The 144,179-nt window shown below is 36.2% G+C and overlaps 4 protein-coding genes and 1 long non-coding RNA gene across 5 annotated transcripts; 4 read left to right on the top strand and 1 right to left on the bottom strand.

Moving 5' to 3' along the window:
- Positions 1 to 33,933: 33,933 nt before the first annotated feature.
- On the top strand, positions 33,934 to 64,484 carry LOC134842067 (gem-associated protein 5-like). Its single transcript, XM_063858227.1, has 9 exons — positions 33,934 to 34,341; positions 34,410 to 34,647; positions 34,844 to 35,528; positions 48,558 to 48,791; positions 52,914 to 53,481; positions 53,674 to 54,390; positions 57,594 to 57,774; positions 57,965 to 58,088; positions 63,613 to 64,484. Exons 1-9 carry the CDS (start codon positions 33,939 to 33,941, stop codon positions 64,342 to 64,344), a joined length of 3,882 nt encoding a protein of 1,293 aa, XP_063714297.1. The 5' UTR covers positions 33,934 to 33,938; the 3' UTR covers positions 64,345 to 64,484.
- A 3,405-nt stretch (positions 64,485 to 67,889) lies between these two features.
- LOC134856090 (NADH dehydrogenase [ubiquinone] 1 alpha subcomplex subunit 6-like) lies at positions 67,890 to 70,520 on the top strand. The gene is made up of 2 exons (XM_063872458.1): positions 67,890 to 68,074; positions 70,239 to 70,520. The coding sequence occupies exons 1-2, from the start codon at positions 67,895 to 67,897 to the stop codon at positions 70,455 to 70,457; spliced, it is 399 nt and encodes a 132-aa protein (XP_063728528.1). The 5' UTR covers positions 67,890 to 67,894; the 3' UTR covers positions 70,458 to 70,520.
- Positions 70,521 to 79,202: 8,682 nt separating this feature from the next.
- LOC134856082 (uncharacterized) lies at positions 79,203 to 82,093 on the top strand. The gene is made up of 3 exons (XR_010164712.1): positions 79,203 to 79,501; positions 81,267 to 81,403; positions 81,762 to 82,093. It is a non-coding gene; the product is annotated as an uncharacterized LOC134856082 (long non-coding RNA).
- Positions 82,094 to 82,536: 443 nt separating this feature from the next.
- On the top strand, positions 82,537 to 83,376 carry LOC134854957 (uncharacterized). Its single transcript, XM_063871365.1, has one exon. It carries the CDS (start codon positions 82,537 to 82,539, stop codon positions 83,374 to 83,376), a length of 840 nt encoding a protein of 279 aa, XP_063727435.1.
- Positions 83,377 to 87,168: 3,792 nt separating this feature from the next.
- Positions 87,169 to 103,892, bottom strand: LOC134842056 (uncharacterized protein C20orf96-like). Its single transcript, XM_063858214.1, has 6 exons — positions 103,332 to 103,892; positions 102,716 to 102,932; positions 101,925 to 102,113; positions 91,283 to 91,402; positions 88,120 to 88,307; positions 87,169 to 87,455 (listed from the first exon to the last, which is right to left on the bottom strand). The coding sequence occupies exons 1-6, from the start codon at positions 103,661 to 103,663 to the stop codon at positions 87,245 to 87,247; spliced, it is 1,257 nt and encodes a 418-aa protein (XP_063714284.1). The 5' UTR covers positions 103,664 to 103,892; the 3' UTR covers positions 87,169 to 87,244.
- Between the last annotated feature and the right edge of the window lie 40,287 nt (positions 103,893 to 144,179).

Below are 144,179 nucleotides of genomic sequence, written 5' to 3'. Positions count from 1 at the left end.
AATTGCGCTAAAAAAGGAACCGGAAATAAATCACTCAACAGAAAACCGTGAAAATTATCTCAACGAGCATAAAAAACAAAGCGTGACTACAAGGTGAACGCAAATTCCTATCACGCATCTTATGGAAAATCGAACGAACCAGATGAACTACCAAGCTTACAGATGACCTTATACAATATGACATTCTTCTTCTAATAGAAACAATGAGCTCCAAAGAAATAGAGAATTCATAGCTTAAATGCACAAATTTATCGGCAAAGAATTGGAATAAAGGACGCCCCAGCGGGAAAATCACTATTGCGTTGAACAAAACATGCGCTACTGGAGCTTATGAAACAAAATGATCTTTTTTACATGAACAACTCACATGATTTTGCATACAGCTGCAAGCGATGAAACAGTCCAATTCGTCTGTGATCCAAAAAAAACCATAGAACTGCATATCATAAAAAAGCTGTAATACAAAACACAAGCTATTTCAAATTAACCATACGCGCAAACCCACCGAGAAAAAACGTCTCATAAAAGAGATGGAAATCATAATTACAACGAGGAGTGACCGCAGTAAATTCTGGAGAAAACTTAAAATAAAAAAAAACGGAAAGTAAAAGTTCTTCATATCAGTTTTTTTTGAGCTGCAAAAACCTTTTGAAAACATTTATGTGCAAAATAATCACACTGGACCTCAAATGACCTACTATACACCAATAAGGGCTGTATTACTACCAAATTTGCTGACTACAATATTCGACAACAAAATATGGGAAGTCGGAGCATTCAGGGTTTTGCCCTGACACGAGAACTCTTGCTTTTTCTATATTAGAAAAATATTTGAAACAAGTCTTTGTCATGCTTGTGCTGGATACTACCAACTTGTTTTGGCTTTTGAAAAAAAGCTCAAAACTTGGGTAATTGCCACAACTTTTAAATAATTTCAGCAGTTTTTCAATGTAAGCTAATTTTTTCATTTATATTCAAAAATGAAACGCGGAATTTAGAAACAATTTTGAAATTTAGCAGAAAAAAGAAATAGTATCAAAAGGAAAAGCGCAGAGTCTAGTAAGAACATGATGTTGGATCCTAAAACGTTTGACAAGCGTCTAAATAGAGCTGTAGGTTCCTTTAACAGTCTCTACCATTGCCAATTCAATGTGGTTTTTGTAACACCGGGTCGTCAAAGTCATTACTATTACTGTTCAAAAGCTATCAACCGAACCGCGAGTGAGCTCATGGCTGGGTCTCAGTATCTGCAAGCCACGAGGTCATCCTAAAAACAGGACTAGTACGCTACTACTATATGGTTACTATTTAACCATTGTTTTTGTACAATAGAAAAAGTCATCCCATCCTTTGGAGATGGATCGAGACTTTCCCTCAACTCCTAGCTTCTGAAAATCCGAAAAAAAATTAGATGTCAAAAATTTCAATTCAAGTCATTCCAAGAAGCTAAAAAAAGTTGTTTAAATCACAAGTTCTCCAGCTCAACGAGACACCTTTCTGATTCCGAGCACTTTGCCGAAGAAGCTGCTTTTTCGCTACCAAGTGTTGCAGTTCTCCATTCAGCTTTCCTGATCCGCGGGATACATTCTGTAGCGATTATAACTGTACAATCAGTACAGTTCAGAAAAAATTTTTCTTGTAAAGTCAATTGTTTGTTCTTCACGTTCGTATCGTCGTTTTCTATAGATGTCGTCGTGTTTTATTACAGCAAAAAGTGTCTCTCTGGTTTTTGAGTTGTCACGTGCCTTTATTCAAATTGAAACTTAAACGAAGTTACTTCGATCCAAAGTGACCCTTACCAATTCGGTTTTTACTCCTAATAACGCCGCTAATCATCATAATTGACGTATCGTTCGATCAGTTTTACTACATCAAATTTGTTTCTTCAGATCGAAAATCGACGGTTTTTTGTTCCGATGGCACATGAGAATGAACGTTCAATACCCTCACTTTACCCTAAGCGCTGTATAGAGTGTTTAAATTTGAACCTATCAGCAATGAAATTGTAACTAGACATTGGCAATTCTTCGGACAGGTTAAACGCCTACTGACATTCGCGCATAGAGAGCCATGTATCTTTATTTTTCTCCTAAGGTAGGTCCAAGCTTGGTAGACCCCAGAAGAGGATGAACGACGATATCAAGAGAGCTTCCGACAAAGACAGAAATCTCAAGCACAACCGTTTCGAGACGGTCCACGACCTTTCATGCATGGATAACATCACATGACAGAAAACGATTGAAAAAATTGCAAAACTCAATCATTGCTGCTGTCAAGATTGGAGAATGATTTTTTATTTGTGAGTATTAATAAGAAAATCCTTAGTTTGATTAAGAAAAATACCCCAGATTTGTAAACCAAGGGAAAAAACATACCATTCGCTTTCAAAATACGCAAGCTTAGAAAACACCGCCTCCTTCCATTGGATGAAATCGACTTTCAAACGAATGGGTGAAAAGAAAGAACGTAAATACGAAAAAAACAGAGGAAATGGAAATAATAATTACAACAGAGACTTACCGGAGTAAATTGTGGAAAACACTTTGAGCAAAAAAAAAACGAAACAAAAAAATGTATTTGTCAGGTAAATACCTTGGAACAGCAAAAAAATTTTGAAAAAGTCCTATCTCCAGAACTATAACACTGGACCCTAAATGAACTATTATACACCGATCACATTGAATTACAACGAAAAATAAGAGACTACTCCGTATACCTAGACGCCGACATAACTGACCATGAATTAGATCTTTAAACTCCTAAAAGAGATGGATTTAAAAAGTACAGCAGAGAATGACTGGAATCAATTCTGGAAAAAAATACTTTAACCAATAGTAAAACTGGAAAATAGAGTTTTGTCAGGTCAATCCGTTTGAGCTACAAAAACATTTTGAAAATCTTTGTGTGCAAAATAATCACACTGGACCTCAAATGACCTATTATACACCGATAAGGGTTGTACTACAACCAATTTTGCAGACTACTCCATCTACCTACACGCCAACATAACTGACTATGAAAAGCAGAAGCTTTCAAGAAAACAAAAAGAAAAAACCTTTGGGTTAGATACTCTCTCGGGAGAACGCCTCAAATGTAAATTTTACATAACATTTCAGATTATGCAGTCACTTTTCAAAGCCTCCAATTGAAGAAAATACTCCAAAAACACTGGAAAACGTCATATACAACGCTATTGTACAAACAAAAAAGCACCAATTTCGATTCAAAAAACTACATAGGAACAGCCATCCTCCCAACACTTTTTTGAGCTGTCTACTTAGGAATTCATTTTTTTCTGTAAAAACGTTTTGAAAATCTCTCATTCCAAGAACAAGTACTCTGGACCCTAACTGACCTATTAAACATCGACCACGATTAAATTGCAACCAAAAACCAAATTCCAAGCTCGCAGAACAGGTCACCAAAGTGAAAGACAGCTCAGCCAATGAGAAAATAAAGCAGAAAAAACAGCATAGAAAAACTTTGTATGAGATTACATCAGCCTATCAAAGAAATGAAATTAAAAAGCATCATAAGCGTATCCCTTGATCCGAAAAAACTTACAATAATGTCAGGTTATTTCCCACAAAAGTGAAACAGAAGATATAAAACGCAAAACCTCATTATCCGTCAAGCATTCAAATGTAGTCAAGTGAATAGCTTTTACTGGAGACCTAAACTGTCGCCTGGATATTTAATCCACCAAAAAACATGCGCAACTGGAGCTTATGAAACAAAATGATCTTTATTACATGAACAACTCACAATATTTTGCATACAGCTGCAAGCGAGGAAACAGTCCAATTCGTCTGTGCTCCCAAAAAAACCCATAGAACTGCATATCATAAAAAAGCTGTAATACAAAACACAAGCTATTTCAAATTAACCATACGCGCAAACCCACCGAGAAAAACGTCTCATAAAAGAGATGGAAATCATAATTACAACAAGGAGTGACCGCAGTAAATTCTGGAGAAAACTTAAAATAAAAAAAAACGGAAAGTAAAAGTTCGTCATATTAGTTTTTTTTGAGCTGCAAAAACCTTTTGAAAACTTTATGTGCAAAATAATCACACTGGACCTCAAATGACCTACTATACACCAATAAGGGTTGTATTACTACCAAATTCGCTGACTACTCCATCTACCTAGACGCCAACATAACTAACTAAGAGAAAGCAGAAGCCTTCAAGAAAACAAAAGGAAAAAAGCCTTTGGATTAGATATTCTCTCGGGAGAACGCCTCAAATGTAAGCTTAACATAACTTTTCCGATTATGCAGTCACTTTTCAAAGCCATCCAATTGAAGAAAAATTAGCAAAAATACAGGAGAACGCCATATATAACGCAATTGTGCAAACAAAAATGCACTAATTTCGATTCAAAAAACTACATAGGAAGAGCCATCCTCCCCAACAATTTTTGAGCAGTCTACTTAGATATTCAATTTTTTTGTTTTGGTTTCAAAAGGTATTTTCTACTACTACGGGGGCTGAAACTAAAAAAAATCTGACAAAGTGTTCGTTTTCGGCCTAACTATCAAAAATCATTTAAAAAAAGTGACATGTTTTTGTTGCATTTAAAAATCAAATCAAAAATTCAAATTGACAAAAAACCATAATACGAAACAACAAAAGAGATGCGATTAATAACTATAACAGAAAAACACCGGAGTCAATTCTGGAGAAAACTTAAAACAAAAAAAAACGGAAAAAAAATTGTCAGGTAAATTTTTTTGAGCAGTAAAATCGTTTCGAAAATCTCTAATTCCAAGAACAAGTACTATGGACACTTATTGACCTATTAAACACCGACCACGATTAAATTGCAACCAAAAATCAAATTCCAAGCTCGCAGAACAGGTTACCAAACTGAGAGACAGCTCTGCCAATGAGAAAAAAAAGCAAAAAAAAACAGCAACGAAAAACTCTATATGAAATTACATCAGCCTATCAAAGAAATAAAAACTCCTGATGAACCAAATAAACTGGTTCATTCAAATGTTTTAAAATTCATCAAGCTCGAAGAAAAAAATTGCAAAAAGAACTTGAAAATAAAATTGTAATCTCAAATTAGAACCCGGCTAAACCCTATGTCGTCGAGATGTGTAAGACTTCAACTACAAACTTCAAAGATGAGCACATAAAATCAATGGAACCATTGAGCTGAGAATTGCGCTAAAAGAAAAAGGAACCGTAAATTAATCACTCGAGGGAAAAACATGAAAGTTATCTAAACGAACATAAAAAACCAAATGTGACTACAAGGTGAACGCAAATTCCTATCACTCCTCTTATGGAACATCGAACGAACCAGATCAATTACCAAGCTTACAGATGACCTTATACAAATGATATTCTCCTGCTAACAGAAACAAGAGCTCCAAAGAAATTGAGAGCCCAAAATTTATATGCGCAAATTCATCTGCAAAAAATGAATTAAAGGATGCCCCAGCAGGAAAATCACTTTTGCGTTGAACAAAAGCCTAGCAGACTGGGCCTTAAAAAACAAAAAACGTGAAAGCATCATAGGCATATCCCTTCAACCAACAAAACTAACATAAAAGTCAGGATATTTCCCACCAAAAGCGAAACCTCAACATCCCTCAAGCATTCAAACGTAGTCAAGGGAAGCGCTTTTACTGGAGACCTAAACTGTCGCCTGGATATTGAGTCCACCAGAAAACATGCGCTACTGAAGCTTTTGAAACAAAATGATCGTTATTGCATGAACAACTCACATGATTTTGCATACAGCTGCAAGCGATGAAACAGTCCAATTTGTCTGTGCTCCAAAAAAATCAAAGAGCTGCATATCATAAAAAAAACTGTATTACGAAACACAAGCAATTTCAAATTAACCATACGCGCAAACCCACCGAGAACTATAACATTGGACCCTAAATGAACTATTATACACCGATCACATTGAATTACAACGAAAAATAAGAGACTACTCCGTATACCTAGACGCCGACATAACTGACCATGAATTAGATCTTTAAACTCCTAAACGAGATGGATTTAATAAGTACAGCAGAGAATGACTGGAATCAATTCTGGAAAAAAATAGTTTAACCAATAGTAAAACTGGAAAATAGAGTTTTGTCAGGTCAATCCGTTTGAGCTACAAAAACATTTTGAAAATCTTTGTGTGCAAAATAATCACACTGGACCTCAAATGACCTATTATACACTGATAAGGGTTGTACTACAACCAAGTTTGCAGACTACTCCATCTACCTACACGCCAACATAACTGACTATGAAAAGCAGAAGCTTTCAAGAAAACAAAAAGAAAAAACCTTTGGGTTAGATACTCTCTCGGGAGAACGCCTCAAATGTAAATTTTACATAACATTTCAGATTATGCAGTCACTTCTCAAAGCCTCCAATTGAAGAAAATACTCCAAAAACACTGGAAAACGTCATATACAACGCTATTGTACAAACAAAAAAGCACCAATTTCGATTCAAAAAACTACATAGGAACAGCCATCCTCCCAACACTTTTTTGAGCTGTCTACTTAGGAATTCATTTTTTTCTGTAAAAACGTTTTGAAAATCTCTCATTCCAAGAACAAGTACTCTGGACCCTAACTGACCTATTAAACATCGACCACGATTAAATTGCAACCAAAAACCAAATTCCAAGCTCGCAGAACAGGTCACCAAAGTGAAAGACAGCTCAGCCAATGAGAAAATAAAGCAGAAAAAACAGCATAGAAAAACTTTGTATGAGATTACATCAGCCTATCAAAGAAATGAAATTAAAAAGCATCATAAGCGTATCCCTTGATCCGAAAAAACTTACAATAATGTCAGGTTATTTCCCACAAAAGTGAAACAGAAGATATAAAACGCAAAACCTCATTATCCGTCAAGCATTCAAATGTAGTCAAGTGAACAGCTTTTACTGGAGACCTAAACTGTCGCCTGGATATTTAATCCACCAAAAAACATGCGCAACTGGAGCTTATGAAACAAAATGATCTTTATTACATGAACAACTCACAATATTTTGCATACAGCTGCAAGCGAGGAAACAGTCCAATTCGTCTGTGCTCCCAAAAAAACCCATAGAACTGCATATCATAAAAAAGCTGTAATACAAAACACAAGCTATTTCAAATTAACCATACGCGCAAACCCACCGAGAAAAACGTCTCATAAAAGAGATGGAAATCATAATTACAACAAGGAGTGACCGCAGTAAATTCTGGAGAAAACTTAAAATAAAAAAAAAACGGAAAGTAAAAGTTCGTCATATTAGTTTTTTTTGAGCTGCAAAAACCTTTTGAAAACTTTATGTGCAAAATAATCACACTGGACCTCAAATGACCTACTATACACCAATAAGGGTTGTATTACTACCAAATTCGCTGACTACTCCATCTACCTAGACGCCAACATAACTAACTAAGAGAAAGCAGAAGCCTTCAAGAAAACAAAAGGAAAAAAGCCTTTGGATTAGATATTCTCTCGGGAGAACGCCTCAAATGTAAGCTTAACATAACTTTTCCGATTATGCAGTCACTTTTCAAAGCCATCCAATTGAAGAAAAATTAGCAAAAATACAGGAGAACGCCATATATAACGCAATTGTACAAACAAAAATGCACTAATTTCGATTCAAAAAACTACATAGGAAGAGCCATCCTCCCCAACAATTTTTGAGCAGTCTACTTAGATATTCAATTTTTTTGTTTTGGTTTCAAAAGGTATTTTCTACTACTACGGGGGCTGAAACTAAAAAAAATCTGACAAAGTGTTCGTTTTTGGCCTAACTATCAAAAATCATTTAAAAAAAGTGACATGTTTTTGTTGCATTTAAAAATCAAATCAAAAATTCAAATTGACAAAAAACCATAATACGAAACAACAAAAGAGATGGGATTAATAACTATAACAGAAAAACACCGGAGTCAATTCTGGAGAAAACTTAAAACAAAAAAAACGGAAAAAAAATTGTCAGGTAAATTTTTTTGAGCAGTAAAAACGTTTCGAAAATCTCTAATTCCAAGAACAAGTACTATGGACACTTATTGACCTATTAAACACCGACCACGATTAAATTGCAACCAAAAATCAAATTCCAAGCTCGCAGAACAGGTTACCAAACTGAGAGACAGCTCTGCCAATGAGAAAAAAAAGCAAAAAAAAACAGCAACGAAAAACTCTATATGAAATTACATCAGCCTATCAAAGAAATAAAAACTCCTGATGAACCAAATAAACTGTTTCATTCAAATGTTTTAAAATTCATCAAGCTCGAAGAAAAAAATTGCAAAAAGAACTTGAAAATAAAATTGTAATCTCAAATTAGAACCCGGCTAAACCCTATGTCGTCGAGATGTGTAAGACTTCAACTACTAACTTCAAAGATGAGCACATAAAATCAATGGAACCATTGAGCTGAGAATTGCGCTAAAAGAAAAAGGAACCGTAAATTAATCACTCGAGGGAAAAACATGAAAGTTATCTAAACGAACATAAAAAACCAAATGTGACTACAAGGTGAACGCAAATTCCTATCACTCCTCTTATGGAACATCGAACGAACCAGATCAATTACCAAGCTTACAGATGACCTTATACAAATGATATTCTCCTGCTAACAGAAACAAGAGCTCCAAAGAAATTGAGAGCCCAAAATTTATATGCGCAAACTCATCTGCAAAAAATGAATTAAAGGATGCCCCAGCGGGAAAATCACTTTTGCGTTGAACAAAAGCCTAGCAGACTGGGCCTTAAAAAACAAAAAACGTGAAAGCATCATAGGCATATCCCTTCAACCAACAAAACTAACATAAAAGTCAGGATATTTCCCACCAAAAGCGAAACCTCAACATCCCTCAAGCATTCAAACGTAGTCAAGGGAAGCGCTTTTACTGGAGACCTAAACTGTCGCCTGGATATTGAGTCCACCAGAAAACATGCGCTACTGAAGCTTTTGAAACAAAATGATCGTTATTGCATGAACAACTCACATGATTTTGCATACAGCTGCAAGCGATGAAACAGTCCAATTTGTCTGTGCTCCAAAAAAATCAAAGAGCTGCATATCATAAAAAAAACTGTATTACGAAACACAAGCAATTTCAAATTAACCATACGCGCAAACCCACCGAGAAAAAAATTCTCATAAAAAAGATGGAAATAAAAATTTTAACGGGACTGACCGGAGTGAATTCTGGAGAAAACTTAAAGCAAAAAAAAAGGAAAATAAAAGTTCGTCGGGTTAATTTTTTTTGAGCTTGAAAAATATTTTGAAAACCTCTATGTGCAAATAAGTCACACTGGGCCTCAAATGACCTATTAGACACCGATATGGGTTGTATTAGAACCAAAATTGCAGACTACTCCATCTACCTAGACGCCAACATAACTGACTATGAAAAAGCAGAAGCCTTCAAGAAAACAAAATGAAAAAAGCCTTCAGGTTAGATACTCTCTCGGGAGAACGCGTCAAATGAAAATTTTACTTATTGTTTCCGATTATGCAGTCACTTTTCAAAGCCATCCAATTGAAAAAAATACATCAAAAACACTGGAAAGCGCCATATATAACGCCGTTGTACAAACAAAAATGCACTAAATTAGATTCAAAAAAAACTACACAGGAATAGTCATCCTCCCAACAATTTTTTGAGCTGTCTACTTAAGAATTCAATTAGTTTTTTCTACTATACTGCAGTTTAACATAAAAAAATAGTACCAACAAACTGAAATTAAAAACATAGTTCTGACAAAAGGTTCCTTTCTGGCTTAACTATCAAAAACTATTTAAAAAACTGACTTGTTCTTGTTGCTAAAAATCAAATCAAAAAATAAAATTAACAAAACAAGATGAAAAACGACAAAAGGAGACAAGAAAAGAGATGGAATTAATAATTACTACAAAGAACGACTAAGAACGAACTACAAAGAACGAAACGGAAAATAATGGTTGGTCAGGTAAATTTTTTTGAGCTGCAAAAACGTTTTGAAAATCTCTAATGTCCAGTACGAGTACACTGGACTCTAACTGACCTATTAGAAACCGACCACGATTAAGCTGCAACCAACCAGAAACGGAGACTACTCCCTCTACCTAGACGCCGACTTAACTGACCGTGACTTAGACTTGTAAACTCTGCTCCAAAAAAAGTCAATCTTTTTTTTTAAAAATAACGATGCTATACATTGTTCCATTTCAATACGATGAAAATTTTTTCAAACTGTCTACTTAAGACGTTAATTCAATCTTTTCAGTTTCATGTTTTTTTCAATAGGTATTTAATACTTCTACTAGAGCTGACATTAATCTTATAGTTGTTACATAGTTTTTTTTCGACATGTTTTTGTTGCCTTAAAAACTCATATCAAAAAATTGAAACCAATGAGCATTTGTTAACAAAACAAGATGAAAAACGTCAATACAAAACAACAAATGAAGGGAACTAAAAATTACTGCAAATACTGACCGGAGTAAAGTTTGGAAAACACTTATAATAAAAAGGGAACATGAATTCTTGTCAGGTAATACCTTAGAGCTGCAAAAACATTTTGAAAAAATCTAATGTCCAGAACAAATATTCTGGACCCTAAATGATCTAAAAAACACCAATCACGATTATAATACAACCAAAACGGAGAATAAGCCGTCTACTTGACGCCGAAATAACTGGCCATGAATCTGTAATCTGCACTCCAATTTTTTTCAAATTTTTCTCACAATTTCGATGATATAGCTTGTTGAATATTAATACGGTGAAATTTATTTTCAGCTGTCTACTTTAGACGTTAAATCAATCTGTTTAGTTTCCTTTCATTGGGCATTCACTACTACTACTACTACTACTATTACAAGATCTGACACTAAATTGACAGTTCTGACAAAAAAAATTGGCTAAATTATCAAAAATTATTTAAAAAACTGACTTGTTTTCATTACAAAAAAAATTCAAATCAAAACTTTGAAAATAACAAAAAAAACATCAAAACAAAACAACAAAAGGATGGAATTTATGATATCAGCAGAGACTGACCGGAGTCAATTCTGGAAAATACTTAAAACAAAACAAAAACGGAAAAAAAACATTTGTCAGGTAAAATCCTTTGAGCTGCAAAAACATTATAGGAAACTTTTTATGTGCAGATTAATCAAACTGGACCCCAAATGATCTATTATACACCAATAAAGAATGAATTACGAACAAAATTTGAGACCACTCCATCTACCTAGACACGGACATAACTGACTATGGATTAGCAGACACCTTTAAGAAATTAAAATGAAAAAGCCGATAGATTAGATAATCTCTCGGGAGAACGCCTCAAGTGTACACTTAACATAACATTTCCGATTATGCAGTTACTATTCAAAGCCATCCAAATGAAGAAAAGTTATCGAAAAGACTGGAAAACAGCATTTATAACTCGCTTCAAATAACTACAGAAGAATAGCCATCCTCCCAACAAAATCAAAAAATTTCTTCCATTTCATTTAATACACCATTTCGTTACTGAATGTCAAAATCCCAACATGAATTTAGAAAAAATAAATCCACTATCGCTGCAGAAAGCACTATTATGTCAAAAGCGGGCTTGGCATAAATCTGCGGCGCATAATCTGGCTTATTTACCGAATAATACCCCTCAACCTTAACATCGGAGACTCCAGCACAAATTCTGCATAATTGAAGGTTTTTTTAAGCCAACTAAAGGGCATTTGTGAGAGAATTTTCCAATAAATTCCATTAAAAAATCGAGATTCTCTCTGCCAAGTATAGAATTTTTTAAATAAAATTTTCGTTGAGCAATCTGATTTAAAATGAAAAATTCGACGTTTGGAAAGCTCAACTACCCAAAAAAAAAATTTTTGACATAAAATGAAGAAAATTTCGCGTTCAGTTGTGTTGACAAGTTCAGCAACTAATTTTGGCAAAAATAAGATCATTTTTGGCAAGTTTCCGCATTTTTGTCGCAGATTTTTGATTTTTTGAAAAGAAAGCCCGGATAATTAGTCTAAAACTGTCCGCAGTCCGCATTGCATAATTACACTACTGATGCCCGCAGATTTTTGCCGAACCTAATCAAGAGCTAGGACGGCTTTAAAAGAAAACGCTTTTTACTACGTATGTTTCATCTATTACCAAAACGCATTTGCTCTATAGACCGAAAACTACTTTTCCAGTAAAAAGCTATCCAAGGCATTTTCACTAAAGTTTTTGAAATCTTATACCAAATGATGACGGCGAACACGATCAAACTAAACAGAGAGGTTGTCCTGCAAGAAAAAATAACACAAATCATCAGACTCGCGCAAGTGGATGAATTTTCACCGCTGCTATTCTCTTTTTGTTGCTGATCTGGGCTGCATGTTCAGAAACACGAAACCCTTTTTACCTCGATGAATTTGCCATATGCAGTAGAGACATTAACATCAAAAACAAAACCCTACAAAAACGAAAACACTACTGCATAGCTAACTCTCGTTCTGTGCACCCAAGTAAAACCAAGCTAATGAACTTCCGTTGAGGCGGCCGCATCAAAAAGTCTGAATATTGTGAGTACAAAAGCAACATAATTGAGTTTGTGAACGAATTCAATTATCTTGGAGCAATAAGACAGTCCAATGTCAAACTCTGAGCCAATTGAGCACAAAAGATACCACGACGGCTACCAACAACATCCCTCATTTTACATATAATCGACGATGACAGTTTACAAAATGCAGGGGAAAAAATTATAAGAAGTTCCCAAATCGCATACTACTATAGCAACGGGTTCATAAAAAAATTGATATGGTAAAAATTAATGCTCAAAAAAATCTAGATCTCAATTGTATAAGTACTTTTTATCAACAGATTATAAACAAAACTAACCATATAGAACACTGTTAAAAAATACCGGCGGAAAATTGGAACAAGAAGTTAAGGGTTGTTTCTACGAACTCGACCACCCAAAATAGATCAGAGAAAAAGACAAGAAATTACTTCCGAGCAGAATTTAAGATGCCACGAGGCAGAATCAGACCCATGAACTCCACTATTCCAAGTTTTTCTTTGCTAAATCTTGATGAATAATAAAACTATGAAAATTTTTTAAGCTGTCTACTTAAGACATTATTTCAATCTTCATTTTTTTTTCAATTTGCATTTACTACTGCTACTACTACTGCGGCCAAGTCAGAAATGGGCTAGGGCTTCCAAATTTTTTTTAAAAGCTCTGTATTTTGTACAACTAAAGTTTGCAGCCAAATAAAGCATCTCAAAGCATATTTTCACCGATTGCGCTGGTAATGGTACACTTTAGCATGAAAAAAAATAGTGGTTTTTTTTAACATTGAATTTTTTCAAACTTTTTTAAAAAAGTTTCTAAAAGTTTTATTTTCACTTTTAAACCTTATGTATAGTTTAATCGGTTTGCAAATTATATTAGCTTTCTTGAAATACTGAAATTGTTGGGTTGGGATTAACTTTTAAGGATTTTTTAAATTTAAGGACTGGAGGTACTTTTTTGGCCAACTATGTAGTAATTTTTAACATCCTGAAAAACAACTTTACCGTGGGTTTTTTTTACCCATTTTTGAACCAGTAAGTTTTTATATGCCTCTTCTTTGTAAAAATAATGCTTCTTGAGTTCTAACTTTTATCGGACTCGGGCCTGAAATTTTTGCTCAGAAGTCAATTTTTGAAAGTGAGAAAAAGGCTAGGGACTTTCTGGCCAGCTCAAAAAAAAGGTGTTCTCCTCTGAAAACTACGACATTCTGAAATTTTGCATGTATATAGATCTTTCCAAGCTGTTTCCAATGATATATATATATATTTTGGGTGTGTGTCTATAGAAAAAGAGAAAATTTGCTCGAAAAACTGATCAAGTCAGAAATGGGCTCCAAGCCCTTTTGCCCATATAAAAAAAAATTGATAGATTTTCGTGTAACCCCCATTTTGCTCTTTTTTGTTGTTTAGACTACGCCATATTCCACACTTCCATACTTTACCAGAAAAAAAAATTTGATAGGACAAAAACTGCTCAATACATCGAAAATGAACCTTTTCAGTGAAATTTCTTTAACAAATAAATCATGGCCGACATATGCCAAGTCATTATTCGACGACAATTTTTGGATCAATCGGTCACATAAACGTTCAGCTACCATTAGCAAATCTTTTTGGACAAGCTGATAACGGTTTCCAGTCAAATTTTTGTTTTGAAAAAAAATCCCAATGGTCGTTTTTTGATCACAAATTCGTCTGGCAGAAACAAAACGTTGGACTCTCAAATCAAACTGAAGGTGCTCTTGTGCAAAAAACAGTCTTCTTGTCTACTCTTGCTGACTGTTTTGAAATTGAAAAATACTCAAATTTCAAATTTTTTTGCATAAAATGTTTGATCTGGTCATTCGGCCAAAAGTTAAATTAATTCAGTCAGAAAAGGGCTCAGGGCTATGGTTTTTTGCATTTTTTTTGAAAAACTATCATTTAAAATAGATAAAAATGTTTCTCCGTAAAACGAGTTTTCAAAAAACTCTCAAAAAAAGTATAAGAGTTTTTTTCGATTTTTTAATTTAGAAAAAAGTTTCCTTTTTCGATAAGACGCAAAGCAGACAATTTTCCACTATTATTCAAATTTTGACAAATTTTGTCCAGAACTTCTTTTTACAGTTTTTTAAGCAATTTTCGAGACAAAAAACAGTGCAGCAATAGGCATGGAAACATATGAAAACAAACAATTCAATATATTAGTGTTCTTTAACCAAAAAATCTGTAAACTTGTTTTTGTATCAAAAGATTTTCTTAAAACTTACAAGTGTTCATAGGCCACCTCTTAGCTCTGAAATTCTCTTGATAGACGCAAAATGTCGCACACAATTATTACTTACTGAAAAAGTCAAAAAAAATAAACGGGCCAGAAGACTGGCCCTATGGCCCAGCCCTCTGGCTTGTACCCATATGCCAGAAAAAACTGACACATGGATACGAAAAAAAAACACAAAAACTTTTTTTAAAAAAAATAGATTCAGAGGGAAAAAACTTTGATCAGATTAAAAAACCGTGCAGGAATAGGCACGGAAACCTATGTTAATACAAAAACTAATATGTTAGTGTTCTTTAAGCAAAACATCTGTAAAAATTTTAAAAAAAAGATCCAGAGGGAAAAAACTTTGATCAAACAAGAAAACAGTGCAGCAATAGGCAAAGAAACCTATGAAAACATAAAAATCAAAATATTAGTGTTCTTTAAGCAAAAAAATTTGTAAATTTCTTTTTGTATCAAAAATTTTTCTTAAAAATTACAAGTATTCATAGGCCAGCTCTTCGCTCTGAAATTCTGTAGATAGGCGCAAACTTTTGCACACAATTTTCACTTAATGAAAAAGTCAAAAAGTCAATAACCCAGAAGACTGGCCCTATGTCCTAACCCTCTGACTTGTACCCATATGCTAGAAAAAACTGACCAGATCAAACATTTCGAAAAAAAAATCTTTAAAAAATTAGATCCAGAGGAAAAAAATTTTGATCAGAAAAGAAAACAGTGCAACACTAGGCAACGAAACCTACTAAAGTACAAAAATTAACACATTATTGTTCTTTAAGCAAAAAAATCTGTAAACTTGTTTTTGTATCAAAAATTTTTCTTAAAAATTACAAGTGTTCATTGGCCAGCGCATAGCTCTGAAATTCTGTAGATAGGCGCAAAATTTTGCACACAGTTATAACTTAATGAAAAATTCAAAAAAAATGGCCCAGAAGACTGGCCATATGTTCTAGCCCTCTGAATTGTACCCATATGCCAGAAAAAACTGACACAAGGTTTCGAAAAAAAAAATCTTTGAAAAATTAGATCCAGAGGGAAAAAACTTTGATCAGACAAGAAAACAGTGCAACAATAGGCATGGAAACCTACTAAACTACAAAAATTAATATGTTAGTGTTCTTAAGCAAAAAATCTGTAAACTTGTTTTCTTATCAAAAATTTTTCTTAAAAATTACAAGTGTTCATTGGCCAGCTCTTAGCTCTGAAATTCTGTAGATAGGCGCAAAATTTTGCACACAATTATCACTTAATGAAAATGAAAATGTCAAAAAAAGAAATGATCCAGAAAACTGGCCCTATGTCCTAGCCCTCTGACCTGTACCCGTATGCCAAAAAAAACTGACACATGGATTCGAAAAAAAAATCTTTAAAAAATTAGATCCAGAGGAAAAAACTTTGATCAGACAAGAAAACAGTGCAGCAATAGGCAAAGAAACCTATGAAAACATAAAAATCAATATATTAGTATTCTTTAAGCAAAAAATTTGTAAACTTGTTTTTGTATCAAAAATTTTTCTTAAAAATTACAAGTGTTCATTGGCCAGCTCATAGCTCTGAAATTCTGTAGATAGGCGCAAAATTTTGCACACAATTATCACTTAATGAAAAATTTTTTAAAAAAATGGCCCAGAATACTGGCCCTATGTCCTAGCCCTCTGACTTGTACCCATATACCAGAAAAAACTGACACATGGATTCGAAACAAAAATCTTTAAAAAATTAGATCCAGAGGGAAAATTTTTTGATCAGACAAGAAAACAGTGCAACACTAGGCAACGAAACCTACTAAACTACAAAAATTAATACATTAGTGTTCTTTAAGCAAAAAATCTGTAAACTTGTTTTTGTATCAAAAATTTTTCTTAAAAATTACAAGTGTTCATTGGCCAGCTCATAGCTCTGAAATTCTGTAGATAGGCGCAAAATTTTTCACACAGTTATCACTTAATGAAAAATTTTTAAAAAAAATGGCCCAGAAGACTGGCCATATGTTCTAGCCCTCTGACTTGTACCCATATGCCAGAAAAAACTGACACATGGTTTCGAAAAAAAAAATCTTTGAAAAATTAGATCCAGAGGGAAAAAACTTTGATCAGACAAGAAAACAGTGCAACAATAGGCATGGAAACTTACTAAACTACAAAAATTAATATATTAGTGTTCTTTAAGCAAAAAATCTGTAAACTTGTTTTTGTATCAAAAATTTTCTTAAAAATTACAAGTGTTCATTGATAGCTCTGAAATTCTGTAGATAGGCGCAAAATTTTGCACACAATTATCACTTAATGAAAATGTCAAAAAAAATGACCCAAAAGACTGGCCCTATGTCCTAGCCCTCTAAGCTGTACCCATATGCCAGAAAAAACTGACACATGGATTCGAAAAAAAAATCTTTAAAAAATTAGATCCAGAGGAAAAAACTTTGATCAGACAAGAAAACAGTGCAGCAATAGACATGGAAACCTACCAAACTACAAAAATTAATAGGTTAGTGTTTTTTAAGCAAAAAATCTGTAAACTTGTTTTTGTATCAAAAACTTTTCTTAAAAATTACAAGTGTTCATTGGCCAGCTCTTAGCTCTGAAATTCTGTAGATAGGCGCAAAATTTTGCACACAATTATCACTTAATGAAAAATTTTTAAAAAAATGACCCCGAATACTGGCCCTATGTCCTAGCCCTCTGACTTGTACCCATATGCCAGAAAAAACTGACACATGGATTCGAAACAAAAATCTTTAAAAAATTAGATCCAGAGGGAAAATTTTTTGATCAGACAAGAAAACAGTGCAACAATAGGCATGGTAACCTATGGAAACACAAAAATTAAAAAATTAGTGTTCTCTAAGGAAAACATCTTTTAACTTGTTTTTGGATCAAAAATGTTTCTTAAAAATTACAAGTGTTCATAGGCCAGCTCTTAGCTCTGGAATTTTCTTGATAGGCGCAAAATGTCGCTCACAAATATAATTTAACGAAAAAGTCAAAAAAAATAAACGGGCGAGAAGAATGGCACTATGGCCCAGCCCTCTGACTTGTACCCATATGCCCGAAAAAACTGACACATGAATACGAAAAGAAAACCTTAAAAAATTTTTAAAAAAATTAGATCCAGAGGGAAAAAACTTTGATCAGCCAAGAAAACAGTGCAACAATAGGCATGGAAACCTACTAAACTACAAAAATTAATATGTTAGTGCTCTTTAAGCAAAAAATCTGTAAACTTGTTTTCGTATCATAAATTTTTCTTAAAAATTACAAGTGTTCATTGGCCAGCTCTTAGCTCTGAAATTCTGTAGATAGGCACAAAATTTTGCACACAATTATCACTTAATGAAAAAGTTTAAAAAAATGGCCCAGAATACTGGCCCTATGTCCCAGCCCTCTGACTTGTACCCATATGCCAGAAAAAACTGACACATGGATTCGAAAAAAAAATCTTCAAAAAGATAGATCCACATGGGAAAAAACTTTGATCAGAGAAGAAAACAGTGCAGCAATAGGCAAAGAGACCTATGAAAACATAAAAATCAATATATTAGTGTTCTTTAAGCAAAAATTTTGTAAACTTGTTTTTGTATCAAAAATTTTTCTTAAAAAATACAAGTGTTCATTGGCCAGCTCATAGCTCTGAAATTCTGTAGATAGGCGCAAAATTTTGCACACAATTATCACTTAATGAAAAAGTTTTAAAAAATGGCCCAGAATATTGGACCTATGTCCTAGCCCTCTGACTTGTACCCATATGCCAGAAAAAACTGACACATGGATTCGAAACAAAAATCTTTAAAAAATTAGATCCAGAGGGAACAAAAACTTCGATCAGACAAGTAAACAGTGCAGCAGAAGGCATGGAACCCTATGGAAACACAAAAATTAAAAAAATAGTGTTCTCTAGGCAAAACATCTTTTAACTTGTTTTTGTATCAAAATTTTTTCATAAAAATTACAAGAGTTCATAGGCCAGCTCTTAGCTCTGGAATTTTCTTGATAGGCGCAAAATGTCGCACACAATTATAACTTAATAAAAAAGTCAAATAAAAGAAACGGGCCAGAAGACTGGCCCTATGGCCCAGCCCTCTGACTTGTACCCATATGCCAGAAAAAACTGACACATGGAAACGAAAAGAAAACTTTAAAAATTTTAAAAAAAATAGGTCCAGAGGGAAAAAAACTTGATCAGACAAAAAAACAGTGCAAGAATAGGAAACTGGTGCATGGAAAAACAGTGCATGGAAACTTACTAAACTACAAAAATTAATATATTAGTGTTCTTTAAGCAAAAAATCTGTGACCTTGTTTTTGAATCAAAAACTTTTCTGAAAAATTACAAGTGTTCATTGGCCAGCTCTTAGCTCTGAAATTCTGTAGATAGGCGCAAAATTTTGCACACAATTATCACTTAATGAAAAAGTCAGAAAAAAATTAAATGGCCCAGAAGACTGGCACTATGTCTTAGCCGTCTGACTTGTACCCATATGCCAGAAAAAACTGACACTTGGATTCGAAAAAAAAATCTTTAAAAAATTAGATCCCGAGGGAAAAAAAACTTCGATCAGACAAGAAAACAGTGCAGCAATAGGCATGGAAACCTACCAAACTACAAAAATTAATATGTTAGTGTTTTTTAAGCAAAAAATCTGTAAACTTGTTTTTGTATCAAAAACTTTTCTTAAAAATTACAAGTGTTCATTGGCCAGCTCTTAGCTCTGAAATTCTGTAGATAGGCGCAAAATTTTGCACACAATTATCACTTAATGAAAATGTCAAAAAAAATGGCCCAGAAGACTGGCCCTATGTCCTAGCCCTCTAAGCTGTACCCATATGCCAGAAAAAACTGACACATGGATTCGAAAAAAAAGTCTTTAAAAAATTAGATCCAGAGGGGAAAAAAACTTCGATCAGATAAGAAAACAGTGCAGCAAAAAGCATGGAAACCTATGGAAACACAAAAATTGATAAAATTAGTGTTCTCTAAGCAAAACATCTTTTAACTTGTTTTTGTATCAAAAATGTTTCTTAAAAATTACAAGTGTTCATAGGCCAGCTCTCAGCTCTGGAATTCCCTTGATAGGCGCAAACTGTTGCACACAATTATAATTTTAAAAAAAGTCAAAAAAAATTGAACGGGCCAGAAGACTGGCCCTATGGCCCAGCCCTTTGACTTTTACCCATATTCCAGAAAAAACTGACACATGGATAAGAAAAAAAATCTTTAAAAAAACTTAAAAAAATAGATCCAGAGTGAAAAAAAACTTTGATCAGACAAGAAAAGAGTGCAGCAATAGGCAAAGAAACCTATGAAAACATAAAAATCAATATATTAGTGTTCTTTAAGCAAAAAAATTGTAAACTGTTTTTGTATCAAAAATTTTTCTTAAAAATTACAAATGTTCATAGGCCAGCTCTTAGCTCTGAAATTCTGTAGATAGGCGCAAAATGTTGCACACAATTATCACTTAATGAAAATGTCAAAAAAAAGACCCAGAAGACTGGCCCTATGTCCTAGCCCTCTAAGCTGTACCCATATGCCAGAAAAAACTGACACATGGATTCGAAAAAAAAGTCTTTGAAAAATTAGATCCAGAGGGGAAAAAAACTTCGATCAGATAAGAAAACAGTGCAGCAAAAAGCATGGAAACCTATGGAAACACAAAAATTAAAAAATTAGTGTTCTCTAAGCAAAACATCTTTTACTTTGTTTTTGTATCAAAAATGTTTCTTAAAAATTACAAGTGTTCATAGGCCAGCTCTCAGCTCTGGAATTCCCTTGATAGGCGCAAACTGTCGCACACAATTATAATTTTTAAAAAAGTCAAAAAAAATTGAACGGGCCAGAAGACTGGCCCTATGGCCCAGCCCTTTGACTTGTACCCATATTCCCGAAAAAACTGACACATGGATAAGAAAAAAAATCTTTAAAAAAACTTAAGAAAATAGATCCAGAGTGAAAAAAACTTTGATCAGACAAGGAAAGAGTGCAGCAATAGGCAAAGAAACCTATGAAAACATAAAAATCAATATATTAGTGTTCTTTAAGCAAAAAAATTGTAAACTGTTTTTGTATCAAAAATTTTTCTTAAAAATTACAAATGTTCATAGGCCAGCTCTTAGCTCTGAAATTCTGTAGATAGGCGCAAAATTTTGCACACAATTATCACTTAATGAAAATGTCAAAAACAATGACCCAAAAGACTGGCCCTATGTCCTAGCCCTCTAACCTGTACCCATATGCCAGAAAAAACTGACACATGGATTCGAAAAAAAAGTCTTTAAAAAATCAGATCCAGAGGGGAAAAAAACTTCGATCAGACAAGAAAACAGTGCAGCAATAGGCATGGAAACCTATGGAAACACAAAAATTAAAAAATTAGTGTTCTCTAAGCAAAACATCTGTTAACTTATTTGTGTATCAAAACTTTTTCTTAAAAATTACAAGTGTTCATAGGCGAGCTCTTAGCTCTGGAAATTTCTTGATAGGCGCAAATTTTGCACACAATTATCACTTAAAGAAAAAGTCAAAAAAAATTAAATGGCCCAGAAGACTGGCCCTATGTTTTAGCCCTCTGACTTGTACTAATATGCCAGAAAAAACTGACACATGGACACGAAAAAAAAACTTTAAAAATTTTTTAAAAAATAGATATAGAGTGAAAAAAAAACGTTGATCAGACAAGAAAATAGTGCAGAAATAGGCACGGAAACCTATGGAAGCGAAGCACAAAAATCAATATATTAGTGTTCTTTAAGCAAAACATGTGTAAACTTGTTTTTGTATCAAAACTTTTTCCTAAAAATTACAACTGTTTATAGGCCAGCTCTTAGCTCTGGAATTTTCTTGATACGCAAAAAATGTCGCACACAATTATAACTTAATGAAAAATTGAAAAAAAAACGGTCCAGAAGACTGGCCCTATGGCCCAGCTCTCTGATTTGTACCCATATGCCAGAAAAAACCGACACATGTAAACGAAAAAAAACCTTTGAAAAATTTTAAAGAAAATTCTTCGTGAGGGAAAAAAAAGGTTGGGCAGACAAGAAATCAGTGCTGCAATTGGCACGGAAAACTATAAAAATATAAAAATTAATGTATTAGTGTTTTTTAAGCAAAAAATCTGTATAATTGTTTTTGTATCAAAAATTTTTCTTAAAAATTGCAAGTGTTCATAGGCCAGCTCTCCGCTCTGGAATTCTCTTGATAGGCGCAAACTGTCGCACACAATTATAACTTAATGATAAAGTCAAAAAAAATAAACGGGCCAGAAGACTGGCCTTATGGCCCAGCCCTCTGACTTGTACCCATATGCCAGAAGAAAACTGACACATGGACACGAAAAAAAAACTTTAAAAATTTTTACAAAAATAGATATAGAGTGAAAAAAAAACGTTGATCAGACAAGAAAATAGTGCAGAAATAGGCACGGAAACCTATGGAAGCGAAGCACAAAAATCAATATATTAGTGTTCTTTAAGCAAAACATGTGTAAACTTGTTTTTGTATCAAAACTTTTTCCTAAAAATTACAACTGTTTATAGGCCAGCTCTTAGCTCTGGAATTTTCTTGATACGCAAAAAATGTCGCACACAATTATAGCTTAATGAAAAATTGAAAAAAAAACGGTCCAGAAGACTGGCCCTATGGCCCAGCCCTCTGATTTGTACCCATATGCCAGAAAAAACCGACACATGTAAACGAAAAAAAAACCTTTGAAAAATTTTAAAGAAAATTCTTCCTGAGGGAAAAAAAAGGTTGGGCAGACAAGAAATCAGTGCTGCAATTGGCACGGAATACTATAAAAAAATAAAAATTAATGTATTAGTGTTCTTTAAGCAAAAAATCTGTATAATTGTTTTTGTATCAAAAATTTTTCTTAAAAATTGCAAGTGTTCATAGGCCAGCTCTCCGCTCTGGAATTCTCTTGATAGGCGCAAACTGTCGCACACAATTATAACTTAATGAAAAAGTCAAAAAAAATAAACGGGCCAGAAGACTGGCCTTATGGCCCAGCCCTCTGACTTGTACCCATATGCCAGAAGAAAACTGACACATGGACACGAAAAAAAAACTTTAAAAATTTTTAAAAAAATAGATATAGAGTGAAAAAAACGTTGATCAGACAAGAAAATAGTGCAGAAATAGGCACGGAAACCTATGGAAACACAAAAATCAAAAAATTAGTGTTCTCTAAGCAAAACATCTGTAAACTTGTTTTTGTATCAAAACTTTTTCCTAAAAATTAAAATTGTTTATAGGCAAGCTCTTAGCTCTTGAATTTTCTAGTTGGCGTAAAATGTCGCACATAAATATCACTTAATGAAAAAGTCAAAAAAAACAAACGGTCCAGAAGACTGGCCCTATGGCTCAGCTCTCTGACTTGTTACCATATGCCAGAAAAAACTGACACATGTATACGAAAAAAAAACTTTTTAAAATTTTTTGAAAAAAAAGATCCCTACGGAAAAAAACTTTGATCAGACAAGAAAGCAGTGCAGCAACAGGCACGGAAACCTATAAAAACATAAAATTAAATATATTAGAGTTCTTTCAGCAAAAAATCTGTAAACTGTTTTTGTATCAAAAATTTTTCTTAAAAATTACAAATGTTCATAGGCCAGCTCTCAGCTCTGGAATTCCCTTGATAGGCGCAAACTGTCGCACACAATTATAATTTTAAAAAAAGTCAAAAAAAATTGAACGGGCCAGAAGACTGGCCCTATGGCTCAGCCCTTTGATTTGTACCCATATTCCAGAAAAAACTGACACAAGGATAAGAAAAAAAATCTTTAAAAAAACTTAAGAAAATAGATCCAGAGTGAAAAAAAACTTTGATCAGACAAGGAAAGAGTGCAGCAATAGGCAAAGAAACCTATGAAAACGAAAAAATCAATATATTAGTGTTCTTTAAGCAAAAAATCTGTAAACTGTTTTTGTATCAAAATTTTTTTTTAAAATTACAAATGTTCATAGGCCAGCTCTTAGCTCTGAAATTCTGTAGATAGGCGCAAAATTTTGCACACAATTATCACTTAATGAAAATGTCAAAAACTATGACCCAAAAGACTGGCCCTATGTCCTAGCCCTCTCACCTGTACCCATATGCCAGAAAAAACTGACACATGGATTCGAAAAAAAAGTCTTTAAAAAATCAGATCCAGAGGGGAAAAAAACTTCGATCAGACAAGAAAACAGTGCAGCATTAGGCATGAAAACCTATGGAAACACAAAAATTAAAAAATTAGTGTTCTCTAAGCAAAACATCTTTTAACTTGTTTTTGTATCAAAAATGTTTCTTAAAAATTACAAGTGTTCATAGGCCAGCTCTTAGCTCTGGATTTTTCTTGATAGGCGCAAAATGTCGCACACAATTATAATTTAATGAAAAAGTTTAAAAAAAATAAAACGGGCCAGACGAATGGCCCTATGGCCCAGCCCTCTGACTTGTGCCCATATGCCAGAAAAAACTGACCTATGGATACGAAAAGAAAACTTAAAAAAATTTTTAAAAAAAGATCCAGAGGGAAAAAACTTTGATCAGACAAGAAAACAGACCAGCAAAAGGCATGGAAACCTATGGAAACACAAAAATCAAAAAATTAGTGTTCTCTAAGCAAAACATCTGTTAACTTATTTGTGTATCAAAACTTTTTCTTAAAAATTACAAGTGTTCATAGGCGAGCTCTTAGCTCTGGAAATTTCTTGTTAGGCGCAAATTTTGCACACAATTATTACTTAATGAAAACGTCAATAAAAATTAAATGGCCCATAAGACTGGCCCTATGTTTTAGCCCTCTGGCTTGTACCCATATGCCAGAAAAAACTGACACATGGATACGAAAAAAAAACCTTTAAAAAACTTTTAAACAAATAGATATAGAGTGAAAAAAAACATTGATCAGACAAGAAAACAGCGCAGAAACAGGCACGGAAACCTATGGAAGCGAAGCACAAAAATCAATATATTAGTGTTCTTTAAGCAAAACATGTGTAAACTTGTTTTTGTAGCAAAACTTTTTCCTAAAAACTACAACTGTTTATAGGCCAGCTCTTAGCTCTGGAATTTTCTTGATACGCAAAAAATGTCGCACACAATTATAATGTAATGAAAAATTCAAAAAAAAAACGGTCCAGAAGACTGGCCCTTTGGCCCAGCTCTCTGATTTGTACCCATATGCAAGAAAAAACCGACACATGTAAACGAAAAAAAAACCTTTGAAAATTTTTAAAGAAAATTTTTCCTGAGGGAAAAAAAAGGTTGGGCAGACAAGAAATCAGTGCAAAAATTGTCACGGAAAACTATAAGAATATAAAAATTAATGTATTAGTGTTCTTTAAGCAAAAAATCTGTATACTTGTTTTTGTATCAAAAATTTTTCTTAAAAATTGCAAGTGTTCATAGGCCAGCTCTCAGCTCTGGAATTCTCGTGATAGGCGCAAACTGTCGCACACAATTAAAACTTAACGAAAAAGTCAAAAAAAATAAACGGGCCAGAAGACTGGCCTTATGGCCCAGCCCTCTGACTTGTACCCATATGCCAGAAGAAAACTGACACATGGACACGAAAAAAAACTTTAAAAAATTTTTAAAAAATAGATAAAGAGTGAAAAAAAAACGTTGATCAGACAAGAAAATAGTGCAGAAATAGGCACGGAAACCTATGGAAACACAAAAATCAAAAAATTAGTGTTCTCTAAGCAAAACATCTGTAAACTTGTTTTTGTATCAAAACTTTTTCCTAAAAATTAAAATTGTTTATAGGCAAGCTCTTAGCTCTTGAATTTTCTAGTTGGCGTAAAATGTCGCACATAAATATCACTTAATGAAAAAGTCAAAAAAAAACAAACGGTCCAGAAGACTGGCCCTATGGCTCAGCTCTCTGACTTGTACCCATATGCCAGAAAAAACTGACACATGTATACGAAAAAAAAAAACTTTTTAAAATTTTTTGAAAAAATTGATCCAGAGGGAAAAAAACGTTGATCAGACAAGAAAATAGTGCAGAAATAGGCACGGAAACCTATGGAAACACAAAAATCAAAAAATTAGTGTTCTCTAAGCAAAACATCTGTAAACTTATTTGTGTATCAAAACTTTTTCTTAAAAATTACAAGTGTTCATAGGCGAGCTCTTAGCTCTGGAAATTTCTTGTTAGGCGCAAATTTTGCACACAATTATTACTTAATGAAAACGTCAATAAAAATTAAATGGCCCATAAGACTGGCCCTATGTTTTAGCCCTCTGGCTTGTACCCATGTGCCAGAAAAAACTGACACATGGATACGAAAAAAAAACCTTTAAAAAACTTTTAAAAAAATAGATATAGAGTGAAAAAAAACATTGATCAGACAAGAAAACAGCGCAGAAACAGGCACGGAAACCTATGGAAGCGAAGCACAAAAATCAATATATTAGTGTTCTTTAAGCAAAACATGTGTAAACTTGTTTTTGTAGCAAAACTTTTTCCTAAAAACTACAACTGTTTATAGGCCAGCTCTTAGCTCTGGAATTTTCTTGATACGCAAAAAATGTCGCACACAATTATAATTTAATGAAAAATTCAAAAAAACAAACGGTCCAGAAGACTGGCCCTTTGGCCCAGCTCTCTGATTTGTACCCATATGCAAGAAAAAACCGACACATGTAAACGAAAAAAAACCTTTGAAAATTTTTAAAGAAAATTCTTCCTGAGGGAAAAAAAAGGTTGGGCAGACAAGAAATCAGTGCAAAAATTGGCACGGAAAACTATAAGAATATAAAAATTAATGTATTAGTGTTCTTTAAGCAAAAAATCTGTATACTTGTTTTTGTATCAAAAATTTTTCTTATAAATTGCAAGTGTTCATAGGCTAGCTCTCAGCTCTGGAATTCTCGTGATAGGCGCAAACTGTCGCACACAATTAAAACTTAACGAAAAAGTCAAAAAAAAATAAACGGGCCAGAAGACTGGCCTTATGGCCCAGCCCTCTGACTTGTACCCATATGCCAGAAGAAAACTGACACATGGACACGAAAAAAAACTTTAAAAATTTTTTAAAAAATAGATAAAGAGTGAAAAAAAAAACGTTGATCAGACAAGAAAATAGTGCAGAAATAGGCACGGAAACCTATGGAAACACAAATTTCAAAAAATTAGTGTTCTCTAAGCAAAACATCTGTAAACTTGTTTTTGTATCAAAACTTTTTCCTAAAAATTAAAATTGTTTATAGGCAAGCTCTTAGCTCTTGATTTTTCTAGTTGGCGTAAAATGTCGCACATAAATATCACTTAATGAAAAAGTCAAAAAAAATAAACGGTCCAGAAGACTGGCCCTATGGCTCAGCTCTCTGACTTGTACCCATATGCCAGAAAAAACTGACACATGTATACGAAAAAAAAAAAACTTTTTAAAATTTTTTGAAAAAATTGATCAAAGAGGGAAAAAAACTTTGATCAGACAAGAAAGCAGTGCAGCAATAGGCACGAAAACCTATAAAAACATAAAAATAAATATATTAGTGTTCTTTAAGCAAAAAATTTGTAAACTGTTTTTGTATCAAAAATTTTTCTTTAAAATTACAAATGTTCATAGGCCAGCTCTTAGCTCTGAAATTCTGTAGATAGGCGCAATATTTTGCTCACAATTATAACTTAATCAAAATGTCAAAAAAAAATGACCCAGAAGAATGGCCCTATGTCCTAGCCCTCTGACTTGTACCCATATGCCAGAAAAAACTGACACATGGATTCGAAAAAAAATCTTTGAAAAATTAGATCCAGAGGGAAAAAAAACTTCGATCATACAAGAAAACAGACCAGCAATAGGCATGGAAACCTATGGAAACACAAAAATCACAAAATTAGTGTTTTTCAAGCAAAACATCTGTGAACTTGTTTTGTATCAAAACTTTTTCCTAAAAATTACAATTGTTTATAAGCCAGCTCTTAGCTCTGGAATTCTCTAGATAGGCACAAAAAAAATATAAAAAAAGAAAAACGGGCCAGAAGACTGGCCCTATGGCCCAGCCCTCTGACTTGTACCCATATGCCAGAAAAAACTGACACATGGATACGAAAAAAAAACGTTTAAAAAATTCAATGTGTTATTTGGCTACTTCGCATAGATTTATGTTTTTGGTACGGCATCCCTAATAGGTATTCTTGGAAACTAAAACTACAATAGGTTCTTCGTAATCACTCAATTACTTTTTTTCAAAAACACAGATAGGGCTTCTAAGTACCTTGCGTTCCTCAGTAAAAAGTAAAACTTCAAAAACACGAGGAAAAACTCAGAATTAGGATAAAAGTCAATTTTCGCAAAAGTTTCGATAAGTCGAAAACACTATAATTTTTTGAACTAATTCACTGGGATTGCTTCAAAAAGCTCTAGTTATAGTATTTCAAAAAAAACTACAATCAAATCAAGGTAAAATCGACTCATAAAGTTATGAGTCCTAGAAAAAAACATTGATAACAGAATGACTGGCAGCAGGAAAAAAGATCATTTCTCAACGAAAATTTGTCGGATTCCAAAAAACTGGTAGGGTCGAGCTTCACTTGAGCTACGAATGTTTTTTAGTACTGTTTTCAGAGCTCATATTTGCATTGTTTTTTAACGTCCTAAAAAGAAAACGTTTTGACAAGGAAAAAAATTTGGCTATTTGTTAGCCTTTCGTTCATCCCTGTATAAAAAAAGAAGGAATTTTAGTTAAAAAGTAAATTTGAAACGTTTTCGCATTTATGTGCAGCGTCAGGATTTTTACAATAAACTAATCTAAATGACGATAAAACATCAATTTACAAATTTTGTTTACAAAAATCCACATACAATTTGGTTCTAAACCATCATGATAAAAAATTAGCCAATCACAGTTGACCTCTAAATTACTATTAAGATGAAAATCCTTTTAACTTCTAAAATTAATTAAACATTTTTAAAATTAATTAGTCTGGAAGTTTCTGAGTCATAATTTGGATTTAGGCATGTACGTCTTAAATAAAAAACCAAAAATATTTTTGGACTAAATTTTCAGTGTTAACTCACTGCTCCTAAACTCATCGCGCGTGTTCAAGACCGGTTTCTCTTTCCTGATATGTATTGCCTCTAGTGTTAGAAATTTTGTTTGGTTGTTTGACCTATCTATAATTTCTCAACTAAGATCTGCGCTATTTCCCTCAAGTTGGCATTGCTGAAGGTGGAGGCCTACCGGTGAGTCTGCTTTCTTGTGTTCCTCAATTCTAGTGGTCAAATGTCGAACAGTTTGTCGGACATAGGTGGAAGTGCATCCACTACAGTACACTTTATAAACCACTCTTGACTTGAGGTCGTTAGAAAACTCTGACTTCAGTGATGGTAAAAATGATTCTAGTTTTCTTGTTGTGAAAACCACTTGAACGTTAGTTAATTTTTTTAACCTGTTACCAATCATTGGCTCTGTTTACTTCTATATTGCACCATCAGCATTGGGGGCTTCCCATCCTTTGGTGATTGAACTGACAAACACCTCTCACTATCCAGGGGCTTGCACTTACCGTCGATGATCTTGCACAAGGCATCTGAAGCCACCTTTGCGGACCAATTTTCAGGGTACTGATTTGTCAGCCATTGCGCCCTATTAATTTCCATAGCCTTATCAAATTGCTCCCAGCTAGATGTACTCCTAAAAACCCTGTGTACAGTGCCTTGGATAACACTACGCTTATACTGAGTTGGGGCGCAGCTTCTATAGTTCAGTATAGTCCCTGTATATGTTGGTTTTTGATACCAACTGCAAGTTACAAGCCAGCCTGCGATACATATATGTTCAAATCCAGGAACGGCAAATTACCTTCCGAATTAGTTTTTTCTAGAGTGAACTGCAAATTTTGATGAAGAGAATTGGCGGCATCGAAAAGACAACTCGGCTCCCCTCTGACTGTTCTAACAATGTCATCCACATACCTGAGGAACAGTTTCACCTGGGGAGTATCCTTCTCCTTGTTCTCGGCTGGGCAGCAGCTATCACAGTACCAGACTATCTCGGTTATTGATGCGTAAACGTCATCGGACATTTTTCCGTATTTTAGATTATACCAGTTTCGGCAACTCTCGCATTCAACCCCCTTTGAAATAATTGTTACTTTTCTGCTGCATTATGGGCACAAGCCGTTTTTGTCATCAATTTGCTGTACCTCCGTTCCCACCGGTATTTCTTGTCTTAGAGCAAACTCGTACTTTTTCAGCCATATGTTTGCCAGAATTACAGCTAGGGACGCACCCATTGCCAAACCATCAACTTGTACATACTATGAATCATTACACTTGAAACATACTTTGCTGACCGCCATATTCAAAAGCCTTTCCATGGTTGCTCTTTGAATTTCAGGAGGAGACTCCTGGCTGTACAGCTTCTGTAAAGCAATTTCAATTGCTTCCTTCACGGGAACGTTGGTGTACAAACTTTTCACATCAAGAGATATTATGTTTTCATCCGGATCTAGAGTAGTAAAAAATTAGCTTTTTTGATTTTTCTTTGGCCTTGTTGTTGTTGTTGTTGTTGTGGCTTTCCAGTACAATACTGGTGTGAATTTCTTCCACAGAGTTTATAATATTGTCCAGTTATTTTTGCACGTTGTGCAGTCGCAGCATATCTGCCAAGTGCAGAGGTTGAGGGTACTGTATTTTTCACTGTAGAATTTCCACATAAGAGTTGTGATGCGCTGTTTGAGTCCCTGTTCTATCCTGAAATTGACTAAATGATCAATTCTTTTTGCAACTCTGGTTGTACGAAAAACGAATTCTCCCCTGCGTTTTTCTGTTCGAGTTTTGGGTAATTTGAAGGGCTCTAATCGTCGGTCTAGGGTATTGTTGGCTGTGGGAAGTGGGATGCTCCGTTGTTCTTAGTCAATGCAGAGTTTTGAAAGCAAAAATAAGTCATTGGTCTGTAGGAACGTTGCAGAGGTAAAATGTTGAGCATTCTAAGTTGATCAGTGTATTTTTGGCAGTGTTTTCCACATATCCACTTTACAACTTTCTTTTGAAAAAATTCAAGTTTTTGTAGGTCTTTGCTCAGAAAGTTTGCACAGTGACAGCCGTAGATTAGGATTGCCAGTAATGTTGATTTGTACGGACCTAGTTTTACAAAGGTGTTGACGTTATATGCTACATTTCGTCTTAGAACGTATAGTAATTTGTTCGCTTTTTTTAATCGTTCGGTTAGATGAGTGCTCCAACTAAGATCTCCTAACATGTGAATACCTAGATTTTTCTAGATTTTGGCTGAGGTACACGATTTCCGTTCAAAAATAGATTTATATCAACACCTCTGAAGTTTATTTGAGCGCATTTTTCGAATGCCAGTTCCATGTTGTTTTGTCTAACCCAATCTTCGATTTTGTTTAAGTCAAGTTGTATTTCATCTAAATTGCGTCCAACAGATAGAATTTGTAGATCGTCAGCAAATATTGAGGGGTCACTGAAGCGTAGGACTTCAGAGAGATCATTTATAAAAACACAACAGGAGTGGGCCCAGGAGTGAACCTTGGGGCACCCCGCTGGTCATTTCAAGGACGGTGGATGTGTAGAAATCAACCCGAACAAATTGGCTTTGGTTTCTGAGATAGTCGTAGATGATTTCGAGTAGGCATCCACCTACACAAATATCACTCAATTTTCGAAGTAATAATTTGTGGGGGACTTTATCGAAGGCCTTGGAGAAATCAGCATAAAAAGCAATGATCTCATCATGGGGGTTTTCATCCAGGGCTTTGAATATTCGATTTAGGAATTGGAGCATGTTGCTCATAACGGAGCGTTTCTTCATAAAACCGTGTTGGTTTATGGAAAGATGGTCTTCAAAGTGCTCGTAGAGTGGAGAGTACATGCATTTTTCAAAGATTTTGCTGTCAATGTTTAGAAGGGAGATTGGGCGCTAGTTTTCAACATCTTTTGGGTCGTTCTTTTTGTGAATGGGTATTACAGCCACTGTTTTCCAACTGGTTGGCATTTTGCGTATGCGTTTAATATTCTTGAAAAGCTTATTGAGTATATTACTCATTTGTTTGCCGCATCGTTGGTAAAACCCGGGAGGTAGACCATTTGGTCCACGAATTTTTGTAGTGTCTATATTTGCCAGAATTTTACTTATTGTTTTGTTTGAAACGCTGAAGTTTGTTAGCTGATTCGCACTTTATGTCAAGGAAGTTGTAGTTCTCTTTGGCTGAAAACACTGAGTGAAAAAATGTGTTAAACATTTCTACCTTTTCTTCTGGAATTGATGTCTTTTTGTCTTTGAACATGATCAGTTTCGGGATGTTCGAAGCTCTATTGATATGCTTAAGGTGCTTGTAAATTTGACCACAATTTCTTGAACCAACATTTTTTTCTTGGTATGAGGTTCGATCATGTTCACATAATTCAGTGATTTGGCTTTCTAGTTTGAGGACCTTATTTTTTCGGTAGCTAGTTGGTCGTTTTTCGAGTAACCTCTTTTGCGTGTTGAGCATTTTCATCTGATGTGATGTACTCGGTGTAATCCAAGGTGGTAGCGATTGACGATATTCGGTTCTTTTTGGAATGTGAGTGTCTATCAAATCGGTTAAGTAGTCTTGAAGTTCGTTTTACATATTGTCAACATTGGTGTAGCATTGGGGGTTGAAGGGCCGATCTTTCATGGCACCAACAATCCGGTCATAATATCCTGACCCAAAACTGTAGAAGTTTGTCATTGCTGGGGGAGGATCGAAGTTTTCAAGTTCTATTGCTGTTCTGATTGCAATATGATCAGAGCAGTTATAAATCTTATCAATTTTTCGTCGTGTTCAGAGTATACTTGACAGTTTTGATACAGAAAAACGTCCAACGTGTTTGTGCCGCAGATCGGAAACTTAATGCTCTGTCGAAGAAGCCTAACTTCTAACATTTCTAGGATTTCTTGTTCATCGTTTTCTTGACTGCTGAAGATGTCCCAGTTTGTAGATGGAAAGTTAATGTCTCCGCATATGACTGCTTTACTCTTTTTAGGGATGGCTTCGAGAATTTTGTTGAAACATTGGTAGTCATATCTGTATTGACTGGCTCTAGGGGGGTTGTAAAAGGAGGAGATATAGATGGTTTCGTTGGCTAGGGTTATGTTACATAGGACAACAATCGACGTCGAGTTTTATTTTTTGGGAATTTAGTGAGTTCTTAATGGCAATCAGGGCACCTCCGTGAGTGTTAGACGGCTGATGTGCTCTATCATGATGTGCTCTATCTTGAAGTGAAATCCCATAATAGTGAAAAAATGAGAATGTTTATAAACATTGAACAAATAATGAGAATTCCGGGATTATCTCTTTTCAAAGTGAGAAAAAACATTTTATTCTAAAACTTTTGAAACCGATATCGCTTTTTTGGACAAAATGGCCGTTTTCACATTGCTCCGAAATATCCTGGCCCAAATCGAATTTTTGAAAATTTTAATTCTAGAATATTCTGAGCCTCCTTTTCATTACGAATTCACTGATAACGCCTTAGTCGTCCATTTTCGTGTGCATCGGTGGGTTCGACTGTGCCAATAAGTTTTTTGCTGATTTTTAAACCCAACACGAAGATGCTGTAAAATTGTACGAAAACGTTCGTTTAATTTATAATTTTCACGTATTTGATAAAGTTTCACTTGAAATGTTTTTCTCACCATATAATCTTGATGATACACATAAAAATCATTCCCAATCAGTATCATCCCATCAGTATCCTACTGAAAATTCACAACAACAACAATCACTTGATCTCCCAAATTGACTACAGTATCAGAAATTTTAATAACTGAAATTTAAGTATGTGGAAACAAAACTTCATTCAAACACAAAATGTAATATGTCGTAAAACCGCATTTACGGATGGAAACTCAGTCGGTTACATTTCGATAAAAGGGAAAGAGGGGTTCCTGAGAGTGTGCAATGTTCAGATAAACGAAGTCAAGCTGACGTAGCAGCCTTATAAACCGTAAGATTCCCTTAAAATGTGCGAAAACTTCAGTTCATTTTACAATATCAACGTATCCGATAAAATCTTCTCTTTTCCCGTCAAAAGCAATCGTAGCAAAATGTTTTTCTTCATAACTGTAGTTGTAATTTCCTGATTCCTGATTAGCTACCTTTAATATATTTTTTTCGTTTCTGCTTCAAGGTTGTAGCTATGAATGAATTTGTTTTTCCCCCTTCGACTAACTGGAATCATCCTCAGATCTCAGATTGTTCTGAAAATATCTACACTTATGCTGCACGAAATAGAGTTGTAGTTTTTGAAATTCTCAAAGAATTTCCAAAACAACTAAAGTTCTTGCTACAGTTCGATGCGCACAAAGATAAGGTTCTTGCTATCAGATGTGCGAAAACCGCAGTTACGGAGGGAAACTCAGTCGGTTACATTTCGACAATAGGGGAAGAGGGGTTCCTGAGAGTGTGGAATATTCAGATTAACGAAGTCAAGTTGATGTATCAGCATAGCTGTCACAAGCATAAGTTATCGGCCTTAGCGTGGAAATTATTGGACAAACAAGAAGTTGAGCGTTCGTTTACCGCATCTGGAGATTTCAAGGGTTAATTTTTCTTAATTAACAGCTAGTAAGTGAGTTTATCACTTTAGATAAAATATTTGTTGTTATAGGAGCAGTTATTTTGTTCTCATTAGAAAATCGGAATTTTCAATACAGAAGTTGCGATAACAGAGCAGTAACATGCCTGCAGTTTGCACCTGGATGTCAAAATCCTCATCTATTGGCTGCTGGCTACCAAGGGGGAATGTTAGTGCTATTTGACACAAGCCATGCAAATCTCGACGTAGTCTGCAAGCTGAGATCTGCTGACGAAAAAATTGAAAGTCTAAGCTGGTGCCCTGATCTGAGGTCTGTTCTTTCATTAGAAGTCAATTAGGCCAGGGATACTACCACGATAAAAGAGAACGTGAAAAATAGCGAGTTTCCGTATGAAAATCTCATGTTCAAAATTCCTTAAAGTTGCAGGATATTTTTAAAATACATCATCCAATCAAATTGCAAACAAGTTCATATTTTCAGCTAAGAAAAGTAAAATTGCTTTTAGAAAAGAGGAGTTGCAAATGACATGGATTCCAAACCTAGTCAGTTCCTCGGCTGACAGACTACTTCGGTTTTACCACGTGAAAACATCGGGAGACCTGACATCTAACGAAACTAGGTCCCTGTTTTATAAACGACTTCCAGGAAAACCGGGGTCTAAAAAGCCGAGAAATGACTCAGAACATGGCAGTAGCAAATTGTTCTTTATTGCGAACTGGGTGCAAAGAGCCAATGTTCTCACGAGCTCCTTAACTGGGGAGCTCATAGCTTGGAACATTAAATTTAATTTAGAAAAAGGACTGGTGAATTCAGAAGGCTCTGTAAATAATGACAGAAGAGTTTTTGTTGATTTCAAAGTTGCAGACGAGTCATCTGAAGGTGGCCATAACAGAGCGATTCAGTCCATAACTGCAAATAAAGATCTGGTTTTCACCCATGGCATGGACCGATATCTATGCATGTGGGATATCTCTAGCATGAAGAACATTTCGATCATCACTACCATCGGAGGATCCGTGTTTGACATGGATGTTTCGCCTGTTTCCAAAACTTGGCTGGCAATTGCATCTGGAGGTGGCTATTTGTTAGTCTGGAATTCGAGGCTGGCCTCTCAAGAGGTGGATTCAAGTGGAAACAGTTTAGATAGCAGGTTGAAGATGTTACATGTATGGCAAGGATACAAAACCAAGGTATCTGACATTAGTACAGAGTTTTTTTAGTACAAGTTCAAAAGAACGAAGCGATTTTCTCTTATAGTCTTGATGATTTTGTTTTCGAAGATTAAACTACTACTAAAGCGTTTATTTGTCCGTTTTCCCCTTATGGCGGGGCTGGACATCTGGAAACCGCGTAAGCAATGGTTCAGATGAGGTCATTCTCAATAGCATTCAAGGTAGCAAATGTAGGCTGAAACGTTTTCCCATGCCATTCGATCATGACAGTTTGGATTTGAGACCGAAGGTCTCGTTCAACACAGTCGATCCAGCGTTTTTTATGCCTTCCTGCTTATCTTTTCCCTGGGAATGAAACATGGTCTGTTGATTTTAGCGCATGGTCATTTTCTCATCGGTGAACATGGCCGTACAATCGTATCCGAGACCGCACTTGTAGCTTTTCCAGACCTGTCATTTTAATTATTGCATCGTTGGTAACTCTGTCGTTATAAGTGACTCTGGTAATCCTACGCAGAGCTATCACATTAGCACTCTTAAGAGAGCTAGACATTGGTTTGGCCTGCGGCCAGGTATCAGAGCAGTACATCGGAACTGGCCGGAGACAAGCTCAATAGATGGATGTGGCACCTTGTAATGAAGTCAATATTTAATTCAGCAGTAGAGACGCAATTTGCCGCCATTTCGTCCAAAAAGCTGCTGTTCTGACCGAGGATGCACGTATTGCGTCACTTTCAAAGTCAATCATATCACCCAGATAGCAGAATTCTTTGACAGTACTTAGGGTTTCAAATTGATTAATTCGTAGAGTAGCATTCTGATTTGTGATAATTGGGAGGATTATTGCGTCTTGGACAAACATAATTAGTATTTAGGTATTTTCCAGGTCAAACAACGAATGCATCGATTGTTTCCGGTTTTTCGAGTAACAGACTTTTGGCCGGAAATAAAATGCTTTGTCTTGTCCACGATGATTTTCAAACCGCGTTTTTGCAAAGCTTTGTTCCAAGTATGAAACTTCTCAATAGACTGGAATTCCGTTTGAGCTGATATTACAAGGTCATTTGCATACAGCATATCCAATGGTACCATGGAACGAGTTTCTTGTAACCTCTTCTTACAGTACTCTATTATTAAAAAGGATGGGTTAAGTGGCGTGGCAAATTTTATCCGAAATTAGTCCTGGGCTTTTACTATTTTTCATCTCTCTTAGTGCAAGTGTCACTTACTGCATAACAAACTCCTCCAATGGACCAGCCACTGGGAGGAAATCTTCCGTTTCAAATGGATTTTTTTATTAAAAAGATTTTGGAAGTAGCATCGCCACTGCGAGAGAACATCTTGATCACAAGTCAGAGTTTTTCATCACATTTATTGAGCTTCGCTCCAACTGCATCCTTTTGATCATTTTCTTTTGCTTGGCAAGGCGGAATAATTTATGTCGATTCTGGTTTTTGAGAGATCACGACACCATTTCTGGCTGGATTCTTTTTCAGCTTCAGCAACTAGCTGTTTCACGACTGTGTTCTGCCTCCGATATATATCACCCGGTCTTCCTATTTTCCTGACCTCTTCCACTTTTTAACAAAATTTTTTTCTTTTCAACTCTTTCGCCGATTTTTTTGCTCCACCACCATGTTCTTCTTTTTCTCGCTGGTTTTCCGGGTGTTTAGCCACATACGTTTTTCGCTTCTTCTAGAAATGCTGATTTATAGTTTTCCCAGCTGGCCTGTATTTGATTTTTTTCCAGCTTCTTTCTTTTGCCTTTTTGTACTGATTTGGTTTTGACTTATGGTGGCAAATAGGAAATTTAAGGTAGTTAAGTTTGTGCTGAGTATTATATTCTCCGCCCTTGATAATCTTCAAATTTTTGACACAGCTTCTCTGCGACGATCGTGTTAGAATGAAATTAATATGAGTGAGTTTTCTCCACTCTTAAACGTTCAGTAACCATCTTCAGTAACCATCTTGATCACAATTCAGAGTTTTTCATCACATTTATTGAGCTTCGCTCCAACTGCATCCTTTTGATCATTTTCTTTTGCTTGGCAAGGCGGAACAATTTATGTCGATTCTGGTTTTTGAGAGATCACGACACCATTTCTGGCTGGATTCTTTTTCAGCTTCAGCAACTAGCTGTTTCACGACTGTGTTCTGCCTCCGATATATATCACCCGGTCTTCCTATTTTCCAGACCTCTTCCACTTTTTAACAAAATTTTTTTCTTTTCAACTCTTTCGCCGATTTTTTTGCTCCACCACCATGTTCTTCTTTTTCTCGCTGGTTTTCCGGGTGTTTAGCCACATACGTTTTTCGCTTCTTCTAGAAATGCTGATTTATAGTTTTCCCAGCTGGCCTGTATTTGATTTTTTCCAGCTTCTTTCTTTTGCCTTTTTTGTACTGATTTGGTTTTGACTTATGGTGGCAAATAGGAAATTTAAGGTAGTTAAGTTTGTGCTGAGTATTATATTCTCCGCCCTTGATAATCTTCAAATTTTTGACACAGCTTCTCTGCGACGATCGTGTTAGAATGAAATTAATATGAGTGAGTTTTCTCCACTCTTAAACGTTCAGTAACCATCTTCAGTAACCATCTTGATCACAATTCAGAGTTTTTCATCACATTTATTGAGCTTCGCTCCAACTGCATCCTTTTGATCATTTTCTTTTGCTTGGCAAGGCGGAACAATTTATGTCGATTCTGGTTTTTGAGAGATCACGACACCATTTCTGGCTGGATTCTTTTTCAGCTTCAGCAACTAGCTGTTTCACGGCTGTGTTCTGCCTCCGATATATATCACCCGGTCTTCCTATTTTCCAGACCTCTGCCACTTTTTAACAAAATTTTTTTCTTTTCAACTCTTTCGCCGATTTTTTTGCTCCACCAACATGTTCTTCTTTTTCTCGCTGGTTTTCCGGGTGTTTAGTCACATACGTTTTTCGCTTCTTCTAGAAATGCTGATTTATAGTTTTCCCAGCTGGCCTGTATTTGATTTTTTTCCAGCTTCTTTCTTTTGCCTTTTTTGTACTGATTTGGTTTTGACTTATGGTGGCAAATAGGAAATTTAAGGTAGTTAAGTTTGTGCTGAGTATTATATTCTCCGCCCTTGATAATCTTCAAATTTTTGACACAGCTTCTCTGCGACGATCGTGTTAGAATGAAATTAATATGAGTGAGTTTTCTCCACTCTTAAACGTTCAGTAACCATCTTCAGTAACCATCTTGATCACAATTCAGAGTTTTTCATCACATTTATTGAGCTTCGCTCCAACTGCATCCTTTTGATCATTTTCTTTTGCTTGGCAAGGCGGAACAATTTATGTCGATTCTGGTTTTTGAGAGATCACGACACCATTTCTGGCTGGATTCTTTTTCAGCTTCAGCAACTAGCTGTTTCACGACTGTGTTCTGCCTCCGATATATATCACCCGGTCTTCCTATTTTCCAGACCTCTTCCACTTTTTAACAAAATTTTTTTCTTTTCAACTCTTTCGCCGATTTTTTTGCTCCACCACCATGTTCTTCTTTTTCTCGCTGGTTTTCCGGGTGTTTAGCCACATACGTTTTTCGCTTCTTCTAGAAATGCTGATTTATAGTTTTCCCAGCTGGCCTGTATTTGATTTTTTTCCAGCTTCTTTCTTTTGCCTTTTTTGTACTGATTTGGTTTTGACTTATGGTGGCAAATAGGAAATTTAAGGTAGTTAAGTTTGTGCTGAGTATTATATTCTCCGCCCTTGATAATCTTCAAATTTTTGACACAGCTTCTCTGCGACGATCGTGTTAGAATGAAATTAATATGAGTGAGTTTTCTCCACTCTTAAACGTTCAGTAACCATCTTCAGTAACCATCTTGATCACAATTCAGAGTTTTTCATCACATTTATTGAGCTTCGCTCCAACTGCATCCTTTTGATCATTTTCTTTTGCTTGGCAAGGCGGAACAATTTATGTCGATTCTGGTTTTTGAGAGATCACGACACCATTTCTGGCTGGATTCTTTTTCAGCTTCAGCAACTAGCTGTTTCACGGCTGTGTTCTGCCTCCGATATATATCACCCGGTCTTCCTATTTTCCAGACCTCTGCCACTTTTTAACAAAATTTTTTTCTTTTCAACTCTTTCGCCGATTTTTTTGCTCCACCAACATGTTCTTCTTTTTCTCGCTGGTTTTCCGGGTGTTTAGCCACATACGTTTTTCGCTTCTTCTAGAAATGCTGATTTATAGTTTTCCCAGCTGGCCTGTATTTGATTTTTTTCCAGCTTCTTTCTTTTGCCTTTTTTGTACTGATTTGGTTTTGACTTATGGTGGCAAATAGGAAATTTAAGGTAGTTAAGTTTGTGCTGAGTATTATATTCTCCGCCCTTGATAATCTTCAATATTTTGACACAGCTTCTCTGCGACGATCGTGTTAGAATGAAATTAATATGAGTGAGTTTTCTCCACTCTTAAACGTTCAGTAACCATCTTCAGTAACCATCTTGATCACAATTCAGAGTTTTTCATCACATTTATTGAGCTTCGCTCCAACTGCATCCTTTTGATCATTTTCTTTTGCTTGGCAAGGCGGAACAATTTATGTCGATTCTGGTTTTTGAGAGATCACGACACCATTTCTGGCTGGATTCTTTTTCAGCTTCAGCAACTAGCTGTTTCACGGCTGTGTTCTGCCTCCGATATATATCACCCGGTCTTCCTATTTTCCAGACCTCTGCCACTTTTTAACAAAATTTTTTTCTTTTCAACTCTTTCGCCAATTTTTTTGCTCCACCAACATGTTCTTCTTTTTCTCGCTGGTTTTCCGGGTGTTTAGCCACATACGTTTTTCGCTTCTTCTAGAAATGCTGATTTATAGTTTTCCCAGCTGGCCTGTATTTGATTTTTTTCCAGCTCCTTTCTTTTGCCTTTTTTGTACTGATTTGGTTTTGACTTATGGTGGCAAATAGGAAATTTAAGGTAGTTAAGTTTGTGCTGAGTATTATATTCTCCGCCCTTGATAATCTTCAAATTTTTGACACAGCTTCTCTGCGACGATCGTGTTAGAATGAAATTAATATGAGTGAGTTTTCTCCTCTCTTAAACGTTCAGTAACCATCTTCGCGGCGTTTTTTTTTAAAGAAAGTGTTAAGGACGGCTAGATTTTGTAACAGGCAGAAATTGAGAAGTCTGACCTTCTGAACCAAAACAAAACAGGCCAATTTCGCCGTCAAATTCCTGGCGCCCACCTCCATTATGTCCGTTCATTTGGTTCTCCACACAGGAAAATATTTTTTTAGTCAGGTAGAGATGACATAGTATCATCCAGCGTGTTATGAGAATCTTCTTTTTCCGAAATCACACATATAGTGTCTTCTAGCGTGTTATGAAAATCCTCTTTTTCGAATCATCTATACCAGCCTGTGATGCATATGCAGATACATCATTACTTACAATTTGCCCTAATACAAGTTTAAGGCGCATAATACCTTCATTTATTCTACTGACTTCGAGTGCGTTTTCAGTAAGTCGACCCTTCATGGCTTTTGCAACACCATTTTTGCCTTTTGAGTTTCCTCACCAGAAAATCTGAAACTTAAGGTCGTCATCTCCAAATTTTTTTGATATGCTTTCTGTAAATCGAGCTTCTAGCAGACAGCACACTGATAATTTTCTTCTTTCTAGAGCTTCATATGTCTCAAACCAACTTCTTGGTTCCTTTCTTAAATCTGTCTATTATCTATCGGTCTATCTATTATTTAATTTGCGTTTCATGTGACACATGAAAAAATTCCCTATGTTGGCGTGTGTCAGAAGATTTTGCGTTTGCATGTTTAAATTTTTTCAACGTATATTGTTTCGCATGTCTAACTTGTTTTTGGCGTTAGTAATCGTAAATGGCGTTTTTATGATTTTTCTTTTTTAATTTTTTTATATGAAAAACAACTACCCAAACATAAATTTTTCATAACTGTAGTGGGATACTCTCAGGGTACACCCAGGTGTTGCAAATATGGCGTCCAATCATGATTGCTCAAATCCAAATGATTTTTCAGATATGGCCTTTATGATTTTTTCATTATTTTCTTCAAAAAACTTAATTATAAATAAATTAACCGAACTTGAAATTCTCAAACCTGTAGTGGGGTGCTGTCAGGGTACACTCAGGGGTTGCAAGCCTGGCGTGCATCCAAGTATGACGGCTCGAATCCTTTTGATTTTAGAGATATTGTGTTTTTATATGATTTTTTCGTTTTTTCAAAAAAATTAGATATGAAAAACTAACCGGATTTGAAATTCTCAATCCTGTGGTAGACTAATAGAAATTGAAATTTTTAACTCTATCGCGGGGTGCTGTCAGAAAATAATATAAGGTAGCAGGTCTGCCCTCTGACTTATCTGCTTAAATTTTTTCGTTTTTCGAGATATGACTCTTTTTGAAATAGAAATCTTTGATTAATGAGACCAGTTTATCTTCTCGGTTGCAATAAATATATGGCTGTTTTAGTACATGTTTTATGAGGCTTTTTTACTTTCAACGATCTGTTTTTTGAAGCCTCGTAGGTGGAAGTCATGCGCTAGTCAGATATTTAATTGCAGGCTTCACTATCTCGCCATGTTTAAGGTTTTTATTGTATCTTTTTTGCATGTTTAACAAAAGAATTTTTTCACGTTGAGATAAATCGTATAATGCAATGGATAACATTTTTTTTCAGTCTGGACTCACTGTTGACTTCAGAGTTTTCAAAATAGAAGCTCAATACTGTTATGCTGTTAGGTTTTCTGCATGGGTTACGAATTGGGCCTCCAATTATGACTGGTCCAATTCTCGTTGTTTTGAAAATATGTCGTGTTTTCTGATTTTTTTCAGAAAACTTAGAACTGAAAATTTTCTTAATCTGAAATTCGAAGTTTTCAAATCTGTAGTTGGACGCTGTCACGGTACTCCCTGGGGCTGCCAGTTTTGCCTTCAAAAATGACTGCTCAAATCCTTGTAGTTTTCGAGATATGACGTTTTTGTTTTTATGTTTTCGAAAAAGTGAAATATATAATTCTCAATTAAAGTTGAATTTTTAGCCTTGTTGTTGGGGGCTGTCAGAGTACTCTCAGGAGTTGAGAATCTTGCCTCCAAACACGACTGTTCAAATCTTCGCAGTTTTCCAGATATGACGTTGTTTATGGTTTTTCAATAAGTTTTTTCGAAAAATACAATTTTAAAGTTTCTCGAAATTCGCAACGCTGCCTGCAAATTTGACTGCTCGTTTTTTTTTGTAGTTATCCAGATATGACATTTTTTAGATTTTTCAATAGTTTTTCAGAACACTGAAATATAATTCTTAAATATTGTTGAATTCTTAACCTTGTTGTTGGGGGTTTTCAGAGTACTCTTAGGAGTTGCGATTCTTGCCTCCAAGTACGACTGCTCAAATTTTCGCAGTTTTCCAGTTATGGCGTTTTTATCGATTTTTTTACAAAAAATTTAGATATAAAAAGTAAACCGAACTTGAAAGTTTCAACCCTATAGTGGGGTGCTGTCAGAATACAATCAAGTAATACGATTCTAGCGTTTAACTAAGTTGACTGAACTCCTTTTTGTTTTCGAGATGTGGAGTTTATGATTTTCGTCTTTTTTTCAAAAAAATTAGATATATATCGAAACTTAGATATACAAACAATCTAATTTGAAATTCTCAACCATCTAGTGGGGTACACTCAGGGGTTGCAAATCAAGCGTCAAGTTATGTTTCCTCAAATCCTTCTGGTTTTCTAGATATGGCATGTTTCTGATTTTTTTTTCTCAAAATTTTTAAATTTTAAAAACTAACCGAATTTGAATTTCTGAATCCTGTAGTGAAGTATTGCCAGATTATAAATTCAGAGAATGAAAATCTGAAGTCTAAGTGTGACGGCTCGAATACTTTAGGTATTCGAGATATGGAGTTTTTTTTTCAAATATCTTAGATATAAATAAATTAACCGAACTTGAAATTCTCAACCCTATAATGGTGGGTTGTCAAGGTACTTTTAGAGACAGCAAATTTGATATCCAAGTATGACAGCTCAATTTTTTTTTGTTTTAATGTAAATGGCGTCTTGGAACTTTTCCATTTTTTTCAAAACTTAAAAAACCAACCGAACTTCGTCAGGGTACACCCAGGGGTTGCATTTCTGATATCCAAGTATGACTGCTCCAGTCCTTTTGTTTTTCGTGATATGGCGTTTTTTATGATTTTTTTTTCAAAAATTTTATATAAAAAAAAGACTAACAGAACTTCAAATTCTCAACCAAATGGCGGGGTGCTGTCAGGGTGCACTCAAGTGTTACAGTTCTTACCTCCAAATATGGCTGCTACTACCCTTTTGGTTTCAGAGATATAGTAATTTTTATGATTTTATTAATCTGGCCTCTAACTTTTCCTGCTCAGTTCTTTTTTTTTTCTGAGATATGTTGTTTCTCAATTTTTTTTTCAAATGCTTTTTCAGAAAAACTTAGATATAAAAACAACTAATATAAATTGAAATCTTTAACCCTATCGCGGTGTGCTGTCAGAACAATATAAGGTAGCAGGTCTGCCGTCTACCTTATCTGCTCAAATCATTTCGGTTTTCGAGATGACGCTTTTTGAAATAGAAACCCTTGATTGATGAGCCCAGTTTATCTTCACGGTTGCAATAAATATATGGCTGTTTTAGTACATGTTTTAGAAATCTTTTTTTTTCACCAATCTATTTGAGGCCTCGAAGGTGGAAGTCATGCGCTAGGTTTTTCGCGTATCATTTTTGCATGTTTAACAAAACAATTTTTTCACGAGCTATATCGAATGTATAAATTATTTTTTCAGTTTTAACTCACGTTTTAACTCAATTTTTTATTTTTAGAAAACTAAGAACTGAAAGCTTTTCAATCTGAAATTCGAAGTTCCCAAACCTGTAGTTGGAAGATGTCAGGGTACTCCCAGTAGTCAGGGTAATCCTTGTAGTTTTCGAGATATGACGTTTCTTTTTGATTTTTCAAAAAGTTTTCAGGAAACTTAAACGAAACTTTTTTCTTCAAAATCTGAAACTCCTAACCCTATAGGTGGGGTTGCCCTGTAGGTGGGGTTGCAGAGTACTCTCAGGGGTTGCAAACCTTTCCTCCTTTTTTGACTGCTCTTATCCTTGTAGTTTTCGAGACATGATGTTTTGTTTTTTTTTTTTCAATAAATTTTCAAAAAACTTGAATTAATTTTTTTTCGTCAATTTGAAATTCTCTACCCTCTAGTTGGGTGCTCCAAAAACGACTGCTCAAATTGTCGCAGTTTTCTAGATTTGACGTTGTTTATTGTTTTTTCAACAAACTTTTTCAAATAATAAAATTTTGAAGTTTCTCGAAAATCGCAACGCTGTAGAGTCCTGTTGACTACTGTGAGAGTAGTATCAGGGGTTGCAAATTTGACTGCTCAGTTTTTTGTAGTTATCCAAAAAACTGAAGTATAATTCTTGAATAATTTTGAATTCTTAACCTTGTAGTTAGGGGCCGTCAGAGTTGCGAATCTTGCCTCCAAGTTTGACTGCTGTAATCTGTGCGGTTTTCGGGATATGGCCTTTTTTATTTTGTTTCGAAAAAGTGAAATATATAATTCTCAATTAAAGTTGAATACTTAGCCTTGTTGTTGGGGGCTGTCAGAGTACTCTCAGGAGTTGAGAATCTTGCCTCCAAACACGACTGTTCAAATCTTCGCAGTTTTCCAGATATGACGTTGTTTATGTTTTTTCAATAAGTTTTTTCGAAAAATACAATTTTAAAGTTTCTCGAAATTCGCAACGCTGCCTGCAAATTTGACTGCTCGTGTTTTTGTAGTTATCCAGATATGACATTTTTTTGATTTTTCTATAGTTTTTCAGAACACTGAAATATAATTCTTTAATAATGTTGAATTCTTAACCTTGTTGTTGGGGGTTTTCAGAGTACTCTCAGGAGTTGAGAATCTTGCCTCCAAACACGACTGTTCAAATCTTCGCAGTTTTCCAGATATGACGTTGTTTATGTTTTTTCAATAAGTTTTTTCGAAAAATACAATTTTAAAGTTTCTCGAAATTCGCAACGCTGCCTGCAAATTTGACTGCTCGTGTTTTTGTAGTTATCCAGATATGACATTTTTTTGATTTTTCTATAGTTTTTCAGAACACTGAAATATAATTCTTTAATAATGTTGAATTCTTAACCTTGTTGTTGGGGGTTTTCAGAGTACTCTCAGGAGTTGAGAATCTTGCCTCCAAACACGACTGTTCAAATCTTCGCAGTTTTCCAGATATGACGTTGTTTATGTTTTTTCAATAAGTTTTTTCGAAAAATACAATTTTAAAGTTTCTCGAAATTCGCAACGCTGCCTGCAAATTTGACTGCTCGTGTTTTTGTAGTTATCCAGATATGACATTTCTTTGATTTTTCAATAGTTTTTCAGAACACTGAAATATAATTCTTTAATAATGTTGAATTCTTAACCTTGTTGTTGGGGGTTTTCAGAGTACTCTCAGGAGTTGAGAATCTTGCTTCCAAATACGACTGCTCAAATCGTTGCAGTTTTCTAGATATGACGTTGTTTATTGTTTTTTCAACAAACTTTCCAGATAATAAAGTTTTGAAGTTTCTCGAAAATCGCAACGCTTTAGAGTTCTGTTGACTACTGTGAGAGTAGTATCAGGGGTTGCAAATTTGACTGCTCGGTTTTTTGTAGTTATCCAAAAAACTGAAGTATAATTCTTTAATAATTTTGAATTCTTAACCTTGTAGTTAGGGGCCGTCAGAGTTGCGAATCTTGCCTCCAAGTTTGACTGCTGTAATCTGTGCGGTTTTCGGGATATGGCCTTTTTTATTTTGTTTCGAAAAAGTGAAATATATAATTCTCAATTAAAGTTGAATACTTAGCCTTGTTGTTGGGGGCTGTCAGAGTACTCTCAGGAGTTGAGAATCTTGACTCCAAACACGACTGTTCAAATCTTCGCAGTTTTCCAGATATGACGTTGTTTATGTTTTTTCAATAAGTTTTTTCGAAAAATACAATTTTAAAGTTTCTCGAAATTCGCAACGCTGCCTGCAAATTTGACTGCTCGTGTTTTTGTAGTTATCCAGATATGACATTTTTTTGATTTTTCAATAGTTTTTCAGAACACTGAAATATAATTCTTTAATAATGTTGAATTCTTAACCTTGTTGTTGGGGGTTTTCAGAGTACTCTCAGGAGTTGAGAATCTTGCCTCCAAACACGCCTGTTCAAATCTTCGCAGTTTTCCAGATATGACGTTGTTTATGTTTTTTCAATAAGTTTTTTCGAAAAATATAATTTTAAAGTTTCTCGAAATTCGCAACGCTGCCTGCAAATTTGACTGCTCGTGTTTTTGTAGTTATCCAGATATGACATTTCTTTGATTTTTCAATAGTTTTTCAGAATACTGAAATATAATTCTTTAATAATGTTGAATTCTTAACCTTGTTAGTGGGGGTTTTCAGAGTACTCTCAGGAGTTGAGAATCTTGCTTCCAAATACGACTGCTCAAATCGTCGCAGTTTTCTAGATATGACGTTGTTTATTGTTTTTTCAACAAACTTTCCAGATAATAAAGTTTTGAAGTTTCTCGAAAATCGCAACGCTTTAGAGTTCTGTTGACTACTGTGAGAGTAGTATCAGGGGTTGCAAATTTGACTGCTCGGTTTTTTGTAGTTATCCGAAAACTGAAGTAAAATTCTTTAATTGTTGAATTCTTAACCTTGTAGTTAGGGGCTGTAAGAGTTGCGAATCTTGCCTCCAAGTTCGACTGCTGAAATCTGTGCGGTTTTCGAGATATGGCGTTTTTTTATTTTGTTTCGAAAAACTGAATGTTTAATTTTTTTTTCAAAAGAAAAATTCCTGTCCCTGTAATAAGGGCGAGTTGCGATTCTTGCCTCAGATTATGACTGCTCAATGTTTTGCGGTTTTCGAGATAAAAGTTGTAGAAAATTGAAAATTGAAGTTTCTCAAAATTCCTAATATTCCTAACCCTGTAATTAGGGGATGCTAGAATACTCAGTTTTTGTGGTTTTCCAGAAATGACGATTTGGGTTCCTAGCCCTGTAGTTGGGGGTTGTCATAGTACTCAAGAGTTGCTAATCTTGCCTCGAAATATAAACTTGCCTCAAATATTCCAGATTTGATGTTTTTATGTGTTTTCAGAATTTTTTTTATAAAACTTAAATCTGAAGTTTCTGAAAATTTGAAATTCCCTAAGCTGTAGTTTGGTACTGTGGGTACTCTCAGGAGTTGCAAATCTTGCGCCCAAATGCGACTGCTCACTTGCTGTCATTTTCCGAGATCTGATTTTTTTTTCGTCATTCATTTAAAAATTTTCAAAGAATGCATATCTTGTTTCCAATATACGCGGTTTTTTATCAGTTGTCAAAACTTCGAAGCACCGGAGGTGCGTTACACGTTAGTTTTATTTAAATTCAACTGTTAGAAGTTAAACTAATTGCGCTCTCCAATTACGTGTGCGGAAATAGCGCAAAAAAAACGTGAACGACTTCTACTTTCGAAAGTGGATTTTAGCTCGAAGGTTACCCAGCGGAATAACAAATATACTCTTTCATTGAAAAGTTTTCTTAAATTGGGTTTTATCTAAAAACAGTCAGTCTTAATTTGTTATTGCAATTCAAAGAGCTTCAACCTGATGTACTTTTTCTCAGGTTTTCGAAAATTGTTCCAAAGTTTATTTGGTATTTTTAATTTTTTTTGATCTGTTCAAATCTTATTAAGTGTCAATGATTTTTAATAATCCACCGCCTCCAGAAGATCTTAGATCTGCGTCTGAGTAGCTCGACTGCATAAGTATTTCATACTTACCATTTGCATCTGCGTAGATATAAGGCAAAAATTTGAATTAAATGTAGATTAAATGTACCGCAACATCATTTAAACCTCATATATGTTTTCTTTGGTTGGATATTACCATACCTGACTCGTTTTGTCTTTGTGTTTCAAAAAGCGCCGCAATCATGGTGCGCGTTGTAGTTTAGAACCTCTGTAATATCAAGTGTTTTTTACGTGATTTCTTTTCAGGTGACGGTGGTGTGTTTTCATCCGTCCAAAGAAGGTTTGGTCGCATTCGGCACTGAAGATGGCAAAGTGGGGCTGTATGACGTCACAAACAACAGAGGGGCATCCACTTCCACTACATTCCACTCGTCAACTGTGTATGCCCTCTCCTTCGGGCCGGCGCCTGAAACTGTTACTGATGATACTGCGGACAGCAATGAAACAGAGCAATCGGAAGAAAAATCAACAGGAGTTAAGGTAAGCCATTCGCACATTAAAAGAGACAAGTATTTGAGATAAATGTTATTTGTCTGCTACGAAAACTTTGCCTGATAACTCTGTAGATAACTCAAATCTTCCTGAAATCTGAGTACTTGAGCAGTTAAACTTGGCTCTTTTTGCATGTACAACTCTTTTCTATCATTCGAATTGTTTTGAACAGTCAATTTTTGCTGCTTTCTTTGGGTTTTAATGAACTTGTTGACGGAACTAAGTTACTTATTTGTTCCCTCAATAAAATTGATATCGTCCCTAATGAAAATTGAAAATGGGGAGGAACTTTGTATTCGGGTGTTTTAGTTTTTTCTTTTCGGTTTGCACGCATAATCAGGTACCACAAATAATCATCGGAATGGGTCGAGTGCTATATTATATTGAAGCCCTTTCAGTCGTGATTCGAACTCTATCAAAAAACCTGTTTGAAGTTTTTGATTTGGTCTATTTTCTCGCTAATAAGGTGAGCGTGCAGGCTTACAGTAGCTTTTTTATGCTTAATTTGAGCCGTGAAAATTTAATGTAAATTAGTTTTTGGAGTTTTCAGTGCCATTTTGGGAATCAAAAACTACAAAAAAAATTTTGCAAAAACTTTACCATTTGGCCTATTTGTTATGTTTGTCGAATCTATTCATGTTTTATTTTTTCGTTATGATCTTTTTATCAAACCACACAGTAAAAACTACACTGGTTTCAGGGGCGTATTTAGAGGGAGGGGGGGGGCGGACGCCCCCTCCACTCGGATTCGACCCCCTGCCGACCCAAAGGGTCCCCCTTTGGTACTTTTTAAGAAATCCATTTTTGGCTGACCGACCCTAAAATTTTTCTAAAGGCACCTTGGGCGCCAATATATACTGTTTTTGAGGGGGAGCGCGCGCCAAAAAAAACTGATTTTTTTGTCAAATTTTTTCAAAAAGTGCCCAAAAACGGCATTTTTGACCTGTTTTTTTTTTTCAAAAATTTTCCTGCGGCGCAAAAAATTTGACGAAAACAGCATCTTTTTAGTGCTTTCGGAGAGCTCGGAAAATCAATTTGGTCGACCTAAAAAAAGGTCAAAATTGTCGAAAATTTTTGAAAATCAGCCTCCCCTCGAGAAAATCCTAGATCCGCGCCCCTGACTGATTTGAAAAAAAACTTTTTTAAGTCTATAATCGGATCTTTGTGCTACTTGCATGGTAACCGGCTATCCTTGTTTAACAAAGAACTGTGGGATGCAACGGAAGACAAAGTTTCTAATGAATGAGGCTAGATATTTGACAACAGTTCCATCAGATCAATCTTTTAGTGGACTCAAAGCAATTATCAAGACAGAAAGCTCAGATGCGCTTGCATAATGTCTCCTCGGTTCTGGGAAGGTTGTAACTTGTATCAGACCTACTTATTTTGAGTACAATACCCTGAATTTACATGTTTTTTTATACTTTTGCTGATTCTTTGAGTCATGCTTGAATAAATACTCTTATAAAGGTCTTGATGATTTTTCGTTTTTTTTTCAGAAAAAAGTCTTTAAATTTTGTTCAGGCTCAACTTTGATTTTTCGTGGTTTGAGTTTTGATTTTTTTCCGTATTACTATTTCCTTTCCTGTTAAAAGGAAGAAACTCCACTATCGAACAGCAAAAGTGTTAAAGGTCACAAAAAACGATTAACTTCTAGTTTCGAAAGTTTATTTTAATTTGAAGATTCCCAGATAAATTGATCCAGTTTTTTCAAGTGGCTTAACTTTATCATAAAAGTAAAAAATTTGAAGTTTGAAAGTTCAAATTTTTTTGCTCACTGCTCATTGTCTCTTTTCCAACTGTCTGTTGACTATGTTTTAGATTTTTGATTTTTCATTTCTGAATGGCTGATATTCTTTTTTTCATCACTAGGGGCCTCCAGTGGAAGAGGCCCTCCCCCTTCTCTCTGGGGCTCAAGTTTAACTCTAACTGGATGGCTAAGTATTTTGGTGCGTAATCGTACCCAAAATGAAAAATCAGTCCTCTACTCTTATTACCAAAATAAAAGTCGCGTATCCCAAATCTTTTTAATTGGTCAAAGACTACTTTAGCCGGCTCTCGGTTAAAATCTCGCCGGTTTAAGCATCGCTATGATAATCTGCTCTATGATTGTGTTGCGTCTCGTCCTGGTAATAAATATTTGATTCTTCTGTTCGTTGGCCCAGCTTTCAACCAAACATAATTCAAGATTAAGTTTTTATTTTGGGTCCTCGGAACGTTGGGATCTACAGATATTCACCAGTAATACTCATTTTCATTGACGATCTTCTTGATTTACCGGATTCATGTAGCTGCTATTGTCATGCCGATGAAACTAAATTTATGGTGTATTAAAGTGTATTAAAGTTATGGGCGTTTGATAATCAACTGAGTTTTGTTTCCTTCATCAAAGACATGTTTCCTTCCTTTGAATGCTACTAAAGACCTGAAGTTGTTTGTCAGATGCAGTGTGATATAGTTGAAAAGGACTGTGACTGATCTTGGACTCGAAGTGCACACAAACTTGAAGCGAGATGAACACATTGCTAAAAAAAAGCTTTTAAAAGCTAGACGAATTTTCAATTATCTGCGAGATAGCATCTCAAAAAATGTCCCTTCTGGAGTAAAGTTTAATCTGTTCAAAACTTGTGTTTTTCTATAGTTTTATATGGGCATCCAGCTTGGTTTAAAACAGCTTAATACGGTTATCCAGTTTGGTTTAAAAAATAGCTTAATTTCAGGGACATAGGTGGTCATATGGCTGGTTACCTTTTTGTACTCTCTTTCAATATTCGATTTCCTTGCGAATTCCTTACCAGCTCATCAAAATAGATATCCGTTTTCTTGAGACCATCATGTTAGACCTCAACTGCATTCATTTTGATGATTATTTCTGACTTAAAACATCGGAGGAGCCTTCGGAGCACCCAGATTTTTCGATCGAAGCAGCGGTTTGTGCACAAGCAGTTGACAACAAATTCGTCTTTTTCTTCAGAGTTATTGATTGTGTCAACGATTTTGTTTAACTATTCAGCATCATACCAATAGACCCGCCATCAAACTTGAAGCGTTTAATACGAACCTCGCTTCAGAAGCTCTGCAGAACCGTATACAACCTGCACAGAATTTTTACCTGGTACTTGAAGTGGCGATGCTGCTCATGTGTTTGCTGAACCAATTTGTAATTTGAGTAATTGAAGTCATTTACTACTACTACTACAACTAAATTCTGTGTTCATTGTTGATACAAGTTGCGCTCCCTTTTTCACGTAAACTTTTCAGTTGTTTGTATAATTATTATTTTTGAATCGGTAAAATTGCTCTGACTTTTGATTAAACTTGCCAAAGCCAGTGTGTTGTAATCGGGAACTACGTTTTTTCCCCGTAAACAACTTATCTTTCAAATCTATTAGCTTTTCTGACTTGTTTTATTATTGAATCTTAACATCATGCTGCTGGTTCTCCGTTGGCCTTGAGGTAACGAGGTTGCCTTTGAACCCTAGTGTCTGGGGTTGCGTCCCAGCTGGACCTTGTTTTTGTAGTGTGTATGAAATTAAAAACTTTTCCGGAATAAAATGAAAAGTCGGACTTCTGTTTGTCGGCTCAAATTTTAATTTTGTGGTCTTAGTTACCACATCACGGATTTTTTTCGCTGTAACAAATTTTCAATATAATTGGATGTGTTGTTTATTATAGTTTCAAGGGGACTTCAAACTTATTTACAAATCTTTTTTTTCCGGCTCAACTGATGTCTGTTCGAAGATTATCGGCTTCGTTTCGGTTCCGTAAGTTTTATTCCGTCGCTAATTTAATATTCGATTAATTTGCTTGGCATGTTTGCCTAAAATGAATTTTTATCGAGGCATACTAAATAGACATACTTTAGTAGACATAGTTTTTTTATTTGACTAGATTTTGTTCCACTTATTTTAATCCATGTTGTGTTTAATCTATGTAGTGTGTTGTATCGCAAGTGATGCGAAGCTCCGGCTCGCCTGTGTCAAAAAGTTGAAGTAAGATTTTGGAAATAAAATTAATTCCTCGTATAGTTGAAATTAGAAATTCCGTTTGAAGAATAGATCAAGCTTTTTAGTGGGAGACGAATATTTTGGTATTGAACGGTTATTTTAGACTAATAAGAAGTACGTCGACTTGTACAGCTGTGCGAGTGATGGTAAAGTCTTCATTCACAACCCCTCAGCACTCAATGAAGCTGCCAGAAATCTGAACTCTATTTTGGAAACAAAACACGGCAAAGCATTTGACGAGCAGAGAAGCGCAATCAGCTGGAGCCACGATAACTTACATTTGGCAGTCGGAAATAACAATGGAACAGTGGAAATATTGGATTCAAATCTAAATTATGTTGCTATAATAGAGCTACATACAAGTGCAATATATCATTTAGCATGGCAGTATCCTGATGTCAATGATGCGCAAGAAAGCTCCGTTTGGTTAGCCGTCAGTTCAAAAAACGACATGAAAATCAACGTTGTCGATATTTCGAGTATCTTGAGGCAAAAGCAAGATAAAAATGCAGAAACTGGCAATGAAGCTCCAGTTATTTCGAATGTTTTTTGTCAGTTGTTCGGTCACAAGAAGAAAATTGGCAAGATTCAATGGTCGCCTCACGAGAGACAAACACTTCTCTCAACTTCAAACGATGGGAGCGTGCAAATGTGGAAAATTTCACCGTCGGGTAACTTGATATACTTTTCTAAATAATTAAGCTGAATAGGGCAGTATTGTTGACATTTTTCTCGGCCAGTCTGTAGGATGTGGTTTGCGAAGATGCTATTTCAAATAAGATACCCGATATGTGAGTTTTTGTTTGGAACGAAATTACTTTTAAATCATACATAAAATTGCAAAAATGAATACGCCTGCTTAGGTCAATATGAGTGTGCTGGAAACTATCTCCAGAATGCAGATGCATCTGCAACATGTGCCAAGTTCTCCTTGTCTGATTCGGACTTAATTTACTCTGGAGGAACTGACTTCATTATGCATTGTTGGCGTCCTTCAAAACAAGAAAGAAAAGCCCCAGAAGTTTTCAAGAGTAACGTTTTAATAGATATTGAAAATGCTGGCCTTGTAGAGAATCGTTCGGAAGTAATGCCTGATATGAATGGGAATCATATCGCAAATGATGCTGATAACGAGCAAAGTTCGCTCAATGAAGCGAAGACACAGAAAGAGTCATCGGGTTTTGAAAATATCAGAGGCACCGCTATCACTCCGAAAGCAGACGAAGGTGCAGGTGATTCGAAAGTTAGTCTCGCGCGACGACCGAAGCTGAAAACTTTTCTGAAACAATTAGGAAATAGTCCGAAAGTCTTTCAGGCCATTCAAGAAACAAGAAAAGTGTTCGAATCCAAAGAAAAGGCGAAGAATGTAACGGAAAATCCTGACAATGTTGGTGTTGAAAACTACGATGGTGATAGCGAAGATTCTTTTCACGGAATGTTCTGTGGGGCTAGTGGTGCTGTAGGTTTGTTGAAAAGTGAGGCTAAATTATGCGAGGAAGCGAGCGATTTTGAAGGGCAATCTGATGTGCTGCTTTTACAAGGCAGTGTAGAACAGGCTATCGATGTGGCAATCGCAAAAGGTACTTGCATGTATTTTTTACTCAAGCGAGCTTGCGAGTGTTATAAGGTCAATTCACTTTTTTCAAGCAAAGTCCCACCTTCTAGAGGGAATTTTATGCCTTAATTGGCCAGCATTTGATCTAACTGTACTTTTAATTAAAGTCTAATCTTTGTTACCTATGGGTGAAAATTGAGGAAATGGCGGTTTCATGGTCAAGTGGTTATGACCAGGGTTACCAACTGGTCTTTTTTTATAGTTACCGGTCACTACTGGTCTCTAAAACTCTACTTTTTTTACTGGTCGCTTTTTTAATGGTATCACCCTTTGGTACTATTTTGACATTTATTCTCGGCCAACTGATCCTAAAATTTCTTTTTAAGGCGCATTTGGCGCAAATATACTTTTATTTTGGTCAAAACCTTCCAAATTTGACATTTGTGCCTGTTTTTTTTTCGAAAATCTGCCTGCTGCGCAGAAGATTTAGTCAAAAAAGTGTCTCTTAAAATGTGGAGGCACTTTATATTCGGGTGTGTTTTAGTTTATTTTGTTTTACACGCAAAATCAGGTGACGCAAATAATCATCGGATTAGGTCAAGATATCGGAATATCATATTGAAGCCTTTCAGTTGTGATTCGAACGACATTAAAAAGTATTCTCAGTGTCGGGAAAAATCAGTTAAAATATTTTGATTTTTGGTGTAATTTCTAGCTAATAAAGTGAAGCTAAGCAGTCGTACAAAAGCTTATTTAAGCTTAATTTAAGCTTTGAAAACTTAGTTTTACTCGAGAAACGTAGTTTTTTAGTGCCATTTTGTGAATCAAAAACTTAAAAACTCAAACAATTTCTGCAAAAAAAATTCGTTTTTCTAGGCCTTTTGCTACAAAAACTGTTTTCCAATTGGCTTAGTTATTTCAAACTTGCGAATATGTCTAAGTTCTATTTTTCGTTTAGAGTCGTTTCTCAGACCGCGCAGAATAAACGACACTAATTTGAAAATTTGTTTTTAAGACTATGGTCGGAACATTCTGTGTTACTTGCACAGTAACTGGCTATACTTGTTGTCACTTGTTTTTGTCACTTGTTTTTTGTCCATTGTGAGCTTTTCCCATTATATTTTGACAAATTCGCTACTTTTTTGTCGACCAGTTGGTTACCCTGGTTGTGACATGTGACTTTACTCGGAGGCACCGGAATCAATCAAAGTTGGTAACCATGGTTATGACACGTGGCTTTGCTCCGGAGGCACTGGGATCAATCAAATGCGCGGAAACATGAATATCATTACGCTTGTGATAAGCAAGCGTTATCAAACTGGAAGATAGACTTTTTCGGGTTAACAACTATTTTAACAAGCTGTTGAATCACCTGATCTTCACACCTTCTCTGAATATGTTCCAGGTTGCTTCCCTCTTGGCCTGGAGATAAAACAGTCGCCTTTGTATCTTAAGATCTGGGGTTCGAGTCGTGGCCGGATCTTGTTTTTTTTTTCAGTATCAAGGGATTGGAAAAAAAAATTTCTAAAAAAAGATCTGTTGGTTTTTTGTTTGTTCGCTCAGGTTTTGTGGGCTAAATTGCCATAACGGATTTTGGTTTGCTGTAGAAAATTTTCCTTGTAGTTGCAGGTGCAAATGTTTTTCATATTCTAGTTTCAAGGGGGGACTTGAAAGATTTTTTTTTAAATTCATAAAAACTTTCTGTTCGGCTCAGTTAGTGTCTTCTCAAAGATGGTCGGCTTAGTTGCTACATCACTGATTGTCGGCTTTGTTTCTTTTCGTAAATTTTGTTCCGTTGTTGCTGATTAATAGTTCAAGTGTGCGGCATGTTTTCTGGAATTAACTTCTATCGAGACGTATGAAAGTTAATATGACCTATTATTTTTTTTTTTCATTTTTGGCTCGATGTTTTTTTTTATGTTAGTGTTGTATCGCAAGTGGCGCGAAGCTCTGCTTCGCGTCTGCGTTAGTTGTTTGAATTAAAAAGGAGAAGCAGTTGCTGAGCAAGTAGTACGCAATCTTCGGAACACCTTGCTGAAAGAAAATCAAATGTTCTCGAAACTTCCTGTCATTTTTGTAAGATACTGATTTAATTTTTTTTTAAAAATGCGCAGATAAGAGCTAATAACCGCTAGATTAACTGAAAAATGGCAGTAGTCATTTTGTAAGGTTGGTTGGTAGGCTCGATAACATAATGAACTTTGTATTCGCGTGTTATAGTTTTTTTTTTGTTCATGCAAAATCAGGTACCAGAAATAATCATTGGAATGGGTCGAGTGATATATCATTTTAAAGCCCTTTCATTCGTGATTTAAACGATAATAAAAGAATTACAAAAATTTGTCCCATTGTTGAGAAAAATCTGTTTAAAATGTATGAGTTTTAGTCCAATTTCGAGCGAGTACAGCTTTCGAGTAACGTTCGTTATATTTAAATATTGGCCATTTAGGCTAAAAAATGGTTTTTTAACAAGAAAATCAATTTTGGAAGCTTCATGAAGCGCTTTCTTGTTCCTAAAAGTTTTCTTACAATTTTTAATGTTTTGTTTTGACCTTTATTTTGTTTTCGTTTATTATAGGTCTTGCTGATTTTTTAAATTTTTTTTCAGGAAAATTCTAAAATTTTGATGCACTTAGGTATAATGCACTTTTTGAGTTCAGTTGAAAATCATCTGCTCAACGTGACGTAAATAGCACTCTTCCAATACGAACGTGGAAATGGCGCAAAAAATGTGAATGATTTCTAGTTTCGAAAGTGGAATTTATTTTTACGGTTTCCCAGCGGAATAAAAACTACCTTTTGATCCAATTTTCTTAAGTTGGGTTTATGTTATCAAAAAAGCGCCAATCATAAATTGTTCTAGAAATTCAAAGAGCAGAAAGAGTATCAATTTTTTTCTTTGAAAATCGAAAGTTGAGATTTTTTCAAGAAAGTCAGTGTTTTTTATGTTTACTTGCGTTCATTAATTGTTTCCGATCTTCGATTGGCTCTGTTTGATTTTTTGATGACAATTTTAGTTTTTTGTGCCTAATTCACTAAGTTTTTCTGCGTTTGTGTAGCTCTATAATCATACCACTCATTTTTTTGTACCTTTTTTACGAATGTGATCGGAACACTGTGCTAATTGCTAAGCAACTGGCTATCCTTGTTGTCATTTGTCCTGGTTCACCCTTTTCTAAAGTTTAGCCCCATTTTCGGGTTTTATCATTTTTTGTATCAATGTTCCAGGTTCATTAAGTGAAAAGCACATTGCGGCTTCGTTCATGGGTGGTTTCAAGTTGTGGCGCAAATGTGTGGAGGCATTGCTTGATCAGAGCAGAAAAAACGGAAACGTGAATGACGCATGTCAGTACCTGTTAATGTTGAACCGAGTACACCAAGCGATCAAGCTGATGGCAGATAACGGAAAGTGAGTTATGGAAATAAATTTACACCAGCAAATGAATTTTAAATACTTTTTTTTGTGGGTGAAAAGCTTTGCAATCAATTTTTTTATGCACATGAAACTGAGCTCAGCACATCTTAAATTCAAAAATAAGTCAACACACGATCTGAGGCAATTTTTTAATTTTAAAGTGAAAGCGTTATGTTTTGTTAAGATTGAAAGACGCAGTCGTGATAGGAACATTTCGACTACCAGCTGGCGATCCTTATTTGAGGAAACTTCACGAGGAATTAGCGACTAACTCAGAAAAGAGTCAGAACTTTGAAACAGCTGCTCAGGTGAAATATTACACTTAAATATTACAAAGTCTCCATCTGATATCATTGCAATAGTTTTACAAAGTCGGTAACCTTATCAAATTATTATGGCCCTTGCAACGAAAAAAGTATCAACTAATGATATCATAGTACTCGGTCGACAAATTATTCAAGAGGATATGTCTTCTGGGATATAAAGAAGTTAAAGGTTTCCATGAATGAAGAAAAACTCAAATATCGGTCGTGATAATTTTTTTGTTTGTTTTTCAGGAAGTCTTAAAATTTGTTCACGCTCAAGTTTGATTTTTGGCAGTTTGATTTTGAGCTTTTTTCAAGTTTTCTAAATTTCTTTTGTTAAAAGGAAGGCGAGCTTAACTATCGATTACCAAAAATGTAAGGGTCAAGAGAAACGTGATCGACTTCTACTTTCGAAACTGGGTTTTTTTTCAGATTTTCCAGCAGAAAAAAAATTTAACTATCCGTCTAGTTTTCTCAAATTGGGTCAATTTTTTATATAAAAAAGTCAATCATAAATTTTTCTAGGTGTTCAAAGAACTTAAAGGATATATAAAGAGATATAATATAATCTACTATATATTTTTTTCCTTTTCTCAATATGTTTTTATTGTCAATTTTACAGCCCTGTTTGCTGCCCACTCCATGAAGTCGTCGTAACAATGATTGTTCCGACTTTCGATACGAAAGTAACGGAATATTTGTGCTCGGGTGGGTTTTTTTTCTTCAGACAAATTTCGACTTTTTAACTAGCCATTTTGACAGAATTTTAAATGTCATTCATAAGTTATTGATGTCTTGAGCTTAAATTTTGAAAGATGTTATAACTGTGATCATTTTTCGTTAAGTTAAGGGGGTTTAAAAATGGCTAATTTGGCACAATTAACGCGCGATATATTTCGCGCTATTAACGCGTAAACGAAGATTTAGTCCGTCATAGAAATTGTTCCAAATTGGTTGAAGGAAGCTTATTTGCCATAACTGATCTGTTACTAGGAGCCAAATTTATCACTGTGTTCTTAATATGGCGCGTGGGGTGATGATTTTCACAAAAAATCTCAAATTAAAAAAATTCATTTTATTGTTGTTACACATAATTTTTTCATTTTATTACTGCTCCATAGATTGCTCGATAAATTGAGTCGTGTTAGTTGGTGAATTTCTTTTTTTTTCAAATTGACTGGTACTGCTAATGAGTCATAATTGGCGTTCGTCATTTAAGAAATTTTGTTGACCCAAAGTTTTACCAATCAGTTTTTCACAGAAGCGTTATCGGTCACATTTTTTCTTGTGTATGCGAAGTGCAACTTCGCCTCTGTGTAAAAACTTAGTAATCCAAAAATTTTTCTTGTTTGATTTGTTTTAAGGCAATGAACGAGCTGTTTTCTTTCAGATGATTGGTTATAAAGCAGTCAGGTTGTTAATGCTCTTTTTTATCTTCTGACCTTTAATTTTGTTTTTAATTCACTTCAAAGTGAAAAGTTTTTAAAAAAGAGCTTATCCCAAAAGGATAAAAAATTATCTACCGATCCGTTTTTCTCAAATTGATTAGTTTTATCAAAATAATTTGAATCATAAAAAGAGCTTTCAGGTGGATCAAACGAGTTTAAGTTTGGCGAAATAACTAAAAAGGAAGCGCACAAGAACTATGGAGTTAGGTGTGCTTTTAACCGACGTATTTTTAAAAGTAATGAACGTAGTGAGTACTCCTATATAGGTCTTGCTGATTTTTGTTTTTTTTAGGAAAAATTTGTTTACGCTCAATTTTGATTTTTCGCTGTTTGACTGGTGATTTCTTTTTAAGTTCAGTGCAGTTCTATTGTTAAAAGGAAGGCAAACTCCACTATCGAACAGCAAAAAAGTAAAGGTTACGAAAAACGTCATCGTTTTCTAATTTCGAAAACGGAAATTAATTATCAGGTTGCCCAGCGAAATAAAAATTTCACCTATTGATCCAGTTTTCTCCAATTGTGTTTTTAACAAAAAATTGTCCATCATATATGGTTCTACAAATTCAAAGAGCTTTAAGGCCCTCTTTTTTTCTTCGGATTTCAAATGTTGAAGATTTTGAAAAAACAAGTCGTTTTTTTCAGTGTCCTTGAGTTCATTGCTCGTTTTTAACTGTCAGTTGGCTATGTTTGACTTACTCCTAGATTTTGTAATTTATTTACCTCGACTTCATATTTCCTTCTTGGTTTTTGTATCGCTTAAGAAAATTCCTCGGCCCAAATTTATTTCGGCCAATTTTTGTGGGCTTAATGAACTAATTTTGGGTCGTATCAAGGGAAATACATTTTTAACGTTCCCCTGCGCGCTCTTCAAATTGGTTGTATGTTAAACAATCGGTTTGAAATTTCCCTTTTTTTCCGTTATGGAAATTTTTTTCCAAGTTCATAGGAAAAGTCTTTGTTTTTATCAGGAACTTCAGAAAAGGGGTATCAATCAATAGACCGCCTTCTCACCTGTGAGCCAACCTTTTCCCCCAGAGTCTCTTTTTACTTGACCTTTCTGTCTACAGCTTTCGAAAAAGTCTTGGGGAATATTAGACCCATACTTTTGTGGGGAAATATTTGACCAATATTTTTGACTTTTTTTGCTTTCTCTAACACTACACCTCACAAAGCTTTTAGTTTAATTGTTTTGAAAAGCTCCCTGCATATGCGGCTACGCCCAATTTTTTTACACAAAGTTATGGACCTCGAATAGTCAAATTTTTGATTATTGGCAGTTTCTTGAACCTTTTGACTTTTCTCGAAAACTAACCTGTCAAGTGTGATATAATGGGTTCAATGGAATTAGCGGGCAGTGGGACGCTCTTCTGCATTAGCGTCGCCTCACAAAGTTTTTTACACAAAAAGTTATCGCCCTCGGAAAAGTCAAATTTTGTTGACAGTTTTTAAAACTTTCTAAATAATCTCGAAAACTACCCTGCCATTTGAGATTTTCAGTTTAGTTCAAAAATCAGGTTAAGGCAAGCTCATTTGCTTGTGCGAATACGCCCAAATTTTTCTGACACCAGAAGTTATGGCCTCCGGAAATTTTGATTTTTTTCTTGAATTTTTCTCGAGCATTACGCTCCCAAATCTGATATTTTGGATTTAATCGAAATTACAAGTTGCGTGGATTCCTTCTCTAAGAGCGGCTACGCGCTATTTTGTCACACAAAAAGCTATGATTCGCAGAAATGTCAAATATTTGATTTTTTGACCGTTTTTTGGACTTTTCTCGCTAACGATCCTGCCAAATCTGATATCATAGTTTTAATCGACACTAAAGCTTGTTGAAAACCTACGGTTATAATTTTCTTTGCCCAGTTTAATTGAGAAAAAACTTTTCGCCTCCTAACAAATCAAAGTTTTGAAACTTAAACAGTTTTTTGTTAGTGACTTTATGCGAAAACGTGTTCAATCGAGAAAACAGTTTTTGTGAGTCTTATCTGCTTAAGCGCCTAAAACCTGCTTGTTGCAGAAAAAACCTATGGCTTTTAAAAGGTCTATTGACCGTTTTTAGAACTTTTGACCGTTGTTCAGAAATTTTTCAATTTTTTCTAAAATTTACACTCAACTCTAAGATGAAAAGTTCAATTCCAAAAAACTGGTTATGATAATTGTTCCTGCAGAAGCGGCGACTCCTTCATTTTTTGTAGAAGAAATGTTATATCATTGGGAAAGTTGGTTATTTCTAAATTTTATACTCTTCTAACTTATTTAAAAAAGCGATGCGAAGTGTATTATTACGAACTCTCTTTTTTTCCAAGCTAAGTCGCAAATAAAAACGCTCATACTTGAATTTCATCATATTTAAGCGTATTTAAGCATAGGTAATTTAATAGCATATATAGTGCTGGTTTTTTTTTGGCTAGTGTTAGGTCCTGTTTGAAAACAACAGTTGTTATGAAAATGTATGGGATTTGTTACTTTTTGTTTTTTTTTGCGACCCTTTGGTAAATTTTTGAAGATTTCGCAAAAATTGCCTTTTTCCTCAAAAACTACTGATCCAATTTTCAAAACAATGGTGTCCTTGTAAAAACTGGCTGCTATTCTATGTGCCTGCATATTTTGCTAGTCTCTTTTCAGTTTACAGCACGTTCGAAAGTTTCAGTAGGAGATTTTTGACATCTGAGATGAACGTTTAAACTAAAGAACTAATCATTGGGATCTTTCCCTCTCAAGTGGCTTTTCTCAAAAACTACCCTGCTAAATCAGAGATTAAGAGTTCAGCCGGAAGAAGAAACGTGGTATGCGAATCTTCCCTGCGCAAGCGGCTATGCCCTTTTTTTGAAAAAGTATGGCCAAAAACTAACCTGCTGATTCTGAGGTTGATAATTCAATTAAACTAACATCGTGGTTAGATTTTTTGTGTGTAATCTGTTTCGCCTTATTTATTTTGCAAAAAAGCTGATATGGACATCGGAAAATCCATTTTTGAAGTTAACCGTTTTTCTTTAAAGAAATTTTATCACTGTTCTCGAAAGCTACTAGCTGAAGCCGAGATTAAGGTTTCAGTCTAAAAATCAGGCGGTGGAAATCTTCCCTGCATACGAGACTATTCCCACCTTTTAATAGTGAAAATTTTGTGAATTTAGGAAAATCCAACTTTTTCAATTTTTGATCGTTTTTTGGAACCTTTTTCAATTTTTTTTCGAAAACTACCTAATCAAATCTTAGATAAAGAATTCAGTTGAAAGATCGATTAGTTGTTTTTTTTCTTTAAATATGCAGCTAATCCACTACTTATCAGAACAATCACTAAGGTTTTGCGTTAAGTCCATTTTTGAAACTTTCAAAATTACGCATTTCGGTATCAGTATAAAATATGATCAAAATATTAAAACATGTGAATCTAGCATAAGCTGGACAACCAGTTTTTCCTCCAAGCGTCCGTGGCGCGATTGCGAGGAAGTGGAAATCTTAATCAACCGGTACGAGATCCAAATCCGGAACATTGAAATAGTTAGTTTTTTTGGTCGAGTTTTTCCTGCATCGCATTGGCAGTTTGATAGAAACTGCAGCTGCTTTATTGGCGGCTAGTGTTAGTAAAATTACAAGCGGTCATGAAGCAGATGTGAGAATGTGTTACTCCCAAGCCTTGCAAAAATGTTTCTCAAGGTAACTTTTTAACCTTTTCCTTATTTCACTTTGTTTTGCCTGTTTAGAGGTCTTTTTTTTTTCATTTTCCTCGCTTGTGTTTGCAAAGCGCAGCTTCGCCTCTGTGTTTAGTAGAGAAACAACTCAGGTTTTGGGCAATGTCCAATTTTTGATATCACTTTTTTTGTGCCGCATCAGTATAGCAAATTCATTGAATATGAAGCACGTACCTCCAGCTTTAGCTGGGCCCCTAGTTGATATAATCGAGACTTACGAATGTTTTGGTTCGCTTAGTTTTTTCAAATTTAAAGTTTTTTTTCGACTAATGTTTTTTATGTTTGTGTTGCATCACTAGTGGTGCGAAGCTCCGCTTCGCCTCTGCGTAATAAAAGTACCAATTTTAAATGACCGGTTAAATTACCAAATTTTATACCACTTTTTAGTGCTACTTGACACTCGGAGATTACGAAAGAGCAGCCCGACTTCTGACTACGAGAAACCACGTTGAAGCCAATTTATTAGCCTTGGATATTACAATGGTCACTGAGAACGCATCAGCTGACAGGGTGGAATACCTTATGAACATATGCGTCGTGAAGCTGTTATTGGGCTTCGAGTTTAGCAGAGCTCAAGAGTTGATACAGAACGAAAAGTTGACTGCATTTCAATCGGCCGACATCTTGAAATTTTCCATTCAAGTAGTGAAATTGTTCACGGCGGAGGCTGAGAAGTGCATGAATATTCAGTTAATCGAGAATCGTAATACTGAATCTTCGAAAGTATTTGAAGTTCCCGCAAATAGTTCGGATGAAGTTGCTACAACAATTGAATCGAGGTTCGATCGATTTCTCTTGGAATTCTGTGGAAAATTGAAAAAAGCTGATTTAGAAAAAGAACCCGCAAGCAATGAATATAGCGATTGTGTCATTTATTTGGACAGAACATTGCCTCAACTTTTAAAGCTCAAATCGACTGCTGATATAATTCATGTCTCCAATATCAATGCGAAAATGTGCAAGTCATTTCTAGTGGCGGTTCTGGAAATAGTTTTGATCATTATTGAGACGAGAGCTCAAAACGAGGAAGCAGCTGATGTCTTGGTTTTCCCTATAATTGAGACTATTTTGAAAGAGAAATTCAGACCCTTGATTGGAGAACCAAATGCTGATAAATGATATTATTTACAGCTTCAACTGACTGAAAGTTAATTTATTCTTTGTTTTCTGCGAATGAATCAAATTTGATTTAGTTTCTTAAAGTTTAGTTTTGTTCTAGTTCGTTTTAAAAACAATTCCTACTTGGAGTTTCTCATATAGTCAAACTTGCTCCATATTGTCCACAGCTATTGCAGTTGCCCATGTTTGGTTCTCAATAATAAAATATTATAGTTATATGAAATAGGTTGACTAAAACACCAAAATTGGCGCAGAGACAGGTACTCGTTCAGAAGTATGTACCCGCCATTTTTGATGGGTTTCATTCATAAAACTTTTTTCGGAAGTGTGTTTGTTTCATCCAGCGCACTAAAAGCTCCTTGAAGTGTTTGAAAACAAGAGGAAATTTTGTAAATTTTTTCATTAACTAAGCTACTAAAGTTTTCAGCATAATGAAGTTATGAAGTGTCAATGAACAAATTGAAGACTTTTATTTACAATGTTTTCAATGTTTTTTTTTGGACAATTTTTCTGAAATTCAGAGAAAATTTTACATAGAATGGGAAAAAATGATCTGAGCTACCCTCTATGAAACTATCAATATATGGTTTTAATGACCAGTGTAATCCGGGTCTGAAATTGCCAGATTTCCTCATATGCCCTAAGTTTTGCATCGTAATGAATTTTTTCTTGAATAAGAGGAGTAAAAAAAGTTGTTAATGTGACGTAAAACATTCGCAGCCAAAAAATTGAAATAATCAGTGTGAAAACTTTACTAAACAGGGCTGTCTGCCGGCAACATTTCGAAAAATCTCAGTAACTGCTTTCAAAATTTTAGTTTTTCGTTTTTTATTGAGTTTAGGATATAACTATTAACACTTATCTATTTACGCTATTTTTTTTTTGCTTATAGGTATGACTCATACCTGAAATTGGGAGAAATTTTTATTGATCATCCTGTTAAACAAGGTTTCATCGAAAATACTTCGAAAGCAGTACCCAGAGACCCATTCTCTCAATACTGATTTTCCTGTTTCGTGATACTTTTTAATGACTGTCTACTCATCGCAAAAATCTGAAAATACGCACCAGCATAGTTGGCAGTTTCAGGAGTGATAAAGGACATACAATTTGTCATCTGTTAACATTGCCAACAGATAGTTGGAAAATTGTGAATGAACTTTAGAAAACCGGAAAAAAGATTAGTGTTAATTTGAAAGTTATATTAAAAAAATTACATCATTTTTACACAAGCAATGCTTGTGTTAAAGAATGAACTATCTTTTTTTTGCAACCTAAGTCGCAAATATTGTTGCGACGCAACTACTGCTGCGATAAAATGTGTTCAATAAATGTGTGACCAATAACCAGCTTTTAAGTACAGTCAATGCTAAAGATTTTAACACAGACTATTATTTTTCCGACTTTCGTAACGAAAGTAACTAACGGAATATTTGTGCTCGGGGTGGGTTTTTTTTTCTTCAGACAAATTTTGACTTTTAACTAGCCATTTTTGACAGAATTTTTAAATATCATTCAAAAGGTATTGTTGTGAGCTTAAATTTGGAAAGATGTTTCACGTTTGATCATTTTTCGTTAAGTTGTGGGGCTTTTAAAATGGCTATTTTGGCCAATTTGGGACAGTTAACTCGCGATATATTTTGCGCTATTAACGCGTAAGCGAAGATTTAATCCGTCATAGAAATTGTTCCAAATTGGTTGAAGGAAGCTTATTTGCCATAATTGATTTGTTATTAGGAGCGAAATTTATCACTTTTTTTCTTAATATGGCGTGTGGGGAATGATTTTTACAAAAAAATCTCAAATTAAAAAAAATTTCATTTCGTTTTTGTTACATAATTTTTTCATGTTATCACTGCTCCATAGACTGATCTATAAATTGTAGCATGTTAGTTGGTAAATTTCTTTTTTTTTCAAATTGACTGCTAATGCGTCATAATTGGCGTGCGTCACTTAGGACATTTTGTAGACTCAAAGTTTTACTCATTCAGTTTTTCACAGAAGCGTTATCGGTCATATTTTTGCTTGTGTATGCGAAGTGCAACTTCGCCTCTGTATAAAAAGTTTGAACTCCAAAATTTTTCTGGTTTGATTTGTTTTAAGGCAATAAACGATCTGTTTTTTAGATGATTGGTTAGAAAAAAGTCAGGTTGCTAATGGTTTTTTTCTTCTGACTTTTAATTTCCTTTTAAATTCACTTCAAATTAATTTATTTAGTGGAATGCAAAGTATCTTCCCCAACAACAAACCCCGCAAATGGCGAAAAAAAAATTAGATCAAAGTTTTTAAAAAAGAGCTTATCCTAGCAGACTAAAAAGTTATCTACCGATCCGTTTTTCTCAAATTGATTAGTTTTATCAAAATAATTTCAATCATAAAAAGAGTTTTCAGGTGGATCAAAAAATTTTGGCTAATTAATTAAAATTTGGCCAATTAATGAAAATTGGCGAATTAATTAAAAAGGAAGCGCAAAAGAACTATGGAGTTAGGTGTGGTTTCAATTGACGGAGTTTTAGAGTAATGAACGTAGTGAAGGCTCTTGTATAGGTCTTGCTGATTTTTTTTTTCAGGAAAAAGTCTTAAAATATTGATGCACTGAGGTATATAAGCCTTTTTTTGAGTTCAATTGAAATTTATCTGCTGAATGAGACGTAAATAGCACTCTCTAAATCTGAACGTGCAAATCGCGCAAAATTCGTAAACGATTTCTAGTTTCGAAAGTGGAATTTAATTTTAAGATTTCTAGCGGAATAATAACTTTACCTGGTGATCCAGTTTTCTCAAGTTGGGTTAATATTATCAAAAAAAGCGCCAATCTCAAATCGTTTAAGAAATTCAACGAGCTTAAAGGGCATCTATTTTTTTTCTTTGAAATTCGAGCTTTTTTCAAAAAAGTCAGTGTTTTTTTTGTGTTTACTTGAGTTCATTACTCTTTTCCAATCGTTGATTGGCTATGTTTACTAAAAAGAAATCTCCTTCGCATTGTGTAATCGATTGGTCAATTTGTTGATAATTCTCCTTTAGCCTAAGTTTTTGAACTTTTTATTGACATTCTATTAGGTAGTTTTTTTGACGGGTAAATTGGCTTAGTTTCGTTTTTTCGACCATAAACGATCTGTCGACTTGCATCAATTTGGACAATCAACGGATAGAAAATTAATTGATAACCATCTTAAATCGGAATAACAAAATCAAACACATTGGCAATCATAAAAGTGAGCAATTAATCAGCTCCGCCCTGTTATATTTCTTTTGATTATCCGAAGTTAAAAACTCGAATGCAACGAAGAAAGTTGAAAGTTATTAGAAGGAAGTTCCATCTAAACAAAAAATGTGGGCATTTGACGCGCCTTAAGTGCGATTTGTGTGCTAGTTATTTATAAATTACGTTTTGGCTTGACGAAATTCAAGTTTTCGTCGTAGAGAGAGGGCGGTAGATTTTTTGGACTTTTAAAATGAAATCAGCTTTGACTTCGACATTCTAAACTTGACTAGTTGAAATTGCTGTCGACGCTTTTTCAAAAAAGTTTTAACTGTTTCAGTTATTGCTATGTCCTTTACGAAGATAGTAGCGACAGTGAACAAAAAAGCGTTTGTGAAACCAGTTACGCCTCTCTTTTCGGCCAGTAGAGAGCAGGCGAGACTGAGGGCGTTGAGGTTGTACAAACAGTGGTACAGGGAGTGCTTCGACACAATCTATAAAAACGAGCTGCCTTTCACCACCAAAGAGGTAAAGTTGGTTATTTTTGGGAGTTTGAATGAAGAGGTCGACGTATAAACTAGCCCAAAATGTGCAGAGTATACAAGCCGGCTGAAAGTTGCGTCATTAGAATGAAACTTGCATGTCTTTCGTAACTGCTACATAATTATTGCATAACAATTATGTAACAGTGTGGTATTTGTGGCTTGTTTATGTGGTAGCTGGTTTATACTTCGACTGGTTCATATACCCTCATTTTTGGGCTTACTGTTTTTGCTCTTAAAGTTTTGATTGCCGGAGTGAATAATATTTTTTCATGGTTTTCCATATGCCGAGCTGTTTTGTTAAATCTGTCGTCTACTGTCACTCTGGCCATTGAATCTGCAGAATACAAAAAACAGTTGCTATCAAACTATCCAAAGTGTTTTGATTCAGCGCAAAGTTGGTGATAAGATTTTGTCGAAATATCAGCTTTCATTAGAATATTTTTGCGTATAATTACGATTGCGATGAGCAAGCGTAATCAAACTGGAATATAGATTTTTTCGGGTTAATAATTTGTTTAACAAAATCACTTGAGTCACTAGACTTAAGTCACGTGCATACGTGCAATTTTAAGTTAAACTAATGGTCTTCTGCTACTACTGACAGTTCTTTTAAGAAGTTTTGTCTTAAGTTTTGTACAGGACAAATTATTCCGTTTCAAAATAGTTACAGAAAAACATATGAAAGCTTGGCTTACATCAAAATCAGACTTTTTATAGCAGTTCAGGCGCACATTGTTTTTGAGAAAAATACTGCGCCTGAGGTGGTAAAGGTTGTGTTCGAATCTGACCAGAACTTTTTTTTCAAAAGGGAAATATTCCGTTTCAAAAAATTGTCGCCCTGTTGCGTGTCTAGTTATATTTGTTCGGCTTAGTAGCCTTGTTACGGATTTTTGCTCTGCTGTAAGTATGTTTTATTGTAACTGAAAGAGTTATGATTTATTACTGTAATTTTTTTCACTTATTAAGTTTTTATTTATTATTTTTTCGTTTTTTTTTGCTGCTTTGTTTTGCTTTATTTGTTTCGGCTTATTGTTTATCGAGTAAATGACCTAGTTAAGCGCGTTTTTAAAGGAAAAACAGATTTTTACGCTTTTGTGTTTCCGGAGGGGGTTCCTAAAAATTTAGATTTTCAGAAATTTCAAAAGTTTTTCAACTGAAAACGATTTCGCTCAACGGGAGTCTGATCATTTTTTGCCGGCATAGTTACCAATCAATTGCTATGTCTGAATACTTATTAAAAGCCATTTGTTGTGTTTTTTGACGTGTTTTTGTCTAATTGAACAAATTTCTGAAAATTTTATAGTAATGGTTTTTTCGAAATATTCTATTTTTTTTACTTGTGGCCTTTGTTTCGTTTTCTGTCTACTAGCTTGCAATGCTATGTATGTGTGGTATCGCAAGTGGTGCGAAGCTCTGCATCGCCTCTGTGTAAAAATTGAAAGTTGATGTTCACTTGATTCTTCAATTGTTGTTCCGATAATTTGAAAAATGGGGAGGAACTTTGTATTTGGGTGTTTTATCTTTTTTGTTTTCCACGCAAATCAGCTACCACAAATAATCATCGGAGAAAATTGAGTGATATATCATATTAAAGCCTTTACAGCCGTAATTTGAACAGAAAAATTTTTCAAGAAAATCCCAGTGTCGAGAAAAACCGGTTTGAAATTTTTGGGTCTTTCTTCTTAATTTCGAGCGAAAAAAGCGAGCGAGCAGGCTTACTATAGCTTATTTCAATGGCTTAATAATATACATTAGCCTAATTTAAAACGTAAAAACTTAGTTTTACTCGAACAGCGTTACTTTTGCGCCGTTTTGGAATAAAAAAATTCAAAATTTCAAAAACTTTTTAAAAAAATTTTACATTTTTTTTAGTTTTTCTTGTCATTTTTCTACAAAAATTGTTTTTCAATTCGCTTATTTAACTATGACTGTCGAAGATAGCTAATCTCTAATTTTTTGTGCAGCTCTTTTCATCGCACCACGCCGAACAAAACGACACTTATTTGAAAAAAAAGTTTAACACTATGGTCGGAACATTCTGCGCTACTTGCACAGTAACCGGCTAACCTTGTTTGAACTTTTTTGTGAACTGGCTTGATTTGATGTCGAATTTTAAGGAGATGTTTTGACTTTCATCATTTGACCAGGTAAGGAAAGTGTTGCGTCAGAAGTTTGAGGAGAACAAAAACGTGACTGACTTGAGACAGATAGACGCCATCATCTTCAAAGGAGAGTTGGAGTTAGAAGAGAGCCAGAAGGGCTGGATGCAGGGCACGCATATTTGTAGATACATGGAGATGACCAAAGCACAACAGCCCAAATCGAAAGATTTCTTGGACAAATTCTACTCCGGAGATATGAGTTGAAAACTGAAACTGAAGTGACAATATCTTACTTGTAATTTACTAGATTTATTTTTTATAAATACAGAAATAACAGAATCTTGTTTTGGAAGATAACAGTTTAGCCATTAATTATTCGAAAGGAAAATTGTTGAATCGATAGACATCTTGTCCAGCTGAAAAGCGTTTTGAAACAGTTTTGAAATTTCGCTGAAGTTTGTTTGCTGCTAATGGAAAACCTTTTGATTTGAATAAGCTAAGCTTTATGCACGAGGCTCGTTCTAAAACCGAAAGAACTAAGAAGACTGTTTTCATGTTTCTGTGATAACGTAAGCACGCGATTGTGTTAAAATACGCGTTCACTTTCTTGCAACCTAACTCGAGAAGTAAGTGCTCTACTATGTGCTAAATTTAGCATGTTTTCTTTGGAATTTTTAAGTAAGTCATATCCTTTTTTTTCATAGCGCCTGTCATTTACTATCGGATGATCTGTAAACTCTGTTTGTCAGTAAGATAGATGGCTGAGCACAGAGGATATAAGCCTCATCATGCGGAGATTTATTTGAATCCCGTAGTCGGCTAATTGTTGTCAGCGTAGTTTTGCTCCGATCGCTGAAAGTTATTCGGGTGATGTTAAACATTTCTTTCTACGCAAAATCAGAAACCACGAATAGCCATCAGATTGGGTCGAGTGTTATGAAGGTCATGGAACACTGGCTTAAAAATTTTTCGTTTAATTTCGACCGACGGAGTCAAGCGAGTACTTTTGTTATATAGAAATGAGTTTTTTTAAGGTATACAGGAAAACTATTAAAAACTCATGTAGCGCTTGTAAATCGAAAAGCATGTTTTCTTTTGTTTTTAGTTTTGGAAAGACAGTTAGTCAATTTAGGCCAATGGTAATATTGTTAGAAAGCATTTAAGTCCTCATCGCACCCAAAAACGGCCCGAGTTTAATTTCGTATAGTGGTTCTTGGTACATTCTGTACTGCTTATTTCAATTTTGTATTTAACTAATTGTTTGGTCGAGCGAATTTGCTGCTCGTTATCAGCCTAAAAATACTTCATCATGCGGAGATCTGCTATTCGAATCCCGTAGTCGGCTGACTGTCAAAGCACAAAATGGAGGCATTATTTTGCTGTTTGCATCATGACCTTTTATCGGCTCTAGAAGTGTTTTTTTTTTCAATTACAAATGACCAGGGGAGGAATTAGGGTTAAATATAGTAATTTTCAGAGGGGAGCCTTTTTTGACCTGTTTTTTCAAAATTTTGCCTGCTGCGCTTAAAGGTAGTGCTTTGGGAAAGTTCGAAAAATCAATTTAATCGGCCCAAAAAAGTCGCATAATTTTCGAACATTTTTTGAAATCCGCTACCCACCTCTAGGGAAAATTCTATATCCGTCCCTGCAGATGATTACAAGTTTTAGTTGAGAAGTTATCCATCAAAAAATTAAGGTGATTTTTGATGATTGTTTCTGGTTGAAATTATATCGACATCAATGCTCTCTGTTCTTATAAACCTGGAATCACGAAGTGAAAATACTTTTGTAGGTGAAAGCTTTTCTAGTTTCGAAAGTAAGATCTCAACTCTTAGATTCACTTGTATCACATGTATATGTGGAAATTTTAAGAATAACACGGTAAAAAACTGACAAAATTAAAGCCGACAGCCAATTAACTGAAACTCAGTCAAAAAAAATTGTCAGAGTAATCATATTGGAAAAAAATGCACATAACGCCCTCATATAATCTACGATAGCTATATAAGTAGCGCATGCAAAGTGGACTAAAGAAATTTGAAACCAAAACGACCGAGATTGAGCCGACAATCATAAAGCCAAAAAATCAGTAACTTAATATTGAAGTTTTATCTTTATTCAAAAAACGGTTTGAGGTTTAGATTGACATGTGCCGGCAGTAACTAGTATCCAGTAGTAAAATTTGAACTTGATAAAGTTGAGCATGTCAGCAGCATAGTAGCACCATAAAACTTTCAACTGATTTTGTTAATCCGAAAGTCTATATTCCGATTTTATAACGCTTGCTTATCGCAAGGGAAGTAAATGCCTCATCAAAATTATTGTCCATGAGTGGTGTTTGGTGATTGAAGATATGTTTAACTTATGCACAAAATTTCATTTCGAATGTTTTTTGCCAAATAACGTTATGTTGAGTTAATGAATAAAATAAATTACTTAATAATTGCACTATATTGAACGCCTCGTGCTCAACTGAAAGTTTTTATCCAAAATAAGCTCAACAGTGTCTAGCAGCATAGTTGTGGGGCTAACATCAATTACACTTGTTTCGAGGTTATAGAAAGCTAAAAAGTTGAAATAAAAAATTATATTTTTATTGTCCCAATAAGTTTTTTAGGTGAGCTCAAGTTTTGGAAAACAGTGAAGAGCGTGTTTCAAAAATAAATAGTATCCCATGAAATTTAAATGGAAGAAATAGAATTTTATTAAAAGATTTAGTGATCTTGTTGAACCAACATGTTTTATCAGAATTATCAAAAAAATTTTCCCGGTTTTGAGAAATTTTTCTTCAAGCAGTCAATTAACCTCCGTTTTGAAAACAAAACCAACAAAAAATTACAGATTTCGTTAAGACATCGTGTTTAATTTTTAAGAAAATTTAGTCGCTCAAAATCATGATAAATGATGAAAAAACCTATTAAAAAACTAATTTTCGAAAAAACTCCGAAGTAATAAACCTGTTCAACCAGAATCATAGTGTTAATTATTCTACCTGTTATACTAAGAAAAATTATCTCAAAAGTTTTGGAATACATGCATAACCTATAAAACTTCACTTGGCAATTATATCAATTACATATCCCTAAAAAGAATATCACGCATGTGGATTGCCCCTGTTTTCAACGAATTAAGACCCTCTCTTTTGCACTGAGCATCTGCTAGGAAGAATTATTGAAAACCAATTTTTTTTGCCGGAAACAGGGTCAAAAACAGAAATTAGTAACTCAATTCGATTGCTTTTTAAACTTTTTCAGTAGCGTTTAGGAACGGTTTATTTAAATAGTATATATAACTCTTTTGGGTTATCACACGAAACACAATTTTGATAATGTTCTAATTATATGACAATTGCTGTTTTTGACGTGAGACGCGATATTTGAAGTGAGAGAAAAATTCAGGATAAAATTGTTGTTTTCTTGACTTCAAAAGAGCGTTTGACACCATTATCGTCAAATTTGCGTTGAAATTAGCTTCTAACTAATAATTTGGTTCCGCTTTCACTTGGTCTGAGAGCTGTGTGAATAAGCGCAAACAGAATGTTGAATTATCAACCATCCTTCTTTATTGTTCCGACTTTCGATACGAAAGTAACGGAATATTTGTGCTCGGGTGGGTTTTTTTTCTTCAGACAAACTTCGACTTTAACTAGCCATTTTTGACGGCAGTTTTTTATATCATTCGAAAGGTATTGCTGTCTTGAGCTCAAATTTGAAAAGATATTTCATCTGTGATCTTTTTTCGTAAAGTTACGGACGTTTAATGATTGCCATTTTGGCCAATTTGGGACAATTAACGCGCGATATATTTCGCGCTATTAACGCGTAAGCGGAGAGTTAATCCGTCTTAGAAATTGTTCCAAACTGGTTAAAAGAAGCTTATTTGCCATAATTGGTTTGTTACAAGGAGCGAAATCTATCCTTTTGTGTTTTATATGGCGTGTGGGGGGATGATTTTCATTAAAAAAATTTAAATTTTAGAAAAAAATTTTGTTTCATTTTGTTTTATTTCATTGAACTTTTTAATGTTATTACTGCTCCATAAACATTAAAAGGCAATCGCAACATTCAGGGCTTCGCCCTGATACGAGCAGTCTTGTTAAAAATTACTTGCGGCATACCACAAAGTTCGATATCAGTTCCGCCATTACACAAAAAAAGTATTAACGAAATGCCTTCTTTGGGTAACAGCTTACAAGTTTTTTTTTGAAGACAATACAATCATCAACTCCATTGGCTACAGCATATTGACAACTTAAGCGGGAGCCCAACTCCAAAAATTGGAAAAATATAAAGACTTATAGACGTTATTTTTAACACTTACTCAATAAAAATTTAAAATGTCACACCAATTGATCAAGTTGAGAGAACAATGACTAAAAACATGACTTTGTAAGAACAGAGGTTGCTCGGAAGATATTCTTACTCGCCGTAAAATACGCTCATATTTGTGAAAATCATCATATGCGCTTTTGAAATTTGTGCTAAAAATTCCTCAACATTTTTGCCTCCGCGTGCTCTCAATGATTTGTTAGATTTTCATAACAACCAATTACAATCCGTAGAACCTTGGCACAGTTCTTAGAGCAACCTCCAAGCCACAAAAAGATAGAAAAAATTTCCATCCATGACAGGGCTATGATGATTCACAAAGATCTATCGACAAGGTCTGCTATTCCAAAAATTTTAAACGTTTAAGTATACGATATTATAAACAAGCCAATGTTTTTTGAGATAATTGTTTGAAAAATAACGACTTGATCGTGTGATCTTCTAAGGATTTCAGAGGTTAGAATAACAAGACTGCTCGTATCAGGGCAAAGCCCTGAATGTTCCGACTGCCTTTGAAGGTTTATGGAGCAGTAATAAAATAAAAAATTAAAGGAAATTTAAGAAAATGAAAAACCATCCCCCCACACGCCAAATAAAGTACAAAAAGATAGATTTCGTTTCTTGTAACAAATCAATTATGGCAAATAAGCTTCGTTCAACCAATTTTGAACGATTTATAAGACGGATTAAATCTCGCTTACGCGTTCATAGCGCGAATTATATTGCGCGTTAATTGTCCCAAATTGGCCAAAATGGCAATCTTTAAACCGCCGTAACTTTACGAAAAATGATCACAGGTGAAATATTTTTTTAAATTTGAGCTCAGGACAACAATACCTTTCGAATGATGTAAAAAAAATCCGTCAAAAAAGGCTAGTTAAAAAGTCGAAATTTGTCTGAAAAAAAACCCACCCCGAGCACAAATAATCCGTTACTTTCGTATCGAAAGTCTGAGCAATAACCGGTTGCTGTGCAAGATGATTCTTTTGAAATTTATTTAATCGGGCTCGAATTGCTTGAATTAGGCTTAAATGACTCAATCTTTGAAGAGGCTTCTGGCTGCTACTTAGGCTAAAAAATAGGCTAAAAATTTACTTGTTTTTGTGGTTCCCAAACTTGGAAAAACCGGAAAATTTAATGAATAAGTTATAAAGCAAGTGAAATCTGCTTAACTACTGTTATTAATCTGACTTTTGTAACGAAAGTAACGGAATATTTGTGCTCGGGGTGATTTTTTTCGGAGCTTAAATTTGAAAAGATATTTTTCTTCTCTGATCATTTTTGTAGAGTTATGGGGGTTTGAAGATTGTCGTTTTCGTTTTTTGCCAACTTGGGAAATCAAGGCGCGATATATTTCGCGCTATTAACGCCCAAGCGGAGATTTAATCCGTCTTAAAAATCGTTCCAAATTGGTTGAAGGAAGCTTATTACTTGCAATGATTAATTTGTAACTAGAGGTCAGGGGCGGATTTAAGGGGGGTGGGGGTACGCTTTTTCTCAGGGATTCCACCCCTGCCGACCCTTTGTACTATTTTGACTTATCCATATTTGGTGACTGACCCTAAAAATTTTCTAAAGGCGCCTTCGGTGCCAATATGCAGTAATTTTGAGGGGGAAGCGCGCGCCGAAAAACCGCGATTTTTTGTCAGCATTTTCCAAAAAACGCCTTTTTGGCTTGTTTTTTTTTAAGTTTGCCTGCGGCGCAGAAAAATTTGACAAAAAATTAATTTTTAATGCTTTGGAAGAGCTCAGATAATCGATTTGATCGACATTTTTCAATTTTTTTTTTAAATCCGCCCCCTCGAGAAAAACCTAGATCTGTCCCTGCTTGGAGCGAAATGTATCACTTTGTACTTTATATGGCGTATGGGGGAATGATTTTCACAAAAAATCTCAAATTTACAAAAAAAAAATTATTTTTCTATTACATTTAAATTTTTCATATTATTACTGCTCCATAGACCTGAAAAAGCATTTGAAACATTCAGGGCTTCGCCCTGATACGAGCAGTCTTGTTTCATTTTTTTGCTGATATTCGTTTAACATGGCTAAGCTTTTTACCAGACCGACCTTTTAGCAGACCACAATGCAAAACTTCAATTAAAATAAATTTACGTTAGAGGAAGATTCGAAAAGGTAGCGATTAAAACAAACAAAACATTGCTGAGAAACCGTGAAAACATTGTTTTTAACGAGACTAAACGGCGTCATTACATCTGTCAATCGAATTTGTTTATCGAGTCTGGTAAAAGGTCCATGTTATAACTTTTCTGGTAAAAGGTCGGTCCTTTCGTTTAACAATACCGCCCTTGTAGGCAAACTGTTAGAATCATCTCCCTTTTTTACGTACCTAACTTTTTTTACGTACACTTCAATTACAAGGAACGATAAAATTATGTTTAAAGATTCAATTTAAAAAAAAACATGAAATTGACCTTAACCGACACACTTTAAACAAAATAGCTCATTTGTTGTCTCTGGTGGTGTGCTCTCAATTTGATCCTGAAACTGTGTTTGTTTCCAAAAGAATGCTTTGATGTCAAAGTTAAGTTGGAATCTGAAGTCGAAGTTATGATGGACTCTAGTTGCAATTTAATAAAACATGAACGTGAAAAGTTAGCAATTTTTAAGTCTTTGATTTTATTAGTTTCTTTGACTTTAACTAGATTTTTTGGCCAGATGTTGTTTTTTTATTTGACATTTTAAAAAATGCGAACAAATGTTCGTGCTGGTGCTTTTTTATCTGGCAATTTTGGATGTTATTTTGGACACTTTTTTGATACAGGCAGGAAGATAATGATACCTCGAGGTATAAAATTAAAGACATATTTTTAAAGCAGTTTTTTCCGTCTTTTTGAAGAAAAATACGAGCAATTAAGCTTGGGCTGGTTTTTTTTGTTAATATTTGACTTCTTTTTTAGCATGCTTGATGGAAGTTTTTTCTGCTATCTAAGAGCTTTGTTTTCCGGGGCTCAAAAATCAATTAATATTTTACCTGTGATTCATTTTGTTTAAAAACATGAGGGTTTGAAATTCTCTTATTAGGTCAGTTTGGGAGAATGAAGGTGCGATGTATAAAGACAAAATTTTAAAATGAAGAAAAATAAAAGTTTTCCAATTTTTATTGTTAGTTTTATCAATTTTTCTCCCTAAAATTTTGATTTGACATTGAAGCTCAATTGCAGCTTTCATAAACTTCTACTGGTATACGGGCCAAACATTCCTAATTTTTTTTCATTTTTTGAGATTTCAAAAACAGCTAAATTGGTCTGTTTTGAGATAGTAGCAAATTGATCCAATTAAAGCCTTAATTGTCGCAGATTGGATTTTGCTTTTGAGTTTGCGCGTAAGGAGATAAATTGGAAATAATATTCTATGTTTTTAAATTTTTCTTTTGAGAGTTTTATCCTTTTTCATCCGAAAAGTGAAATATTTACGCTTTTATATCTACCTAGTTTTTGTCAGGTGTTTCACAAATATGAGCAATTTCTTTTAATTAAAAACAATTAAAACCTTCGAATTTTGATAAAAACAACAATATTATGCTCAGAACCGAGCTTGTCATTGCAATTCCAGATGAAATTTTTTTGGTGAAACTTTGAGTTTTTTTGAATTGTCACCTGACATTTTTGACTTTTCAAATTTTTAAAATGATGGAATATAAGGCTGGTAATTAATTTTTGCAATTCAATTAGTTGTTGATGTATTCTTGTTGCACCAAAAAAAAGTATCAATGTCCTGACACTCAGAATGCAAACAATGCGAATTGAGCGGGAGGGGAAGGAAAATAAATTTGTTACTTTCAATTGGACACTTCAATTTTAGTTCTGAATGCACAAAACTTCTAAAAGTTAAACCGGCTCGGAAACTATCGAAATTGAGTTGAATTACAGATGATACAAGTTAGTTTTCAACCAAAAAAAAATATCGAGATTTTTTTTGTTCCGACCATTTGAAAAATATGGAAGAAATTTGTATTCGGGTGTATTCTGTTGTGTTTTAGTTTTCTTTTTTGTTTGTTTTCGACGCAAAATCAGGTAGCACAAATATAATGGTTCGATTGATATATCATTTTAAAGCCTTTTTAGTTGTGATTCGAGCGACAATAAAACATTTGAAGAAAATAGTTTTAGTGTTGAGGAAAAAAGGATTAAAATTTTGATTTTTGGTCCAAGTTTGATCTAATCAGGAGACCGTGCAGGCTTACAATAGCTATTTTAAGCTTAAATTAAGCTTTATTTAAGCCACGAAAACTTAGTTTTTTTCGTTTTAAGTTAGTTTTTGCAGCTTTGCAGGGCCCTTTTGAAAATCAAAAACTTCGAAAATTGTTTTGAGAACTTTTTTTTCAAATTTCAATTCTTTTTTCCTCAAAAACTGTTTTCGAATTGGCCTATTTGACTATGACGGCCGCATTCGCCTTATTATTATTTTTTGTTCAGATTTTTTTCACAACTCGCAAAAATACCGACACACTTTGGTTGGAACATTCTGTGCTACTCGCTCAGTAACCGGCAAATTTAAGTTATGCATGAAAAATTAATTAACAGTGGAAGCTAAAACCCATTGAGCCATTGGTTTTTTTTCCTTCCGCCTGATGTAATTCGCTCCAGTTGGCTCATGACTTGATCCTGGTTGACAGATAATTGTTTTTCCTATTCAAAACTCACTTCCCGCGATCGAGTTGCTGTTTATCTTTTTATTTAGTTCTTTAATGTTGCATCACATTCGTTCCATCATATTTACTAAAAATTTTGACATATCAGTATTTTAATTGGCTAGAGTTTCTCTGCATTATTTGATTATCCAACTAAAACAGGCCATATGTTCATCAAGCTACCGGCTTTATTCGCTTTGTTTTCCTTAGTGGCTAAAGGTGCTTCGTTTAGGATTAACCCTCCTTGTGTTATCTCATATTCTGCGAACTTCAGCTTCCAAGTAAATAATGTGCCATTGCTGTCATTGATTTCGTTGCCTGTTCCTGTAAGTCGCTCAAGGGTTGTTGTTCAATTTTTCTCAGCTGTGTTTTTGGTATGACCAATTGCCATTTTTTCGTCCTAATACTATAATAACTATTTGAAATATTTCTGCATTTTCTCCATTTTGCGTTGAAAGATTGTAAAGGTGTGTTTTTGTCCGTTGCATTCAATGGGAAACTATTTCATTTGATTCCCTGTCCAATTATCCTAGAAACTTAGTAAAAGGCGTTACACCGTTCAAGATTTGCGAAGTGTTTTTGCTCCTACTGAATTTCAAACTGTCCCACTTCCACTCTTGATTTCCCAGAAAACCGGAGAAACTTTTTGACATCATCCGTAGACCTTGAAAAGCCCAAACTGGTCAATTTTATAGCTTTGTCTTCTATTCCGGTTCCTGGTTGAGCGCCTTCGATGAGCTTCACTGATGCCAAGGCACTGCCTTATTTTGTTACTTTTCTAGGTTTCTTCGCGAGATAAGCTTCATGCCTGTGTTGCTCCAAAATGTCTATAAATTGTTTCAAAATGGTGTTTTTTTTATTCAAGTTTTAGTCGAGTAGCCCATGATATGTGGCCAAATATCGTGTGGCATACCGCGCCAATTGTTGATGAGCGCAAACTCTTATGTGAAATTTTCTTTCATGCAAGCGGCTTCAGGCAGAAACAAACTAATTGATCGTAGCAGCGCAAAATTGACATCATAGTCATGGCTCGACAATAGGGAATTCTGATTAGCATGAGTATAAAAACAAACAGATCAATTAAAAACATAAAGCGTATTGCACTTTGTTAATACGTTTTCCCTACTCTTCTGATTACAGTTTACAAGAAGGGTAAAACAGTAAATTACGAATGTTTTTGCTTTTTAAGAAGCATCAACAGATTGAAAAACCAACTGTATTTACAGTAGATCAAAATTCAAACAAAGTAACAAACACTCTCAAAAGAATCTATAAACATGTGATCTAAAAATTTAATTTGACCAAAAAAATCACTCATTTCAAAATAGTGTGTATTCAATTTTGCAGTATTAGATAACAATTTTTTGTCAAACGGACCTAAAATTTTGTTTTTGTTGCAATTTGCATCTTGTTTCAAAGTTGACAATCAATTCTTAGCCAGTTTTCGATTTCGGTTCTAAGACTATAGTGTCTGCTACCGCCTTTGGAATTTGTCGCGCATGTTAATCTTAGGTTTGTCTTTCCTATTATGATAGGGTTCTAGCACATTGCTTCAGATGGTTACCTACCGGCCGGTGGAACATTTTTCCGATGTTCTTCAATCCTAGTGGCTAGATGTCAGTTTTGGTTAAAGGGAGGTGGCGTGGCTTAGTGGCAGATTAAAACCTCTTGTTAATTTCTGCTCTGCTAGTTTAGGGAATGGGATCATGGCTGGGGAAAATTTGATTAGTATCTAGAATTTTTTGTTTTCAGGCGCGTGTATGTAAAACAATTTCAGTCCAAAGGAGTTGAACATATTGTTTTAATGAACGGAATTTAGCCGTAAAACCTGTTGTGTTACTCCGAATTTATCGTTGTGGTATGTTTGTCGCGATTTATTTCGGCTACCGAAATTTTAGTTTTTTTCACGGAAAATTTAAATACCACTTTACAGATAACGACCGACCACTTGGTTTCAAAATCAAAAAGTATTCATGCAAAATCATTTCAAGAAATGAAAGAAAAAGGCGCATTTGTTTTTCCATTTCATTGGTAAAACTTGAGACCGCACTTAAAAGGCCATGTTGGTTACCTTTCGTTTTGATTTTATAGGTTTATGGTGCTGTGGCTTACAAGTGGCGCAATACAGGGAACAAGGACAGAACAAAGCAGGTCTCTCTGCAATAGCTTACTACAACAAAGTCACAAACTTTAGAAATCATCACATCAAGCAACTCAACTGGATATACGTAAGTCGTTTTAAGTTTCGAAGCAATGGCCTTTTGGAAAATAGGAGCAACCTTAACTTCTCGTCCAAAACCAATGGAAGTAAATCCCAACTTATTTTGAGATGAAGTTTTGAAGATCGTGTCAAGCTATCACAACGCAGATGCCGTGTTCAGGCAATCTGACAGCACCAAGCGTGCTAAAATTTTGCCTACTGGAGACAAAATTTAGCAAAAAAAGGTTGCCGGTAAGCCTCTTTTTTTTCGGGATTTAAAGTACCTAGTCGATTCGAGTCCACCATTCCTAACAAAAAACTTTCACTCTTTTGAGAGAATAGAGGGATATTTTAGTTTTTATGTCAATCACAACTTCTTACTTTAGGCAAAACGCATTCCATCTTTATGTGCAAGCGTCATCCTTCAAGTGGGCTATGGGCCGGGACCCCTCTTCATTAGAGAAGATATTGGTGGCGAAGAAAACTTCATTTACCCCCTAGTGTTAAACCGAGAACTCTCTAGAGTCACACGAGGCCAATTGAGGTCATATTTGACTTACGAGTGGTTTAAAATCAGCGTGATTTGTACCGAGCAGTCTTGGTTATGCGAAGAGGTTGAGCCAACGATAGAAAACGATGATTTAGAGTTTCATTTTGACCAATACGAAAGTACCCGCAATCAATTCAGACGCTTATAAACAAGAAATTAAACTTCGAAGTTGGAGTTGTTGAGGACAGACGAGCTCAATGCCAGACTAGTGAAATACCAGACCAAACTCAAGGTCAGACTTGAGCAATAGAAACCTAATTAAAGGTCAACTGGTATAAAACTCAATGCACTCAGACAAGGTCAACTGGTCTGCTGGTATTTGATAAACTAATTATTTAACTGGTAATTAATTAACTGGTACTATTTGATGCTCAGTTTGTCGTGTCATTTTAAAAACACAATCTCAATTCATTCTTCAACAATCAGTATCTCTTCTCTCTCCTCAGTTGAAACCTCAGATAACTCTCAAACCTCTATCCCCTAGTCCTACTTGCTCTAACTCTGAATCTTAACAGGTTATGGGCCCAGATTTCTAAACTTTTTGATTTAATAATTATTTGATTTCTGTCAGAGTTTTTTTTAGCTTTTATCTAGCCTTTAGCAAAGCAGAGATGGACTTGAAACTGGCTGGATTCAGTGGAAAGTCTGAAGATTTTCCAGCTTGGTCGACGAAGTTTGTGGCACTGATGCATACCAAAGGCCTGTTCAGGACTGTGATGGGCAATGACGATCTACCAGAAGCTGAACCTACGCTACCTGAGAATCCGAATGCTGACCAGATGACGGCGTACAACACCAAGATGCAGGAGCGAGCTGTGCTGATCCAGCAGAGGAAAGACAACCGAAACACAGTGTGGTCACATCTAGCTCTGGTCCTGAACAACACCACACTGATGTACATCAAGAACGACTGCGTGGCTGCGGATGGCTATGGCGATGGGACGAAGGCCTGGAGACTGCTGCAAGAGAAGTTTTACAGTGTGGAGAGGCCTACAGTGGTCAGTCTAGTAGGCCAGCTTGCGAAGCTGCGCCTAGGATCAGAGGAGGATCTCGATGACTACTTCGTTCGAAGTCAAGAGCTGATGACGCGGCTGAGTGAAGCTGGGGAAGCAATTACGGACACACTCTTCAATGCGCTCGTGATCAACGGACTGCCTGACAGCTTTGAGCATTTCGTGGTGCAGGAGAGCTTCCAGCCGGCCAAGACTTTTACAGAGCTGAGAACGAGGTTGAGGAACTATGATGACTCGAGACGAGCTCGATGTGGAGAGAAGACTGGGAATGGACACATAGCTATGCAAGCTGTGAGGAAGAAGAAAGGAGCGTCGGGTGGTGGCTGTTTTGTGTGCGGTCAGAAGGGTCATTTGGCAAGAGATTGCAGATCCAGAAGTGACAGTGGTCAATCTGGTGCTCGAGGCAGTGGCTCGAATGAAGCAAGTGGTCCAACTTGAAGGAAGCAAGGGTGGTTCAAGTGTGGACAACAAGGACACTTTGCAAGGGACTGCAAGCAGGCAAAGACAGGGTTCTTCAGTTGTTGTGCAACAACCTCAATGAAGGGAGATGATCTCATTGTGGATACGGGATGCACCGATCATGTAGTGCGCGACAAGGCTGTCTTCTCAAGCTTTGAGAAATGGGATGAGGGGACAACAGTTGAGAATCCGAACGGTACAATATCAAAGATTGAGGGCATAGGCTCGGTGGAAGTGGACATACGAGACTGTCAAGATGTGACGAGGAGCTACACTTTCCACAATGTGCTGTTTGTGCCGAGCTACAACGTGAATCTGATGAGTGTGAGCTCAGCAATAGCTAGAGGGTCTAGTTTCAGCTTTACATCAGACTCTTCTCATCTTGTGGCACCGGATGGTCGACGGCTACCAGTGAAGCAGCGCGGCAAGCTTTTCTTCCTGGAGTGCAAGTTCAAGAGGAACGCGATGACTCTAGCTACGAAAGCGAAGATGGAGACAAGTAGTGCAATGCTGTGGCACCGAAGGCTGGGGCATCTCAACAAGCATGATCTAATATCAGTTGTTGATGTCGGCGAGCTAGGGTTCTGCGAAGTGTGCACAGCTTCGAAGATGCACGAAGTAGCAATGCCAAAGAAGACAGAGAACAGGGCAACTGCAGTGGGGCAGCGGGTCTTCAGCGACATCCAGGGACCATTTGAAGTTGCGAGTATGCATGGAGCGCGCTATGCCGTGAGCTTCATTGATGACTTCAGCCGTCTGGCAGTGGTCAAGTACCTGGTTAAGAAGAGCGATACTCTTTCGAAGTTCAAAGACTTTGTAGCTGAGCACGGAACACCGAAGTGCTTGAGAACTGACAACGGAGGTGAGTATTCGTCGAATGCTTTTCGGATGTTCTGTAGAGAAATGCAGGTGAAACAGGAGTTTACAGTACCTAATACTCCGCAACAGAATGGCGTGGCAGAGAGGTACAACAGGGTGATAACTGAGATGACTCGATGTCTACTGGCCGATGCAAAGCTCTCAAAGATGTTCTGGGTACGAGCAATGTCAACGGCAGTCAGGGTTCGCAACTTGTGTCCTACATCCAGCAATGAGCATCGCATTTCATCAATGGAGATGCATTATGGGAAGCCATCGAAAGTCAACTACCTGCGAGTGTTCGGATGCCTGGCGTACTACCTGGACAGAGGAAACCGGCGGAAACTGGATCCGAAAGGCAAGAAGAGCAAGTTCATTGGTTATGACGAGGAGAGCAAAGCCTACTTGCTGATGGACCTGGAGACAAAGCGAGTGGTACGAGCAAGAAGCGTGACGTTCAATGAAGACATCATTCCAGACGACTTTCTGGTAGACAGTGAGCAGTCACAAACACTGGGTCTATCAATCGAGGGATGCATTGATGTAGAGGAAACTAGCACGAAGACCATCACTGAGTCTACCAATAAAGCGAATGATAGTGGAGCAGCAGCTTCAGTGGGGGTTACGGAAGATGACCCAGTCGAGACTGAAGAATTGGAACCACCTTCCACAGAGCCTCCAGAGCAGAGGCCAACAGAGATTCCAGAGCAGCGGTCAACTAGAACGCGGAACCCTCCCATCCGATACGGACTGGCTTACACTCATGCTTCAGTGATAGCACAAGAGCCAAGAAGCTACTTGGAAGCAGTATCTGGACCAGAAAGGGAGCAGTGGCTAGCAGCTATGGCTTTGGAGGTGCAGTCACTGAAGGCAATGGGCACCTGGACACTTGTTGATAGACCAAATTCTCGCAAGGTCATTCCTGGACGCTGGGTGCTTGCTGTGAAGAGAGATGCAATGGGACAAGTGGAGCGGTTTAAAGCCAGATACGTGGTGAAGGGTTTTATGCAAGTGGAAGGACTGGACTTCAATGAGACCTTTGCGCCAACCTGTAAACCAGAAACAAAGAGAATACTACTGGCTTTGGGAGCGCAAGATGATCTTGTACTTCATCAGATGGACGTGAAGTCAGCCTTCCTCAACTCGCCGTTAACAGAAACTGTGTATATGGAACAGCCCGAGGGGTTCAGCAGCGGGGACAACCAAGTGTGTTTGCTACAACGCAGTATCTATGGGCTGAAGCAGGCAGGAAGGGACTGGTACCAGACGCTGAGCACGTTTCTTCTGGAGACTGGTTTCACTCGAAGCACCAATGACTTCTGTTTGTTCACGATGAGGGGAATGGATGATGCTATGATCTATGTTCTAGTATGGGTGGATGATATCATCATTGGCTGCAAACTGCAAGCAGAAGTTGACAGGGTGAGGGACCGATTCACTGACCGATTCAAGATGGATGATCGCGGTCCATTAGCCTGGTTTTTGAAAATGCAGGTCAAACGGGCACCTGGTTCTGTCACTGTGAATCAGTCTCGCTACATTGAAGACTGCTTGGAGCGCTTTGGGTTGGCTGACTGCAAACCAGTAGGGACACCAGCTGATATCAGCACTCAGTTGACGAAGAAGGACTGCCCTGGAGCGGGCTCAGAAGAAGCAGTGGCAATGCAGCGTGAGGACTACAGAGGCATAGTGGGCTCGTTATTGTACATAGCCAAGCAAACGAGGCCAGACATCCTAGCTACTGTGACTCAACTTTCACGGTTTCTGGAGAATCCTGGGAGAACACACTGGGTGGCTGCTAAGAGAGTACTGCGATACCTGAAAGGAACCAAAGATCTGGAGCTGTGCTACATCAAAGATCCTGATGGGTTCAACCTTTATGGTTCAGCAGATGCTGACTGGGCTGGTGACGTTGATGACAGAAGGTCAACAACAGGCTACAGTTTTCATGTGCAGCGGTCAGGAGCAGCAATCAGCTGGAGTACCAAGAAGCAACCTACTGCAGCAATATCTACCAGCGAAGCTGAGTATCAAGCAATGGCAGCGGCTGTTCAGGAAGGCCTCTACTTACGATCCCTACTCAATGAGATGGATATGACGTGTGATGGTCCAACTGTGATCAACGAGGACAACCAGAGCTGAATCAAGATGTGCAAAAATCCCGTAATGCAGAAGCGTACAAAGCACATTGATGTCAAGTATCACTTTGTCCGAGAGCGGGTCGAGGATGGAACATTTGCGCTCGAGTACTGTCCAACCGAAAACATGGAGGCTGACTTGTTGACGAAATCCCTGAGCAAGGCAAAGGTGGATCAACATCGTCGAACGCTGATGGGTTGCAGCCTGACATTGGACAAAGCCAATTCAGCCTGAGTGGGGGTGTTGAGGACAGACGAGCTCAATGCCAGACTAGTGAAATACCAGACCAAACTCAAGGTCAGACTTGAGCAATAGAAACCTAATTAAAGTTCAACTGGTATAAAACTCAATGCACTCAGACAAGGTCAACTGGTCTGCTGGTATTTGATAAACTAATTATTTAACTGGTAATTAATTAACTGGTACTATTTGATGCTCAGTTTGTCGTGTCATTTTAAAAACACAATCTCAATTCATTCTTCAACAATCAGTATCTCTTCTCTCTCCTCAGTTGAAACCTCAGATAACTCTCAAACCTCTATCCCCTAGTCCTACTTGCTCTAACTCTGAATCTTAACAGGAGTGTCTTGCTTAACCTTCAAATTTATTTCACCTCGCAATTTAAAAGTTTTATTTAAAATGTTCAATATAGCTTTTATTGTTTAATTATTATCATACTGCTGTATTCAAACCAGTAAATAATTGGATTGATTTTTCGATGATCTCCAATTTCCTTTCCGACTCTTTAATCCAAAAAAAAGATTTGTTCTGTACTTGGCAAACTATTATCATTTTTTTTAAAATTAGCTAACAGCAAAAATATTCCATTAACTTGATATACACTCCTAAGTTAAAACACTAAATTAGTCTTTTGAGTGGGTATGTCCAGAACTACATCATCATCAGGCGCACAGACCGTTTTAGCCCTGAAAAGCTGAGGATAAATGACATTGCGTACATTGGAAGTGGGTTTCTTCACTCGTTCCTTGATATCCGACTTCAAACTCCTCGTCTCTTGTTCCAGTAGTCGGCATTCCAGTTTCAGTTTCTCAATGTTGAACCTGAAAAAGATCAAGTTGGACTTTGATGTTCGTTAACAACAAAAAAAATTAATTAGTAGAGTATGTCGTATCAAAAATTTCTTTAGTTACTGTTCCAAGCTATTGTTTTTTAACCAATGAATTTGATCTATAAACATCTAAACAAAGAATACAGTCAAAACTGAGTCACACTGGTAGATTCGGATTTAGGGGGGCGGACGCCCTCTCCCGTCCGCCCCTCAGGGATTCGACCCCTCACCAACCAAAATGTCCTCCCTAGGTTATTATTTTATGAAATCCATTTTAGGCCGACCACCCCTTGAATTTTTCTAAAGGCGCCTTTGGCGCCAATATATACTAATATCGGAGGGGGCTGCGTGCCAAAAAAAACGCAATTTTTTGGTCAAGTTTGTCCAAAAAGTGCCCAAAAAGGTTTTTTACTTGTTTTTTTTTTCAAAAAAAATTGCCTGCGGTGCAAAATCTTAGGTCAAAATAGGGTCTTTATAGTGTCGTGGGAGTGCTCGGAAAAAATCCGCCCCTCTACACAGGAAAACATATTTTTGACTAATGTTTTCTTATTACATTGTTTTTGTTGTCCTTTGATTATGCGACTCATTATTCTAATTTTGTCATCAACAGCCCCCACTTCAACATCCCTCGCCTCCCCTCTCACACTGTTCTTTACCTTATGACTCCGTTCTCCTCGGCCATCCTGGTCCAAGAACTGTGCACATCCCCCATGTAGTCCTCGGCAGTGTCCGCCACCATCCGTCTCTCCCCCTCCTCCCTCTCCCGCATCATCTTGCCCCTCTCCTCCTCCATCAGCTGCAGAATGTCATTCGTGTGCTTCTCATGTCTCTCAGCCGACGTCACCTGTGACAGAGTTCGTGAGGCGACAATACCTTAAAAGCGACATTTGGTCGAAAGCGACCAGTCGCACTTCTTCGTATAAGCTACAACTCGCACCAGGCGGGCATCCCTTCAAGAAAAAAGAGGAAAGTCTGTTTGAGCCTCAAAAAAATTCGGTAATGACTTAAGAGCCATTTAATTTTATAGATCTAACCAAACAATATCATGAATGTAACCGTTATTTTGTTTAGTTAGTAATTATGAAGTTACTCAAGTCATTGTACAGGTTTTTAAGGCAGAAAACATTACTTTTCCTATTTTTGGCTAATATCATAATAAGGTGTCTCAGGCTTAGGACTATGTTAGGAATGTGTATTTAACTTTGCTTTGAATTGTTTAAGTTTCGTCTTCGACTCCGACCTACGACTTTTATTTTGTGGTTCAAATTATGTTTCTGATATAAGTATGGTGATAAATAGTACCCGCATCCAAGTTTAGGCTCAAGCAATCAATTACAACGGATAATTCTGTGGTTTTTGACATTGCTTTGTAATTACACCGGAACTAGTTGTTTAAAAGATTTTCAATCGATTATAGTCGTGATATTTTCCAAACTATTATATCTCTTATAATCCATTATAATTGATTTCAGTTCATACGGAAAAACTCTTGGTATTGATTATAATCGATTAAAATCTCTTATTTTGCAGAAATTTTGTCACACCAAGAGTATATTTTTATTAATTATATTTTAGGTTAATATGTTTCGATAAAAAAGAAAATGTTCACAAGTGAGATCTCTTGTCACACTTTGGTTCATCCGAACACCGCAAAACAAAAGTTTCATAGAAATCCCTTCATTTTAGTTGAAAGATTGCCGCGGTAGGTGAAAATCAACTCTTCCAAATAAATGGAATCTCTACAATGTCCTGATATTTTCATGGTTAAGAAACATTAACAAGTGCTCTATGAAATCAGTTCTATTTGAAAAAAAAACGAAAAAAATGGAAACGTTAATTTGAAATGATTTAAAAATTTCTGCAACAAACTTCCCAATTTTTAGATAAATCAACGTTTGTTAAAATCATAAAATAAAGCAGTTCAGATGCAAGGTAGAAGAAAAAATTGGCAAACAAAATAGATTAAAATTGTTTATAAACAATCGGAATGGCTTTTTTTCTAACAAATAAATTAGTATTAAGGATTAAAAAAATCGATTTCAATTGTATAAAAATGGATCAAAAATCAATCATAACCGATTGAAACGTTTTGTAATTCAGTGTAATTTGTTTTGAAAGCGAGATTAATATGATTTTTTACTAAATTATAATCAATTTTTTTCTCATTTTGGTAAGAAAGGTACTAAAGTCATTTTCTGATTAATTATTAACGCTTGAAAATGAATGCGGCTATACTAATAGCTTTATTGTGAAGCCAGAAGCTCATAAACGTTGTATCTCGAGGTATAAAGGTTCTTTGAGATATCGAAGGCTCAAGATATGACTCAAGTTTGGCGTGCTATGATAAGTTTTCTAAATACCGTTTGAGAAGTTTTCTAGGCTTTCGAAAACTGAGACCACTACACAACAAATTACTGCATCCTTTTTCTTTTTGTACATACTTTTTTGAAAACTGGTAATCAATGAAATGCAGGGTCAGGTCATTGCATGCTTAATTATATAGTAAATGGCATATCTCATTCAGCATGCGTGGTTAATCAGAATTTGAACACATTTATCGGGGTCAAATACAGACTACTGAAACAATCAAAAGGCTTTCAAAATGAGTTTTTTTTTCGAAAATTCATGTGACCTTGATTCTTGAGCTAATTGGGCGGCACCATAAGTTTTGAACTTAGTTTTCAAATCACTCAGTTTAAGGTTGGAAGTTTGTTTTTCAGCTGAAACTTAATCCAAAGCGAAAAAATCGCCGAATGAATTGTTGTGGTTCTTATTTGATATTTGATTTTAAAATGACTTGAGTTTTACTCTTAGTATGGATTTCAATTCTAACATGTTATGGAAACATCCTATTAATTGAAACAAAAACTGAACACTAGGGGTGGTGGGAGTGAACTTTAAGCTCAGGCGTTTTCTTTTCTAGTGCTCAAAAGTGTATAACAAGTTGAATCGATATTGATACCACCTTAACGCCGTTTAAGATGCAATTTAAGCTGTAAAACTATGCAAGGTGTGTCTTGACGAGGGAAACTGCTTCAAAATTTTTGACTTCTGGAACATTTGGATTGGCATTTAAAAAAAGATTTATTCATAGCTCCTCTTTCACTGAATTTGACAGCAAAACTTCCTTCTTTGAAGTTAATTAACTGCTTGACAAAACTTGCTCGTCTCAACAATAATTAGAACTTCAAAAACTTCTTAACTAATTGAATTCAAAAGATTCTACACAACTAAAAAGAGAACTTCACAGTTTTGAATAATTTATTTTTAAGTTTCTGATACATAAAAATTGGAAATTGAGTTTCTAAAAGAGAATTTTTAAAAATATGACTTTCTTGATTTTCGGAAATTGTCAAAAATGTTAAACTGGAAATTTTTAGCTCCTTTTTGACCCCATTTTTAAAAATCCTATAACACCTTCAGTTGTTTGCTTAACGCATTGAAATTGAGATGAACTAACTCAGTAGCACTTTTTTCCAGAATACGTAATTAGTTTGGCTGTTTAAAATTGCTCAGTTGAAAATCAGTAGCGGTCCACCACGGCATATTTCGGTTTTTTATCAAATGTCAATCAAAAATTAGTACTATGCAAGGGTTGTTAAACTTTTATTTTTTCTATCAAATTCAAAAATTATTTTTCGTATAACTTAGAATTGAATACCTTCTTGGAAAGCAAGACTTTGTTTTAAGTTAATAATTGCAAAATTCCAACATATTTAAGCTTTCTTCAGCTCTCTCGAGTTGTGCGCAATATCTGATTAAACCATCAAAAATAGGTCAGATAATTGGAAACTATAATTAATTTTAACTGTATTTTACCATCTCATTTTTGAGCTGTTCGATCTCTGAGTTGTTTCTGAAGAATGCGTCCTCTTTGTAGGTGAGGAGAATGGAGTGCTGCTTCTTAGCTTCCGCCAGTTTGGCTTCCACCTTTTGAACCTGAAGAGGAAAACGTGGACATTCACTTCTATTTTACGGCTTCAGTCATGACAATGGCAATACGTTTTGGATGATTAAGATTCCAATTTCAGATCGTAGTTTAGTTGTTTCTTTTTAAATGATTTCTTTTTGATTTTTGAGTTTTGAGTTTTTCAGCTTACTAATTTGGCGGCATATTCATGTCAAAAATGTGGCAAAATTAGGTCCGGCAAAGAAAAAAGTTCAAATGTCGTTGACATAGCCGGGCCCATCTGCAGGTTGCAAATTAGAAAATTGTTCGTTGAAGCTGATGGTACGTCGTCGTTGATTGTAATGGTCATCTAGTTGTTAGCTGTCGTTGATCATGTTGGTCATCTAGTTGTTACTGTGGTCCAATACTCGCGAGAGTTTGACTGCTGGTCGGTGTAGAATCCCCCTGCTAGTTTTAATTTCGCAGGAGCAAACGATTCCGTCTGCACCTGGGAAAGTACGAAACACCCGTCCCAGGGGCCAAAGACCTCGAGGCGTTAGGTCTTCCAGTATCCATACAAGGTCTCCTTGCTGAAGATTTTCCACTTGCTTTGTCCATTTCGTTCGGGTCGTCAAGGTTGGCAAGTAGTCTTTGAGGTATCTGTTCCAGAACTGTTGACGCAAGGCTTGAGCTTGTTTCCAAGTTCTCTTGTCCGTTGTGTGGCGAGGGAGAAACAATCCAGGAGGCAAATTGTTTGTTGGTCGTCCTAGTAGAAGGTGATTAGGTGTAAGGGGCTCGTCGTCGGTTGGGTCTGATGAGGCGTGGGTTAGCGGGCGAGAATTCATCATAGCTTCAACCTCGCACGTGAAGGTTGACAGAGTTTTGTCGTCCAGTGTCCGCGTTCCAATGACTTTGTAGAAGGCAATCTTTAATGTTTTTATGAGGTGTTCCCATGATCCACCAAAGTGAGGAGCTGCAGGTGGGTTGAACTTCCAGGTTATTCCCAGTAATTGGCATTGATTGTTGAAGTCATTGCTGTGTTGAATCTCAGAAAGGCTTTCCTGTAATTCCTTGTCAGCTGCAACGAAGGCTTTTCCGTTGTCAGAGAAGATGATCCTGGGTTTACCGCGTCTAGCGATGGAACGGCGTATGGCTTGTAGAGTTGAGTTTGTGTCGATTTGCTGGCATATTTCTGAATGAACTGCTCGCGTGACGAGGCAGGTGAAGAAGAGAACGTATCGCTTACTGTACTCGTCGTTGTTCCGCGTGGCAAAGGGTCCCAAGAAGTCAATTCCTGTTGAGTAGAAGGGGTAACTGTTTTCCGATAAAGGGAGTCGTTGTAGGGGTAGATCTGCCCTCAGAAGCTTCACTGGTTCCTGCCGAAGGCGTCGGCAAGGTATGCATTGTCGAATAGTTTTCTTCAGATGCTTGCGTGATCTTATGATCCAAAAGTCCTGCTGAAGAATGCTTCGTGTGTTTATTTCCCGACAATGGGAACTTATTTCGTGTGTTTGCTTCATGAAGAGTTGTATTGGGTAGTTTTCTGCGTTCAGAATGACTGGATGTCGGCTGCAAAGTAGAAGCGGGGCTTTCTGTAGTCGTCCTTTGGCACGTAAGTATCCGTGATCGTCGATGAAGGGGCAAAGAGGTTGTAGAGGGCTGCGGGGTGGAATGTCAGATTTCTTTGTCAGGCATGCTTTTTCCTTGGGGAATGATTGATTCTGTGAGTGTTTAATGATCCATGCGAATCCTAAGGTGAGGTGTTGAAGTGAGAGGCTCTGGCCTGTCTTCCTTTTGATGTTTTCTGCGAAGAGAAGAACATATGAAGTAACTCTGAGTGCTCATGTCCAAGTGCTAAATCGGTTGAAGTCGATTACTGATGTTGGCGGTTGTGGGTCGTTGTCTGTCAGATGAATGTCGGCTGTAGGTTGTGTTGGCGGGTGATTAGGCCAATCTGATGATGGTTTTAACAAGAAGTCTGGTCCTCTGATCCATCGTGAATCGGTAGTCATGTCACATGCTTTGTAACCACGTGTTCCGTCGTCTGCAGGGTTGTCTTTGCTGGGCACGTATCTCCAGTCCAGTGAAGATGTTGAGTCCATGATGAAATTCAGGCGGTTGGCAATGAAGATCCGGTGTCGTTGATTCGGCGAGTTTATCCAATGAAGAACTGTTGTACTATCTGTCCATAGTGTCGTACTGTCGATTCGTATGTCATGTTGTTCTTTGATGAAACGAGACAGTTTAGCTCCGTTAGTGGCGGCTTGAAGCTCGAGATTTGGAATTGTCATTCTGCTGATGGGTACTACTCGGGCTTTTCCAATGACGAACTTGAGTTCCGTTGTGTCGTCGTCATATCTGATTCTGAGGTAAGCAACTGATGCTAAGGCAAGTTCGGAGGCGTCGCTGAATAGATGGAGTTGGGTTTCCAGTATCTTCCTTTCTGGTTTGAAGTAAATACGGGGCAGACAGATGTCGTTGAATTGGCTTCGCTTGTCTCTCCAATCGTTGAGGTCTTTAAATGCTCCATGTTTAGAGGTTTGTCCCATTGAGGTCCATTACTCCAGGCAAGTTGAAGTGAGTGTCGTAGTCGAATTGTCAGTGGCATCGTAATTCCAAGCGGGTCAAAGATTGAAGAAGCAAACTTCAATAGTTTGCGCTGCGTTAAGTCATTCTTGTCAATGGCGTGAAACTTCTTTGCTTCCACAAGAAAGACGTCCGTGTCTGGTTTCCATTTCACTCCAAGAACTCTTTCGAGGGGTCGTTCCTTCTTGGCGAGGCTGTCGCTGTTTTCCAAGTGGTTCTCGTTGACTGTTGTGAGGAATTGTTGAGAGTTTGAGGTCCATTTTGTGAGGTTGAAACCTCAAAGGCTGAACATCTTTTGAAGGTCGTTCATTAACTGTGTCGCTTCCGTCGGTGTTGAAACGGCTTTGTATAGGTCGTCCATGTATATGTTGCGTTTTGTGATTTGCTCCAAGGCTGGATATTTGTCGGCATTGTCCTTCGCACATTGTCGAGTGGCGTAGCAGGCAGCACATGGTGAGTCGGTAGCTCCGAAGATGTGGCTGGTGTATTGAAAGGTTGCGGGTTGGTCCGTGTTGTCCTTCCACAGAAATCGCAAATACGGCTGGTCCTCTGGGCTCACGAAGACCTGCATGAACATTGCTTCAATGTCGGCAGAAATAGCGATTTGGTCCTCGCGAAATCGCATAACGATTCCAGTAAGGTTTGTGAGGAGGTCTGGTCCAGTTAGTAGGTTGCTGTTGAGTGATACTCCTTTGTAGATGCTCGATACATTAAGGACTCGGCGTACCTTGCCAGGTTTATTGATGTTTGTCACTGGATGATGAGGAAGGTACCATTTTCCTGTTGAGTCTTCATGAGAATCATCAACTTTGACTATGAAACCTTTCTGCAAGTCGGTGTCGATGGTCTCCTGATATTTCTGTGCCATCTCGATGTTTCTCTTCAGTCGTTGGAGAAGGCTGGCGAGCTGCTTCTTGGCAAGCCATCTATTTTTTGGCAGTTGTTGTCCACGTTTCCAAAGCATTCCAACTTTGTAGTGACCATTGGGCAAGCGGGTTGTTGAAGATTCCAAGATGCGGAGAGCTTCCTTGTCGTCTGTTGAGAGGCTGCGTTGGTCAGTTGAAATCCCTTCGGCGTCCATTTTCATCCATTCAGCTACGTGGCGAAACAGTGTATCGTCTGTCGTGAAGTTGATTGTGTTGATGTCGTTGGGTGTCGCTGCATTGTCTCGTCCACAGAGAGACAATCCAAGTGGCGTTTTCCATCCAAGAGGCACATTTTGTTTTGAATGGATTGCTTCTGAAGGTGTCACGAGTTCGGCGAAATCGCATCCAATGATGATTCCGATTTCTTTCGAGGGCAGTGTGGCTATCCGAATGTGTTGAAGTGGCTCGTTCCTTTGGCAGATGGAGTTGACGAGTTCAGGGTTGAATTGGGAAAGATTCCAATCCATTATGACGTCCATGTCATTTAGTTGAAATGGCTACTTTTGCTGGTTGCAGGGTCCAATCGCGATCGTCATCTTTGTAGAAGCTGTGTCTGATGATGTCAATGCTTGGTTTAGCTGGATGGTGTCGTCTAATTGCAGATCTGGTTTGAGTTGGAGGGCGTTTGATGATTTAAGCAATGTCAGTTTGCTTCCACAATCAAGCATTGCATAGGCATGAACTCTCTGTTTGCCATGAGAGATCGTTATTGGCAGGGTCGGAATGTGGCGAGTCGATTTCCTTCTGCTTATGCTGGTGCTGCAGTTGGTGGTGTCGTCATGTTGTCTGGAGTTCCGGTTGGCTGTCTCCCTCTGTGTCGTCGAGTTGTAGGTGCTGCTGTTGTGCAGAAGTGTGTGGTGTTTCTTACTGCATCCGTCCGTCCAGCAGGTTTGCGTTGATTGACAGTCGGCGAACTTGTGGGGGCTGAGGCAGTTGAAACATAGTTGTAGGTCCCTGGATTGCTGTAATCTGTCCTTTGGGTTCATTGCGATTCTCCGGGCAAAAATCTCGTCGTTGATCCTTTTGTCCAGATTTATGTTGCTGCTGGCTGGGTTGCTGGTTCCGGTTGTTCTGATTGGCGCGGTGATCTGATGGTCCATGTTGGTGGGTGTGACCGTTGGATGATGATCCTTGAGTGTTGCTGCTGTTGTAGTTGTTGCTGCTGCTGCTGTTTCTGGTGTTGTTGTTGTTGTTGCTGTTGCTCGGCAAATCGCTGCATACTTCGGTGTAGATGTTGAACCAATTGGTGAGGTCGATGAGTGATGGTTGTCTGATGGTGCATTGCAGATTGTATCTATTCCATTCTAGTCGGCAAGTGGTAGGCAGTTTTGACAAAACTGTTTGGACATTTGTCGTAGAGTGTAGATCGTGCTGGAATCCAAGTGTCGTGAATGTATCGACCATTGTCTGTACGAAGTTGGCGAGGTCCTTGTAGCTTCTGGTATGTCGTAGATTGGGGCCGCTGATGGCGTCGAGTCGTCAAAGGAAGGATGTAACTATCTTCGTCGGGTTACCAAAGTCGTTTTCCAGTCGCTGAAGGGCTGCGTCATACATTGCTCCATTGCATCCATATCCTCGGATGAGAGATTTGGCATCTCCGAATACAAGTTTCTGCAGATGTGTCATCTTTTCCGAGTTTGTCATGTCGGTGCTGATATGGTTGCGTTGAACAGTCCTATCCAATCTAACCATTGTTCAGGTTCTCCGTCGAATATGAATGGTTTGACAATGGGCACTGATTTCCTGAATGTCTCCGAGATCGTTTGATGATGGTTGTGGTCTGTCGGCGCTCTTCCAAGGTTGGTCGGAATCGGAAAATAAGTTGGCTGGTTCTAATGTGCTGCAGGTTGATGTGCTGCATGTTGATGGACTGCATGTTGATGAGGGGGAGGTCGGTTGATATTTGGGTGAGTTGTTCCTGTTGGTCCCCTGCAGCCTGCATGAGTGAAGGCTGTTGTTGATGATGTCGGCATGTTCGTAGGGTTGTATGCTGTCGTGGTTCCCAGAAATCCTTCCTGGTACGATCGTATGGGAAGTTGTGTACATTGGTGAGTCAGGGTCGGCTGGCTGGAGGTCCAATTTGTTGCTGTTCGTTGATCTCCTTGGTTTGTTGGCAGTAGTGCTGGTTGTGCTAGTATCAGTACTCCGTTGATGTTTGTGATACCCTTAGCTGTCGTCTGGTGTCCACTGAACACGTTTTGGGGGGATGATTGGTTGTATTCTGATTTCCAATCGTCAAGATGGGTCTAAAGGCGCTATTCGGATTATGTGTCCTCTGTTGTTGGCTTGAAGGCTGGTTCTGTAGTTGGCTTGAAGGCTGGTTCTGTTGTTGGCTTGAAGGCCGGTATAGTCCATGTGGGGGGCTAGCTGTCTGGGGAGCAAGAATTGGGTGTGTGATTTGCTGTCCAATCATTTGACTCTGAGCTGCTTTTGAAGTTGCTGTCGGAAGAAATATTGGCGCTGAAACATTTCTTTGTCAGTTTGCTGGTGCGTTCATCTGCTGATTGAAAACTTGGATTTGAGTTCCAGGGTTGTTGAAGATTCCAAGATGCGGAGAGCTTCCTTGTCGTCTGTTGAGAGGCTGCGTTGGTCAGTTGAAATCCCTTCGGCGTCCATTTTCATCCATTCAGCTACGTGGCGAAACAGTGTATCGTCTGTCGTGAAGTTGATTGTGTTGATGTCGTTGGGTGTCGCTGCATTGTCTCGTCCACAGAGAGACAATCCAAGTGGCGTTTTCCATCCAAGAGGCACATTTTGTTTTGAATGGATTGCTTCTGAAGGTGTCACGAGTTCGGCGAAATCGCATCCAATGATGATTCCGATTTCTTTCGAGGGCAGTGTGGCTATCCGAATGTGTTGAAGTGGCTCGTTCCTTTGGCAGATGGAGTTGACGAGTTCAGGGTTGAATTGGGAAAGATTCCAATCCATTATGACGTCCATGTCATTTAGTTGAAATGGCTACTTTTGCTGGTTGCAGGGTCCAATCGCGATCGTCATCTTTGTAGAAGCTGTGTCTGATGATGTCAATGCTTGGTTTAGCTGGATGGTGTCGTCTAATTGCAGATCTGGTTTGAGTTGGAGGGCGTTTGATGATTTAAGCAATGTCAGTTTGCTTCCACAATCAAGCATTGCATAGGCATGAACTCTCTGTTTGCCATGAGAGATCGTTATTGGCAGGGTCGGAATGTGGCGAGTCGATTTCCTTCTGCTTATGCTGGTGCTGCAGTTGGTGGTGTCGTCATGTTGTCTGGAGTTCCGGTTGGCTGTCTCCCTCTGTGTCGTCGAGTTGTAGGTGCTGCTGTTGTGCAGAAGTGTGTGGTGTTTCTTACTGCATCCGTCCGTCCAGCAGGTTTGCGTTGATTGACAGTCGGCGAACTTGTGGGGGCTGAGGCAGTTGAAACATAGTTGTAGGTCCCTGGATTGCTGTAATCTGTCCTTTGGGTTCATTGCGATTCTCCGGGCAAAAATCTCGTCGTTGATCCTTTTGTCCAGATTTATGTTGCTGCTGGCTGGGTTGCTGGTTCCGGTTGTTCTGATTGGCGCGGTGATCTGATGGTCCATGTTGGTGGGTGTGACCGTTGGATGATGATCCTTGAGTGTTGCTGCTGTTGTAGTTGTTGCTGCTGCTGCTGTTTCTGGTGTTGTTGTTGTTGTTGCTGTTGCTCGGCAAATCGCTGCATGCTTCGGTGTAGATGTTGAACCAATTGGTGAGGTCGATGAGTGATGGTTGTCTGATGTTGCATTGCAGATTGTATCTATTCCATTCTAGTCGGCAAGTGGTAGGCAGTTTTGACAAAACTGTTTGGACATTTGTCGTAGAGTGTAGATCGTGCTGGAATCCAAGTGTCGTGAATGTATCGACCATTGTCTGTACGAAGTTGGCGAGGTCCTTGTAGCTTCTGGTATGTCGTAGATTGGGGCCGCTGATGGCGTCGAGTCGTCAAAGGAAGGATGTAACTATCTTCGTCGGGTTACCAAAGTCGTTTTCCAGTCGCTGAAGGGCTGCGTCATACATTGCTCCATTGCATCCATATCCTCGGATGAGAGATTTGGCATCTCCGAATACAAGTTTCTGCAGATGTGTCATCTTTTCCGAGTTTGTCATGTCGGTGCTGATATGGTTGCGTTGAACAGTCCTATCCAATCTAACCATTGTTCAGGTTCTCCGTCGAATATGAATGGTTTGACAATGGGCACTGATTTCCTGAATGTCTTCGAGATCGTTTGATGATGGTTGTGGTCTGTCGGCGCTCTTCCAAGGTTGGTCGGAATCGGAAAATAAGTTGGCTGGTTCTAATGTGCTGCAGGTTGATGTGCTGCATGTTGATGGACTGCATGTTGATGAGGGGGAGGTCGGTTGATATTTGGGTGAGTTGTTCCTGTTGGTCCCCTGCAGCCTGCATGAGTGAAGGCTGTTGTTGATGATGTCGGCATGTTCGTAGGGTTGTATGCTGTCGTGGTTCCCAGAAATCCTTCCTGGTACGATCGTATGGGAAGTTGTGTACATTGGTGAGTCAGGGTCGGCTGGCTGGAGGTCCAATTTGTTGCTGTTCGTTGATCTCCTTGGTTTGTTGGCAGTAGTGCTGGTTGTGCTAGTATCAGTACTCCGTTGATGTTTGTGATACCCTTAGCTGTCGTCTGGTGTCCACTGAACACGTTTTGGGGGGATGATTGGTTGTATTCTGATTTCCAATCGTCAAGATGGGTCTAAAGGCGCTATTCGGATTATGTGTCCTCTGTTGTTGGCTTGAAGGCTGGTTCTGTAGTTGGCTTGAAGGCTGGTTCTGTTGTTGGCTTGAAGGCCGGTATAGTCCATGTGGGGGGCTAGCTGTCTGGGGAGCAAGAATTGGGTGTGTGATTTGCTGTCCAATCATTTGACTCTGAGCTGCTTTTGAAGTTGCTGTCGGAAGAAATATTGGCGCTGAAACATTTCTTTGTCGGTTTGCTGGTGCGTTCATCTGCTGATTGAAAACTTGGATTTGAGTTCCAGGGTTGGAGTGCGGTGACGTTTCATGAAGTTGAGCTTCTGAGTTCGGTCTTTGTCCCACTGTTGCTGTCAATTGCTGATTGTCGATTTGGAGTTGAGTTCCATTGTTCAATTCTATAGTCGTTCCTTGAAGTTGAGCTTCTGGGTGGTTCGGCTGAAGGTTTGAACTTTGGGACAAGTCGGCGTTCGGCTGCCTCAATGAGAGGTTTGATTGAGGAAGGAGGTGAGTTCCATGGGCAGTTTGAGTTCCAAGAGTTTTTGTTTGTTGTTGATGAATGCGATGATCCAAGGTAATTGGCGTCGCTGTTAGATCCGGGGCGAAGTAGGAGTCCTGAATTGTCCTGGGCGGAATTTGATCTGTGGCTTGAAGTAGCGTTTAAGATTGCTGGCAATCCAGAAAATTGTGGCAAATCGTCCGGGGTGTCCTGGTCCATGGTGACGTTTTGTGTAGTGGTACTACGGGTTAAACTTTCCGTTTGGCGTCGAAGGGGAAGATTTTCCAAGGCTTGTCGTATTATTGAAGGCGTCGAGACGTTGCTGGCTACTCGTGATGAGTTTAAAGAAGACGTGGCAGTGTTGTTGAGGGTACGCTCGTATCGTTTTGATTGTAGTTGGATCGTTCGGTACAAAACTTTCAAAGTTTTCATTCGTTCAATGATTGAGTCTTGCTGGTCCATTCCGGTGCGTATTATCTTGACTGCTTCGTTATTGGCATCGTCAAGCAAGCTCTTCAATTCCGTTAAGAAATCGTTTATGATCTGTAGTTCGTCGGAATCGCTTATGGCTTGGTTAATTGCTTTTGCTAAAAATTCTACGTCTGTTTCTATGACTTTGAAAACAGCATCATAGGTTGAATTCATATTTAATTGACTATTTTTCCTAAACTTAATTCACGTTTTGACGTGTCAGACAAAATGTAAAATGGCCAATATGTAATTCCTTTGATTACATGGAACCCTCGCAATTGTATTGTAACAAAAAAAATGATTTTGAGTTTTTTTTTCTTTGGAAATTACAATCCAAAAAAAAGAAAAAAAAAGTAAACAATATGATTACTTCGTTGATGTGTTCGTTGATGTGTTCGTTGATTTTTCAAACAAAAAAAACCTTGGTTTCGGTTTCTTTTTTTAAAAACTATTGTGCGCCAATGACAATGGCAATACGTTTTGGATGATTAAGATTCCAATTTCAGATCGTAGTTTAGTTGTTTCTTTTTAAATGATTTCTTTTTGATTTTTGAGTTTTGAGTCTTTCAGTTTACTAATTTGGCGGCATATTCATGTCAAAAATGTGGCAAAATTAGGTTCGACAAAGAATAAAATTCAAATGTCGTAGACAAGTCATAAGGCAAGTGTATTATTCTCAAAAGGAACAAGAAATGAGAGTAGGACGATTGTCATCATTGTTATGATAATTTATGGTTTCATCGACACTTTCTTATATAATCTGGAGGTTTCCCGGGCTGAAGTGTTCGACCCATTTTTCGACCGAACTTAATCGAACACACGAATGATGTCGGACCCAAAATCCGTGGTCAAAAACAGCCCTCCGAAATAGCATTTTCGAAACATATTCGCAAATATGAGCAAAAATTTGAGTACAAAGTGTGGTCGAAACATAGTCGATCACAAAGACGAACACAAATTTGAAACTTTATTGAGCTATACTCGAAAACACAAATTCGTAAAACAAGTCAAAATATAATCGAGCAGAATACCTAAAATAAGTCAAGCGTTCAAATTTCGAGTTATCGGATTTCGGTTTTTTTTTGCTGGAAAATGTGTTAGCAGATGCAACTAGGCAAAAAATATAGAATAATTTAAGGTGCCAGTTAGCATTGTATATGTGAATCGTATACAGAAGCCTGTACGGTGAGGTTTTAAAATGAAATCAAGGCTTTTTTGGTTGAGGAGTAAATATGCATGAAAACCCTTTATTCGCAGTTTTAAAGAGGTAATTTTTTTGAAAAAAAGTTTGCCTTATTTTGCCTTAAAAAGGTTGCTTGCAACTTTTCGAATAAAACGTTCATTTTGCGTATCTCAGTACTATAGCTGAAAACGCCAAAATCCCGACCTCAATCCGTTCCTTTGCCAGTTCCCTTTCCACGAATATCTTAGTCTCCTCCACTTCTTTGTCCAACTGTTGCTTCTGCATCTCAAACAACTTCTGCCCACTCTCTGCTGCCCCGCGGAACTTCCCGTACTTTACAATGAGGTTGGAGACGTCCTTGTGAACTCCTTCCTCCATTTTCACCATGCGCTCCTATCAACAAACTTTTACTGTCAAAACTTTTTTCAGGTTTCAAAACTGATTTGGCACAAACTGAAACCTTCGTTAATTAAAACTTTTTTTAATATATTTAACGGACATTTTCTAGAAGTTAAGGGAAGTTTCTAGAAGCACATCGGATAATTTCGTCAAGCCGAACGTCGAACTGAAATTTTCAAAATGTATTTTTTTTGACGAACTAGTAAAAGCTTTTGACAAGCTAATTAATTCACTATCAATAAAAAATAATTTTAGGTAAATGAAAAAAGGTTGACTCTGATCTTCAGAGGAAAAGATTGATTTGACAAATTATTAATCAGGTGTGTTTATTATTTTATCGAAAAAAGTCCTTGTTCGATTGAGAAGATGAAATAAAAGCAAAGGCTCTTTTTCAAGACCCCTCACAAATTTGAAATTCAGGTTTGAAAACCATTTTAATGTTGTCAACCTAACAAACCTGAACAAATTTGCTCTTCATAATTGACATTGTAACATCACGCATGCAGCCTTACTAGTACATTCAACAACTATGCAAATAGATTTTTGAAGTGGGGAAGAGGAGTTTAAAAGCGCCATAATAAAATAGTGTGCCGTACCTGTTCGGCCATATTTGACTCCAGTAACTGGTCCCGTCGTCTTCGCACTTCGTTCAGGTGCTTCTGGGCTATTTTGATCTGGGTCCGCAGCAGACTCAGTTCCCCCGCCAACTTCTGAGCCTGGATCTCTTCTGTCCTCAGTTTGGTCCGGGGCAGCCAGGGGTGCTGGCAGGCACTGCTGCATGCTGTGGTTGGTCTTCCGAATTTGGCACCATAGCTGGGAGAAAAAAATAACTAAATGTTACCTTCTTAAAACTTCAGATTCCTTGAAGCCTGTGATTGTGTTAAATTCCTTCTTTAAGTTTTGAGCTATATTTCGATGCAAAAAACAGGAACAACCGAGCGTTAGTAAGTCGAATTACTGTTATCGGCTTGTAAAAAACAATCAACAGAAGACTAACTGAGGCCGGCGATTTTTAAGTAGAAAACTAACAAGCATAAATGATTGATAAGTACAAAAAAATTGATTTCATTTCAGATTAGTTAACAATTTTCGAGACAAAACAAAACAGGTATATCCCCAAAAATTCACGCTTTTGCCAGAAAATTAGTTTAAAAAAACTGCACGTTCATTTCAGTTTCATTTTTTCCCGCCAAAAATCTGATTGCCACTTACTTGTCAAGAAGCACATTCGGCATTTCCCTAACGAATCTTCGAACTACACTTTTCTCGCCTGGCTTCCGCCGAGAGGTGATGCCGCTGCTCTGCTCGGGTTGAGGTTGTTGTCGCGACCACACATCGTAGTTCGTGTTCTCCAGTTGACTCTCTACAGCCGAGGGAAGCGCCGGTAACTTAGTGGCCGAACGATTGTCGTTTTTAGCAACATTATCTGAGTTTGGCTCTTCGGCTTCTGGGTTGTTCTCGGACAACCGCTCGGAAGGCGCTGTCCTCACGAGTTCACAGTCAGGTGCAAACGAAATCTGTTTTTCTAGCTTTATTCGACTCATGATATCTCGAATTATTATTGAAAATTATTGAGAAATATTTCAAATCATATAACGTGAGCTGATGATGTGTCACATACTGTAGTTTTTTTAGCTGTATATATTTTTAGCCATCTTAATGCGTTGTATGTTCTCTAAAATGTGTAAGTCAAAACAGAGTAGCTTCGATGTTTATTGCTATTGCTTTGCTTCAACAAACGATGCGTGTTTTAAACGTAACAGCGGCGCTCTCTTTTTTAACGCACGGAATTTGAGCAAATAAGACCATCATCAACTTGTATAGGTATAAATCAATGCAGGTGCTTATAAGCAAATTGTTACAAAAAAGAATAATGGCTCAAGCACACTGCAGACGAAATAATGTCGAAATAACGTCTCACTCGCACGACAGATGTTTCTATAATACTAAGTGAGAACTCAATTATCACAAGCGCATACTAACAAAATACTGTAAACTGGTACAACCAAAAACCGCTGAAACTTGAAATACAAATATATCGATAAAGCGTGGGTTTTAATTTTTTTTTAGAAATAAAAGTAATTCGAAAAACATTATACTGACAAAAGATGAGGTAGCTACACGGGAGCGGATTGGGGAAGGGCGCGAACGCCTCTTTTTCCTCTTTAGAGAATGAGATTCGATCCCCTGCCGACCCAAAGCCGTTTTTGGCCTGTTTTTTTTTTCAAAATTTTGCCTCCGGTGCACAAAATTTGACCAAAACAGGGGCTTTTTAGTGCTTTGGAGAGCTCGAAAAATCAGTTTGGTCGACCTAAAAAAACACTCGCCCCTGTGGCTACATATTCAATTTTCAGTTTCGTTTCAACAAATCATCTACGCTGAGCTCTTGCAAATCCACACGCCACCCAACATAAAAGAAATGACTGCTGTTCTGGGCATCTAAACTCTTTTTCAAAAGCGGTGATGAAGTGGTAACGTCTCCGCCTCTTAATTTAAAAGTTGGATGTTCGAGGCCCACTAAGATCCCTTCTCGTTGCTTGAAACTGAGGCAGCATTACCCAGTCCAGAAAAATAACAAAAAAAAATTGAATCTAGTTCTTACCCGGGCTGACCTCCATAGACCGAAAATGCTAATCATACAATTCCATAAACTAAGTCAATGAAAAAAAATGAATCATACAATTTTCATATTTTTTGCAAAAATAGAGTCATCGAATTTTCGAAGCAAATTTTTCTTGTTTTGGCATATAAGTCGAGGTAATGTCATAAATAAAAAAAAATTTTGTCAAAAAAAGGCTATCAAACCATTTTCATTACGAGGCCAAACTGTGTGTTTTTTGAATTTTAAGCTGATTCCGCAATAAGTACGCTCCCTTTTTAACTGGAAACTTTTTAACTTTTTGTTTGCCTTAATCAATGAATGATTAACTGGAAACTCAAATTAAAAGAAATCATTTTTGAAAGTTTTTGAATGACAAATTTAAGACAATTTAGGCCGTTTCCATTGAATCGAAATTGCTAGACGGTAAAACCTGTGGCGACTCTGTTTTTGAGTAAATAAAGTCTCTGTCGATTGTGTTTGGTTACGGACACCGCCTAAAAATTTTGAGAGAGATTAAACTTTAAAACTAATCAATTTTTTCTCGGCTTTTGGAAAAATGCTAGTCATCGAACTTCCATATATGAAAAAATAATAATTATATGCCTTTGATTTACTTCACTTCTGGAAATGCATGAAATTGTATGGCTAGCATTTTTCCATTATTCAACTATTAAAATGCTAATCATATTATTTCCATATCAATACGAGGCCAAACTGTGTAGTTTGTGAATTGTAAGCGGATTCCGCAATAAGTAAGCTCCTTTTTTCTTCTTTTGTTCTTTCTTTTTCTTTGATTGTTCTGACAAAGTTTTAACAAGTTGAAACACTTGTATATAGAACCCAGGAACACACAGACACATATAAATTGTGCATACAAACTGCGCGCCTATCCAGTGCACAGTTTGGTCTCGTAATGATTTGGAAAATTTGCGAATAGCAGTTTTTTGATGGCGACACTTTTTCTAAATAGTTTTGAAATTGCACCAAAATGTTTCGAAAAACAAGTTTTAAACTTATACAAATATTTTTCCAAAAAATTGCACTCAAATGGTAAAATTTTGTGTGCATAACGTAGTCCTGGACACACAAAAAATGAGTTTTTTCCGTTTCTCTGGACAACTGTTTTCAAAAACGCTTAGATTGCCTATTTATTTTGTATAGCAAGTTTTGTATGCCTTGATTGTTCTTTATTCATTATATCGTTTGTGCCATAGTTTGATACTTTCATTAGATCGTTTGTGTATGGCAAAATTAAGACAATTCAGGCCGTTTTCAAAGAATCGAAATCGTGGAACACTAAAACTTGCAGTGGCTCTACTTTTCAGTAAGTAAAGTCTGTGTCACTTGTGTTTGGTTACGGACACCATGTAAAAATTTTGAGAGTTAAATTTTAAAAAACTTTTTTGGTTTATGGAAAAGCGATCGTCATACAATTTCCATATATGAAAACTTACTAATCATATACCTTTCATTTATTTTACTTCTGGAATTGCATGAAAATTGCTTGGCTAGCATTTTTGGATATAAGAAAATTGTATGATTAGCATTTTTGGTCAACCCGGGTGAGCAGGAGTGCAACAGCGGTTCGTCGTGATGAGCTGTACAGCTTGTTTGTTGTTCCTTTCCATGTGGATATACGGTCTGGAGTTCTACACTAAGAGTGAATCAAATTTTTGTCGTTCGTCATTCTACTTAAAATCAAATTGATTGATGAAAACTTTATAAGTAAGTATACTGACTAGTATAGTTGTATAATCTATCATATATTTCTTCATTTAATAGTTGAATAAGAAAGCACCTTCTAAATCAATATGGCGCTTGTCAGAAAAAATTTATCAATTATGTGGGGAAATACCAGTAAAAGTTTGGGTAAAAATCGACGTTAAAGATACAAGTGCTGTGTATCAATCATCAAATTGAAAAAATCGAAGCTTATAAAACTTTGAAGTAACTGAACACAAATTCTTTTCCCTGCTACTTCTGGTTTGCTCTCTTTGCAAGTGAGAGAGTGCACCAATGCATCACTCTCTCATTCGAGGATTGCGCCCTCGCTAGCAGGAATTTGGTGGGGATAGGAGCCCCGTGGTACAAAAGCAGACCCCAAAGGAGAAAAAAACGCAATTCAACACTGGTAGTCCCTGATAGGCTGCTAATGTGACCAGGAAACAGAGAAAGTACGAGTGGAAAACAGCACAAGCAGGGCATCTCAGAAAACCTGGGAATCTGAAGAAGCTTGTGAAACTCGAGGAGCTAGTTATACTGTGGAAATTTGTGGAACTTTTGGAAAATTTGACTGAAGGATCTCTTTTGCGCTGAAAAGGCTGCTGGAGACGTTCGCGCAAAGGTGAGCGGAGCAAAATTGCAGTAGAAGACCGAATTTCTCTACCCGGGGCACAAGATGACAATTGAGAAAGCGTTGGAACGCAAAGTGATGCTCACTTATGAGACAGGTCATTCAATGAACCATCAGTAAGAAACAGTACAATGATCATGCATGTCTAATCTGATGGTTGCTTTAACAGTGAGAGAATTGAGAGCACTCGAGAAACAAAACAATCAGCAGACTATAGCCAAGGAGGAGGGGAAGTGAGCAGAAGCGTCGAAGTAACCACAAATTCAAAGGACCTTGCAAACAAGCAGAAACAAAATAGAGGAACTCAGAATCCCCAAAAAAAAGAAACATTTGTGAGAAACCTCAATCTCGTCTCCGAAAAAAAAAGATTTCTCATTATTTATCAAAGAGCCCAGAGTTTTTGTAGGAAATGGGTGACAATTTTGGCTGCAGGTTATGACTGCATGCAGCACCGACTACAATTCCTGATAAAAACATATAATTTTTTGAGAGAGAAGAGAGAGAAAACACTTTATTGTTGCATCAACTTTTGCAGTTTCAAAACTGATTGTGGATGGAACAAGTGTACATTATTATTAAATACGTGAATAAAAAAAGGTTTCATAGGTCACTGAATATATAAGATTATTTAAAATTATTTAAGACTCTCCTTAAAAAGTAAGGGGGCAGTTGGGTGTTGGTGGAGTCTACCCTTTATATGTATTAGAAATTATCATCTAGTATGCATTTTTTAAATTAATTTGTTTGATAGCGTACAGGTTTTCTTCATAGAGATGATTTTTTGAGTTACCAAGTTAAAACTTTTTATTAATGTACATAGGAATGACCTACGAAGAAATTCGGTTTTACACAATCCTGGCAGGAGAATTGAGCCGGTGCGATGATTAACACGGAAATTAGACTTCGGAAACTCCAGGCAGTTAAATGCTCTAGTTCTGCTTTGGCTTAATAAAGGAAGATATTGTGTTGATCTATCTTTGAATATATCTCTAGCAGTGGGAATTCTGTGTTTTTCCCTCACATATGTGACATGACAAATCACTCTCATGTTTATGTTCATGACAATTCGTATATCCCATTTTATTTGCTTTTCCAGCTTGTCTAGATTTTCTTTAGCAAAGATAAAAATGACGATAAATTGTTTCGGACAACTCCATTAAGGGTAGTTAATAAATTTACAAAACACTTGTGCTGTCTGGGAGAGCATCATTGGACCTGGAGGTCAGCTCACAGGTGTCGCAGTGAGTCTCGACAAAACAGTGTTGACCGCATGATAACGATTATCCGCAAAACAAAGAGTGAGTTCTTTGTGTTAAAAACTCGAGGATGTGGGTGAACTCTTGTGATGAGGCTTATTGTAGTGAAAGAATCCGATGACTGCCAACGGCTAGCATCGCGACAGGAGCTCACAATAGTGTTCTAGTGAGATGTTTTAGAAGAGGTTAAGAGCCATACAGTAAACAGTTTTGATATCAGAGACGCGCGAAGGTATGGCGGGGGTGGAGAGCAAATCGCCACCTTTACGAAGCAAAAACTGGGGTAAGAGCAACTAGAATCATGGAGAACATAACACAAGAAACCACGAGCTTGCTTGTTAGTGCTTGCGACAGTGGTACTTATAATAAAAAACGTGGATTGGTTGAATAACATTTTCGAGTAAAACAATGTAATCAAGATAGGAATTGATTAGCACGACGAGTGCAAAACGTTTAATATGAGACTAAAACTTTTCTGGAAAATGATCATCCGATTATAAGGCCATAACTTTTCTGGAAAATGATCATCCGATTATAAGGCCATAACTTTTCTGGAAAATGATCATCCGATTATTATGACATTACATGGTCAATTGAGAGATAACAAAAGTTACGCATACGTTTCCACGGACACAACACGATGACAACAGGCCGAGAGTTTGGCGGGACATGCAATTTTCGATAACCAAGAGGGAGCGGGGGGGGGGGGGGGGGGGGGGTTAGAGCCGCATGGTTTTAAAGACTGGCCGCGAAAAAAAACGCAACAACAGATGGTACTACACGAAATTTTGCCATGTTGTCTTAAATCTCAAGTATGAACAGCAGCAACTTGAAGAAAAAACCATCAGCGTAATGTACTCTGGCTCAAGATTCTGGAACTGAGACGGGACATCATGAACTTTTACTTTATCAGCATCTGTTATTTCAGAGAAGTTAAGATTTGGATTCGAAAGTTAAGATTTGGATTCGAAACAGATTGTTATGAAACAAATTATGATAACCAATTACCAAATAACCAAAAAGGAACTCAATGTTATCATGAATTGAAGATGCTAATCGGAATATGCTAGTCTTAACAGATGATAATCTGAAGATCCAACTAATAGAAGATGCTTATCTCTTCGCTGCTATAAATAAATGGTGCCCATTTTATAAATCGCGTCAATCAAAATTGTGCCCATTTTATGTATCTTCATTATAAATTGCACGATAATTGTTTTGAGCATACAAAAAAAAGACTGGGCCTAGTATCTTGAAAAAGTGGTTAAAATTTGGTATGATACCATTAGAAAATAAAATTTTTTATCTGTTTTTTTTTTACGTTTAAGTCATAAACTTGAGTCAGCCAGCACCAAGTAATTAAACCCTAGCCCCGGCAAAAAACGAACTTTCAAAAAATCAGTCCGTGAATTGGCCACACTCCTAGACCTCCGGATAAAAGTATCATTCTCTTCCTCTCCTTGCAACTTTTCTTCCTGCATTGCCTTGTTTTCACCTTCACGTGAAGAAAAATTTGTTCATTTGCTTGTTGAAATCAAGTGTCTACTTATCTGTTGTAGCACAGTGTAATTTCAGCTCTAGAAAACTTGTAAAAAAAACATTTTGGAATTTTAAAAATGGAAAAATTAAATCAATCCCAAATCAGTTTGAAGCGGGTACAAATTCTTGTTAAATGCGATTATGTTTTGAATTGATGAAATGGGACTCCATTAAAAATATAAGTTATGAAATTTTGTTCCATTTCGAAATGTGAAGGCTAAAAAACGTTTTTCAATGATTCCACAAAAAAGTAATTGCGGCTATAGGATTTCATTTGGGTCGCACCGACATTCAAATCAAATGATGTTACTCAATTCAAATTAAGTTCAGCAGAGGTGAATGTTTTATAAGAAAGTGCAATAAGACAACAAACTTTCAAACTAAACTTTGCCGTCACTGCTATTTATATTGCTATCTAAATGTTCGACGTGAAAATGTCAAGGACTTGCACGTTCTTACCATCTTCAATCAAAAGTCCTCATTGCGTATTCCATTTATCGACTCAAAAGAAGAGCTACTTTTCATTTTTCCGAAATCAAATTTAGGAATAGATGTGATTGGTGTGGTTTTTTTTCAGACCAATTTCGGCGAGATCGGATTGATATTTTTTAACAAAACATTTTTGTAAACGAACGAAGTTATCGTATTCCAGATATCAAATGTCAGTTCACCTGCAACCTTTTTCCAGAAAATTTTTTTACCCGTACTGAGCAAAAGTTTATTTTTGGTGGAAACTACTTAAAATTCATCATTTCTAGTCTAAATTTTGATCAAAAGTTAGCTAAAATCAGACTAATTCTAGCCAGAAAAAGCTTCCTCGCACTCGGTCTGAGTTTAGTTCAAGAAGAGCGTTAACTACTAGACCACATTTCTAGTAGGGATATGAAAAATGCCAAAATTGTAAAGTTTTAGACGAATTTATGCGCGCTTTGAAAATTATAGAACTGATGCTTAAAACTTAAGGCAATTTTTTGATGCATAGAATTATTTCGATTTTTAAGGAAACCAAGGAATACTTGTGTTTAGTGGTATGATATATATACCCATTTCAAAATTTAAACACGACTGCTTATATCAGGGTGAAGCCCTCAGTGTTTCGACTGCTTTTTGGGCGTAGGGAGCAGTGCTCGCCTAAAACAATTGATGATATTTTCAAAACAAATCAAAATGTATTCAAAAAAACTAAGATTTTTTAAATATCAGCCACACGCCCTTTAAATACAAAGTGATAGAAATTGCTCCTAGTAACGTATCAAAAAAGACAAACAACCTGCTTCATTCAATTTAAATTGTTTTACAAGACGGATTAAATTGTCGCTTGCGCGTTAATAGCGCGAAAAACATCACGCGTTAATTGTCCCAAATAATCCAAATTGGCAACCCCCATACCTTTCCAATAAAAAAACCACAGGTTTTATTTTGTTTTTAATTTGTGCTCAAGCCAACAATGTTTTTCGGCGTATACAAAAACAAGTCGAAACATGTCTGGAGAAAAAACCACCCCAAATGTTCCGTCACTTCCTTCGGAAGTCGGAACAAAATGACTGCTAGTATCCTGATGGCTTACACTATTAATTTACACTGCTAAAAAGACTGCTAGCTTACACAGTGACAACTATCCTTGCTTTTCGTTTAGATTCAAAAAGGTTTTTTCTTGCATTGATTTTTCTTAAATTATACGAGTTGCAAAACAACAAAATTGGCATTTTCAGAAAAGAAAACGTATTGATTCTATTTTTATTTCAAGCTGGGCAAAAGAAAAGAAACAAGACTCTGCATATTAAAAGGAAGCAATTAATGCTTCGATTGTCTTTTAAGTTCTATAGGATAATGTTCGCTAAAGTAAAAATTGCTGAAATTTAGAAAAAATGAAAAAACTATTTGAGTAAACTTTTTAATAAAAGTTTTTTTTATGACAATTGTTTTAAATAATCACGACACACGCCGTTTTAAATACAACGTAATACAGTTAAAAATTAGCTACGTAGCAATTATGACAGTAAGGTTGCTTCAACCATCCTAAAACGCTTTCTAGGACAGATTAAACGTCCGGTTACGCGTTAAAAGCGCGAAATTTATTGCGCATTAATTATCGCAACTAAGCTTTTTTGGCAATATGTAAATCCCCATAAGATTACAAAAATTGTTCTTAGGTGAAATATATTTTTAATATTGAGCTCAAGACAACGATATGTTTTGGAATTATCAAAAAATTCTGTCAAAAATGCAGTCGGAGTTTGTATGCAGTCGAAGTTTGTATTGAGAAAAAACCACCAGCGCACAAATCTTGCGTCAATTTTGTCGAAAGTCGGAACAAAAATAATGACTTAAGAAGTGGTTTAAAAGTGGTTTTCTGTTACAACTAATATAGTTTTTCATGTTCTTGAGAAGCAATAAACACACCCAATTTTTAAATTACGAAAAGTTTGAAGAATAATTTCCTCGTTGGTTCCTTTTTATCCTTTCGTTAAGTCTGAAAACATTTGGAGACAAAAAAGTTTTAGGGAAATATTAAAACAATTTGGATGTGATTTGCATTCTTAAAAAAATAAGAAAGCGGCCGAGAAAACTGGTGCGAATTTTCGATTTTTAACTATTAGTCATGAAAACAAAATTTGTCTGCAAATTGATCATCAAACTAATTCTCATTTTTGTACTAATCAAAATGAACCTAGTTCAACTATTTTCCAATCTTTCTTAATGCAACTTTAAAGAAAAATTTTGAAAAGCTTAAATTATTTTGATAATTTTTGTTTTTTATTTAATTGAAACTTTTTCATTATAAGAACGGGCTAAATGAAGCTTCAAAATGATTTACCAGGACTTAAATAAACTAACTTTTTCAGGCGTTAGGTATTCAATTATCATCATACAAACATTTTTTTTTTATCGTTCGCTTGCTCAAAATCAGATTAAAAATCAAACATTTTACAATTTACAATTCCCGTTTTTACGATTTTTTGTTTGTTTTTAATCACGAGTTAGAAATCTTATATGTGAATTATCAATCGAACTTTTTTTTCCAAGTTCATTTATGGTATTGAGAGAAAATATAAAAAAAATAAAACTTCAGAAAAATAAAATTCACAAAAGTTCCTCCGCAATTCCAGTGGTCGGAACAGCAAGAAATGTTTTTTCTTCTTTTTTACAGATTGGAAGATCCAAAAGAACTTATACAGGGAAGAATGAAAAGTAGTTATAAACGATAGTTTGAAACCTTTCTGATGCCATCATTGGGAAGTGGTCGGAGATGTACCCGTCGTAAACTTGTTTGAAAATCGGTCACGTATTGAAATTTTATTATTAATCTCCACATTATTGAAAAAAGTTTCGATTGGGACAAATTTGGTACTTGAGTTTGCCTGAAAACCCACTCTACGCCAAAAATGCTTCCCACTTGAGAGAAATAATAAATCAGAAAAGTGTTTCGCTTGGATCTGTTACCTTAAGCAGCTAACCTTGACCAGCGGCTAATGCATCATGAACTTTTTGTATTACCTTGTATTTCATTACCTAGCCGATCTTTGCAGGGATCCCAACAATCTCATAGTTACTTACACTAACACAACCAATCAGGTGGCTTCTTCTTCTTGCAAATATGATCCATATTATGGCTGGGCCTCCTGCTTGTGTATTTCAATTGGGATACTGTTTTTTCTATTTCATGCTTACGTTGTGTTCTCCTTTAACTTTGATGTCGACTACCATAAACAACCTATCCAGTATCTTTTTGTCTGGCTATCGATTTATGAAGCGATTTCCTGTTTATCTTTTACATCCAGTGTTTTAATTCAATGGCTGGATCTGTCATTCAACGCATACTTGCGTCAACAGCGTTTTCTTTACTCATTTCTGACGCTTTCTGAAAATCTTCTATCGCTAATCGACGTTCAGAGTGCTTATTTGGTAGCACTTCTTTTGGCTTTGAATAGGTATTTTAGCATTGTCAAGTTCAAGATGTACTATTTTTTGTTTACAAAGCAAAAAATACGATTGTACTTTTTCTTCATAATTCTAATAAAGTTAGTCATCCAAGTATTTGCACACTTTTTCCGACGACTTTTAAAAAACGTATTTGGAGTTGAGTCAGAATTCACTCGCCAGGTTTCCAATCCCGGGTTGAACTTATATTGATAGTTATCACTTGATCGGTATAAAAATGAAAAAAGTACTTCTCGCCCACATTCTTTTTTCCCGGTTCCTGTACATCACTGAGTCAGTGTCGTTTCTTGCATAACTTTTTCAACATGAAGAATTGATTTTTCTAATCAGGGCTGAAAAAGACATTTTTCATTGATGAATCAGCCATCGGACAGCGATGATTATTCATCTGGCCATTTGAAAAATGGGGAGGAACTTTGTATTCGTATGTGTTTTAGTTTCTTTTTTTTTAATTTCCACGCAAAATCAGCAACCACATAAAAATAGTCATTGGAGTCAATTGAGTTACACATAAATTTAAAGCTTTTTCAGTCGTGATTTTCGAATGAAATTTTAAAAGTTTCAAAAAGTTTTCCAGGTGTCGAGAAAAACTGATTTGAATTTTTTTGTCTAATTTCGAGCGAAAAAAGCAAACGAGCAGGCTTATAATTGCTTATTTCAGTAGCTTAAAAGCTTACAGTAGCTCAATTTAAGCCGTAAAATCGTATTTTATTAGAATAAAGGGATCTTTTAACTATCCCCTCCCCCCTAGGGTACCTTGTAACGAATACCCCTACCCCCCCTATAAAGAAAAAATTGAATAGCTAAGCATTACGAACTTTGTACTTTGTTAACTATTTCCACCCCTATTGCGATAGCGGGGAAATAGTTAACAAGATCCAAATAAAATTTTGAATACTCAGCGCCCTTCTAGAGTCAGAAACTTCAAAAGTTCAAAAAACTCAAAATGAAAAAGTTTTGTTTGACTTTTTTTTCACTTTTTTAAAATTTTTTCCCGGTAAATTTTCTACAAGGTTTGTGTTCCATTTTTTTATGAATATCGAATATGCCCTAAACTCTAGTTTTTGTTCAGATCCTTTTATCGCACCACACAAAAAAACGACACTCTTTTGAAAAAATTGATTGTTGCATTTTTTCAGACTATGGTCGGTCATTCATGCTGTGCTACTTGCATAGTAAGCAGCTGTCCTTGTTCGATGTTTTACTTTCAGACTGCTTATTTTTTCATCAATTAAATGGTTAACTTCAATGGTAGTTGTTGCCACTTTTTGTGGGCGAAGTCCTTCATGCTTGAAGAACCGAATGCTTGAAATTTATTTTAGCTTACTTTCGGCCAATCAGAATTGAGTATTCAAAATCTCAAAGTAAATCGTAAAAATCTAAGTAAGAAAATAAATCTAGGCCATTAGTGTTAATATTGACCGATAAGATAATAAGCAGATCAATTTTCAAGACTGAAAAATTCTTATGATCTTGAACTCATAAGTCTTGATGTTTATCTGAATAGTATTGCGGTTGTAATATTTTTGATTATTTTCCACTGATTTAAAACTTTTTCTGTTAATATTGACTTCAATTTTGTGAGAAAGACATCTAGCCAATAGAGACGCTTAGCGATTTTGATTGCTTGAAACCTTTCAAGCACTCGGTCCTTCAAGCATGAGAACCCTACCGTCCCCCTTTTTATGATAAGCCTATTGTACATGTAATTTTTGAGTGATAATTTTTGAGAGTCTTTGAGTGATAATTAGCAGCAAATAGAGATTAGCATAAGCTTTTTCTATTTCGAACAAAATCACTAATTTATTCTTTTTCGCTTCATTTACTAAGTTTTTGTTCGTTTAGGTCATTTTTTAAACTTAAACATTTTTTTACAATTCCGATTCAAAGTTTAATATTTGTGAAAAATCATTGTTTGGAATATTTAACTTAAAATTGGCTGAGAGCGTTTTATACTGATAATGATTACGATACAATTTTTTAAGCGATGACGGCTGTTTTAATTATTTAAAAAAAAAATTTGATTAGAAATTCAAGTTTCAGTGCGTGTCCTGACTTGGCTATAGACAACTCGGGTAAAAATTGTCTAAAATCAGTGAAGAGAGAAAAAATTGAACGCCCATATTCTCAAAAAGGACCATTGCATGATTTGCGCAGTTTATAAAAATAATCCACTTTAATTTACAAAAAACTATTACATTTGCGGAGCTTACTTACAATTCGCCAATTTCACTCAAAAATGCGGAAGCTGTAACAACTTGCTATTTTTGCACACAACAGACTCCGCGAGAAAAATAATATTGCCGACAATTTTTTTTCCGATGTTTGCTTGTGGAGTTTTCATCATTTTGATTTTTGGATTCCAGTTACAATTTGGAACATGTTTAAATGCTTGTTTCTCGATTCCAGGGTCCTAAAGAACCAAACGCAGTGCGTCTCCATAACAAAAATTAGTCTCGTAAAGTGTGTTTGTAAAGCAGGTTGGATTTTTTAAAGTGAGCTGAAATGACTACTGTTCAATTTTCTGAATGAAAGATTTGTTATTGAAAGTTTTATTCCATATTCTAGTCTATCGTTGATTATCAACTCTAAATACTGATGATTTACGTCATTTCATCCTTTTTAGAGTTAATCAAGTTTAATCAACGATGGAGCAGCTTTTTTCAGCTAGATTTTTGGGTCACTGCATCACCTATTTTCAGCGTTGTATTAGCTGTTTTATTTCATGGCTGATTCACCGCTGATTTTACACTGCCGATTGAGCGCTGAATCATTGATCAGCTTTAAAGTAGCCCTGCTCAAAGCCGGGCTATCGATACCAATTACACTGATTAAGCACTGATTTTTATGTGAGTTCAACTCGTGATTTCGTCCAACTTCAGAGAATTATAGATATGGCGTCAAGTTTTTGGCTGGTGGTTGTTATTTTGGTCATAACCGCTCTTTACTACAAAATATACGCTACACAATCAAAGGAAATCTCAGATAAGAAAGTACTCAACGAGCAAATTTATGATTTCGGTACTTCAGATTCAGAATCGACTCCATTATCTATTACTAATTTTTTTGAAGATTCTATTCGTATGGAACAGACGTATGTCAGATCTGTCAACATATCAATTGCTGTTACATTATTGTTTTTTGTTGTTCACGATGCGGTCAAATGGTATATTTCGAACAAACACTGGACAGTTTTTAAATTCACGTGTACTATGGGAAGTTTTCATTATTGCGACCGTGGGGATACCATTCATGCGGATCTGGTCATTTTTCCAGCGTTAATAAATCCTTTGTTGTTTTGTGTGAACAACGAAGATTTTAAAATAAAACTAAAAAGACCCTTGCGCGCTCTGCGGAAATGGGCTAAGCGGAAAATCAAAGGAAAAAGCAGAAAAAATACAACAGAACCAGAGAACAAACAAAATCCCTTCAATAACATCATCCAGTTTAGCGTCGAAAGCTAAACAAGAGCAGGACTTTGCATCGTTTTGTCTGTCAACGTGAAAAAATCGCGTACTGGTTTTTATCAGAAATAAGTTGTATTGCAAATACTGTCAATATTATCATCATGTGCACTTACTTCTTGTTGCGACCCTTGAAAATGGGGAGAAACTTTGTATTCGGGCGTGTTTTAATTTTGTCTTTTTTTTCTTCTTATTTTCTACGCAAAAACAGATACAACAAAAAAATCATCGGATTGGATCAAGTGATATATTATATTAAAGCCTTTTCAGTCGCAATTCGAACGACACAAAAAAGTTCAAAATTTTTTTTCCCGGTGTCATCTTTTTAAGAATGAAACTCAAAAGCGAAAATTTGAGTTTGAAAATTTTGTTTTTATTTTATGCAGAGTTTTTAAGCTTCTGTTTAGTATCTCTCATCAAGCCAAAAACAAAAGACGACGCATTTCGAAAAAAAAATGTAGTTCTTCTAAACAAAATTGTCAGAATAATCTGTGCTAATTGAGCAGCAACCGGCCATCATTAATTTGTTTTGCTTTTCGCAGAAAGCGACATTGACTTGCCAGTTGTTGGCTTTTGTTCAGATCAGATTCGAAATAACAGTTCAAATATCAGTTTTCTTTTCGTCAATTGTAACTTCTTAGATTTATCGTGCGTTTTCAAAATTATAACAAGACTGCTCGTATCACGGCGAAGCCCTGAATGTTCCGACTGCTTTTGAAGGTTTATGGAGCAGCAGTAATAACATAAAAACATTATATGAAATTTGAAATTTTTTATGAAAATCATCCCCCCACACGCCAGATAAAGTACGAAAAGATAGTTTTCGTTCCTTGTAACACATCAACTATGGCAAATAAGCTTTGTTCAACCAATTTGGAACAATTTATAAGACGGATTAAATCTCCGCTTACGCGTTAATAGCGCGAATTATATCGCGCGTTAATTGTCCCAAAATGGTCAAAATGGCCAAAATGGCAATCTTTGAACCCTCATAACTTTACGAAAAATGATCACAGGTGAAATATCTTTTCAGATTTAAGCTCAAGACAACAATACCTTTTGAATGATATAAAAAATTCCGTCAAAAATGGCTAGTTAAAAAGTCGAAATTTGTCTGAAGAGAAAAAAACCCACCCCTAGCACAAATATTCCGTTACTTTCGTATCGAAAGTCGGAACAAAAAACGGATCAAAGCGAAGCCTTAATTGTACCGATTGCCTTTTAACGACGTCGATGAAAAAAAAATTTACAATGTGACATCTAGTAGTAGTTTACTAAGCGCTCATTGCTGGTTGAATGCTTAGTAAATTTATCCTAAGTTATAAATCTCACCTTAGATCGTCAAGTTGTCTTGACGAAAGTTAGAGTAGAAACAATAGTTAGAAAAGGTCTGAATTAATTAGTTGGTTAAATACAAAGCACTGGGTTATTAGATTATATAAACGTATCGAACAGTTTAGAGAAATATACCTATGAGGGGAGGTTGAGCTAATCTTATTTTGTTCATCAATATTTTATCTTCTTACTAAGGTCGATGGCTGATTAGTATGAATGGGTCGCCCTTGGTTCTGTCCACTTCGGCACTTCTGGTTTGGTCGTCAGTGTCGTCTTGCCGTAGTCCTTTGGGTACTTGTAGTCCAGACTTCCTCAGGTGTGGGTCTCTCGAGTATCTCGATTTATAATTTTATCGAACTTTACTTGAGATTTTATTCTCTATTTTAATTGTGAAAAAAGGCTAGTTTAATTTCATTGTAAAGGCAGAAAAGAAAAATTATTTTTTATGAAAAGGTCTGACTGAAGAGATCTAACTTGCTGCTTACTGAGCAAAACGAAACACTGAGAAGATTTCAGGCCAGTCCTTTTGCTCGTAAACATTAACCGGCGGCTGATTCAATCTTTAATTATTCAGGTTTCACCTGCTACTTTGTTCTCCCTTTCTTATAAGGAAATTTTCAACTAGTTTTTAATTGATTTTTCAAATCAAATATCTTTAACTTAATAGTACTCTTTGATTAAAACCGCAGCCTTCAGTTTTTCTGATTAAAAATTCATATTACTCTCTCTAATGCGTCATATTGCAGGTGCATCTCTGCTTAATCAAAGCAAGAGGAGAATTTCAGTCCAGCCGGCAACACTGCTAAATATTTATCCATTTTGTTTCGAGTTTTAAACTTAAAAGGGACGTGTTAATAATCGCCGCCCTTTTAAAATAGTGAGCATGAAAAAATGAGAAAAATTGGACAAGTATTTAAAAAGGAGTGGATTTTCAAAACAAGATTTTATAGTCCTAATAAGAGTAAATCAGTCAATATCTGATTTAATGAAATAAGGCTTTAATTTAAATGGCACGCTCCAATTTAGAATTGGGTCGTTAAATAAACAATTAAGACAATGGTCTTTTGTCTGTGTAGTATTTTAAATACTACAGTGGTGACATCTAACATTAGTATTTCGGTTTGACAAAAATCCATCGAAGGATCTGGCGAAAATTTGGTCCTATTTGACCATCATTTTTTTGAGTTGCTTACACTAAACATTCAACATTCACTATTTTGGTGAGGAAATTTTCTTGCATGCCATTCTCGCGTAGCCCGTCTGAGCGTGTTTTCAGCGTTGCTGGAAATGTTTTTACCAAGAGAAGATCAACACTTACCGGTGATCATGCAAAAAAAAATTTGCAAGAAAATTTAAAAACGTTCAATTAACTTCCGAGCTTAATTTTTTTCTCAAGAAAACTGAAAAATTCAATTTTCTAAGAATCAACGGGTGTTCGAATGTTTTTGATGAACATTCGAAAGCTCTTTTTGAACCAAAGTTGTACCAGTAATGACATCAGAAACAATTTTTTTAATTTCAGGTTTCTTCATTTTAGTGACAGAGTATTTAAGCTCGAGTGTTTGTTTCTCTTGACATAATAATCCAGATATAAGAAAATAAGAGTATGTATCTGAAGTTTCAGTCGGAGTTTTCAAAGTTAGGCTCTGATACGAGCAGTTTTTTAAAAAGCTAAGTTTTCTATAACTAAATGTTTGTTCAAATTTGAAAATTCCTAGAACTTGAAAAACTATTAGCGGTGCGTCCCTAAAAGATTCATAGCTGTATAAGAGAACACACGCTTAAAACACACTTCAGGGTTGATTGTGGCAATCAAAAGACTAAAACTTTAATTTTTATTAAAAAAATAATTTAAGTTTTTTATATGCCACAGCACAGCATCAGTAGAAATATGACAAGGAATCAGTGTCATGAAAAAGAACCTAAGAGAGTTTATGAATATTGATTTTTTTTGAAGAATAGGAACTGACTGGCAGCGGCAATGAGAAGACTTGGAAAACATAAAAAGAGCGAGTAATTGCGAGTAAAATCTGTCAAAATTTAAGCTCGGAAAAATTAAAATTAAAAAACTTACCGTAAAAAGGCGAAGCTCTAAGTTTTCAATTTTTCCCTTAGGTTTTTGGAATGGTTTTTGCTGTATAAATTAAAACGGCTTATATTTTCAAAAAAAATTCTTTTAGATTTTTCGAAATATTTTACCCTGAATATTTAAAGTGCTTTTTCGGGTAAACAATTCAATCTACCAGATTCAGATGATCACAAAATCTTTCACCCAAACCGTAAGCTTTCGTCGATAAATCTTTTTTTGCACATATTGCACTTTTTTGTAAAACGTATCAATTGCTTGCGGTTTTTTTTCACATTTTCATCACATTCAGAAATTCATGCCGAAATAAATTCTGAAACAGATTGAAGATCTCAACTTTCCGAAAACTTCATCCCTCGTTTTCATTCTTCTGTTAAGAAAAACTTTAAAATTAGCTGATGAGACCCAGATATTGGCAGTTTGTTTTACAAGTTTCCATGCACAAAACGGAGAATGTGATCACGTCTGTCTGATGTTTGAAGCTCGTACCGGAGTTTCATGGACAATAATCGATTATAATGAGTTTTCGTTGTCAGCCTTTAAAAAAATTTAAAAAATCGATAGTAATCTATTAAGAATTGATTATAATATAAATAATATAAATTTTTTGTCAAAAAAATCCATTTCAATCAATTATAATCACTTATAATGTATTATAGTTAATTATATTGAGTTGTAATCTATTTTTTAAAACTTTTTCTGAAAATTTCAAACACAGTGCATTATAATCGAAGTTTACCCATTGCTTTTGGTTTGATACACGTTACAAACAAATGGATCGAGTGGTTGTTCCAAAAACTATTTATTAAATTTTAGTTAGTTAATTTTTGAAATTCACAATTTTTCTCATAGTTGTTAGTTTTTCCTTGTTTGCTGATCTTTGTTTTCTCTCGAAATCAATTTAACTCATCTCCACCTATCCTATCTCCCACAGACACCTACCACCCCCCCCCCCCCCCACACACACACACACACACACACACACACACAAACATACACACACACACACACACACACATACACAAACTATATAGCCAAACTTTTGAAAGAAGTTATCCGTACTTTCGTACTAAATTACCGTATCCCTTAAATAAAACGAGATTTGATTTGGCTGAAAAAATACTTATCGTTGTTTCAATTTTGTTTTATAATTTTTCTCATTAGTTGTTAGTTTTTCGTTGTTTGCTGATCTATATTTTCTCTCGAAACCAATTTAACTCACTTTGTCGTCCCTCCAGTATAAAATACCCCCACTTACACCAATCGTCCACCCTCCACCGATTAAATCTCCTGGCTCACAACCCCACATCTCCCCCGTTTACACCCCACCCCACGTTTACCACCGCAACTAGCTTACACCACCCCCTGGTAACTGGGAGGGGGGGGGGGGGGTTGTTAAACTAGTGATTAAACTGCGGGAGGAGGGTTAAACTGAGACGGTGGGGGGCTAAATATATGTGTGTGGGGGAACAACTGTCGTGGGGGGATTATACATAGGGGTGGTAAACTGCGGGCGTTACAAAATTGTGTTGGCTACCTATCGAAATAATCAGTCCTTTTTCGACTATTTAGCCATAGTATTAAATCTGGTTGGCATTTTTGGATCAACCGTACAATCCCCCCCCCCCCCTCCCTGAGTGACTTAACGTAGAATTTCCTCCCCAACCATGTTTTAAATTATGAAAATTAATTTCGCATAAAATATTCATCCCAATCAACCGCGCTGAATAAACTACCGAATAACTACTTAATCATGTTACAAGAGTAAAAATTAAACATAATTTGGTATCGATTGATTTTTTGACAAATTACATCAATTAATTTTGCCCTGGAGGTCAGTTTCTGAAAAAGCGCTTATTTATCTCCCCTAAATCAATTAAGGAGGGAAATCGAACTGTTGATCCGCATTTTTGTTTAAAATTTTAAATTTTCCGGTAGCTTGAAATACTCAAAGTGTCCGGTAGATAAATTGTCCGGGAGATAAATTGTCCGGTATTTTGGGTCAAGTTATATTGACTGTTCATATCAAAACATCATTGAACCCTCAATTCGACCCCCCCCCCCCCCATATTGGAGGGCAAACGTTTGAAAAAAGTTATCCGTACTTTCGTACTAAACTACCGTATCCATTTTTGGTTGACTGAATGCTTTTGGTACGCTTTTGATGCCAATACATACTAAATTTGAAGCGGGAAGGCAGGCCAAAACAAAACATTAATTTTGTGGTCAAATATTATAGAAAATTGCCTAAAAACGGTATCTTTGACCTGTTTTTGTTTCAAAAAATTTCCTGTCACCGGAAAATTTTTTTTCCTGTCGCCGCAAAATCAAATTACTAGGCTTAATAAAAATGACAAAATTCCCTGGCAATTCATTGGAAGCATGGTAACCTAATCCAGTCTCTGCTTGATTAGTGTTTAAACTAACTGACCATGCAAATTGTTCACATAGCATTCGATTTCTAAACCTCATCAACGTTAGTTAATTTTTGAAAAACCTTATCCCTCACATTTTAATTCAGTTCATTTCAATTTTACTACTCAACTTAAACCCCCCTGCAGACCCTTGCACTGCCTCCAAAAAGACTGTCGGGGTATGTGTGTGTGGGGAATAGGTGTGTGTCGGAGATAGGATAGGTGTGAGATGAGGGTAGGTTAAACCTGCTCCCACATAAACCTAACCCACCCCACCTACCCTCATCTGCCTTCTATCTTATCTCCCACAGGCACCTCTCACCCTCCCCCCCCCCCACACACACACACAAACATACACACACACACACACACACATACCCCGACTGTCTTTTTGGAGGCGGTGCCAGGGTCTGCAGGGGGGTTTAAATTGTACGAGTAGGCGAGGAGTGGGGGATCGCGCGTTAACTGTTTTTCCTCGGAATTTTACGGTAAATATAAGCAAGGGGTACGTGGTTAGCGGTAGGAGAAGGAATAGAGAATGATGGTAAGAACTGCGATGTATTTAGGGGGAGGGGAGATAAAAAAAGCAGAAAACAACATTTTTTGCTGTAGCTATTAGTAAAACACAAGTTAGCGATTGCAATGATCAAATTTTAAAAATGGATGATAATGGATTAAATAGATCTCCATTTTACTTGTTTCAACAATTTTTATGATTACATTATCAACAATATTAACTTTAAAAAAAAATTTTTTGAGACAGGCCATGAAAATCAATGATAATTGATAATTATTCATGGAGCTTCATTGCGGGTAGTTATTCAAATTCAGCTTCTCAAATTTGGAGACAAAGAAACTTAAACTGAGCCTGCATTTAACACGAGCAAGATCGTGCAAAAAAACTGTATTCGCTGCTCAATCTACTTATAAAAAGTCACCTCGTTCAACATAACAATGGTTGTTCATTACTGTACTATACACTGAAAATTGCTAATGCCTTCTTATTTTGCGGAAAAAGCGAAATCGCTGGAACGAAAAAATCAAGAAAATGAAAAAATCCAGTATTTGCGACATTGTGCAAGGAACAATGAATGCAAACCTCCAGAGCCAAAATAAAAAAGACTTTTTAGAAAAAATGTTTTAGAAAGTTAAAAATAAGAAAAAATTAATTATAGTAAAACTTCAAATAAATTTTATCTGAAAAAAAAAAATCCAAATAGTGTCACTAAAAAAATTGATTTTTTTTTCAGTTCCAACTTTCTTTGAGACCACAAATTATTTTTATAAAACTCTTAGGCAACGTTGAAACATGAAAAGAAATCATTGGAATCTTTTTTTTAACCTTACTTCAATTTTTTTATGATTATTTCGAGCTCCTGAAGCTCTGTAGGAAGGTTTCTTCCTTTTTCACTAAGGCTCTATTAAGTTAATGACTGTGGTTCTTGTGATGAAATTTCCACACAAGGAAAAAAAAGCTGGTCAAACTTTTGCTTTGCTAAGATTTTTCAAGTTCTTTGCAATCAAGGGCTTGGTTTTCCTCTCATTTCATGTTCGGGTTAACTCTTTGTCATCTTCGGTGAATGCGACATTGCGAAATTTATTGCTTTGTTGATTGGTGCAGTTCTATTTGGTTCAAATTTTTAATTTTGTTTTTGTGTCTAACTTGCGACTTAAAAGCTTCAATTTGTTGGTTTTGCTTTTTAAAAAGAATTGAAAAATGAAGTGTTTTTTTGATATTTTTGTAAAATTTGGTTCATTAAAAGCACTTGCTGAAAATTACATCAAAATTGATATTCGAATGAAACAAAATGATGCTAAGAAACGTATAGCAATTGCAGCAGCTTTTCGGAAGGTTAAACAGCTTACAATCTTGACAGCTTTTGAAAAAACATGCCACATATGAAAATTAGCTTAGCAGAATGAAAAACAGATTTGCATTCAAATTCCCACAGCAAGCTAGTCAACATTCTAAATGAAATTCGAAATCTTAACAAAAAATTTTTAAAAGGTTACCCGCACCAAGGTACGCGAGAAAAAATCGTTTATAACAAAAGCTAAAATTGTTACGTAATTACTAAAAGCCCAAAGCTATATATGTGTTTTTAATTAAAATCTCAGAAAAAAAAACATTTGAATATTCAATTCATGAAGTTTTACTAGTTGTTCAAATATAGCGTCTCGGAATTGTTTGGAAACAAGAAATTTAAACTGAGCTTGCAATTGACTCAAGCCTTACAGTGCAAATGAAACAGTGTTTGCTGCTCAATCTTTCAATAAAAGTCGTCTCATTCATCATCACAATGGATATTCATTACTTTACCATATAAAGAAAACTGCTAATGCCATCTAATTATGTAAAAAAAAGCTAATTCAGCTGGTACAAAATAATCCACATAGATGAAAAAACATATTTAGATTTTACGACATTGTGTAGAGAACAAAAAAATTTCTGAGAAATTATAGAGAAGCTTCGATTAGATTTTATTTCAAAACATTTTCAGTATATTATCACTAGAAAAATTGTTTATGTTTCAATTCAAACATCTTTAAAATCGTAAACTGTTAAATTAAACTCTTAATCATTTCTGAAACTTGAAATCAGAAAATTTTAAGAACTTTGAAAAATTCACTTTGATCTTTTTAATGCTTATGTAAAGTTTGTAAGGTTTCTTTTTTCTTACTATGGTTGCTTTATTTAGTTACTGTCCCTGATTCTTGTGATGAAGTTTTCACAATGTAAGGACAGCAGGGCAAGATTTTTCAAGTTTCATCAATCATCGATGGCTTGGTTTGTTTTCACGTTTCATGTTGAGGTCAACTTGTTCTCATCTTTGCTGAATGCGACTTTGCGAAATTTATCGCGGTGCTGGTTGGCGCAGCTCTCTTTTGTTTAATGTGTAACTTTTTACTTTAAAAATAGTTTATGACTTTTTTCGCTAAAATTTTGCTATTTTTTCCCCACCATTTTGAAAACGTGTTGATATCCATTTTTTTCTTTTTCAGAGAGAGTTAAGTGATCGATCATATTAGAACTTTTTAAATCTTAATTCAATCTACGTTTGAGAACTTAAAATTCCAAATAATTTTTCCAGTATTGAGAAAAAGCTGTTGAAATTTTGATTTTTCGTCTTAATTTGAGCAAGTATAGCGAGCAATCAGGCTGATAACAGCTTACTTATGTCTTATTTAAGCTCTCAAAGTTTAGCTTTAAGCAAATAATAATTTCGGTTATTATTTCAATTTTATGTAAGGAATAGAATTTACTTGGAATGCTCACTTTGTATAATTTTAGGTTTTAACAGTAATTGCTGTATTTTACATCCAGATTGAAACAAAGTGATGCTAAAAAGTGTATAACCATTGAAGCAGATATTCAGAAGGTTGTCGAAGCTTTGATAGTTTACATAAAAGTGTGCTAAAACTAAACACTTTGCATAATGGAATAAAGGAAAGAAGCAAACTGTTCAACGCTTCAGATGAAATTAGCTTTCCTACCGTAAATGTGCAAGAAAAACGTTACCAGTACCAAAATGCAGGAGAGAAACAAAATATTTAGATCATATTAAAATAGCCAAGATTGTTGTTATATAGATATATATTATTTAAAAAAACGCCGAAACAAACATTTTGATTTTTTTCAAAAGATTTATTAATTATTCAAAAATAGCATTTCAAAAACATTTTAAAACAATAAAAAAAAATAATCATGCATTCGGCAAGATCAACCTTGTCCAAGGGAAACTGTTTTAGCTGAACAATCTTCTCTTTTCAATATTACATTCATTCAAAAAATCAAATGGATATTCATTACTGAACAATAAATCGGAAACTGCTAACGGAATCTAAGTTATGAGAAAACTCTTTCAACTGGAATAAAAATATTCATGCAGAGAAACAGAATCCAGTAATTTTGACAATTTGTAGAAAAGAACAAATTCAAACCTCCATAGCCAAACGCAAAAAAAAACACTTCTTTGAACATATTGTAATATTGTACAAAACTATAAATATTTTTCCGTGAGATTATAACGAAGCTTCAAATAGATTTTGACTGAAAACAATCAGACTATAGTAACAAAAGAAAAAAATCTTTTTCAGTTCAAATTTTTTGAGGTCATGAATTTTTAAATCAAATTTTAATTGAAATTTGAATCCAGAAGTTTTAAACTTTTAAAATTTTTAAAGAAAATATCAATTTGATCTTTTTTTCTGATGTTTTTTTTCATCTCCTGAAACTCTTCAATGTTTTTTTTGCTATGGTTGCTCTATTTAGTTCATGTCTTTGGTTCGTGTCATGATATTTGTGCATATGGAAAGTGCAGCTGGCCAAAATTTTACTAAGATCTATGAATGTCGAAAATTTAACACAAATACAAATGGAAAGATTACTCGTACCAAGAGGCAGGGGAAATAATTAGCTTATAACGTATAAAAACTAGCTAATTTTGTGGTTTTATACATATGTGTTATAAACAAACAACTCCAAAAAAAATCTAGTAGAGTTTACTTGTTGAAAAAAAAATTGAATTGAGCCTGTGTTTGTAACGAGCAACATTTGCAAAAGAAACATTATTTGCTGCTCAATCTACGCCTATGAAAAGTCGCCTCATCCAAAATAACAAGGAATGTTCATTATTGTACTATACACTGAAAACTGCTAATGACTGTTTATTTTGTGAAAAAAAGCTAAATCAGCTAGAACAAGAAACTGAAATTTTAAAATTATTTTGTACAAATGTGAAATTGTTTTTCCGCGAGGTTTTGAGCTTCGAATAGATTTTATCTGAGAAAAATTACACTCTACTTTTTCGAAATTTTTTTTTTTTATGTCAATTCAAACTTTTATTAGATTATAAACTGTTTAATCACATTTTTATCTAATTTTGAATTCTGAATTTGCAAAATTTTTATAAAACTTGACTTTGATCTTTTTTCTGATGCTTATATTGATCTCCCGAAGCCCGGTAAGGTTTTTTTTGCTTTGGTGCTCTTGATAGTTATTGTCTCTGGCTATTGTGATTAAATTTTCACATAAAGGAGAATTTTTTCAAAATTTTTTTCAAGGTTTTAGCTATGGATGGCTTGGGTTTCCTCAAGTTTTATGTTGTGGTCAACTCATTTTCATCTTTGGTGAATGCAGCGTTGCAAAGGGTATCGCTGTGCTATTTGATGCAGTTCTGTTTTGTCCAATTTTTTAAATATTGTAAAAAAAATTTCACTAAACAACTATGTTCTCTACATAAAGAACTAAATCTTGAAGAGTTTCATTTCCAATAAAAACCTGTTCTGAAAAATATGATTTATTTATATAAAACGGTTACATTTTGATTATCATTTCAACATTCTCTATGGACGCAAGGTTAGTTAAACATCGCGTTCATAGCGCGTATCGACTTCATTTATTATACAAACGCAAAACAGGCCACGATTTTAGGTTGAGTGAAATTCACTTTTATCTGATTTGGAATTTTCAAATATTTTAAAACATTTTATTTGCTAATTGTGCTCAGGGCGAAAAACAAGTATAATGCAAAGATAAAATGCAAGGAAAAAAAAATGTTGTCATAGAATTCCATGGGAAAATATTTTTTATACAATTCCATTAAATGGAAAAACGCTTATTATTTCATTTTCATCAATGTTATCTCTATGGAGTTGTATGCAATTGAATCATAAGCATTTTTCCATAGTAAGGAAATGCATGACAACCCGGTTATGACTACGTAAGAACAATTTTTCTAAGCTGAAACTCTTGTTCATGCTATATAGCAAGAAATTGAAAGCATATTTACGCTAGTAGAAAGCAAATACAAGTGCTCATTACAAGGCCGCTCAGTTTAGTGGTTCGCTCATGCGATTGGCAATCGGTAGCCTGACAGTTTGAGCACCACCGGGCTTGAGGTTTTTCTGAAGAGTAGAAAAAACATAAGTTAATGCTGATTAGGATATTTGAAAATAAAAATTAGGTCGGCTGCAAATCTGTTTGCAATGAAATTTTTGTCTATTAAAATGAAGTGAACAATTGAAAGGAAATTTATTTCAATTGTAAAATCAGGCTTGAAACTGAGCAAGCCCACTTTTTGTCGGATCTTTGTAAAATTAAGTTACTATTTCTATCAATGTGCAGTTTTCTAAAACGTGCTGCTCAAACCGATTCTCATACGGATAATAATATTTTCTTGAATTAATCCGATTCTGTTTATTGTTTTATTTGAGTTAACAAACGGGCAGAATAATTCAATTGCGGGGCTCTTTTCCAGTTCCCCTCTTTCAAATTCAATTTTGAAAAGTCTATTTAACGTTTTCATAATGCAATGAAATTTTGCGTGGTGAACAAATCGACAATTCTGAACAGATTTGTTCTTCATACTTTACAGCATAACATCACGCATTTAGCCGTAATAACACGTAAATCAAACATAAAACTCGGTATTTTGAAGGGGGGAAACCGGAAAAGAGCCAATTGCGGAAAGTGGGGGCTTGAAAAAGCCAGCAAGATAGTGTATTTTTTTGCAAGATATCTTGAAATTTTTGCATTCCGAGAACACTAGGGTAAAAAAATTATACATGATAGGCAGATTCAGCAAGTGTAAACTACTTCAAAAAATGTTGTTCTTTGTTAACTTAGTTTCTCAAAGAAGCGGGTAGCTATCCAGGCACTCCTTTGACGCAAACCGGCAGTATCCCATCGTCAACGAGCAGTACTCGCCCTCTCTGCAGTCAGCCTCACTCGTGCAGGCGATTGCACGCAGACACTGCTGCAGGTCGATGTTGCAGTAGGTGTCTGTACCTCTGCAATCTCTGTCGTTCTCGCATTTGTAAGACATCTCGTATGCGCGATTGGAGGCTACGACGCACATAATGATTGACAGGCTGACAGTGAGAGGCGACATGTCTTTTTAGGGTTTTGATGATTTTTCTGAAATTATTATATTTATGAACCATATATTAACAGTTTTTGGCTCTTTTCCAGTTCCCTCCTTTGGTTTATTCTGAAATTCTTTAAATGAAAGTTCATTTAAAATTACTTTTATGTTAAAAAATGCATCAAAACTTGTCAGCGTGAACAAATGAACAAACTTTTACAACATTTTTTACATGGAAAATGCCGTGTGAACAATTTTTGAACAGCTTAACTTTGTAATTTTACGAGGGGGGTGGGAAACCGGAAAAGAGCCCAGTTTTTAAAAACTACGCGGCCTTCTTTTGGCATTACGGCAATGTACTTCACAAAATATTTCACGTAAGGGGAATTTGAAAGGGGGTACTGGAAAAGAGCCCATTTTTTTCATGGTATAGAAAAGGCCAAAAAAAATCGATAAAGAAAAAACTGATGTTTTAAAAATTTAGCATACTTACCTTTTTAATACTATGTTCAATTGAAAAGGACTGATTTTTGGATAAACTGAGAATCCGCAGAAAATTCTTTCCCGCGCACGTATAAAACGTGCGTGAAGAAATTTTTTGTTTCATTTGAACTCCTGTCCTTGTTTATCGTCAAGAGCACGGCGATGACACTCAGGCGCAGAACCAGCAACTTTTTTAGGTTTAACAAATACGTTTTACAGTTTTTTTTGTTTTCTCCTATTTCACATAAACATCAATTTTATGGTGTAGCGAAAGCTTTATAAGAATAACTACGGAGACCAAAAAATATCATAGTTTACAATTAACCCATTTGCCATCTTTTATAATAATGAGCCAATGCGAATCAATATACTACTTCGGATAATTCACAGGTGGGTGAACAAAAAAAAGGCGGATTTCCAAAATCTTTCAAAACACAAGAAGCCATTTCTTTCGCCGAAAATTTTTGCGCTGCATGTTATTGCTACATAGCCTTAAATTGAAATTATAAAATAAAATGAAAGCTAATATAAAAACAGTGTAGCTTTTGACTCACTCATAGCTCTTTACCATATCTGTATCGTGAATTTTTAGCGGCTTAACTTAGAAAAGTTCAAGCAAGTGTGCACAGCAAGATGAGTTCCTCGCGTTTTATTCATCCTTGCCTAATATTTTTTACGCACTCTCCCAGCACAGGAGTGATGATATGATCCACCACAATTCTTACCAAGCAACTAGCGTTTTTTCACTTGGCCCAAGCTATTGCAGAGTCGTCTCTGGCAATCAACACTTTCAGAGTTTCCGTTAGCTCCAACTGCTGTTCTTTTGACTTGGATTTGTCGTGGCCTCGTATTTTATCTCCTGTTTTCCCACTAGACATCACATCAATTCCACTTTCAAGTCCGTCCTCGCACATGGGTTGGCCAGATAGACTGTCACTGTCGATGGCGCATTCATGGTATCATCAAAGTAATTCTCTTTGATATTACATCATAATAAAATAGTCAAGATTGTTGCTATATAGATATATATTATCAAAAAAACGCCGAAACAATTATTTTGAATTTTTCAATAGATTTATTAATTTTTCAAACATAGCACTTCAAAAATATTTCAAAACAATAAAAAACTAAGCATGCATTCGACAAGAACAACCTAGTGCAAGGGAAACAGTTTTTCAGTTTTAGCTGAACAATCTTCTCGTTTCAATATTACATTCATTCAAAAAATCAACTACGAATTTTTTGAACATTTTTTTGAGCAATTTTTGAGCAAACTGCGAATTTTTTGGGCAATTTTTTGAACATATTCTACAAAATTATAAAACTTTTCCGTGAGATTATAAAGAAGCTTCCAATAGTTTTTGACTGAAAAAATCTGACTATATTAACACTACAAAAAAAAATCTTTTTCAATTCAAATTTTTTGAAGTCTTAAAATTTTAAATCAAATTTTAATTGAATTTTGAATCCAGAAGTTGGAAAACTTTTAAAATTTTTAAAGAAAAATCTCAACTTGATCTTTTTTTTTGTTTGTTTATATCTCCTGAAGCTCTTCAAGGTTTTTTTGCTATCGTTGCTCTACTTATTTCATGTCTCTGGTTCGTGTCATGATAATTGTGCATATGGAAAGTGCAGCTGGCCAAAACGTTACTAAGATCTATGAATGTCGAAAATTTACCACAAATATACATGGAAAGATTAATCGTACCAAAGTGCAGGGGAAATAATTAGCTTATAACGTATCAAAAACAGCTATTTTTGTGGTTTTATACATATGTGTTTTAAACAAACAACTCCGAAAAAAATCTATTAAAGTTTACTGTTCAAAACAAAATTGAATTGAGCCTGTGTTCGTATTGAGCAAAATTGCGCACAAGAAAACGTATTTGCTGCTCAATCTTTGCCTATGAAAAGTCGCCTCATCCAACATAACAAAGGATGTTCAATATTGTACTATATATTGAAAACTGCGAATGAACGAGTGGGTGAACGAAAAAAAGCGGATTTCAAAAATCTTTCAAAAAACTAGCAGCGCGTTCGTGGTGTCATCAAAGTAATTCTGGAGGGAATTCTTCCAGGAAAACTTAATGAGTTGCTCCCAGCTTTTCTCAGTCGCTTCTGATGACATCACGGTGCGTGCCGTATTCCTTGCTTCTTTGGTTTGGAGCCGTCACCAAATAGCCACCAGCAGGGTCACCCATGTGTACTGAGTCGGATAGTGTGATCTGACTATACTCGACCACGTTGAGTGGTCCCTCTAGTTTAGTTCGTAATGTTTTCGTCCTTCAGTGATTATAGTCATTCAACCCACCAGATGACTTTCTCTTCGAGTCTCGTTTCCACCAGGGTTCTTTCGTTCTTTCTTGATTTCAAAGCCGTTCATATTAGTCAAGTCAAGATCATCGGTGGTACCCGATTCTCCTTATTTTTCTCCTCCATTGGGAGCTGCACCATCCTCTTGTCCGTTTTCGACAAAACCTGATGTTTTTGCTAATTAAATTACTACCGCAGCCACTTTGTCACCTTGGGTTTCGTCTCTTTTTTGTTTAATTTGATCCTGAGCTTTCTCACCATTAATTTATAAGACCGCAGCCCGTTCTTTGCTATTTTCAGGGGTTGGTTCTTCAAAATCGGACTTAATTCGGCGCTATCTTGCGTAGTATAATCGGTCAGGACGTCAGCTTCAATGGTTTGATTCAGCCGCACCGTTTTACTGGGTGCCGTTTCCATGATTTATATCCCACGTCCTTTCCATGAAGGCCACTCGAGTCCACGTGGCTCCTTTCGAGCTCTTCCTGTATCGCTCTCATTCTTCGGACCCACTGGAGAAAAGCTTTGAGGGGGTTTCTTTTGTGGGAGACATGAATGATGACGGTGGATTCCTTTGTGGGAGATCTCTTTCTAGGGCATCTAGGTCAATCTCACTCACTTTGTCTGCTTTACCGTCCATGGTATTGTCTTTTCCGAGAATTTCTTTGTTTGCATCTTTATCCTTCTTGTTATGATCTGGCTTCGGTACAGATCCAGAGGGGGCGTTGGCGCAAGTCAATAACTTCAAGAGGCGGATCCGGTACGGTCATGTCACCATATGAAGAATACTTCATCAGTCACGAGGAACTCGCCTGAATCCTCAACATGCAGCGCCACTTCCTCTAAATCACATAGATGCCTCTTCTCAGTTCTTTACTCAATTCTGATACCATCACTCTTTCCTGACATGGCCACTTTGATCTCGATTGATCGTTGACTCGTGAATACACGTCATTGCAATAACCTACAGAGAACTGGAGTTTCCGTGATGGTGCTGCCTGGATCTTCTTCCGACTCCTTTCATCAGAAAAAAAATTGAAGGCGTAAAGGGCGACAAAATTCCAACTCATGAACCGTGGTTCCATCTCTTCAACCGTTTTTGCATTCTTTCCTCCACATCCTGGGCTCCTGCTCCGATCCGAGAGGCTATAGGAGGGTAAAGGACTCCCAGCAGGATTCTTCGGATCAATGGGTACTGAGAGCATTTGGCCGGGCAACCACGTTTCTTGGTGCTCTTTGACATGAGCACGTCCCACGGCCACACCGGAATTTTCGAAGTGTCTTTCGTGCCTTTAGTTACTGGGCGCAAGTTCTTGATTTTGAGGTTTCAACGCCCATTCGACATTTGAAGTGGTTGTTGAAGTCCAATAGCATCCAACCAGGCTCAGCTGTCCTCGCGAATAACCTATCGTCGCTGGCTAGTCTCCCCAGCGCTTGCTGCTCCACCCAGTTCAACACAGATTTCAAAATCACATGCAACACTGAGTTAGTTTTTTTTAAGTCTTCACTTTGCCATCTGGGAACACGTGAGCACCTGTCATTACCAATCCTTATACGACTGTCACGAACTCTCTTAAACTGAAGATTAGAGCCAACAGATCGATTGGCATCACCAGGGCTAAGTCCGTTAAAAGAGGCATGTCTCCGCATCTCTTCTGCTCTTTTCTATCGGAGACGGGCTTATCCGCACCAGTCAAGCGCTGTAGTAGGTACTGTACGAGCAGAGTCCTCCAGTACATCATCTTCCTATAGCGGGGGGTCTCCAAATGCGCATTAAACATCTCCTTTGATCCATGTAGTTGCAGCACAAACAGGTCGTTCAATCGGCCGTATGTCATCGCAATTATCCTGAAGAGATTGTCCAAGATGAGATCTATGAGTTCATGAGTGAAGAGGACTGCGTGTCCATATAAAGCTCCAGCACCAGGCTAATTGACAATTTCCTGTTGTGCTTCATGAAATAAGCTATCAAGTGTCTTGAGAATCTGGGGTAGCAGAAATTATGGAACGCGGGCGTGTATTCCACACTCAGTCAGCGAGGACCGCTTCAAACTTCTCGTAATCGACCATCGTCGATAACAACTCCGCTTGGAATTGATCCAAGGACATCGTGCCAAGGATTATTATGAGGCTTTGTTCTCAAAGCCATAGCTCTGAAGTTTTACTCTGTTTGCTTGTGCGTTTCTTTCATGATTCACTTGTCTGAACCACAAGTTGTTTACCATTTTTCGCACCAGCTCGTGGTCGTCTCTCACTCCGGGTCTCATTTTCAATAACTTGCCAAAGTTGAACAGTTCCTACCACAATTTTTCGTCCAACAGGATCCGTGTCGTGCTATGATCATTAACTCCTTGAATCGCATTAGATATAACTGACCATACTGCAGGGAGCTCTGGCCGGATGAAGGACTACAGGTTGTAATCGATCTCTCGTTTTGATCCTGAGATCACTAAAACAAATCGTCCTTCTGTGAGATATCTCTGGGACAATACAGAGATAACTTGAGCGAGCTGTCTCGTGAGGCAACGCTGTATCGACTTCTCTGCTCCAACATGGCGTTCAGGAGTGTCATGATTGCCTCTCCTACGCGCACGGTATCCGGCCACGATCCGTCAGTAAAGTAAGACGACTGAGTTATCATCGTCTTTGGCGATGATCGTTCGCTCCAGCCATTCTAACCATCTGGGGGTCTATGTTAACTACTTTCTGCTCATTATGCTTTATGGCCATTCCGACTGACTGTTCATAGTCTAGATTGGGTGCTGTGAAGAAGATCATACTGGCCAGAACAAGGAGCGAGGCGCGTATACGAAGTCCGAACTAACCACTATTAAGATTTTCCCATTCTTCAGATCTAAGTCGTAACCGGATTCATCATGGCCAGGTCATTTGGTGAGAACAAGCCCACCCTCGCGTTGTAAACTTCCTTTAAAATTTTTTATCTCCTTTTCCTTGGGAGTGATTAGCAGCTTGTCATACTTTCTTTTATTCGTCGCGTGCTTTCGCTTGTCTTTATACTCGTTGAGCTTAGCGCAAAACTCTTGCCGGTCTGTGTCCCTCTTCTCGATGGTTTCGCTGGTCTCCGCCGTCTGGATTTCAATATCAATCTTATCCACCTTCTTCGACGATGGAGCGGCAGAAGTTGAATCCGCAGATTACAAAGGGACCGGCTCTCTTCTTGATCCAAAAAGAGGCTGCGTAGAGGTGTTGTGGTGGACTGGCAGATGCATCTCCCCTGGCCTGTAGAACCTTTGCTCACCCAATCCTGGCTTCCGAGCCAGGATGTGACCTTACATCTCTCCACGCCGCCATCGCATGAGCCTATTTCGTCCCCGCAGCCCTCTCTTCCCAATGCTTCCAAGAGTGCGACGGTGTCCTCCAGTCAAAAGTTGCAATCCAGCAGACACTGGTATATCTCGTCCTGAAATCCATAAGGTCGTTCGTGTCACTCATCATCTTGTCTCTTGATTCTTCTCTTTGCTTTCGATTGCAAGCGTCAAGGAAAAAATACTTGATCAATCACAATCTAAATGACAAGTCACAACGTCAATCGTGTCTTTCTAAAAACATTCAATTGAACTATTTCTTGCCTTGATCCAAAATTTAGCACCAGAGTGGATTGTCCACCTTCATTTATGTCAACTTAAAAAGATTTGATGTTGTCACCTATGCGTCTGTGACACCAGTCCGCATATCAACATCAAACCCAACCAGGCAACCACTACGTGATCTTAACTATACACAAACCCCAAAAAACGACCATGCCACAAATTAACATAATTCTACCAAAAATAGCAAAATAAAACCTAATATTTCAAACCTTTTACAATGCTTAAATCGTAATTGCAAAATAATTAACCTACCAGAAAAGCTCCTTATCCTAACCGAGACGTTAGCATATGCTTAAATAAAATTTCTTGTGCTAATTGGGTTCTATATCCGTTTCCGAGAAAATCTAGAAACTAGAGCATATAACTATCTGGGATCTAGTTTTCTCCTATTCGGTTCATAAACTGGTACGGAGAGCCAGGTCACTCCTCTTTCGACCAGGAAATTCCTGACTCGGATTAATGCCAGCACTAAAATTTCGGGATTTGCTCGGTACTCTTAGAAAAAAAAATCGATATAATTATACCATATTTTTAAGTCGGCTTTTTGGGTTTTCTGCCTCCGTCTCTAGTTCTCCTGTTTCCCTTGCCGGTTTCAGTTTTTAAATCCTAACCCCACTCCTGGGACAAATCTCTTGGGACCGAGCATATTGAGGTTAACTTCAGGAATGCATTATTTCCATCTGGTACGACTCAGTTGGATTGAGTGTTGTCGTGACTGATGTATTTGATGCTGGATTAATTCGCAACCGTCAAGACTGTCTCGTTTGGATCTCTAGGCAGATCTTGGAGCCATTCGAGCACCCGCAAATTTGTCAATTCTTGTTCATGCAGTCGTTCCATTTTCGGTTCGAACTCCACTTTCTGCTCTGACCGATGGCCGATCCAGTCTCTTTATCTATCAACAGCAGTTCGATGTCCTGCAAGACCATTATCTCATCTTGTCCTAGTACCGAATCCTTTATGCTATTTAGTGTGATTCTGTCCACGATAAAGTCATTACCATAATGGTTGTGTTTTTTATTATCTCTTCTCTTCTGGCTATGTCGTGTTTCCATATTCAAGGGAAAGTCAGGTTCTATTCCTTTGTCGACTTCAGTTTGCTCTGGGTCATTACAGTCCTCCTCGGCATAAGGAAGGGTTTCGTCGTCAATTTCCACTCGCTCAGTTATTTCTAAGTCCAGTGGCAGATTATAGTCTTTTATCACCTCATTTACCATCTCATATCAAGTAGTCATACTCATGCATATAAGCTGGGATGCACCAGTCTTCCGAGGAGGCATTGTGTGATTTGATGTTCTCATAATGATCAGCGCGTCCGGAGCTCAATCGACAAAAGCGACCAACTTGGTGTACTTCATTAATCTGAAATGGACCACGCTATTTCTTCAGCAACTTTTTGGTTCCTTTTGAGGGAACCACCTCTTGGAAGACCCAAACGTAGTCTCTCACGGACAATGCTTTGGCGTCAGCCATCATTTTTTTTGAGTCTCCTGTTCTTTTTAATTTGTGCCTGCTGTGTGTTTCGTCGGCAAAAGTGAATCAGCTCTTGTTGCTTTCTGATCATGTCATGTACTTAGGTTTGCGATGCCGTCTTTCTCACTTCAAATTCGGGATAGTGACTGTCGCAGTCGTCCATTTATTGTGATCAATAAACCCTCAACATGGATACTAGTGTGCGAATTTGCCTTTCAATGAAGCCATTCGGTTGAGGGTAGTAATTGTTTGAGTGGGCCTGTGCCACCTGCGACCTTTCCATCAACGCCTTTGCCATTGTATGATTGAAACTGATTAGATCGTAGTAGTTCTTTGTGCCGATGCTCTTTCGGAAAAAATTCGGATATCTACAAGTTTCGGGGTTTATCTGTTGGTTCGAAATTTCTAAAAAAAATTCTAAAACGGAGGATAGATGATAAATAACGCGTGACATAACCTAGTATTTGTCATTATTTAAAATTACTTTACCCTTCTTTACATGTCGTTGTGGTTGTTTTTCATGATGTCTGTCCAGTTGTCTCACTACCCTCCCGTCACCGGCAAAAACATTATTAACGTGCCTAAAAACTCAAACAACACTCAAGGGAGCGTAGTTAACCAACAACCAAGACACTTGATCTGTCGATCAGGGATGATATAAACCAATAAACCAATCTGAAGTAACATCAAACACGAAAAACGAACCATATATTGTCGGCAAAACAATATAAAAATTTTCAGTTACGTTTCTTACTGTTTTCTTACTGTTCTTTTTTGGGTTTTATACTTTTTTTCAATCTTTCTGTTTTGAAACAAATTTGTTTGTTGCTTATGCTTAGCTATACACTATTTTTGTTTACGTTTACGCTTTCTCTCTAAATCTTTTTAATCCCAAAACTTTGCAAGAAGTGGACTCATGACTTCCCAGCTAACCCTGGCTGAATTATACGGCAGTGAGACTGTATATACATATTCCCTCTTTTTTTCTTAAAAAAGTTTTCAGAAATTGCGAAGAAAGCAAACAAACAAATTCAGCTTTGAGCGGATAGTCAAAAATAGTGCTCAGTTTAACGACAACTTATGAAATCTAAACAAGTATAGAAACCAACCCTTAAACGAGAAGAATTTGTAGTTTTTGAATTTCATCAGAGAAAAAAGGACAAAGAGAAAAAATAACTGTCTGTGGGGGATGATCTGCCCATTTTCCAACGATTTACTTTACAAACTACTTAAACTGAAAATATCTATGAAACAATAGGGACTGGGGAAAAAAGAACCTGGGTCTCAATGCCAGTGGGCGACTATTTTGGCGTCGAGGCCATCAGTTCTTTTCATGAACGGCATTTTAGTTTGACTTTAAGGCTTCAAGGCGTTATTTACTTCAGCGTAAAAATCTTCCTCCCCACACGGAGAATGACCAGAGCGAGCTATTCGAGTGGACGAGGTACGAAAAAGGTGGAGCAGGCAACGTTATTTTGCGGCTCCTGGTGGATTAAAATTCATTTTTATCACCTTGTGTTCCAGGAGGGATGAGACGCGCTTACTCTACTCACACTTGCATAAAAGCAGACCGTTTTCCGCGCCGAGTAAATTGGTCCCGTTGTCGGACCAAAAGACAGACGATATACCGCAGTGCGCGATAAATTGCTCTATGCCCATCAAAGAAGCGCTTGTATCTAAGGAGGTTACGATTCCAATTTGAAGGGTTCGGGCAGTTAGACAGCTGAACAAGATTGTCTACGTTTTGTCCGAGCTGCGCCGGTTGAATTCATGATTTTGATCAAAGTAATCTCCTCTATAACTGGCGAAGTGTGGTTGCCTCAACTTCAAACGCTCGAATGCTCATCCCCAAAAGCCGGTAGATCCGACTTCGTCGGTTTTACGGGAGCGGCATTTCTCATACGGAATATGACAGGACCAATTTCCAATGATCTGGATAAAGGAACGCAATTTGAGTACCACTAAGAGCAATTGAGTCACAGAAAGCAAAGGATGAAAACTTTGATATTGATGCCCGCTGTGAAAATGACGGTTAAACAAGAATACTAAGGACTGACGACAGTCCAAAATTACATGATGCTTTGTGAAATGCGCTTTATTCGGCCAGTGGAACAAAAAATGTTATTTGGACGTTGAATACACAAAGGGTTATAGGTTGCAATCAAACATTTGACCTGACCTCTTTATTATTCGTTCCAAAACGGTGAATAGTTTGCAATCGAAAGTTTGACCTGAACTTTCTGTTAGTTTTTTCTAAACAAACTCGGTTTCTTGTTGGAGAGATTTCAATTGCAAAAATTATAACAGTTTTCCTTCGGCAGAAATGAGAATAATTGGTTGTTGACGCATCTGAGTTACGAAAAGGTTTGTAGCAGTTTTTGTTCAAGTAGCACATAATGTTTTGATCATAGTCCTAGAAAACACACAAACTCTTTTCCTTCATTTTAGTGTCGTGTTTTTTTGCATGGTGTGATAAAAGAATCTGAACAAAAAACTTCAACTTAGGCATTTTCGACAGTCTTAGTAAAACAGGAAAATGGAACAGCAGTTTTTGAAGAAAAATACAAGAAAATTAAACAAACCATTATAATTTTTCTAAAGACAATCAATTTTTTTTCGATTCTTTTTTGTAGGAAATTTTTGTGCTTTCTAAGTTTTTGATTTTGGAAGTGACGTTGATCCCGCACCGAAGTTTCTCGGATAAAAATAGATTATAATGAGAAAATATTGCCGAAAATATTGCCATTATAATCGATTATGAGTAACCAATTTAAGCAACATTTTCTATTATAATAGAAAGAAAATAGTTTATTTTCATCAAGAATATATTGCCTTGTAATTCCACTAAAATGTTTTTTTTTATCTCCACATAGTCAGAATAAAATCTATTTTTTTGCCCTGAAATTGTCATGAAATCGCAATAAAATCGATTGCTTTCGCCATAAAATTGCAGTAAAATCTATTGTTTTTGCCATAAAATTGCAAAACATCTATTGTTTACGCCTTAAAACTGCCATAAAATTGCAACAAAAACTGTTGCTATCGCCATAAAATTGCAATAAAATCGATTATGTCGTCAAAAAGTTTGATTATATTGTCAGAAAAATTGATTTTTCTCTTCTTAAAAACATGCTATTTGAAAACTCAAAGCAAAAGTTGAATTCACACAAAAAGACACAAATCATGAAAATCATCAATATAAACGAGATTTTCGGCACCCAAAATATGCAACAAAATGCAAAATATCATTATAGTAAATCAGATTTTGTGCAAAACATATGTAAAAATTCAAGAATTTTGTCAATATAAACCAGATTTGAGCTCATAATTTCATAGATTTGTCTAATAATTCACTTGACCCAGCTCTTTGATTTGGTATTCACCAAATCAAATATGGGTCTGATTGGCAGCAGGCATGAAAGATGACTTTATTTAACAAAAAAGAATTTCAGGACTTATTCTAAAATACATTATCCAACTCCCCCATTACAATACGATGCAAATTAAACAAATTTACGAAGTCTTTTTTGTTGAGTTAAGTCATTTTTCATACCTGCCGCTCATCCCGCCCAATCAAATCAAATTTATTATTTCGAGTTCTGATGGGATAGAGTGAGGTCTCGAAACGCACAGACTGATGTAAGAACAAGACACGTAACAAAACTTGAAATTCAGTTCGAAAATTACTTAAAAGCTTGTTTTGTTGCTAAAAATCTTACATTTTCATGCTTAGGCAACTAAACATTTGAAAAATTTTATATCAATTTTGTTTAAATTTTAATCTATTATAATCTATTAAAATTCCAATATAATCGACATAAAAATAAAGCTTTTTAATGGATTGTTTTCTCCATATAATCGATTATTTCACTCTGCGACCACAAAATTACCAGATAATTGATAATTAAAAGAATAACTTTTGGTTCGACCTCAAAATCGCCAGATAATGGATAATAATCGGAGAAACTTCGGTGCGGGTACTTTTTGGCGAATTAATAATCAACAACGCATTGTCGAACAACTAAATTGTTTAGGATAAGTAAAATAGCTAGAGACGGAGAACGAAAATAAGTGGAACTCAGACCAACCAATCACAACCCCTAGGAGTAACTTTTAGGTTCGTAAATCTTCAACGCCATCCACATGAACAGTTTTTTATTATAGAATAAACAAAAGCGGTGCGCAGGTGTTAGTCTTATGTCTACGTATTGAGAAAATAATCACGTCGTTCCAAATTGCCATGTTAGATTGATCTTTCAACACTCCCAAACAACAGCTCAAAGTTTTATGGGGATTAACAGCATCAAAATTGAATAGATTGATGCACAGGCTGTGAGGTTTGTAAATAGTTGATGTTTGGAGCTTAGATTTTTTCTCCACATTGGCTTCTAAAGACTCGTTCATCAAATATTTTGAGAACAAATGTGAGGAGAAATATCTAGTTTCAAAATTTAGGTTGGGCATTTGTGTAAAAGGCATCAGAAAAATCCGTATTTGTTAGTAGTAGATGTTAATGATGAAGTTGGAAGAGGGTTGCGCCTGGGAGACCCCATATACCAACCATATAGATTTCCAGTCTCCCATGCTATGTGATAACATTGGTTATATAGTCTACTATATATTAACTGGGGATGAGAATTGGTAAGGTTTCATGGTGTGGTAATGATAAGGTTATAATAAGATAGGTAATGATAGGAGAAATCTCTGTGCACGTTATCTGATTGGTAAATATGAAGAGTTGATTACGTTTAGATTATGGAATGAAGGTCTTGAACTTAGTGTTTGGTTTCATGATAGGACAATGGTAATAGTTTTTGCACAAAATTTAAAAATTTCTGTCAACGAACTGAGATTTTTTCTAAAAAAAAACTTCAAAATACGATAAGATTCAATATAATTTGACCTATTGACAGTTTTACTAGACAATTTTAATTTTTAAAACAGTTCTCTATATAGCTGAAACTAATCTGAAAACTAACTGAAACGCAGCTGAAGCTACCGAGTTTTCGGAAAAATTGACAAAAACATAGTTTGCAAACTGTTATTTACAAGTCATCAAATTGGAGTCAGAATCTGTACAAAACTTAGTTTTTTTAGGCTCTATCTCTACTTCGCTACTCTTTCTCTGTACCACACGATTTCTACGTTGTGGAGAACATCAGTTCAAAAATCAATTTCATTATCCTTTTTGAACTTTTTTGTGATCTCATTCAAAATTGGATTTTTATCAAGGATTAAACAAGTTTCGTCTAAAAAGTCAAAATTTTTAATTCCAAGGAAAAAATCAATTGAAATGATTTTTGAGAAATGTACAATTTTCAGCTAATTTACCACAAACCTAAATTTTATCCAAGTTTATTTATGACAATTCTCATCCTAGGTTCGTATATGAAAAAGATCTGAAGCAATTTTTTAACTTGAATTTAAAAAACTGTAACTTGTTTTTATTTAAATTTCAATATTTATACGCTTTTACCAGAAACAGAGCTCTACAGCGGAGCTTTTAGTAGTTTTTCTTGACAATTCAAGCAAATAAAAAACTTGACCGCAGATTTGTGATTACTGCTTCATCTATATTCTTCTAAAAGAGTTGTTTTAGCATGAAACTTAACACTAAAAAGTCATTGGGTGGTAAAATTGTATCAATTAATCAATCGTTTCTTCTCCCAAGTTAGGTTAAAGCAATTCTGCTTGACAACTCCAAGCTTTCCATGATCTTTCTTAATTCATAAAACGATAGAATTAAATTACCCATTAAAAATCTCATCGTTTTCTATACCTGAAAGTTTTGCTTTGCATTTCTTTCGTAGGCTACTATTCAGAACCTAAAGGCCCGCAATTTTTTTTTTCGCAATTTCACTTTTAATTGAAATATATTACAACTAAAATAATCCTGTAAATTTCAAAATTTTAATTTTCGGTTTCTGCTTGATCTACCACCTCCTAATTTGAGTGTTTTCCAATCCAATTTGAATATCATTTTACACAAAACTCGACTTTTAGATGGAAATATGTCACCTTTTGGCAAACAATTACTAATTCGAAGCAAATTCAGCATCAAAAATCCTTTTTTACTGAGAACCTTATTTTAATTCTTAATATATTTTTTGAAGTGATGTTGTTTGGTTCACTCTTATATACATATTATTCTGTGTGTGTCTTGAAGTGAATTTGTTTTTTTAAAGTCTTATTTTTGTTTGATCTTTTTTTAAAAAAAAGATACTATAGTGGAAAAACTGTATCAATTAATCGAACAATTTTTTTCTCGAAGTTGTGTCTATTTGAAAGAAAATTGCCTTAAGACATGTGACTTTTCATCTAGCTTT

The sequence above is a fragment of the Symsagittifera roscoffensis genome, chromosome 1, assembly GCF_963678635.1.
Source record: "Symsagittifera roscoffensis chromosome 1, txSymRosc1.1, whole genome shotgun sequence".
Lineage (NCBI taxonomy): Eukaryota > Metazoa > Xenacoelomorpha > Acoela > Convolutidae > Symsagittifera > Symsagittifera roscoffensis.
Note: the sequence above shows the minus strand (reverse complement) of the source record. Positions and strands in the feature narration are given on the sequence as shown.

Coding starts and splice junctions, on each gene's coding strand:
- LOC134842067 (XM_063858227.1), top strand. CDS start 33,939: ATGAATGAATTTGTTTTTCCCCCTTCGACTAACTGGAATCATCCTCAG. Junction 34,648..34,843: donor AGCTGGTGCCCTGATCTGAG/GTCTGTTCTTTC, acceptor AATTGCTTTTAG/AAAAGAGGAGTTGCAAATGA. Junction 48,792..52,913: donor AAAAATCAACAGGAGTTAAG/GTAAGCCATTCG, acceptor CGGTTATTTTAG/ACTAATAAGAAGTACGTCGA.
- LOC134842056 (XM_063858214.1), bottom strand. CDS start 103,663: ATGAGTCGAATAAAGCTAGAAAAACAGATTTCGTTTGCACCTGACTGT. Junction 91,403..101,924: donor TGGCAAAGGAACGGATTGAG/GTCGGGATTTTG, acceptor TTTCCTCTTCAG/GTTCAAAAGGTGGAAGCCAA. Junction 87,456..88,119: donor GAGGAGAACGGAGTCATAAG/GTAAAGAACAGT, acceptor GATCTTTTTCAG/GTTCAACATTGAGAAACTGA.
- LOC134854957 (XM_063871365.1), top strand. CDS start 82,537: ATGGACTTGAAACTGGCTGGATTCAGTGGAAAGTCTGAAGATTTTCCA.
- LOC134856090 (XM_063872458.1), top strand. CDS start 67,895: ATGTCCTTTACGAAGATAGTAGCGACAGTGAACAAAAAAGCGTTTGTG. Junction 68,075..70,238: donor TGCCTTTCACCACCAAAGAG/GTAAAGTTGGTT, acceptor TCATTTGACCAG/GTAAGGAAAGTGTTGCGTCA.